The following is a 137,823-nucleotide window of genomic DNA, read 5'->3' on the forward strand; positions in this document are numbered from 1 at the left end:
TCCTCACTTGGTTACAGACCCAAAATACAATTACAGCAATTACATGTAATAGCGGCAATATATTTTAAAAAGTCTCCCTGAGACAGCTGTTTTGAAACAATAATGAACATCCATGGTTTAAATCACTTATGACTGAGATTAGCTCTTTTGCCTTATTTCTGTTCCCCTATTTCAGAGAAAAGTTTCTGGAAAATATTTAAGGCAGAACAGTGTAGACTTGTATTGAAGTTTTGTGGCAAAACATGCAAGAAGCAGACTTAAAAACAGAGATTACAGTCACCTACCGAATTGCTCTAATTTCTTAACTACTTATTCCCACGTGTAGAATTGAGATCCTTAGGAAGTGTTTTAGGAAGACATGAACTCTTTTTGTGCCAAATTAAGTGGTTGATCTTTAAGACTTCAGCACCACTTAAAAGAAAAAAATCCCTCCCCATAAACTCTACCCTGGGATCTGCTGTGTGTCAAGCACTTTTGAAATGTAAATCTCACTTACCTGCCTAGGTGGGTGCTGAGCTTTTCTGAAACTCTGGTCCTCTGATATTCCAGTGATGAATGATCTAGAAAAATATGAGTTACAAATGTCTGTTTCTTGTGGTTTAGACTGCAAAATACTTTCAGGACAAAATGTGGGTGTTTATCCCCTAAAAATACATTTGCCTCTTACTTGAGCTAAAGAACTATCTACTGATATCTCCTTATAAATTTCTATCAATCAAGGCTTTTTTTCTCTCCTTCATTTTACATCAATCGATGGACACTTTTTAACAGAGATACTTTTCTGTAGGGAAGGAACATACAATCAGCATAGAGCCATGGAGTCTCTCCTTTTTCTCTGGTCCCATACCACCTGACTCACTATATTTTTAGACATCATCATCTTGTATTTTTAGACATTTTATAATTATCACTTTACTTTACAATGACTGGAGACTTCTGGAAAACTTGGATGATACTAAGCTATCACAATCTGACAGACTTTGCACATCCTTTATTCTGCACAACCAGATGTCACTGCAGTAGGCATGTGCTTTAGATATGTTTTTATTTGTGCACATTTAAAACGAGTGCAGTATATGCTGGTGGTGGGGGTTTTTTTCCATAAATAAGGACTTAGGCTCCTAAAGTGGCACTTAGGTAGAATTAGAGACTTTCTGTCTCACTCATTCTTAACCTGTAATCACCAGTTAATAAACTGCATCTTTCTTCCCTCTCATTGCATTTGTTATTTTAAACCCCATTCTAAGTAATTTAACTTTTGAATAGCATGGGAAGCTTTGCAGTATTAAGTAAGTTCTTCAGTTCATTTCAGAGGACGGGTGACAAAATGCTAGCTATAGCACTATTTAGCGATATAACTACATGTCTTCTGAGATACAGCTCCTAAAGTATTGTAGATGAGGCCTTCAGAGGAAGAGCAGGTGAAGAAAGATATAATAAAAAAAATAAAATTGGACAGTAATGTTTAAATAGCAAAATTTTAGTCATGAAAAATACACTAACATGCAACTGGTAATTTATATTCCCATGCAACTCAAATGAATTTGGCGATCAGTTGAGGAGAGCATTTGAGATCAGTTGAGAAGCATTAGTTACCTTGCAAAATTAGACCCATATGATATTGTCCTTAGAATTACCTATTTACTCATCACTATTCACTTCTACCTCCTTTTCTTTCTTAGTCACTTTATTTGTTTCAAGGGGACTGATAGGCCCTTAAGGCAGTCCCATAATTATACTAATTAATTAATAATTGGTAGCAATTTGGGTGTGTTGAAGAGCTGACCTCAGATAATTCATGCATTGTGACATGATGTACTTTACAGTGCCAGCAGCAGAAACAGCAGGAGTGCCATCCTCCAGCTGCCAGAACTAATTATAAGCAGTTTGTCTTTTCCCTCAATGGCAGATTCTGTTTGTTTCGCAACAGTCAATTTAAAAGCCACTTTTAATATCATCATCAACAAAAGAATACCTGGAAAAAATGCGCTCACTTTTGACTGAGAAACTGCAGAATTAGATGGATTTCCATGGTCACTTTTGTTAATTCAAACTGTGAACAGAAGGCAAAAGGCAGATAGAAAATCTCTTAGAGGAAAATATAAAAACTGGTATAGCTTTTGCACAAATGATGTGGTGCTGATGGGTTAGTTAACACAGCAACTTAAAAAACATAAAGTCGCCTCCTGAGGCTCTTATATTCTATGATCAAGCTTATGACAAAAGACTACAGGCTACATTCTCTATGAAAACTAATTCTGTGTAAGTCTTAGTGGGGACAAGGTGCTGAGAAAGTCATATTGTCTTACAGAATCATCCCAGTGTTCGTTGAAGTAGAAGGTAACTCGCTGTTATGAATTCTCATCCTTCCTATTACTCAATACACTCACACCATTAAAATCCCTTCTTAAAATTTCATCCTTCCTCTATAGTAGGGTGAAAAGGTTAATTCCCAAGGGACTAATCCTGTGAGGTGCTGGGCTCTCTCAGCTCCCACTGACTTCAAAGCTAAATATTTGGTTCACATGAAAGCCTCTTTAATTCCCCATTACTGTAAGGTATACTTGTATACAACAGTGGGAGCAGTTGTCATTATAAATCAGACAGTTTATCAGGGGAGCTATTCTCCAGGGCAGAGCAGATTCTAACGCACCACGACATACTTTATTTGTTAGCCTCAATTCCACAGGAATTTTATTCAGGCAGACACCTCAAGGCATGCATCTTTTCAAAGTGTTTAGGCAGGAAGCGAAATTCAAATTAGATACACTTACGATGCAAATGCATTATTATTTAGCTCAAAACGACTGAGGCTCAAGGGTCGTAAATCCTGCCATAAAGAGATCTTTCAATTACCTTCTGTTCAGTGAATCAGAGAAGAGGAACCCTTTCCCTGGCTTTTTCATGCAGAACAAATTTGACTCCCAAACCAATATCAATCACCATAATACTCTATATTTTGGCCTCTATATAGACCTAACTCCAAGATGGTTTATATGGGGTTTTCTTTTAAGATGGTGTCAAGCCAAAACCCTGCATCTTCAGTGTGACTGAAATCTGAACCCTGTCTTGAATGGCTCCTCCCTTTGTGAGCTGAGCCAAAGCTCCAGACTAGAGGATGTTTGAAACCTGGAGCCAGATCTAGATCTAATTTAAGAATTATTTTCTTTCCTTTGAAATTTCATTTCTTCCTCAGCTCATCCCTGTCCTTCATTTCAAACATCCAAACTACAGCTAAACTTTATTACTGTTTTCTCCCTGACATTTCCACAGCATGACTTTTTCTGGTGGCTCACATTTCCCTTCACCTCCTTGCTTGATGTTTGGCTTTTCTAACATTCACCCAGTTGCTTCTCCTTCTCCTCCTTTTCTGTCCCCAGCTGTGCCAGTCTGTTCTACATACCATCTGCCCATTCAAAACACTGCTGCTATGGTCGTTATCCACCGTATTGACCATAGTATCCATCACAGGCTCCTTGAATCCTTTCATTAGTTACTCTCATTCCACTGCATCAAATTCACACCTTTTCCCCCTCAGGATGCCTTGAACCTCTCCTTTCCTTTGTTTCTCTGTCCTTATGTTATATTGAGCAGTTACACCACTCTGCTCCCCAGCTGCCAAATTTTACATTACCACCCTTGAGTTTTGTTGTACAAGACGTTGGGAAATTTTTATGTTTGCTTCTGCTTTGATCTTCTGAACAGGTGTAAGAGAAGACAAACACAACATCTCTTTTCATAGTTCTTTAAAAAGCATGTGAACACCTGTGTCCATGGACAGGACCTTGGCTGGGACTGTCCCAGTAATTGTGAAGTGTTTGCAGTCAGCATAAGGCTTCAATCAGTACAGTTCTTTAGATTTAGATCCACTGTAGGAAATTTCAGTTTTCTCATCGCACAGTGATTATTGTACAAGTGGTAGTTTAAAGCTTCTGTATGACACAATCTAAAGGAAAGAAACCTCTCCTCAGATAAACAAAGCCATCCCAACAAAAATTCACAAAAAGCCTATTTCTCTGACATGGAGAAATTGTACACTCAAGTTCTAAGTTCCTTATATTTAAAAAAATCCTTAGGTCCATATTTAAATATCATTTGAGGCCATATTTACAACAATACAGCTATTACAGTAACATTTTATGCAAATATATATCGTATATAAGTTCAGCAGAACAACATTTAAGTATATCTTCTCAGCAAAACTTGCTAATAAAATTCACATTCATCAAATTAAATATTTGGTTCATTCATCAAGTTAAATATTTGGTTGTATTCTAATTGTACACATGTATTTTCTCAGAGAATAAATGAATTGCTATAGTTTTCAGTGTATTTTAAATGGGAGCATGCTTTTAAAAAATAATGGTGTGGCTGCAGTGCAAATGAAAGGTGCCAAATAAATATCTTCAGAGACTGCAATTTTCTATGGGTTTCATCTAGAGCCTATTACTTTACATGGACTATTACAGAAGAAATACAGGTCCTGTGGTTAGGGAATAGAGGCATGTGTCAAGAGCTCAGGTTTCCATTCCCCACCCTGCTGGACCTGCTCCTTCACCTCAGGCCAGTCACCTGATCGCTTTGTAACTCAGTTTGTCCATCCGTGAGGAGGGCTTAATCTTTGCTACCTACTCTGCAGGAAACCTATGAGGCTTATGTTGCCAATGTTGATAAAGTGCTTTGAAATATTCGACTCAAAAGCAAAGCATATCTCTTGTGGTGGTGTTTTTATCCATAGAATGGGTACCACCACTAATAAAACTAAGTCTTAATGAGAAAAGTGGTTCCTATATTGTAACTTTCACATTTTTTCTTCTGTTCTGTTTCCTCTTTTTCTGTCAGTTCAGGTGATTTTTTTTTTAATTTAATTTTTTTGCTCTGCATTATCGAGACTAAAACCACAAAGGTTCAAAAGCAAATAATCTACTTTTCAGACTTTCTCCCTCAATTTCAACCAAAAGGAGGACAAAACCCCCCAAGTTTGGATTATGTAAATTTAAAATTATTTGTAAATTAGGCTTTATGATTATGTGTAGCAAATAAATACAATGGAATCAGAGTGCCATAGCTTAAAAGATCATATCACTGGTTCTTGAGTTTGTGCAGGCCTGCTTAGGTCTTTATCTGTGATTCCTCTATATAAACAACAGCTTATCTTTCTTTTGCTGTCCTTATCTTGTTCGTCAGTTGATTGTTTGCTAAGTATCTAGGTGAACAAGAGCCCAATGAAAATGACTGTTCATGTATAATTTGTTTGGATCAGATTAAATTAGAAAGAAGGTAAAAGTGAGAGACAGAGAAAGTAGAATAGACCTTACAAATGAGTAGTGGATGTCAAAATGAATTAGCAAACATTATGCTTGAAGTTTTTCCTTCCTCCTGTCTGACTTTTCTGTGTACTTTCTGGAAGAGGGTAGCGATAACAGCATGTCCAAAGGAAATTCTTTAGATCATGTGAATTTGAAATGTCTCTTATTATTGTAGTGGAAGGAAATGTCTTGGGAAGAATAAAATAATCTAACACAATTAAAGTTAACATAGTTAGCTCCCTTTGTCACACTGTTGCCTGCTGACAATTCTTCTAGTGGCTGCTGTTACTTTCTGCTCTACTATGCGTTTCTCATACTGATTAATTTTAACTGTTGTATTAGTGCAAGTCTTTGAAATTGATCCTACATGTCTTGCAAGAAGACTCAGAGGCCTGACTGGGGTGTGATTTGGAAGGGAGAAGGTAACCATGCTAAAGTCCTTTGTTGTTGTTCTGTTTTTGTATTGCAATAATACCTGTCTCTGAGATTTGGACTCTGTTTTGTTCAGAAGCCGTGCTATCTTATGACTTCATTTCAAGTAGATAAGGTAATCAAAGGATGCCTGGGGAATTAAAAAACTTGCAGGACATCATGACTTGCCAAAGGCACAGCAGGCCGGCAGCAGCAGGGCCAGGATTCTGGCGATCTGTTGTGCTTCAGCAGCATCCGCAAGCTGCTAGTATAGGCATCTTTCCCACTCCTTACTCTCTCCCCAGCTCCTCTTTACTTCACCCTCTCATAGATATAAATCCAGAAGAAAAAATGTGGTTATCTAGTCAATGCCCCTTCATTCTACAAGCTGGATAATTTTGTTATGTTGTCCTTCTTGCATTCCTTCTGGCCTATTTTTTAATTAAGATGATAGATTTGTTGATTTACAACCAGAAAGAAAGCCACAACACCCCTATGTAACCTCGGACTTTTGAATAACCTCTTCCAATTGTTAATGGCTCCCATCTTCTAAAATGTATTATTTATTTTTATTTTGAATTTGCAGGTTTCAGTTTCCAGATACCGAGCCTTGTTAAGTATTTGTCTGACAGATTAATATCTCCCAACTACATGGATGTTTTTCAATGATCTTAAGCTTCTTATAGATAAATTAAATAGATTAGGATTTTTAGTCTTTCACACAGATCTTTATAGCTTTTTTCGATACTTCTTCGATTTGTCAGTATTCTGCTTCTGCATCGGTTTCAGAAAGACCATGTATATTTGTAATATTTCCCTTGTGTTTGGCTAGTCCTCAGCTGACACAACCAGAGACCTTCCAGCCATACCACGTTCAGTTCATTATTTACCATGATGACTAAAAGTAGATAACCTGTGTGTGTCTCAGACCTTTGGCCACACAGTCTTGCTGGTCTCCCACTGCCACAAGATACTGCTATTGCTTGATGGTTCAACCACCCCATTTAACTGAATCCCCTCCATCGAGCTGCCTTGCCTCCCAATGCCTAACCTCACAGCTCCATAAGTCATCCTAATTCTTTCCTTGCCTGGGCCTTCACTGAACCCCACAAACTCCACAGATCATTTTTCATCCTTGTTGTGAGCATGTCCAACAAGATGTGATGGTGCTAGCAGTAGGGAAATGATTTATGTCAGAGACAGCTGAAAATGAAAAGTCCTAGCCATCATATTTCTGTGTGTCCCCAAAGTCTTTCCCTGTAGTATGCAAAAGGTCAATGGGAAGTCAACAGAAGAGGAAAGGAAAACGTGTAGCAGTGTTCTTTCAACAAGCTACCTAGGCTACATTTATATGCTGTATATGCATATACTTTTTAAAATTTGCAGGGCTGATATGCTTCCCTTTCTTTGCCCACCTCATGGAGACGTTCTCAGACTTATTTAGTCTGCATTACTTACTCGTTGACAATTCATACAAAATTAAAAAGGAAGCCCCCACAGTCCCAGGGTGATGAAATCATAAGTAATATTAAACAGCCCTCAGTCCACAAAATGCCACCCTAAAGACTCTGAGAGGACCTCCTCTGAAGCTCCATGATAGTCAGTAGACTGACATTTCCAACAGCACACCCTGATGATCTTTAGACTTCAGTACCTACCAGAAGGCTCATACCAGTAATAACACTCCTTCTTTGTGAACTTTAAAAGTCAGTAGCTCTCTCCTTACTGCATTCCAGAAGATGACAGAGTATAACCTTTTCCAAAATAGTGTGATTCACATCGGAACATGAATTTGACTTTTTCTTCCTGGTTTTCTGAGGATTTCAAAAGGCTGCCAGGCAGGCTATTCCTACAGTGAACGTTGCATCGTGGAAGAGTGTGTGCATGGAGAATAGCTTACCGTGTTGTGGTACATGGAGAATAGCTTATGGTGTTGCGGTGGAGGACCAGTAAGTGTGCCTCTGAATTGCCTCGGTGTTGATCGACTTGTTCTGGCAGAAGGCTCCTGCCACTACCTTAAGAGGAGTATTTATAACTGTGCTGGGCAAGTGAAGGGTTTGTTAGTAGGACGACGTTACACGTGAATGCTAGGCAGGGTGGATCAAGTTTTGCCAAGGCGTTTCTTCGTGCAGGCCAGGCTGCAGCCCTTCCATGCAAGTCTGACTTCCTCAAGGGCAGCTCAGTTCATCTAATTCCTGGGCCCGCACCCCAGCGGGGCGGCCGGCGATCCCGGGGGAGGCTCCGCTCCCTGCGCACCGGCAGGCTGGAGGAAGCTCCAGCTCCAGCACCGCAGCGCGAAGCTGCGAGGCTTCCTCTGACCCTGAAACCAATCGTTATTCGCTTGAAAGCCAGACTCGCACAAACAAATATTTTGTGTAGTTGTTATGATTATTGTCAGTAACTGTCCCCATTGTTCAGGCGCAGGAATTCCTTTGGTCTCATAAATACTAAACCAAGTCCTCCCCTCCCCCCGCTAACTGTCAGATAATTACACAGTTGGCTTTAGAGTTTAACTTGTCAAAGGAGTTTCATTACTTTGTTCCTTTTGGGCAGCTTCCACTATTGTGCTTTCTGAACACTAAACAGAACCTATATTAACTGTCAGTTAATTACACACCGTTTTTCTTCAGTATTTACCAGTCAAAGGGGCAGGTAGGCTGCAATCCTATCATCTCAATCACTGTCTCTGCTCACAAAAGAATCAATAAAGATGAGTCACTTAGTGTCACCCAGTGTCTGATACTCAAAGCCACCCATTCCTAATTGCCTTTAGAGATGGATGATAATACAAACTTTGAAGTGATAATCAGCCTAATGAGTGGCCTTGCTGAGAGGGTAGATCATGTGTCAGAACAGTTTGCAGATGCTTACAGGCAGACAAAGCCAGCTTTCCTTTTAGAGCTGAGAGGACCATGGCAAGTCTGGTACCCAGAGCCCAGCACAATGGCAGAGACTGGAGCACAGCAGGACGCTGTAGCCTGCTGATCACAACTGACTCCATCCATCTTGCTCTTTGCCTTTAATCAGCACAGTCAGAACAAGTCCTCCAGATCTCTGCATGTTTATGCTGGATGTTTAGGCAATAACTGTGCAAAAGATAAATTCTCTGATTCTGAGTCATTGGATTTAAATAATAGTGATTGGACTTGATAGGTAATGGCCAGGGATCCCGGCTAAAACTACTGACTAAATGTAATTAAATACAATCGGGTGCAGTCAGCCAGGCAAAGGCAGAGACCATAAAAGGCTCATTCAGACAGCAATGAAAACAAACAACGTCAGCAACAAAAACAAAACCAGTGTTTGGTTTGCTAATAAGAGCATGATCTGAGGCCTGATGTACACTCAATTTTTGCACCCAACAATTTGACCAAATCAATAATTTGAAAAAAACATCAACAAACAAACAAACAGACAAATTAAATTGTTATAATCCCTTAGTCTGGATGCAGTTATATTATCATAAAGACATTTTCTTTTCAAAATAGTTAAGCTGTCATAAATTCAGTCAAGTGTGAACAAATAGGCTATGACCATGTTTGTACTAATATGACTGTCTCAATATAAAAGGGTTGTTGTGATTTAACAGCCTTTACCAATTTAGCTAAATTTTGACAAGAGTTGACTGTGGACATGGCTTCAAAATCATCTCACACAAAGACTAAGAATCTGCAGGATTACATCAATTTGATTTCAAAGTATAAATGAAATATATGAATGTGTATAAATGGACTGGTTAACATGTTTAGCAATTTGGATGTGAAAATTCAAAACTATTTTTGGGACAAATGCTAAAATCTGTATTCACTTTCTTAGCACTAGTTTTCAGTGATTCACTGTGAGTCAGGGAGAGAGGTGGTGAAAAAGCTGAACAAGTGGGGTCAGGATTTGAGACTGTTTTAATAAGAAGCTGTCAGAGGTTTTAATATTTTGTAGTCAACTATTTTGCTTGTAAAACCTGTCATGCAAATAAGGAATTATTGTGATAAACCAAATGAGAAACAGAAATTGTCATAAAAGCAGACTAACCCTTTGAAATGAAAAGAAAGATTATTGCAGTTTTTTAAAAAACTGCAGAATGAGGCCTCTTTCAAATAAAACCAATCACATTTATGTATTTTTACCAGCTTTACATCTGCCTTGCTTCCTATCTTCCAGTCAGAGAGAAAAGTGCAATCTTTAGGATATGAATGGACAGAAAATATAGCCTTTTACTTTTTGTAGTTCAGGTATGAATATAACAGAAGTGCCAGTGGAAAGGTTTTAGAGCTGTCTGATTGTACTGGAGTTTTCCTTCTGAGGGAGCGTTCTCTAATTGATGTTTAGTAATACTTTCTGTATGTTCATATGGAAACGTATGTCTTCAAGCTCTCTGCTATAATTTCTATCAGTAACTAGCCCAACCTAACATTATCTGAAACTGAATTCGCAATAAGGAGCTAGTTTAGTTCTTTTGCTAAAGAATGTGAGGAAGAAGATACTTTACTGAATTCATAAGTGAGCTCCAAAGACATGTGTCCACCAGTGGTCATGGGCTGCCAGACATCACACAGGATACCTAAGGTCCCTGGATTCACAAAGCTGGAAACACATACGACTGTTGCACTGTGCTCTCGGTCTTGCTGTAGCCAAGCTAATTCAGGTCTTCTGAGTTCCCTTAGTGGCAGCTGTGAATGACACAAGAGTTTTCCACGCGTTGAGGCTGTGGGCTTGTTCCCTACAGACTGACTGCCCCTTTGTCTCTGCCCACAAAGCACCGCAGAGAACCAGACTTCTTCTTTAACAATGCTACCACAGAACTTTTGGGAAGTGGTTTCAAGCTGTGGAGGCACTTCACCTTCCTTCTTACCTGGGGAATCAGCTGGGAAAGACCACCCCGGCCATGCTAAAGTAATATTCTTCTCCAAAGCAAATTCTAACCCACAGTTATATTTCTCCTACAGATAATATTCCTTTAAAATCCTCTTAACTTACACATATAGTTCATATTCAAGTTAATTTTTAAGTAATAAAGTTACTAAACATTTTTTTTAAATCACTGCATAACCCCATATGCATATGCATTGAACTATATGCACACCATAGGTTCATGCTAATTTAGTTAAACACAAATGTATTCACAAGCATGCAAGTCTAAAAATGCCCTTTCAAACACAAAATATTGCTATCATTACATATCTTATCACTTATAATCACATTCAAAATCTCCATCTGAGCTCTAAGTGTGTTGGACAAAGGGAAAACTTACCTGTGGTCAGACCTATAGAACTGAAGTCAATAATTTGTGATTAGTTAATGGAAATGTGTTGACATATGAATTACGGTTGCAAGTTTAAGCATGTATGTTGCAGGCAACTATGGGCTGGAAATGAAAGGGGACAATGAATTGAATAAATGGGTTTGGTGATGCATGATAGCTGATACCCACTCAAGTAATCTTGATTCAAAATTTGGATTGTAGGTAGAGATGTTAAATCCACGTGACAGGATACACTGCAGGGAATTTACTAACTTTTTTTAAACAAAGCAAACAGGACTTTTAATGTATCTTTGAAACCCAACCAGTTGATACTAGCTTTAGGAGATGAGTTTAATATTATTTTGATATCTCCTATTTGTATTAATGCATCTCATAGTCATAAAGAAGGGTTTTATGATGCTCAGCTCTGTACAGGTAACAACCAAATAATCCATGTCTGAAAGATTACCTTATAAAGCCCTAAGAAAGAGAATTATAGCTATGATTTTCAGAAATTATTTCATTTTTTGGATGAGCTCAATTTGAGCACCTTAAAGGGATTTCGTTATCAAAGGATTTTGAATTTCACACATTCTAAAAATACCTTAAATTAGACACCCAGAAATAGAGGCAGCCATAATCACCAGTGATCTATAAAAACCACAGATGTGGTTTCTCCATCAGTTTATGTCACTCTTACACAGGGTCATTGCTGAAAAAGGAAATCCTAACCTCCCAGTTGCCTCTGGTTATGCACTGCATTAATAGTGCTGGCACTTGTAGTCATGAGCAAGCCAATCCGATGGAAATATAAGCCTACAGAAAATGCAAGGTGATCTGGTTGACTGGGCAGCCACACAAGTGGTAACGACAGCACGTGGGCATAGGCTGCCAAGCCTGGCAACAGGCAGGACAGGTCTTTCAGCACCAGCCTGAACTCCCATTACCTTAAGAGACATGTAACTGCACCCTGAGTCTGTGTGCATTTGCTTCTTGTACTATGTAAGCAAACTGCTGGTGCTTTGCCAATAAGCAGTAAGAAATACAAACAATACAATAAATATTAATCTTTAATAAAAAAATACTTTAACTTCATGGTAGAGTGAGAGAAGAGCAGAAGAGAAAAAGAGTCGAAAGCTTACAGAAGAATGCAAACTAAGTATGCTCTTGCTTTTCATTCACATACTGAGATTTACAGCCATAATGAGTTTAAACCAGCATCTCCAAGGTCTTCTACAAATAAGTAGCTCCAAGTGTTTCACAAATACCTATAGAATTCCATAAACTTTCCATGAGGCAGCAAAAGTATACCAGGAGCTAGTCACCTGCCAGTGGAAGGCAAGTACATCTTGAGGAAAACACAGCAGGGGCAGTAAAACCTAGCAACACTACGAATAATAGAAACCACAGGAAGAACTTAAGGTGGTTAAAAATAGTTACTGGAGATGAAATCTGGTCAAGACATGATGGTGTACAATCCTTTTCCCAATCTCAATCCTATAAAAAAGTGCCATGAAACTGCTAATGACAAACAGGAACTCGAATCTCCTTTTGTCTCATCTGAGATGTATCTCCAGAGTAAGTAAGAAGCTAGCTTTTAAAATGGTTAGCCCTGTATTTATTCCCACTGAGACAGTGGAAATTTTACCAGTAATTTTAATTGGACCGGATCCTTGTGTGTTACTGAATAAATTACCAAACCCGCTTCCTACTTTTCTTGGAAACATCTCCATATCCCGTATTCCTCCAGTCCAGCTCTTCTCTGAGCTGCAACTCTGTCAAGTCTTACCAACTCCTAGGGCAGGAGAGAACTGTAACTGTGGAACTCTGCAGCAAATTTTGAACATTTTCTTTAACACATGCCGTATGGTAGTATAATTTTAAGCAGATAAACTATATAGCAAAAGTCACACTCACAAAATCAAACGTGGCTTTTGCAAAGTACTTTCTTATTTTTTAAAGAAAACACAGTATATGATCACTGATATGTTAAAATGCAGCCTGATTCAGCACTGGGCTGTATTGCCTTCCCTCCCATTGACTTAAAAATGAATAAGCTCAGCCTGGGTATTTGAGAATTCATTGCTGCTAAGACATATTCTGGCAGGTCAACACAAGCATTATTCATAGGCCTCAATTCAGTGTGTCATCTGAAATGAAAGAGAGCCTTTCTTTAAAAAGCTAAAATCCATCTTTAATTTGTTATCCTAGTAACTGTATCAAAAACTGTTTTAAAATAAATATAAAAAATGAGAGCAAGCTGATGGGCAATTGAAACACAGTAAAATAGATCTGGAAGTGACTGCAGGGCCACCAAGTCCATGCTCCAGCTATTGCGGGCAACCAGCTCATATAATCCTTTTCGTAAATATATCAAGCTCTATCTCAAAAGCAGCTAGCTTTACTTCTTCAGTTACTGCTATTGTGCAGTTATTTGTATTTCTTCCAGTTTGAGTTACAGATTCATAGATTATACACCAGAGGGGACCACTGTGATCATCAGGTTTGACCTCCTGTATAACATAATCTGTAGGATTGCCCTGAATTCATTTAAGAAGCCAGTGATTTTGCAGCCATGAGGTTATTGGGGAAAAGGCACAAAAGCCATGGTATCAGTGTTAGACTGATGGGATTAATCAGCTCATGTTAACACACTGATTATCATATAGTAAAGGGAAATGTTTCAAAAGAATACTCCAGTCTGAAACATAAAGTGAAATCATTTGGACTTCCAGAGAGGTCATGGTTGAAATATCACAAAACTCTCTTTACTCAAAGCAGATGCTTATTAAGATTAATTTAGTGTGAAAAGTGAACCAGAATGCATATAAAAGACAATGCCTCCTCAATTATGTAATAGGACACCTCCTCATTATATTGTGTTCACTGAAGATGATGGTATTTTCCTAGGGGATGTATAACTACAGTTTGCCAAAGTCCCTCTCCTTCATTTTAGATTAAATATCAGACTGCAGAACATGAAGCCAAGTGAACAGAAACAAGAGAACTCAAATAAACATCAATTTAAATGAAAGAGAAAAGGCCTGTTATGTGTGTTTTCTAAATATACATGTTCAAAGGAGAAAGTTACAATGATGCCAGGATACAAATACAAAGAATTACTAGTATTTAATATAAACAAAAATACCTCTTTCCCACATTCGTACATGGATTGAAATGAGACGCAATCTACAGGTGTAAATATTCATGTAACTTTTCACATAACTGGAACAACTTTTCTTTCTTGCCACCTTTTCTCTTTTCTTCCTGTCTCTTTCTGTGAGCTCCCTCCAGTGTTCTCAAGGAAGTATTGAATCATTTAATTTTTGTATATTCCATTTTTGTCACATGAAGTACCATGATAAGAAAGATTGTTTTCATCTAACCTAAAATCGTCTGCCTCGAAACTAGATGCCTAGTCTAAGCTGAAAGTCTAGTCTAAACTAGGCTCTGAAGATAGGCACTGCAAGGAGAAGCATCTCACCCATCAGAGATGTCCGTTAGAATCAATGGCACACTTTGCCAAAAGGACTGCTGGCTGTAGAAGTGGCTAGAGAATGAGTTGAGACTGTGTACCAAGTTTGAGATTATTTAGAATTAAGGTATATCAATCCTCTCCTTCTTTCCCCTTAGGGGCTAACAAGAACAATTTCTGCTCTAAATTGCAGGTTCATCAGTTGGAAAAGACAGCCGACCAAGAAAGCCCAGACACTGACTCTCAGTCATCAACATGAAAAGAACAAGTTGTCTCTAAGACCCTATCAGGTGAGGTACATTCTGTATAGCAATAATAATGCCTTTGTACAAGTCTAAGCAGAAAGGCTAAGGGGGATATGATTACACCCTGGCAGAAAACATTCAGGGCACTGAATCCCATACACTGTAGACATGCTAGTCTGCTTGGAGCCACCTCAGGGATCTCTATACAGTGCTGCTATGAGGACTGTAAACATGCCATAAGTGCTCTGACATGTATTTACAAGTTTAACTCCTGCTTCTACTGAGATAAGCAAGAACAGAGTCAGATGCTATATTTTCTATGCCTCTTCCACAGGCTTTGCGGAGTTACTAAATTGAGCTGATACAAATGAGAATAAAATTACTCTCTGTTAGTCTAGTCTGCCTATTTTGTTTATGCTGGTTTGTTTTTTGGGTCTGTTCGCTGACAGAATAAACCAATATAAGCTGAGGCTGTTGCAGTCCCTTTCTACCCTTTCTTCCGCGAGCTGTTTGTTCCCATCTGTTCCCTTGTACCCACACTAGTGCTTTGTGCAACTGGGCTATGAAAAAGTTCAGGGAGTTTAGCTGTAATAAACCTAGGCAAATATTGTGAGAACATATATAGGCTTAAAGTCATAAGCCATAGAACTAAAGAGAACTTAATGTTGAGTACTGCAATGGCAATTAATTTGGTGTCTTTACTGGTGCTTTATTTATTGTGAAAGCCACCATGACAAACCACTGTACTGCTAATCTGCATGATATTCAGCCGATAGTGCGCCATTGCTTAACCTCAGAAATGTCAGAATGGAGCTATGGAATTACTCCAGTCCTTTGTGGGTTTGGCAAAGACTTTGTAGGATCTCTAGTGATGTATGCTGGGCCTGATTCAAATCCCAACAACGGAAATGTCTTTGATTTGGCTTATTGTTATTTCTGACCGTATAAATGTGGGGAGCACTCAGTCATTAAGAAAGAGATTTTTTCTCTGACATATCAGTTGGTCATTGCAGTTAACATCAAATGAAACAGAATTAAAATCCCAGTTTGATTTTTCCTGTTTTACTTTTAAAGCACTCATAATAACATAAATTCAATGCCCGTCCAACCATCATGGTTTGCTATGTACATACCAGCACCTGAGCTTCTTATGAGAAAATTTAACAAAAATGTTCCATATTTCACAATTCCCTCTCTTATACCATTGTCTGTAAATAACTTCAGAGAAGCCCTTTCCTTTTCCTCTCCTATTCTCCTTTAAAATAATTCTTTAAATAGGTTCTTTTTACATTTTAATTTTTCTACCCTTTTTGCATCTTTGTTCTATGCATCCTCTTGTAAGAACCACCCCACCATCACTTCTGCATGTTGTTAACATGGAATCAATGGAAGATCACATTTAAATACAGTTCCTCTTTAATGCAAGACATTAGTATGCTCTGTACTGTGTTCCATGACTGAAGGTCATCTTAATATCTTATAACAGATTTTTTTCTTCTCTGTTTTTATTAAGGGGTTGGAATTTTAGAGAGTAGCTAGGTTGGTTTCACTCCTAAACCCATGAATCTTGAGAAATAAATTGAATCTGGACTATGTTATGGGGAACTGCTGTGTCTGCGCTGCTTTTCAGTCTTCACAGTAGGACGGTTCCTGAAAAGTGTCTCTTTTCAACCTCTCTCCTACTCTTTTCACAGTGAGTGTATCAACATTATTTTTCTTGGGCAATTTCTAAAGGATCTCTTGCATATATACTTCTAGCTCTGCTCATTGCCAGTAACTCAGACCCTGTGGGACAATGTGAGCATCCCACATATACAATATTTATTGCATATGTATTTTCAAGCCAAATCCCCTCACGTCCAATATGGTGGGCAGTGGTGTGCAAAATCCAGGCCTGTCTGGTTTGTGCTCATTATATCCCATTTCTAAGGCCCCATAGGCTGACAACCACATATGTAGTTGTTAGGGATATTAATTCTCTTCACTACCTATATTAAATTATACTTGTAAGAACTCTGCGTTGAGATTCCTTTGTGTTGGCTGCTGCTCAATTTGTAAGGGTTCGTCTACTCAGTGAAGCTTGTGAGCAGCAAACTAGGTTGTGAATGTACTAGGCACTAAACCAAGCTCTACCTAAAACATACGGACATTCCTGTGCTTCACCAAACATTCATCAATGTCATTTAGAAAGTGTTCAAATGGCTCACTTTGTCTCCAGTGGGTTATTGCCACGTATATTTTCACAGTTCTTAAAATTCAGCTACATGGAGTTGTCTGTGCCTTGCCCCAAGACCTTCCAGTCCCGTATTTGTTTTACAAGCCCTTAATTGTTTTTTGCATTACATTTTGTTCCCAGCTTGAATTTATTGTAAGATTTGAGCCGGTATAGACCTTATCTGCATCTCTTCTTCCACTTTTCATCTTTCCTCTAAGCTCATTAGATTTCTTTTCTCATTCTTAAATTCCCATTCTTCTAACTGCCATCATTTGTCCAATGAAGAAGCTGTTCAGCAAATGTTGCGGGTCTAGCAGCAAAGAGACATGTGGGATTCTTCTATATGCAACATAGAATTGGTCTGAGTATATGCTCAACTATTCTTTTCAGGATTTCCAAAATCAGTAGGTTTGGAAGGTCTGAATAAATTTTTCATTCATGAAATGTTTTTCTTAAAAATACATGTAATGTGCATGCTACTCCTGGAGACCAAAATACAATGTTTTCAAGGCACGTGAAAAACAACAGCTTGGGGTAGTAACAGTGCAAGATTTCCTGTACTATCTTGCTAATATTTGAGTGGCTGCTCTAAAAAGCAACTTCACTGATGAAAATTAGAAGGTAATCCAGGTGTTTCATCAACTAGCTGCTAAGATTATCCAAGCACGTGAGAAACAATGCCTGTTGTTATTGTGTGTATATTTTTTGTTGTTGAAAAAATAATACCTCCATTTTTATTGCTCTTTCTTTTTGCCTGGTAGACAATGCATGGCTTTGTTCACATACAGAGAGGCCAAGCTTCTTTTTCAACTTCTTAGACAAATGTTGACTGATGTTGTTGAAGAACTGAAAAAGAACAGAGTTTGACTTTGTGAGTCTCTGCAGTAGTATCACTACAGAATTCAGTAGACTGAACTTCTTTGTCTAAGTCCCAGCTGTATTCTTTTCCTGCAGAGCTTCATAGGTGAAACCATCCCACCTGCAAGAGTCTAGGAGGGTATGGGAAGTTCTCAAAGGGGAGAGACTTTGAATGAGCTAGAGTATCTTCAGCAAAACTTAAGACAAAGAGCACTCTTTCTATTAGCTATTTCCAGGCGTATATGCTGGTTGTGGGAAATGACTGACATAGGTATTACTGGCCTTATTTGTTCTAATTATGACAGTCATAATGAAGATATTTAGGTGCCCAATGTCAGGGCAGAGTGAGGACCAGCTGCTTGCTCAAGGATGGCGAGCTGGTTGCAACACCATAGCCAGCAGAGCAGGGCCTCACCAGCTGGAGCCTGTCCTGCTGCCCCAGAGCGAGGGGAGCAGGGCAGCCAGGGGCACCCCCAGCCCAGGGCATTGGGCACCTCCCTGACATCAGCCCATAGAGAGGTTATGAGGGAGGGCCCAGAGGAGGCTGGGCAGGGACAGTCAAGGCTGTTGGTGAGCCCTGACTCCCAAAACTCACTGAAATCCAGTGATACATAAATACTTTGAACGGGATTCAGATCTCCTTAGGAGTTAGGCTCCTAACTACCTTTGGGGAATCTGACCTAAGGCTTTGATTCTAGGCTTCCTCTTAGCTACCATTGCTTTGGATCCACTAGTCAGGTGCTATCCAAGTTAGATGATAATCTGCTTAAAACACTAGCAGCAAACAGAGTTATTAGTTGCTTAAATACATTTGCTGTAACTACTGCTGCTGTTGGATCAGTCAAGAAGCAGTAGTGATAATAAAGCCAAGAAAACCTAATATACAATGTACTATAAGATTTGAAGCTTTGTAGGATAAGCACAGATCTGAAGGTTTACACTGAGTTTTGAGCAAAGAACTGAAGATTTTACCCTCTGAAGTCTGCTGCTTTGGAAAATAACATTTATTTTGGTGCATAGTTTAAGTATATTACCCAAGTCATTCTTCTTTATAAAACCTTGTCTATAAGGTAATTTTTTTCTGATGAAGACCTACAATTTTCTTCCTCACTTGGAATTTCACCTGCTTTTTATATAAAATGTCCAAAGTCAGGGACAGTGTTTCCATTTACATGAGGAAGATTCAGTACTCCTGAGAATTATTCTTGCATGCAGAAGCCAGTTTTTTAACATTTCCATAGTTCAAGCTTAATTGCATTGAAAACACAGACACACACACAGAAACACACACACAATTCTTTGATTATGTAGTTTGAATAGCATACATCATGTTAGGAGTTACATTACAACTAAAGAATGGTTTTATACATAATGTCTCTAAGAATTAAATATGCCCCTGAACAATTGCAAAATCAAGTTATCATTTTTCCCTGAATTTGTATTGTTAGACATCATATATACATGAGGGGTTTCTATTTTTTTAATTAATGAATTTAATTTTTTAAATTATTTTTGGTGTAAATTTTGGTGTGATGGTCTAGTTTCAAGAGGAATAACAGAACCTTGATGTTACTCCCAACTGAACTGGTTTCTAGTGGTCAATATTTGTTGCCACAGACAATACAAGTTGCTTATAGCTATGCAGTTCATATCCATTCTTTCCACAAAATTTTGTTTCACTGTACACAGTGACCGTACTTCCTTTGTACAGGTTGTACTGTCTTACAATCCTACATTTAAACACCAAAGAACATTTCTTTACACATCCTCAAAGTTGTTGTATTTACTTTGAATTTAAGCCAATAAGTGTGCATGCTATTGGCTATTAGCTATTTGAGGACTAAACAGTCATCAAACACAGCTTCTCCCCTTTTGATTTGCCTTGATTACAAACGTGCACTGTAAGCAAATTGCCTTCCTTCTGATATTTTGTTCAGTTTGCAACACTGCCATCACATAAAGAAACTTACTGGTTTTATGCCAGGGAAAAAAAAAAAAGTATAAAATGGACCACAGATCATTTTCTATTGCCCATGACAAATTAGGACCTTTGTAGTGCATTAGAAAGGAAGACAGATCAGGAGCTTTATCTCTTTCGTTTACCTTTCACACAAAAGGAATTTAAAACGTGAGGAGTTACCTGTCTGTGAGTGAAGATGAACCCCACCAGCCCCTCTTTAATGGGCACACTGATTGATACCCACAGGGAAACACTGACTCCTTTTCACTGGCAGGTTTGCCCAGGACATTTTACTGGACACCCCTGTTAAGCAGGTACACCAAGACCTGATGATCAGCATGCTGCACACTGCACACAAAACTGTTGTAGTTTGCAAACTCCTAATTCCTCCTCTTCCAGACATGCTCCTGCTGAGGCATGACTGAGTGCACAGTGCATGAGTTCTTACAGATTTATCTGCATTGCTTGTGGTGGGACTGTAGTCCTTTGTGTGTGTTTTGCAATTTTACTCCAACCTTAAAATCTTAAATTTCAAGGTTAGTCTTTTTAGCAATTACAGGAAGCTCCAGCATGTACTGTTGAAACCTATCTGCTCCAAAGTAAGCTTTAAACTTTCAAAACAAGGTGGCTGTGGAAGTGCAAGTAACTACTGAGTAGATGCAGTCACCGTATACAGGAAGCTAGGATCATGTTCAGATAAAAGCTCTGGGCATCAGTTCTTAGCAACTGATTATAAAGCAGTTGTAATCTTCAAAGCTATCTATTTCTCTCTACAGCAGAGGCCGTGGGTATTATATACCTAATGAGTTAGACCATTTGAGCAACCTTCTTTCACATTAAAAAGGTACTTTAAAATTTTCCTTTGCCAGATTAACTGTTCAGTCCATTTGTGACAGATGAGATCAGTTATATGGAATTTTAATACTGTGTTTCTTTTAAAATGTGTCTCTGTTTATTTCCTTGTGCCCGAATGGAAGTTTTAAGACTGCTGAGGTTCAAAACTGGTTGTATAATATTACTATTACAGTTTTGGGGTGGTTTTCACTAGCTACTGGTCACATACATAAAGCACAAATAAATAAGTAGAAGTAGAAATAAAGACACAATCTTGTTCCCAAAGAATTTCCAGCTAAGGTCCTGATCCAGTAAAAGGGTTATGTGCTTAACTGTATGTGCCATGTGTGGTTCCGCTGACCTCAATGGGAGTATTCACAGTGGTTTAGGATGTGTACAAATCCTTGCAAAGTTAGGAGGTAAACTATAGTATGTCTGTTAAAATTTACTTTGCTTTAACAAACTGTAGTTTCTTTTTTAATCCAAAAATGTATAGAGTATTCCAGCTATTTTAAAGTACCCAAATTTCATTAGAAAATGAGTAAACTATAACATGACATAGGCACCAATAGGGTTTTTTTTCTAAAAGCAGGAAGGGAAGGTGAAGTTCAAAATTTCAAAATAACATCCCTATTCCTACAGTTTAAAAGTAAAAAAGTAGCACTCTAATAGCAAAAGTCTATAAATTCTTATCTAATGCCCACTTAAATGGGAATGCTTCAAGGGAGTGTAAATGTTAGCTTCATTAAAGGTTGGAACAAGCTACATAGCTGAATATGCACAAAACCAGAGGTTAATTCTATCACCCACCTTTTCAGGAGCATTCTACTGTGGGCCGAACGTGAATTTCTTATTTCTATTTGCAAGAAATTACCCGTGCAAGTGTCTGTGAAGTAACGTGTTTGTGCAGTGAGGTATTAGTTACTGTAAGGATGGCAGAACCACAGCATATGAAAACTACCCTAACACATAGCATTGGTGAACGTGTCTCAGAAGTATCTTCAGGGAGTTTCAGACTGAAGGTGTCAGAGTGATCAAGACATTCCTGGAATTTTATTAAGTGTGCTTACTCTGTTTTCGGTAATGCAAAGAAAAGGAAAATGACCAATTTTAGGAAACATACCTGAAAGTATCTGATATACTATGTGTAAATTCCACAGAGCTTTATTAAATATGTCCTTTGCTAAAGTATCTTTATACTGAATTTCTTAATCTTGAAAGAGCGAAGGCATTTGGCTCGAGGTTCAACCAAATACCGCTGGCATTCCAGAAATGAAAAGTTTAATCCCCTATGTTGTCCACTTTTTTAATACCTTAAATATATTTTCATGGTAAATCCAGCACCGAGGACAGGGGCTTAAACCGGTCTATTCCTTTAATTAGAAATACATATCCATACCACAACAAAAATGAAATTTAAAATAGAACAGTAATAACAAAGTATGAATGAATACTAATCACAATATAACTACAAGGGAACCACTAATCTATAGCTAAGGCTGAATTGATGAGAGTTGAACCGAAAGCAGAGTAGTAATCTACTGTGGAAGAAAGCCTGATACTCTGGAGCAGATAGGAAAAATAGTTGTGGTTGATTAAGTCCCAGTCTGCTGGGGAGAGGCAGGATTTTGAAATTGTGCTCTTTAGAGACTGTCTCAAGGAACGTGGTTCTGGTCAGTGAGAGCACAGTTAAAAACTACATAGTATCTGCTGGATCCCAGAGCATTATATGGTGTATTATATATATATATAACACCACCACTTGTTTATTTGGTCAAAAATTTTCCCCTCTGACCCACACAATTTCACATAGCTAGTCTACTGCACAGAACATGGCAATAAAGTCGCCTTAATGACAAAAGTTTCTTCAGAATCAATTAGATTACAAACAGTGCTGTATTTTAACTGAACTGGGACACATCTTCCAGGTACCAGTGTGATACTGGCCCAGTGTTGGACGGCACCAGATCGGAGGACCTCGGACGTCAGCTTCCTGGTGGAGAAGAAATCGTCGCGGCACATTCCTGGTGTAACAAGGTTGCTCCACCTCTACGGCTCAGGGATAAGTAATCAGGGGACATACATGTGTGACCATCTCCTAGGGGAGCCTCACACCAGCGCTAATCCCAGATCCCAGTGCAGATTTGCTCATGTGTGTTAATCAACTCTGATTATCCTGTCTTTCCATGACTAAGCGGCCAAGCTAAAAACTTGGGAGACTGTGTATAACAGCACCACATGGCTACACCTGCCACGACGCCATAGCGGGGTGGTCTAGACGTCAAAGTTTTGTTGCAATATAACTTCTATTCTGCAAAGCTGCTGTTTGCTAGGAGGAGGCAGCAGCCAGGTGCAGGGAAGCCGCGTACAGCCCTGCCCCAACCCTCCCGCCTCGGTGGGTGCGCAGGCAGGCGCCGTTTCAGCTGACATGAGGTGAGCTGCGGAGGCAGAAGGCAAACGCCTCTCCCGAACTCGAGCAGCGGCTGCCCGCGGCCGCCCGGGCTCGGCGTTGCACTCCCCGCCGCAGCCCAGGCGGGCTCCGCGGAGGCTGACGAGGAGTTTGGCCCCGCCGCCGGAGGGCGGCAGTGAATTGAACCGGGAACGCTGAGAAGGAGGTCTGGGGACGAGGCCCCCCCCGCACCCCTCCCACACCCCCACGCAGGGCGGAACGCGCCGCGCGGGGCCGCGTTGCGCGGGGAAGAGTGCGCGGCGGCACCGGCCGGTGGCTGAGGGGCGGGCCGCCATGGCGGTGGACATCACCCTGCTCTTCAAGGCCAGCGTGAAGACGGTAAAGACCCGCAACAAGGCGCTGGGGGTGGCGGCGGGGGACAGCGCCAGGGACGAGCTGCTCAAGCGGAGCGCCGCCCGCTCCAAGAGCGACTTCACCAGCCGGGCCCGGGAGGTGGTGAGTACGGCGGCGGGCGTCCAGGCGCCGGGGGCAGGGCGAGCGGCAGCCGGGCCCGCCGGCGGCCTGCTCTTAACGGCGTCCCGTCAGCGGCTCCGCCAGGGCGCCGCCGCGGGCAGCCCGCCCCCCTCACCCGGCCTCGGGAGCGGGCCGCCGCGGCCAGCCCTCCCCGGGGGCCCGGGGCGGCCGAGCGGGCCCCGGAGTCGCCCGCAGGCAACCACGGGGCAGCTCTTTCCCACACGGATGTGGGCTGGGAGGGCGGGAGCGCAGCGTGAGAGCCGGGAGCCCGGCGGCTGATGTGGCGGCTGGGGAAGGCTCCGAGCCCGCCTGTCGCCCGCGTTCCCGCCGGCGCGGCTCCTCCCGGGCGGGGGGCCGCTTCGCGGCAGGGACACGCAGGGCCGTCCCGGGGAGCTCTGCTGGCTCCGTCCCCTTCCTGCGAGGGCTGACGCCTCTAATCGTGCAAAACCGACTTTCCTTCAATCTATGCCGTGGTCCTGCATGCATTCACACGGGTATTTCCTCATGCCAGTTGCCACCTAAGAGATCGCTTCCGTAACAGATACGAGCATAAGCGTTTGTAATGTTGCACCGTATATGCTGTCTTTATTTTTTTTTTTTCTGTCACTTAGTATGGCTCTAAAGTGCCAATTCTATACAAATTACATGTAAAAAGATAATCAGAATATTTTAAGACTTAAATAGGCAGGCACAGAAAAATTAAGGAATTGCAGAGCTGAAGGCTGACCAGCATTAATAATAGTCCTCAGGCCATAGTCATGCTGCAAAACCAAATTTGTTGCAGATTATTTTCCTCTATACTGAGTAAAAGGCAGGGAAAAAAGTCTGATACCAAAGCAGGGTTTGAATAACACATGTTTAATAAGGCACTGGACCATATTTTGAAAAAGTAAAAGAAAAAGACTGCTCAGTACGCTCTCTGAGGAGACAGGCTTACAGAACGCATATGCAAGTTTAGGACTAAACAAAGAATGCACAAGTAACCTTGTTCTGTCATTTTCTAACTTATGAATAGTTTAGTTTTCAAGCACAGATATTAATGTCGCATTTCTGTGCTCATCGTACTTTTCCCCATTCTGAGAGAGAGTACTTAAAAACTGATGTGTTTTATAACACTTGATATTTGGTGTTCAGTAGCTCAGTGATTGCTTTGAGGCCTAAGCAGAGGCTGTCAAGTTGGGTACCTGTTAAATCAACTTTTTGTAATGGTTAATAATTATATGTTCATTTAAGTGACTTGTCAACTGTGAGTTGTATGGTAGTGATCTATCTGCAGTGATGAGACCAGCCCATAAAACTATGTTCAAGATCTTTGTCCATGAGATCTACCTTTTCTCCCCCACTGCATCTCCTGATTTTAACTAATGATATTCCACATTCTACAGTGTTATAAAAGGCTCCTTCAGTCTTACCCCAGAACAGGGCAGCCTTTTTAATTTTTAACACAATTTGTGTGTGTGTAAATTCCTAGAATTCTAAAAAGGATTGAAATTTTATCACAGGGTATCATGTTGACATTTATCTGCATCATCAACACGGCTGCAACTTTTAAATCTGCCATTCAGAACTCCAGTTCTTGGGCTGATGCTGAGGGCAGGTTGTTACCGTCTAAGGGTTTAGCGCTAAACAGTGTTTGGATGCTTTGCCAAAGTGTTTCACAGTTATTTGCGATAGCAGAGGAAGCAAGAGGAAATCTGAGGTTTTTAGGTTCCATTCTAGATACTCTTATAGCCACAGACTTCTGTTCGTTCCCTCCAAAGCTTTTTACCTTCTGCCCTATTGCCTCCAGTACTGTCTCTGTCTGCACTTTGGTTCTTCCTTCTCAGTTTCAGTGTCTGTATTCCAAATAATTTGTAGCCTCATACTAGGCTCACACCCACTTCTTCCTCTCTCCTAGTCTTTTCTCTCTCTTCCATTCTGACCATCAATGCTCCCTTGCTTTAGCTGCCTCACAGTTTTGGTTTTCTTTCTTAAGTTCTGTTCATACTCACGCCTAGCCTCACCTTCATCCTATTCTCGTTGCCCAGCCATAGTCCTGTGCAGTGATGGTATGCTATAGCTATGTCCTTTTCCTCCTGCCTTAGTCTTCCTTTTCCCCCTATTCACAGCTGCTGTTTCCTGCTGGCCCCAGTATTCCCTCTGAGCTCCTCATCCTGTCTGAGTTTCCTTGGGGCACTGTCCAGGCAACAGAAAGCAGGACAAAGATGTGGATAAAAGTGTCTTGTTTAATTACAAGAGCTTCAAGTGAAGTGAAGAGCTAACACCACAGTGGATGAACTGAATGGTCTGTCTGAGGGAGGGAGAATGGGTTTAATTAATGTTACTTAGATAAACAGTGACTTTGGAGAAGAAGCCAAGGCTAAAAAGGTGTTGCTGAAGCACGTCTGAACATGATTTCTATAAAGATGCTGATCAGTGAGTAGGAGTGAAATGGACTGGGCTTGTTCTGTCTCTGCTCCTGTAACTCATTTACATTTGTGACAGTGGAGTCAACAACCTGCCAGACCAGAGAAGGCTTTATAACATTTTTTAGGCCTTCTTTAAGAAGGTCTGATTTTAATGTGTGAACAAAACATTGAAACTGCAGCTAGAAGAGTAAACTTTGTAGTAAAGTAAATGATGATTTTAATTGCTTGCTTCAGCCAAATACAATTTGATTTGAACATATATGTGTCAAACTCTTTCAAATACTTTGTTGTAGCCTCGCAATTAAAAAATTAGCTGCTTCTGCCAAGGCTATGCAACTTCATGTGCAAATCTGATCTTTGATAGATGCATTAATTCTTTAAAGTATTTCTGTTTTAAAAAGCCCCCCAAAAGCCAGTGAATTCTTCCATGTTTATGTGTAGGTTTTCTTTGTTTATTTTTTAATCTGAGGAACATACCAAACGGTTAACTATTGGTGTCTTTAAAACTTTCATGAAAGATGCTGGTCAGAATCCATGTAGGGTAACAATAGAGACCCTGAGTAATCTACACCTAGTCACCACTGTTATTATGCCCTATTTGCTTGCATAATAGTTGAAGATCTCCATTTGACATGCAAATACGGAAATGTTGAAATACTTACGCGGACTCTACAAACAGACATACTCCTTTCAATGTTATATTCTGGGTGGGTTTGCCTAGCTTCTTGCAGGTTGAGCTGTGCTGATGCCGCTTGCACTCCAAGCTGTGGGAGCGGCAGCCAGCCCTGGCCCAAACAGGCGGCAGCGCAGCTGGACTGCTGGGCTGGGAGGGCGCTCAGCCCTGCCTGGGGCAGCCGCACAGCTGTATGATCAGAGTTCTCCTTTCTAGCCCATCTTACGAAGGTTTTGTATCACAATATTAATGCGTTTGAGCACTTGGCTGAACTGTATTAAGCGATGTAACTCTCTGTGTCATATATAGTGTATGTTCTTCCTCCTTTTTTCCCCCAAAGCATTGAGTTTTGCTGTAGGATCTGAGGGCTGTGGAGATGCTTACTCTTTTTTTTGTCTTCTTCATAGACAGACTCTAAGTGGTATTTAAGAAGGAAGATTGAAGGTGCTTAGCATTGGAGAAGAAGCTGGCAAAGTTGTAACAGTTCCTTATTGTCTGTTGAATTTCATTTTTCTTTCCTAAGAAAGCTCTGTGTCTGCACATTGGGCTTCTGTATTTATGGTAAAGTTTCACTGCACCTGGGAGATACAGTTATAAAGTTCTGTTTTACATTCTCAAACTTAACAGGATTTTTTAGGTGGATTGAAGTAGACAAGGAAAATGTGGAATATAAGCGCTTTGACTTGAATCAGTATTGTGTGCAGAAACTGGTTTAGAGATGGGAGGATACATTTTGTGTACCCTTGGTGTTTTGTGTTAGTCCCAAAAAATACTTCAGCATTCTGTATTAATTTGTTTTTTTTCCTCAAAGCTGACAGTTTTATGCTCAGGTATACTGTATTGCTGCAGTCTGTGGGGAGTTGATGAAGGTTTTTGTATTTGAGACTAAGTTGGTAGCACAAGGATGTTAGGAGGTTGTCTAAAAGCAGTGTAATGTTAGTTGCAGAGGCTGCTTTGCTGGTGATATTGTTAAACTGTGACAAAACTGATCCGTTTGCCTGTGGATGCTCTTCTGTATCAAAGGTGACTGTTATGGCCATGAGCTTTTGAAAGGATTTTCTTTGCCCCAGCATCAACCCATCACTTGTTTTTTTGGTTTGGGTTGGGGTTTTTTTTGCTCTGTCAGCTGCATTGTACAACCATTGGATTGTCTGGTGTGTAATGAAAGATGACTAATGCTGTATGTATGGTGAATGTTTTTGGCATCTCTCCACCTGTTCACCAGTTACATATTGACTAGGACCAGGTGAGAAATGATTGTTGAGGCATTCCCTACAAGAAAGCTACAATAACAGTGACAGACTTTCCATTGCTTGCAATTTATAAAAGACTGTTAGAATTCATTATGTATATGATAGTGCTTTTTGGTTAACTAAAACAAAAGCATCCAGGTTTTTTTTTTCTTCCTTAGACTTTTACAGTGACATGGCTATTTAAAATGTAGTATGCAGGGATTTTAATTTAAATTTACTTTTACAGGCTTACATAGTTCCTTGGTATGGTATCAGATTTGAGATTAAGCTGAGTTAATGTGCTAAGTGATTAAAGAATTTTAAGGATTAGAGCAAAAGTATTTAAATAAAAAAAATTGGGCTTGAGGTAAGTGCTCACTGACAAACATAAGCAGTTCAGATGTAGCATAGGCCCAGTTATGTGACACTTGTTCACAGCTTTACCATGGTCTTAAACCTGCAGGTTTGGATATTTGAGAAGATTGTCAGGTTTGGAAGGTATTTGGCATTTGAACTTCCATCTTAGGACGTATCTTAGGAAATCTGACTATTTAAGCCTTTCCTGTTACTTTTTTTTTTTTATAGCAAGGATGAGCTATTGGGAATATCATCTGTCAAATATGCTTCTTTCTTAGTTATTTGAAAATATTGAAGGAATGAGAACTTCTTATCACTGCTGACTGTTCAATATGTGTTGGAGAAATGGTATCAGGGTTGATACAGCCTACTGGTCAAGCATAATTTCATGGTGGGCTTGATTGCAGCTATGAATAAAATCTTGTGTTTTGCTAGGGAGATTCTCTTCTTCTTTAAGGTTTTGCGAAAAGCCAAAAAAAAAATGAAGTGCTGGATCATGAATTCTTCGAAAGTGATACCAGGCATATCTGAAAATATATCCTTGAGAATGGAAAATCTGAAAGGTTAAATGTTTCTAAGTCTAATGCAAAATTTCAGAATGATCAAATGTCTGTGTTTTAAGCTGTTGAACACATAAGGATGCCAGATTCATGAGGCTACAACATCTGTTATTCATATAACTTCTGTGCATGGAATCTGTAGGATGATTAACTGATTCTTCAAAAAAAATTGGTATGATAGGCCAATATTCACATCAAGAATATGTTCGGCTGCTCTGTACAAATATGTAATGAGGAGGAAAAATCCCCACATAAAAATTGCTTCCAAAACTAGTTGTTGTGAAAGCCAGAGCAAATGACATTCAGTGTAAATTTTGAGCAAACCTTTTAATTATAAGGCCATCTGACTTCCATAGTATACTGCTCTGGCTACACATAGATTAGTGGTGGGGTTTTTTGGTGGGTTTTTTTTTTATTTTTTTATTTTTTTTTTTATTTTAAATTTTACATACTCTGAGTAAAACAGCCTTTTCATGCATACCTGCGTAAGTCCAACATATCTCATTGTTTGGATGCAGCCCATGGGATAATTCAAAGTAGCATTTCTATTAGAAGAGATGGAGAGCTGATGTTTTGTCCTTGGTCCCAAATATGGGATCTTCCTGTGCATCTTTGCACAATTTGGTATTTAGAGCATTCTCATAGGAGAAAAAAAGGGGTAGAGGTGTTTGTATATGGTGATTACAATGGCTTAATCTTTGCCACTGTTACTGCATTAATAAAGTCTAAAAAAGCATGGGGAATGCCCAAACCAGTAGCTGGGCCCCTAAATTGACCGTATAGGACCATCTTGCATAGCATAACATAATTACTGACATAGCACAACTAAAAGTGAGTGTTTTTAAACATATATATTTTCTGATCCCTTTCAGACTATGCAGGATAGTTTGAAGAGGTACCAAGAATAAAATTCAGCCACCAAAATTGTGTAATAGGTCTGGATACAGTATATAATCAGTAGCCAGCACATGGCGCTAATAAAGACAGACGTTTGGACTCTGACTGGAAAATTTCTAGGGGTTTACAAATCAAAAAAGTTTGAAAAACATTAGGATATTATTAGATCTAGATTTCAAACAAAGGATTCTTTGTGCTTAATACCATTTTAGTATCCTAAGAAAAGAGAATTGGCTTGCAGATTGAGAGCTCCACAGGCTTTTCGCCTACTTTTGGATATATAGTAGCTTCAGTGGTAGGCAGGTACCAGTCTGCTGATGCAGGGAGTAACACCATCCCTGTTCTAAAAGAAAAAGGCATATGAAAATGAAATTGCCAAGTATTAAACATTTTATTGGACTATGACAATAATTATTATGCTGCTGGTTCTAAGTCAGGTTCAGGTTGGTGTCTGCAGAACGCATCAAATTACATCTAAGCTTTTTAAAAGACCGAGAAATATCCAAAATAATGAAATAACCAGCTTGCTATATTAACTTTTTATAGGATGCGACATGTATTTGCCAGGTCTAGAATAGACCTGAATGGGGCTTAATCCTGAAAACTTCCATATCTGAGAGTGGTACCATTGAAGTCCATGGCAGAACACAGGCAGTGCATCAAAGACTGCTTGGTCACATAGTGAACTACTTCTGTTGTTGTTGAATAGCTGATACTAACCAGTGCTATGATGGAAATGGCCAAAAATGGTTAAAATGGTGTGCTTTTTTTTTTTGTTGTTTTATACGCAAACTAAAAAATTCTAACCTGATTTACTAAGGTTAGTTTATATGATCGTTTTGACTCTAATGACTACATAAGAATAACTCCCATGAGAGAATATTTGGATGCAAGAGAAATATATACTGCTTATGGTATAGCCAATTATAGTCTTTATTAGAAATTAATGGCTGTGCGAAATTTTGGACAGCAAGTGATATTTCAGTTCACTTCTTAACTTTTAATGAGAGGTAAGTTCTAATAAATTGGGCCCATAGCTGAGGTCATTAGAATTAATTCTGACGTATCCCATGTACAGTTATGAACAGTCGCTTTTTCCTCAAAGTTCACTGATGGTGCTGCATTTTGTACTCATTTACATGCACATGGGTTTCCTTCCCCCATTTTCTAGGCGGAAAATACAATTATAAATTACACTTTTTTCAAATGGGGAGTTACAGTATACTGCTTTCTAATATTTCAGATTTATGTCTTCACCTCTGCAAATTATGGTTAATGTTAGTTTTTTATTATGAGTGTTTACTGGTTTTGCCTCTCATTTCCTTCATCCTTGTTAGAGAAGAAATTTAGCCTGAGAGATGGAAAGGAAAGAAGTGGATTATTTTAATTAGTAGAGGAGAAACACATAAAAAAACAGTTGAGGAAATAGCAGAGTAAAGATTTTTTTTTAAAAAAAAAAAGATTTTTGGAGAGGAATGAAATGCTGACCTTGTTTAATGCAATGGGATTAAATGCCAAATCACTAATGTTCCCCATGTGATGCTTCTGGTTTTAGCAATAGTCACATCAGTAACAGTGGTGAGGGTATAGGTTGGCCTTGGGGGAAGAGTTATGAATGCTTATAGTTTGGGAAATGTCATTGTCCTCCCCTGCTTTGTTTTTTTTTTTAAGTACTTTCTTAACTCCATGGGAATTATTTTCTGAATATGACTGAACAGTAGGATTGGAAGTTGGCTTGGGAGACAACTTTCCTTAGTCACCTATTAGTTTTGTTTTGACTAACTGGACCTCATGTGGTGCTGAGGAGTCCAAAAGTATCTAAGGCTGTAGTTCCTATTTTGAGGACATTGTTTTCATCCTCACCTCACCTTCCAGGGCCAGGTTGGTTGTGGGAGGTTATTTCCTGACTTACAGTTGTTGGTGGAATTGTTACATCATGTAGCTGGTCACTATGAACTCTTTACCGACTATGGTTGTCCATTAAACTGACACCTTCTGCAAGATCTTGATTTATCATTTTGCCACAAATAAGGATAAAATCTATGGAAGTTTGTAGTGCATATGGAAGTGGAAGAAAGCTGAGATTTATTATATGTAACCTCCTCCTTTTGTCAAACATAGGTTACATGAGCATGAGGTCTGAAGAAGGAGAAAGGCAGGCTAGGGGTGGGGTGGTGGGTCCTGTGGCATCTGAAAAGCTGGAGAGATACAATGGAAAAGAAAGACAACAGAAAGTGAGCAGGCTTAGCTGGAAGAAAATAGAATGATGTAGGTTGAGGAAGAGACAGTCTAACATAAGAGGTGGAAATGTGGGTAAAAAGAATGAATACCAGGAAATAATATGGAGATTATGACAGAATACATCTAAATAGGAAAGAAAGGAAGGGAAATGAAAGAAGGAGGAATGAGAATGAAACTTAATACTTACAGGTTAGTGAATTTAATTGATGCAGTTATGCTTTTTACTGTTTCTCTGAGTTTTTTATCAAAGACTTCTGGAGCAAGAACAGCTCATTATTTTGAGTACTTTGATACACTGTCATTGCTAGAAGCTTTGGGCTCTGTATTTATATTTTTTAAACTACAATCTCTTGTTTGGGACAGAAATGAACTTGAAAATAAGCAGACCCAAAATCACATCAGTGCGATTCATTAGAGATTTAACTATTGGGAATTATTTTTTCCAGGTATTAGCAGTGAGGACAAAATAAAACTAATTTTAAAGCTGGAGGTTAGTAACTTTAAGATTTGGATTCCCTTCCTCCTCCTCCTCTCTTAAAAATAGGAAAAAAATTTGTAGCCCGGAGAAGAACTTACCCATGACTCTTCCAAAATCCTGCAGTTCTCATTTTCTGTGTGCAGAAATGCTTGTTAAGTTAGGTAGAGAGGAGAATTCCTTATGTCTTGGACATTTGAAAAGTACTACTTTTGTTAGCTTCTGCTAAATGCAAACTTGGACTAAGGAGTTTTCTTCTCTGTGACAATTAGTGAACAGAATTTCTCAGTCATCATACACGTTAATTGCTTTGAAGTGTATTGAAATATTAATAAAATGGGGAGCTGTGCTTCACACATGGGGTTTTATTGCTGATCACACATTTAAACCCTCTTAATCTCAGGGAATAGGTATTTCAAAGCATAAAGATTTTGCAACTTCTCACAAAAATTTGTTACAAATCATTGCTTTCAACAAGTAGTACTGACACTTGTGTTTTTGCTAATTGGGGCTGGTTTTGGTCATCAGGATTAGTTACTGCTGTAATGCTGAGCTGATTCCTTGTGATTTTTGGTAATGAGTGGATTAAGTTTTTTGTGTGTTTCACCACAGAAAAAAGGATATAATTTTTCAGTGAAAGATTATGCCATTATATGGTCTGTCTTTGAAACTTCAGACCACTACGCTCAAAAACATTTTTCAGACTGGCAAGTAATAAAACCTGGTATGATAGCTTCAGCGGTGTAAGCAATTAAAGGGTGAAAATTGGAGGTATGAATTGTTCCCAGCAATTTTGGGAAAATGTTCTTGATCTTGAAAATATTACAGTGTGATATAATTGCATAGAATTTTAAATGGTGGATACTTTCTTGAAAATGTAAGTTTCCTGACTTCAGGGTGGTGTTTCAAAGCTTTCTGTCTGCTAAAAAATTACATTTTATAGTGATCAGGTACCAGCCTTGGGGTGTTTGTAGTCTCTTTTTACCCTTTCATTCTGACTGTGCCTTCCCTTTTGACAGAGGGTGGTGAAAGCAGTAGAAAAGTGAATGTACTGCGTCTGCTCAAATTTAAACTTATTCCATTTCCATAGGAATTGTCCAGCATTTGAAAAACAAACAAAACAAAAACCAGATACAGTTAAATGTAATCCAGCTTCCTTTCAGTCTTTGCTTTTCCGCTATTAATAGATTGCTTGACATTTCCCACTGGATATTTCCTTTTTTGGTTGACTTTTAGACGGTTTTGAATGTGGATGTAATTTCACTGATTCTAAACTGAGAATTTCATTTCTGTAGTACAACATGCAACTGACTGGTGTTTCCCATCTCTCCACATCTCAGTTGGATAGCAAGCGTGAAATGGGTTTCAAGTGAATGTCAGTGGAGGTTCTGTGAGGATATCCAGAAGCTCTTAAACGCTATGTAGGTCTGTGGTTGAAAGTAAGAGAAGGGGTCTTGGTTTGACTCATAAGTTTATTAGAGCTCCACTATGGAGTAATAAGCTAATTAGAATTCTAATATGGTTGTTCAATGATTTTTTTTTTAATGGAAAAAACAGTAAGTCCTCAAATATTTAGTACAAGTGAAAGTAAAATATCACTACGTTTAGAAGACCAGAAATAATCTTGCTGCAGGACTTCTGGGGGTTTCTGGAACAAAACACACACCTGAGGCCTGGCAAGTAAAAGAGGTGCTGAGAACCGAGCACCAGGTTGTATGGCAGCCCACTGTGAGTGCGGTAGGGACTCCGTGCACTGGCTCCCTGGTGGCAGCGTGCCAGAGAGCATGGAACACCCATAGTCCTCAAACAGTCTCCAGAGAATGGGAAAGTTGATTACAGGGGCAGGAAGACACGGGAGTTCGTCAGCAATGTGTTGAACATCAAGGTGTTCTACAGAGCATTGGTATTTTGAAGAGGAAAAGCATGCTTTTGGAGTTCCAAATTGTTCTAAAGTATTGTATCATCTGCTATTTTTCAGATTGACATGTGTAAAATACATCTGTAATTGTATTATGGGATTTTTTTCTTGCCTATTTTGTGGTAGTTTGGATGTTCTTACAAAGTAGAAAAACTCTTGCATTCCCAGGCTTTTTGAGATTTTCTTTATTAAAGAAATAACAGCTTTCCTTTGAGAGCTAATGGTCTCATTTCCCCCCCTACCTTATCTCCAGTTTAGCAGGTTTTTTCTTGCTTTTACTCTTGCTCTTGCCTGGAAAAGAAGCAAAATCATTGTGTGAGCTGCAGAGGAACATACTGCTTAGTCTTATGGCACTTTATGTATAATGTCAGGCGTGTTATATATTATATCTGACTTTTTTATAACTAGATCACTTTTATTAAAAATAAATGGTGATAGCAAACTGACATGTGAAAGACAAACATGTAATGGTGATGAAAACCATTTAATGATTGGTAGGGAAACAAATATTTATTGAAAATAAAATCTGTATCTAAAGGCTCTAATGCTGACTTTTGGAAACACTACCATGTTGTGGTATTTGCAATACCCTATGTCCTGTACAGTAGATATTGTTTAAAATTGCTTGGGAACTGGAGCTTGCAATTGTGAGCTTGGAATGTCCTGCAGATAATTAAGTTGTGGTCAGGCTTTAGAAAAATAAAAAGTTCTTGAACTATGATTTTTATAAACATGCTACAATAACATTTCTTTATATTTAACAGTTTCTTATAGAAAGCTGATACTCTCATAAGGCATTGACTAAAGGTAAAACATCAAGAAAGAAAAAAATATTAAATTAAAACTTCACTTAGGATGTTGACAGTTGGCTTGTAATATTAAACAGATGTGTTCTTGGGTTATTCCTCTTTCAGAACCTGCTTGCATACCCATTTTCTAGTGACAGCTACAAATTTTTGATTAATTTAAAATTCTCCTTTTTTCAGTTGCCTTTGTTATATATATTATTTTCTTTGGATCAATTCAGCTGGACAGTGTGATGCATACTGTAGTTTCTGCTGTGGTATTCAAGGGAAAGGGTTCCTTTAAATTGAGGCATGGATCATTCAACTACATAGAAAAATTATTACATGTATGCAAAGATTCTTGGGCATGATATTACCTTTGCATGTGTAAGTAGGGCGTTTCTGAATTCTGGCTGTGGATATGGTAGGGCATAATTCGGTCTCTTTGGCTCCTAGTCAATACTGCACATAGGAGTCAATAGCAAAATAAAGAAACTTAAGTTTTTAAAAGATGTAAGTTTAGTGAAACATAGATGGAATTATCAGTTAAAGTAAAAGAGTGTAGCACTGCTAAAATAACAAAATGTTGTGTCCAGTTCTGATGTCAGCCTTTTTCAGAAATGTGGTGGTGGTGGGAGGTTGTTTTGTTTTCTTTTGCTTTTTACAGAAGAGAGGTACAAAAATGATCTAAAGTCTGAAAAATCTACTTTGTGGTGAGAAATTTTCTCATCCTATTTTGTTAGGGGACATGATCACAAGAAAAAAAGTCTCTGATCATTCATGGAGCTTATGAAAAAGCAAAAATGAGATACAGTGCTGAAAAAAGTACACATTATTTGTGGTGTGATTCAGCTGACCCTTGATTTGGTAGATTCTGCATCGCTTGAAATCTCTAAGTCAAGTGCATATATTGCAAAATACATACAGTACTCAACAAGTAATGCAGGAGTTAATGCATAGGGATGGCTCAGGAATTCCTTTTTACATATGGGACACTGCTTCGTACCAAAGCAAAGAATTGGATACTGGTTTCCCAAATCCCAGACTACTGCTCCAGTGACCTATGACTCTGATCAGTCTGACCTTAGACTGTGTGAATGTATGAATGTTCTGTCTTCATTTTTAATAATAAATGAACTTACAGGAAACAACGTGTTAAAGTATTTCTAAAATAAAATAGCCATATTAGACTTAACAGGGTGCTTAATCTAGTTATCTACTACAGAAGTTACTTACTGCAAAGTAATATTTTTGTATGATTTTTTCTGTATCTATGAAGACAGCTAAATGATTTGGTTTTTTTTTAAAGATAAAGGAAGCATTACCAGTGTGAGGTATTCATTGGTTAAATAATGCTACATTTCTGTAGCCTTCATACCAAATCAGTTTCATGTATATGAATTGGATATTGCGTTTATTTGTTTTTTAAAGATTTGTGTAAAGACACAATGATACATCATAATGTGAGTGAGACTAGCTTATTGTAAGAATACACTTTATTTCTCTTAATGATGTTGTTTCCAGTTCCTAAGATTTTTAGCTCACTGTGGAACCCATTAAAGTATAGATGGGAAATACTTATGAGAGCTCAGATACTGTTTCTTATGTTTTTGAATATGAGTAAATTTGCATGCTTGTTTTTGACACTAACAAGAATCAGAAGTTTACTTCAAAGGCCATTTTTTTATTTGTTTATACGTCATTGTTACTGATGCTTTTATGTTTAAAAAAGAGCTGCTATTACAAAAACCCGTTGTTTGTTTGCAGGCATTTTATGGATTGAACTGTTTAGAACAAACTGATTTGTATCAATCAGTTGTTAAAATATAGTGGAAGAAGTTTCTTCTTTCAGTGAGACTTGTAAGTTGTAGTGGGAATTCTGCACAGCCTGATGACAATAGGCACGATCTGTCCGCGCAGGCATCCAAATAACTCTGTTATTACCGTGCATCTTTCTGCTCGGGCTTTGTGGTGGCTGGTTCTGACTTCAGGTTTTGTCCCTTACGTAGTGGACTTTGAAATAACATGAATAAAATGTTAATCATGGAAATGACATCAGATAACTTGTTATGCTCTTAAGCCTCTTTCTTTAGCATGCTTGGAGACAGAGGGAGATTATATTAACGCATTTCCTATTATCCTTATTATTGGTGCTTAAATATTAAAACTCTGGCAGAACAACTCTATAGGTGTCTGATCCTACAAAGATAAACCGTATGACTGAGCCTGTTGCCAGTGAGATACTGTTGTTGCTTAAACACAAATGTATGTTATAACAAAAAACCTTTCTTATTGGAATTTTGTAAGCAAGAAGATTGTTGTAATGCAAATAAACTGAAACTCTTGAATAGTAAGTTGTTTGGAATTAAGTTTCCTACCTCTTTTAAGACTATGAACTGAACTATTATATTGCCTTCTGATTGCATGTTGTGTTTTCTGCTTTAAATTTCTATTACGGTAGTGCTGAGAGTCCCTGACTGAGAGCAGAGCTAGATATCCTTTGTGGAGCATTTGAACTTGTAACTAAGCAAGACATTTAAACATTCAAGATGAAATCCTGGCTGTACTGAAACAGGCTGCAGAGGTATGGTAGATTTAATTGATGAAAAGATTTTGAAAAAAATTCTTAGCAGAGTGAAAGTTTAATGCTCATTGTTTGTTCCACATCTTGTCTTGTGGGTGAGAGTGAGGATGAAGGCTCAAATAAGAGAGTGCTAAAAAAGAAGCCTTCTCAAGTGCTTTTTAGGATTTTTTTTATTAAGGTACGTTTCTCACTTTTTTGGTTGTAAGGAGTGAACTGAATTCCTTGGGACTACTCATACATTGTTGAATTGGGTCCTAAGAGAGCATGCTCATAAACTTCTGACAAATGGGAAGGAATTAAGAGTAAGGACATTTCTAATTTGTGTTATTTATTTGTATTTCCAGACATATTCTGTACCCTAAACCAATATAATTCTATGAATATTTATGCATAACATTTGTTGGGTAAAACTTGCAATTTTTCCAAAAACTCTAGTTTTGAAAATATGTAAGAGGTGTAGCAATTAACCTACATGCACATTTATAATTCTAGAAAATGGACAGCATATTACATTCAAAGACCGGATCTGATAGACCCAAATTGCTTAAAACATCAGTTATTGAAGATGTCCCCCTGGGACTTTGAGAAACCATTTAACAGATGAAAGTACATTTTGAAAAGTTTGACCTTACAGGCAATCATAAAATGAATCAAAACAGTTCTTTCCTCCCTGAAATGTACAGAGCCCATCTGTATCTAATCCAGTAATTATAGACTGAGTTCAATTACCTTTTCAAACTTGGAGCAGACTGGAGACTAGGCAGTGAACAAACATAGGGTTTTGTCTAGACCTCAATTGACCACAGTCTAAAACTTGAATTTATATCTAATTTTATTTTTAGCTTTGTTTGATAGTTTTTAAAGGATTTATTTTGCTACCTAGTTGCTAGATCATGAAAGTTTTTACTTCTTGACCTAGTGTTTATGGCTACATTTTTATCCAAGTGAAGTTAATAAAATGACACTGAGTCCTGAGAGTTTACTGGATAAATAACTTTAAATGTAACAGAACTGGGTTAACCAGCTCTTTTGAGTCTTAATATTGCTACAATGAAATTATGAAAGAATCTGAACAAAATTATTATTCTCTGTGCTTGTATCCATATATTTAATGTTCAGATTAAAAAAACCCACTTCGATGTTGTTTTTTGCTCTTTTAGAAAAATGAACCCCAAACCTACCTGACTGCAATATTGCCAGTAGTTGACACAAATGAGAAATTATGCTGAAAATATATTTTATTAATTTATTTCAGTTAGAGCAAACAGACTTTCCATTCAGCCATACAGACAGTGTTAAAGAATACATACACAGCTACAAGTTGTAGCAGCTAGTATATGTTATCCCTTTGACCGCCAAGTGGAAGCCCAAGCATCTTTTGATATTATCCCACAAACAAAACAAACCACATAATATACATCTTGTTGAGAAGTATCCTGCGCTACATTCACTGTCTGATATAGTAACATTGCCAACATGATGTTCTCATTCCTTACATGATGGTTTATGTGCAGCCTTCACTTGAAAAGTGTTCTTTGCAATAAAGATGTGTGTAGTTTGCAGAAACCAACTGCAGTGTGCAAGACTTCTTGTTGTTACAGTAGTACATTTCCTGTCTCTTGGGTAGCAGTGGAGGAGCAATGATTAAGGACAGAATAATCACTATATTTTTAACTTTTTTAATTGTGTGGTGTGCTTTTGATGGACTGGCGTCTCTTGGCAAGTGAAGGCTATCATAATTGGCGCGTTTAGTTTAACTTACTGATTCTTAATAGTAATCAGTATTTTGTAGCAGTTGTTGTAATTAGTTAAGAATGTGATTCATGATGACTTCCAAGTCAACACGTATTTAGCAAATAAGGCATACTGTTCCAGTGAGTAGTAGATTTGATGTGACAAGCAGGAATCTTTTGATGTTTAACTGGTTTTCCTTGTAACACTTGAGGAAAAAACTGATCTAACGAAATATTGCGAAGCTGTAAAGCTGAGAGACCCAAGAGATTGCATTGATTATTCTGAATGTATTTTGTCTCTATTTCATAAGCATGGGAAAAGTTCTCTAAGACTTGTCTTCTGTTTTTTTGTAGCGTATAGTAGTTTTCTGGATGAATGATAGTGTTCTGAAAAGGTAATATGGAAATATATAAAATTATTTTCATAGTTGTAATTTTAAAGCAAAATTTGTAATAGTATATGATGAGGAAATGTGGTAGTTTTTCGTATATAGCATCAGTCTGTTGGTTGTGTGTTTTTTTTTTTTTTTTGTTTCAAAAAAGAACTGTCATGCACTCAGAAGTCTGGAAATACAGTCTTCAATTTCAGTCCTTCATCAAAATCCTATTTACAAAGCACTGAGAACTTGTTTCCTCCCTGCCTTAACTCTGCATCAGGAGCTAAGACGACCTTTCAGCTGTTGCTAGCGGTGAATGTCATAACCTGTTGTACAATCATATTTGTATTAGTAGGTTTATCATAGAAGATAGGACCATACGCTGTCTAAGAACAGTAAGCTCTTCCAATAAGCCCTGTAGTACTTTTTTTTTCTCCTCTTTACCGTAATGGCCATAAGAAATAAACAATTCACTTGGAAATTCTGGTAAAGTTTATGCTGCCATTCAACTTACCACCAGGCTTTGTAATTGAAAGTAAGGATGGTTGATATAAATTTCTGATTTTTTTTTTTTTAATTTAATTGTGTTATATCTTCAGAGGCGTTAGAAAAAGGCTACTACATTCAGGATGCTGAATCTGTTACTTGTGCTCCATTTCAGTTTATAGGGCTTCAGTGTTGCACAGCACTTCAGAAACTAAAGCATTTTAGACCAACAGCTGAAATGAGTATGTTCTGTAAACTAAGGCAATGCCTTTACTCTAGACTTCTCATTTCAGGTAACCTACAGATTTTGCACTGTGTTTAGTGTGATCTAGGTAACTTCAATTCTGACATCTAGCAACACTCCTTTCACCCCAAATGCTAAGGCTACTAACAGTAACGCTTAAAAGAGTAACGCCTGCTACAACAGACAAAAATTGGGTTACAGTGCAAATGGAAAAATGACTGTTTCATAGTCTCTCTCAAGATTTTTCATCACTTTGTCAACTCTTTGTTTGTCTCACATGAGGGTTGGTTGGTACGGTTCCACCTCTTTGCTCATTAGCAAAAGGAGTTTGTTTGTTTTGTGACCGTTGAAAGAAAATACCGAATTTCAATTAGGAAGTCCCATTCAACTAACATTGCCTAACAGATTTTCTGCCGTGTGCGTTGTGTATACTATATGTTTGTAATGTAAGAAAAAAACAGTCAGTACTATTATTTTTTAAAAAAAACAACTGTTTTCTCAGTTTAATGGAAAGGGAAATTTTAAAAGTGAAAGTATTTGTGCTTCAGCGGATATTTTTGTGTTGACTGTTTTCAAACCAGATTACATAAGTCAGCTCTTACAATTGCAATTACAATTACTCCGAACTGAGTGGAGAGCGCATGTCTTTTAACTCTCTCTGTTTAGGCAAATGCATTTAATTTTCTTTGTAGGATCATTTTTAAATCTAAAGGGAATATTAACAATATTATAGTCCCGGGACTTGACTTTGGCAAAAAATAGTGGCTCTTCAGCCGTCACCCCATTTTCTCCTGTTTCACTCACTTAAAAGGAGGAGTAGCTTTCTTTTGCCCTCACCTGTTACTTCCAGCTCTTACTTTTTTTGATGTGTGCTTTTATTTCTGGTTCTCTGTTGAAATGTCTCTCACAATTTTAGTGTCACCAATTTCTTATCGTTGCTATTTTCTTCTTCGTTTGCACTCCATTTGATTCTTTTGTTACTGTATTTGTTTCCTGCTTTTCTACCAGCACATATTACAGAATTAATAGTTGCTTGTTTATTTAAATGGTAAGAAAATTGTATCTGCAGGAAGGATAAATTGATTGCCCACAAATATCTAGTCAGTCGTTTTACTTTTTATCTGCAGCAGAAGGCAGGCTTATTCTCTTTGTTGCTGTCTAATTTGTCTTGTAAGACAAAGAAATTAAAAGGAAAAGGGCAGGCCACGTGAAGCTCTGATCTATATAATTTATTTTTTCTTTTGTCTTTTTTTCCCCCTCGCTTGCTTTTTGGACTTTTTACTTTTCTTGACTCCATTCATATCATTAATTAGTATTAATAATGGCTACTAATTAAGCAATAAAAAGATGCATGCAGTCATTAAAGCTATGCTTTTTTATTTTCTAAAGTGCAAATTCCTTGAATCAGTTTAAGTAACTCAACATAATTTTTCTTTTATTTAAACTTCATGAAGAGTCACAGTTCAGCTAATTTGATACAGTGCAACTAAATATAACTGAGCAAAGGTACCTTAGTAAAACTTTCTATTTAGACAAGGCTTTTTTATTTTCCTTCTCTGTTTTTCTATCACTAGTAACTTTTGTCTGTTTCTTCCATGCTTATTGATGCTGTAGTCATGTCAGACAGACACTTGAGTTGCTTATTGCAGAAACAGTGTTTGAATCATTATGAAGGGGACTGAAGCACATTCAGGACAAAAAAGGAAAAAAAAACCTTCAAACTGGTTTAAATATCACAGCTTTCAGTATCTGCACTGCTGCTATACAGTGCATTCAACAACATGGTTTTCCACTGGTGTAGTATTAGAGCTGCAGGCATTTGAAATTGTTATGTGTTTCTGTGGGGGGAAAAATGATAATTTTGAGATGATCTGATTCTAATGCTGATGTGCCAAGGAGTAGAACATGCTATTAACAACACGAGGTCATGTTAACCCTCTCTTTGCTAGGCATATATATAGCATACAGTGTTTTATTCAGGCTATTTTGAACACTTCCAAGGAGAATATTTTACATCCTAATAGATTTAATTATTGTTTTTGGGAGTTTGTTTCTTCCCCCTATTAAGTGGGGGGGTTTTTTTTTTTATTACCCTAAATAAGGGCCCCATTCTTCCCAAGTACATGCTAGCTCTTGTGTCTTTGGTATCTGTCTCATGTTTGCACTGAAAATATAATTATGTTTTAGCCAGGATGTATCTTACGATGTTTTGGGGTTTTTTGTTCTTTACCTCAGACCATGCCCTTCTGCTGCCATTTTTAATCTCTCTTCCATCTTCAATTCTTCCCTTCCTTCACTTTTCAGTGTTGCTGTTACTTTTTCACCTCCATGCCACAGTGAGCTTTACCAACTCCTGTTCCACCTACTCAGACAGTCAGATATCTGCTTGACATTTACCACGTAATCTTGACCAGTTTCCTTCTGGTAAATTCTCTTCCGAGTATTAAGCTTTCAAGTTTTAATTCTGATTCCTAGCCTTAAAATTTTCATCTTAAAGTTGCTAGTGAGATAGCTCCTCAGTAGAGAGGTACCTCATATTTACCTTTCTCGTTTCCTAAGTACATCATGCCTGTGCATGGGCAGAATGCTGATGAAGTATGTTTCAGTAATTCTGACTCATCTGTAGTGCGGAGCAGAACTGTGGAACAGTGGTGTGACATCTGTAAATCAGGTGTTTGTAACCCAAATAAAAACCAGAAAACATGGTATCACATCTGTCCTTGACATGAGAGACTGTTCACAGAATTCATATTAGAGCTATAAAACATTGGTGTGGCAAATTGCAGTAGCATTTTAATCTAACCTTGAGTGAAAATTGTGTACAAACCAGTATCCATATAACAATAGATACTCCTATTTCTACATACTTATATCTGCTGAAACACAAGTATTTTCTATCCAGTTGTTTTGTTATTTCCCCCCCGCAATGCAGTAGCATTTATCTACTGCAGCCAAACCTGGGCAATCTAGTTGTTACGGCAAAAGACAGAGGTAACATTGATTTCTTCACTGTGTACAGGTTGGCAAGACACAATGAAACTGCTTGCTGGACTCCGAATCTTAACACAAAGCTGCTTAGTAACTCTTATGGCTTCATCTATAAGCACAATCCCTTTCCTCCGACTGGAAGTTAACATGCTCTTATCTCAGTGTACTTAGGTGCTGGATAACTGAAATGGGCTCTCACTGCAAAGTGCTTGTGAACATAAATCTGTCAATAAATATAAAATGTGTCAGTGTGTGTTTTACCATCTTGCTTCCTAAAATTGTCTCACAGCTGGCTGGGTGCTCAGTTGTATTTATAGTCACTTAGTCATTTAAGAATGGAGACTGTGTTGCTTTCCTGAGGAACCACGAAGATAACTCCATAGTTTACAGCCCTTTCTTCTTGGAGGTCCTTTGGAGTTGACTACTGGCTGAAACCTCAGACTCAATGCAGCAGTATATAGTGGTGGTATGTCTCAGTGCAGATGCTGTTTCCTTTTATTTCAGCCAACCTTTTTCTTTCCTCTTCTTGTGTGTCAGTGCTAAGTTTTTTGCCTGAATTTTTTTGACTTGCTTCTCAGTTCTCTCCCTGTTTGCACATTGTGTATTTTCTTTTCTGTGGATGCATACTGTCAAAAAGCTACCTACTGCATTAAGTTGTGGATTCCTATGAGTTCGAGGCTTTGTAGGGATAGACATACTGCTTTCAGAATTGAGTAATACATTGCAGGGAGAGGTAGCCTATTACAGTAAACAGGTGAGTTAGCTAGGAGACAGGAATGGCCTGTTGTATTTTCAGTTGTCTTGTATGGCCTTGCAAAGTTCACTCCTCTGAGTTTCTTCTTTACCCTTTGTATTACAATCCAAGCGTTTGTATGTCCATGTGAGCTTTGAGTTTGGTTGAGTCTCCTAGATCATTTTCCATTAGGGACTGGGGTAAGAGAAGGTGACCAGAAGCTTGTATCTTCCATGTTAGTGTTGGTTAGGATGGTGCATATTCATGTGTCTTACTACACAGTTGCTTAGCTCGCCCTAATCACATCCAAGTTTCTTTTCTGTTGACTAATAATAGTGACATTGCAAGAGCAAGCATTGATTTGGGCCAGTATGCTCCAAGCCCTAAATGTGTGCAGTTTTGACCTATTTTTGCCATTGCTGCTAAGGAGCATTGCTAGATACAGAAGTTTTCATAAATCTCTCTTTGAGGTGCTGGTAAGAGGATCATACAATACGTCAATGTCATCAGGCTTTGGATGCAGATGGAAGAAATAGGAATTTTTCCTGGAAGGGTGCATGTGCGTGAAGGAGGAAGTGGGGGAGGATAATGGGAGCATGCAATTTACCTTTTCTGCAAGACAGGAGAAGGTTACTTTGCCAGGAAAAGTTGCCTACATTCTCTGTTTGAGAGAGATGACTTTGGAGGGAGCTCATGTTAAGATGTTGTCAGTGTGCCACTGTGTTACTTTTGTTTTCTTGATGGTAAAAGTTAAAGCTGTTGTGAGTAACACCTTGGTTTCTGGCTGTGAATGAAGAGCCAGGTTCAGGTTTTGCTTAAATGAGGTTTTACAGGGGGATCTACAGACAAAAATATTTGGAGCAAACCAGTAACACTGCAGATTGTAGTCTGGTTGGATTGATAGGGGCATCCTAGAACTGTTCATATATTGGGGGAGAGAATGTCCTTATTTTATGTATTGACAACAAAAACCTACTCTTTGAAATCAGTGCCTTTGTAAAGGTTGCCCTTCTACATTCAGCTGTTCACTTCCTTCTTTAAAAGACCCACAGTCAAGGAGGTAAGGGCAATGCCATTCTGGAAACTCATCTCTCTAATTTTTTTCTCACTGCCTGTGATAAAGTTGGAATAAAGTTTTAAATGGTGGGAAACACTATGTTTTTCAGCTGCAAGTATCATAACAGCTTGCTGGTTTTCGAACTGCAAAGCTAGACAGTGAGTCACCCCATGTAGAGGGGATTCTTGAGGACTTCAGAGTTGTTACTGTGGCTTATGAACAGGTACTGTCTTTTTAGAAGCTTATGGCTTTTAAGCAGCTTGATTTTCTTTCTTTCTCTTCTTCGCTTACATATCTGTCATTGTATAATAGATAGAATAATTGGGTTTAGAGTATAGAATTTAGCTTTCAAGTTGTAAATAAGGCTGGTTTTTGAGGTTTTTTTTTTTTTTAAATTTGATAAGATCTGATAATTTCCTATTGATATGATTGAGGGAGGCTTAGAAGGTGGCCTTATATACAGGTAATGTAACAGCTAGAAGTGCTACATATAGTTTATCGTAATCCATACGGGAATTAGAGGAATGATCTGTTAGGTTGTATTTCTATTGATAAAGATTCCTTCTACTGTATACTTGTATATTTTTCACAACTTCTGTTAGATTTATGTGGCCGTTAAGGGTGTTCCCAGAGGAAACTATTTCAATCTGTTGTGATATGAAAAATTTTCTAGGTTTTGGGCTACAATTTCTTTTGCTGTTATATTGTGAAGCATACCAGTGTTTCCTCATGTGAACTTCAAGTTCTTTTCCTTGCTTTTTGAAAAGACAGCAAATGCTGATGCTCTTTTTGCTCTTACTTAACTGAGCTATAAATATTTAATTATTTTAACCTTGAAGTTCTTTATGCGATATCATTGTTTTTGAGGGTCTGCATGCTGGAGTGTTTCATGCAACCTTGTAAATACTCTCAGTCTACAGGTAACACTTTTTTTGTGAACTGAACATAATGTCATTTTTTAGCTATGCTGACATACAAAAATGTTTCCCAGTTTGTGCTTTTTTTTATTCTCTGCTATTCCCGAAGTTTTTATATGAAAAACTCATAAAAATTCTTGTGCTGTCTTCTTGTTGGCCTCACAATGTCGCAGCAGTTTCTTATGATTGCTTTTATCATTAATTATGTTTCTTTTAATCTGAAAAGTCCTCAACATTTTTCTTACTGATTGACATCTTTCTCGAGTAAAATTAAAATACTCGGAAATTTGAATGCTTTGTTCAAATTGGTTAAGTGAGTATGATTAAGTTGTAAGAAGTAGCCCATCAAGTAACATCTTATGACTGCATACAAAGCTGTCTGTTGAATGAAAAAAACAGAAACCCAACTTTCATTTGCAATAGAAGTGTTCTGATTTTCGTTAAATAAATTGTTTTACTCTATTTTGTTTAAACTCAAGATTAATTTCTATGGTTATAGGGGATATAAATATCTAGATTGCTTTTAAAAGCAATTGTTTATTCAGAACAGGGCTGACAGTCTCTCCTTAAGAGAAGCCATTACTTAATTTTATTTTTCTAAGTTTAAATGCTTAAAAAATATTTGTAATGATACCCCAAAGGCATCATAAAAAGGTAAAAATAATTATACTCTAAAATTACCAAAATTACAGGAAACAGACATTTAAAAAATCTTACTGAGATTCATGGCTGAGAATAAGTGAGAAAGGAAGAGTGCCTTACTTCACAACTTAAATTCTTGTCAGGAGTTTCTGCTTTCAGTGATTAAAAATACACTTTTGAATTGTCAGCATTACTCAGATGCGAAAGAATAGCATTGATTTCCCTTTTTTAAGTACAGCTAAAGCTTACTGCTCTCAAACTCTGCAAGCACTTTCTCAGGAGAAATTTCTACATGACTATCTACTGGAATTTTTTCAAGTAGAAATTATTCTCTCCCATGGTTGGGGGTTACTTATTTTTTCATAGGCCAAACCAGTTGGCAAATACCCCTAAGTAGATCAAAACCAGTATGAATAGCATTTTGTGGTGAACAAATTCAAGGGTCCAGAGACACTTTTTCATGCCACATCATATGTTACCTTGGGAAGCTAATGGTCATTTGGTAGTTAACTTCATAGAAATATGACAGAGTGATGTACTCTAAAGAGAGGGACTTCTCTCAGGCATTACAGCTGGACTTCTGTCACATCAGAAGATTCTTGAGCAAGGGCAAAGTAAGGTGCCTTCTATTTTCAGTGATGCTTTTAGGCCAGCTTGTGCTCTGATAAACTTGTAGCCCTTGCTGTAGAGTTGAGAACCCGTCATGGTTTGCTTAACTACCATTTTATAAGACACTTCTGTTCTTAGAAAGGGGCAGGGTGGAGGGAACGGGAATGTTAGCAGACTGGATTTCAGACTGACTCTGTTAGTCTGGTCCAAGAGTTTAGCCGAAGTTTTTGCTGTTACAAGGACTAGTGGAGAAGATTTATTTTCCCCAGGGATGGAGTAGGGATTTTTTTTGTTTGGTTTTGCTTCCTAGGTGCTGTAACAGAGGAATAGTAGCTTGCTCAGATAATGCAGCAAAGCAGTCCACTGGAAGTAGGGCAGCATGGAAAAGATCTGTGTGCCTGACTGAGAAACTTTGTGTAGATTTACTGAAGATGTGAATAGCCTCTATCAGTGTGTCACTCTGCATCAACCACATAAGGACTTACAGTGACCAGGTGGCCCAGTGAGTTCCTAAGGTTTAGGGCAGATGATCCAGGTCTTTGGGTTTCCTGTTACATGAGGAGGGGGGTGGGAAAAAAGGGCCCTTTGTCTTAATTTTTCTGCTGATACCATAAAGCACTTGGATGAAAATCTTAATGTGTACAGAACTAGCTTCTTTCCAGTATGTTTATTTATTTGCTTTTGTGCCTAATCTATAAGTCATCTTTGGATAACGACTCATAAACTTCTCATTTCCGACTGGGTGTTTTTTTGGTCCAGTCCAGTGTTTTAATGGGGGAGAAAGTTATTATTTGGCGTAAATGTTAGCGCAACCACTAAAGTAATGTTTCATCTGTGTAATACAAATGAAGGTGTTGCAAAATAATGAAAAGATATTTGCACTGAGAACACTATTCTACTGATGATGAAAATCCAGAAAAATACTTGAACACTGGAAACAGAATGGTGCTTGTGCCCATGAATAGTATTTGACAGAGTGGTAGGATTTTGAGACAGAGTAAGTGCTGTGTCAATTCGTGCGGCATCAGTGTTTAGGTGTATTAGTGTAATACACCAAAAATTTAGAACTCTGAATGAAAAGAGCCTGGCAAAGGAGCATGGGACTGCAGCGTGAGCGAGGGAGGCTCCGGTCTGCTGCGGCTTCAGCAGAGAGCATGACGGCAGAACTGATGCCACAAGCTTAACTGCTCTGGTGCCCTGTGATGGCTTCTGCTGAAGAGGATTCAATTTAGTCCCAAAGTGAAGCACATGTAACTCTCTCTGAATTGCACTGCAAAAACTTGGATTCTGAATTTCATAATGATGAACTGACAGAGTAACCTTCTATTACTGTCTGTCTGTTAAATGAGACTGGAAATCTTTTTATATCGTAAAACATCTTTGAGTCAAGAAAACATAGCACTAAATGAGCTCAGGCTGTGAGAGCAACGGACAAGAAAAATACCTCTTACAGAAAGGCACAGGCAAAGTTGAATGCAGTTACTGAAAGGTTGTAAATAGAGCATTTTGAAGAGCAATGGTAAAGGCCAATTAATGCAAGTATGTATTTTGACCAATTTACTTTTATCTCTCAACCAAAACATTCCCCACAATTGTTGTAGGGTTTATATTTTAGTCAATGAGGTTTTGGATGATTGTGTAAAAAAATATAAACGTTAAAGCAAGTCATGATTAGAGTTGGACAATAAACAAGAAAAAGGGAAATAGTAAGTTTTATTAAAATCAGATGTTGCTTTTTTTTTGTTGTTGAAAGTATTTGTTGCCACAGAGAATAAATGAAGACTGGTTACTAAAAACATTTAGCATGACGTTATGTTTTAGAAAGCCTACTGTTAACTTTTTCTGGAGGTCACCTCATGTTCCGGTTGACCCTCTACAGTCCATTTTCAAAATATTTAGATGTGCTTCTGTATGTGCAGGTATCAAATCAGTGTGTTCCCACAAGACCTAAGAAAACAGTGACAAAATTAACGCAGACCTCTTTATCTTAAATTCTACATATATTACAGTTTTCTGGTTCAGAATTGAAATTCAGTGTTTAAGTAATTATCCTATCAAGTAATATATTTCTTTTTCTATATTTATAAATGCCTGAAATACAAAGCATTAAAATGGTTTTAAGAATATACGATAAACTTTAGGATAACTTCAATCTTAAAAAAATAAATCAATGGCTTCAAAATAGTTTTTCTGTACAGTTGGAGTTTGCTGTAGGCACCATACACATTTTTAAAACATGCAGCAACCTCACTGCCAAATAACACCCCAGTAAAACCTAAATCCAGTGATGATAGGGGGTACTTTCAGTCTTTATTGTGGTCAGTGGGGAACTGGAGCTTTCAAGCTCTTAGGTGTTAATTTTGCTTTACTTTTATTAGAAGAGTCTTGAACAAAAAATGGTGTGCAATTGTGTCACAAAATTCCAAAAATAATCTCTTCATCATGCACTTGAGCAAATCTTATGCCAACTCCAGATTGTTTTTAAGGAAAGCATGGTAAGGTGAAATGTGAGGCTTTTAGGCTGATAATGAGTTATTTACTACAAATTTTTCCACTTTGTATAATAAATGGGGAATAAATAATCAAAATAATCAGGTGCAGATCTAAAGTGCACTTCACAGGCTAAGTATTTCAAATGTGAACTGACAGTAGCAAAAATCAATGAGAGACAATTTTTGAACCATAGGCAGTATTTATAAATATGCTAAGTAAAGCAGGAATTAAAAAACAAAAAATATTTCCTTTTAAAAGCAAGCTGGGTTTTTTCTTGACTGTGCAAGACAGTGCTTTTTCACTTTTTCCTTTTTTGCCAGTTTGATATTAAGCAAAAGGAAGCATTTTCTGCTCCAGACCAGACGTTAGAAAATTGGCTTTGCTTCTTACTGCAGTTTAGAGGTTTTTTAATTGGTTGGTTAATGATCACCAAATACTGCCTGTGGTATTCTGCAAACAGGTTTTATCTTCCAATATCCCACAATGGCTAATGCAAATTTTTGCAGTGATTCCTTAAAATTTTACTTTTTTTTAAATTGTGTTATTTTAAATTATAAAAATACTGATAATGTTACACATTTTAAAAATCTTTTGAGAGTTTTGTACTGTCTTTACCTTGAGGAGTCAAAATGCCTCAGTCTTCGTTTTCATGACTTTGAATTCAGTGAATTCAATTTGGAATGTTCTTACCCCATGTACCACACATTTTATTAATACAACACACCCCCTCTTGGTTATGTTAATTCCTTTGCTCTGAATGCAAGACTACTAACAAAATGCAGTTAAAATGTTGCCCTGCCCGTTGCTCCTGCTGTAACACATATGCTGATGTAAAGCAGAAACTGAACAAAGTCACAATTTTCCCCGAGATTAGAGGTAGCCAGGCTGGCTGTCTCCTTGCCTGCTGCTACCCACTTCCAGCACTGGGCCACCCCCGTGCCACAGTTTAGATATTATTTGCTCTTTTGGGTTTCAGATTACGAGAGCAATTGATCTGTGTGACCTATTTTAGAAACTTTCACGTTTGCTGGGGAAACCTAAACCAAATGTATCCCCTCAAGAGACAAATCAGCTGAAAACTGGCCAGTTGACGTTTTGAGGCAGCCAGTGCTCCTCTGCAGTGAATTCTGGTAGGACAGCACCACCTCATGGCCTACTAATAAGTCACCATCCAAACCCCTTTAAATAACAGTTTTCACACGATTTAATTCAGAGCTGAAGCTTCAGCTCTGAATTTAATCTTTGGTTTAATTTAATTGCTTTAATCTTTGTTGCATATCGCTGTATCAGGGAATTATATAATTTCTTCTTTTGAAGGTTCCAGTTTCTGAAATGTAGAATCCAGGTAGTAGTATTTTAAAAACAAAATCTTGTCTGTTCTTAGGCAACGTCCCACAGGAGCCTGTGAATTCAATAGGCTGACATGGCTTAAAATATAACCTAGAAGGAAGCTGTGTGGCACCCAGCCTTTAATGTGTTGTGTTTTTAAAAAATTAATAACTCTACCTAATCAAAGGTAGTTTGTAGTGGAAAACTTCTCCATAGGAGTAATTTCTGCATCAAAACCTTTCTAACTAGTCTTTGCCAACTGTGATAGTTTAGGTAAGAGCCCAAGCTCTTAATTTTAAAGTTTATTTAATCTAAATTGGGTTTCTGTTTATAGTATCTATTGTATTTGAGTTTTATTCCAGCTTTCTGAAAATGCTTGCTTTTATTACATGCACTAACCATGGAAAATTTACTCCTTTTTTTTTTTTAATATGGTTTAGACATTGGAAACAATTTTTTTTTAATAACAAAACCAAGTTTGTGTTCTTACAGTAACTGGTATATCTCCTCCTAGTACTGAGACTGTACTCTTTTTGGTCGGAAACGTGCAGTCCCTGTATATCACCTAATGTCTTGCTGAAATTCTTAATTTCTTCTTAAATAGGCAGTGGGTATGTTTGGTTTGACTGTGTTTGGAATTGAAAACATGACAGATGTCTAGATATTAATATTATAAGAATCTTAAATTTTCTCCTCTTTGCAGAGGGGATTGTAGAATGTAGTCACCTTTTCATGAATCTGTAGATGGGATCTATTTAGGTAAGACGTTTGAAGGTCAGGCTTTTTGGACATACTGAAAAATTAAATGTAAAACTTTTTTTTAAATTTATTTTTATGATTAATAAGACACTTCCATCAGCAGTGCTTGTCAGTGCTGCTGAATCAACAGTAAATGTCATGTCTCTTATGACTTTTGCAAGAGCCTTTCTATTATGTTTTGGGTTTAAGTATTTATAAAGTTTTCTTTAACAAAGTGCGTCTTTTAAAAATTCAGAATGGCAGTATAGTGCGAAGTGTAACAGTCAATTTTATATGGTAGTAAATAGTTGCTTATTGTTCTGATGGAAGAATAAACTTGATAAAATGCTATGTTTGTTCAATGAAAATGACTATTCAATGCTGTCGAATTCTCCCTACAATATGTCACGGGAACCTACTCCAATCATTTTAATCGTAAACAATGCTGCTGCTTCTTGCAGTGGGTTAAACGTATGCAAATTGGAACCTACTGTTTCATGAGTGATCAATTCTTTGTCGGGAGTGGAAAGAAATGTTGTATGTATTGCTAAGATACTGAAGAAAGCAGAGTCAGCATCTTTGTTCTAAGTATATGCATCTTTTGAAGGGAGGGAGGGAACGCTTTCCTGTTTCTCCTCTTATTTAAAAATATAGCCTGCTCTAAAATCATAAGAAAAATCTCTAAATAGAAGAACATCTACCATTTCTAGTGAAGGCCCCAAGTATAAAGCAAGCTGTGCATGCCACCTGTGGTAGCAGATGGCAGCCATTCACGGCTTCCTTTTGTGCTGGACCTGCATTATATGCAATATTTGCTTTTCTGTTTTAATAAGAGATGTTTAAATAAAAATCTGTAGTGGCAACAAAACACAAGATGTGCATTAAAGCAGTAGTTTACAATTAAGATAAACTTTTTGAAGTGCAACTGGAACCTGAAGTAACTTAAGAAAAGTTACATTACAGGCTTCAATGTGAATTTATAGAGTATTTTTCACTTGCGTGATGCTGACGCATTTGTTGCCACCCAGTGGATAACTGCTGCTCCTTCACTGTAGAGAATTAATTTTTTTCTTCATGATCAGAACTGCACTTGGGACTTTTTAAATAATACCTGGAGTCTCCAGCTTTGGTACCTAAGTTTAGGAGCTTATAATTTTAAGTTTCTTGAGTTGTAACTAAATATACCTCCTTTCATGGCAGATGTGTCTTTTAGGAAGTTCCCTACTGGTGCTATCCAGCTTCTGCTCTCCCTTGTGCTGGTACAGGTATTTGTGGAGCTGAAATGGAAGAAACCGATTCTTTGTATTTGGTCTTAAGCATTATTAACCCCCATTTCCAGAAGAGTAATTTAAAAAAAAAAAAAAGTCATTTCAGTGTTTTGGTGTATAGTATTGACCCTCAAGAGAGTGCCAGTGGGAATGGGAAGAGAAGAGGGAGAGGCTGGAGTTTCACAAGCAGTCTTCATTGTCAGAAAGAACGTAACCCTCCATATTTTGGTAGTGAATAGAAGCTCAAGAACATGCTGTTAGTATAACGATATAACTGATGTTGGCAATATTGGGAGGAAAGGTATTTTTTCCCATGATTCTCATAAAAATGTCAGTTATATCTGGAAATTCAGTAGTGTTCTTGCCCATAAGATAAGTTTAGTCTTAATGTAGTGCAAGAGTGCTGCAAGTATGAAGAGCATTTCTCAAAGCCCTCCTATCCCTTCAGGGAAAAAAGGAAATAATTTCGTTGTTTCAAGGTTGAAGGAGGGGCTTATTTCTCTGCTCCAGACTTTCAGAGAAGAAAGCTAATTTCCAGAGGCAGAGGATGGGAACCACGACAAGAGACCAATACTCAGATGTTTTCATGCTTTGTCTTCAAATTGCTTTCATCTATCCTTTTGATGGCTGTGTCAACTGGTGGTATAATTGTTTTGAAAACAGGCGTATACAGCAAATAGGAGGTTGCAGTTATGATGGATGGGTAAATGGAGTGGAAAAAATGGATATGCTGAAATGCAAGTGGGATTTTAATTAATCTTTCAAGTAGACCTAGAACAATTTTGAGGAAGTACAAAACATTAGCCCAGAGGCAGTAAAAAGCAGGGGGGGAAGAGAGACTGACTGGCCAAGAAAACTGTTGCAGAGGGAAGACTTTGTAGAGATAGTCAGGTTTGGCAAAATTCCCAATGAGTTAACTAATGGTATTAAAACCCCTCAAAGTTAAAATATTCTTTAGCTATGTAAATAAAAAGAGAATTAGCAAAAAAGTGGATTTGTCATGCAGCTGGGGTATAGATTAAGAACAGTTTATGCATGGTCTCCAGACTAAATTAATAAGGAAAAAGCCATGGACCAGCAGGGTTAAAAGCAAGATATGTACTGGGAACCAGAGCACAGAATTGGAAATTTGTATAAAATCTCAGAACTTTAATGCAGTCAAATTGTGGTTATCAGAAAATCTCTGGGTTGAGTTTAGACACAGTGGATTTGAGAAATCCCACGTTCTGAAGGCAGTTATTTTTAATGAAAATACATTGAATTGAAGATGGTACCATTTGATAAGAGGGAAGCCAATTTAATGCCCGTAATTAAGTCAGCAGAGGGAAACTGATAATGGCATCAGCAGGGCCTGACCCAGAAGTGGTCCAGGATTCAGAAAAGATTTTAAGGGGAAGAAGATAAATAGAAAACAAGATGTAACGCAGTATAATTTGCTATCTTACTAAAAATAGGATGTGCCCAACCAACTAGATGCTTTAAATAAATCTGCTTTTCCTTCATTAAGATGACTTGGTGTCTGATGGTAAAGTGTCTGATAAAGTGCTAATAGGATGTCCAGAAGAGATTAGCAGAGAAAATACTAACTGAATAAGATGAATAAGCAGTGCTTCTGTGTTGAAAGAAGTGTTGGGCTGAAGAGAGGCTAATAGTGGAATTACTTTTTGCATTCCCTAAAATAAGAACAGTACTAAACAAGATAAGTTTTAAAATCAGTCCCAGAGTAAGATGGATCAGTAAAATTTACTGATGAGGGAAGGCTGAGAGGGAGGAGAGGGAGGAACATGATACATTACAGCAAGTGCTGAATGACTCTGAGGTCTGGAGTTGTGGGGAGAAGAAAGATATTCAGCAGTAGAATATGTATTTAGAGACCAAAACAAAGAATAAGCTCAAAACTAATCAGTGAAAATGGTGGAAGAAAAGGTATTTCCGGCTGAGTTACAGAGTAACTAACACCAGTGAATACCCTTCTAATCATCTGCATTGGATGGATACACACTGGAGAAAATGAAAAGGAAAGTTACAGGTTAGGCAACTTCAGAACTATCTTTTGAGAAGAAACTGAAAGCTTGTGGTCATTTGTCTGGGGCTACAGAAGTTAGATGGAGATAGGATTATTGATGGTAAACTCAAGCACACATGCAGGGAAGCAGAGCTTTTAAGAGAAAGGACTGTTTTGAAACAAGAACAGATGGATAGAAGTTGGTAATCAGTAAACCTGGAAATTTGACAGTTCTTTCTCATAATAAGAGCAGTAGGATTCTAATAAAGCCATTCAGTTGGAATAGGGAGAGGCTTTATTACCTTCAGGCCAGAGCTTGATAACTTTGTAAAGAGTGTGTGGTGTGCCTCTGATAACCCCAGAATAATTGCAGGTTGATGACACTGGAGATATCTTCAAGATTTATATTTCTATAATTGGGGATACTTTGTGTCTGCAGAAAATTAAGCATTGTACCAAAAAAAAAAAATTTTTTTAAAAATAAAATTCACATTCTCTGTTATGCCAGTGACACCTCCTTTTTCATAAAAATTGTTTAATTTCGCTGATACGGTAATGACAAATTGAGTTCAAAATTATGCCAGTAGTACACAGTAAGAAAAGGCAAAAGAGAAATAGCAGCAGTGCAAGATCACAGAAGATGCTGTTAGAATTTGAGGGAAAGTAGAACAAGAAGTCTCACTTCTGATGCAAATCTTGGGAACTAAGAGCTTGATGCAACTATGGGCATAATGGTGTCATTCTAAATTCATGAAAATAGCTTTACAAATGAAGGAAAGGCAAAGTGGGGTCAGTGCAATTCAAACACATGATGACAATTTTAGCCTAAATAGAATGCTCTTTGTGACTAGATGAATTAATTACTGTAAGACAGTGTTCTTGCTTGTCATTCTGATTCTTTCTGCTTGTTAATCACTCCTAAATTGTAGCTATTGCAATAATACTAAGATTTATTACTTAAAAAGTTTTGCTAATCTCTTTTCTAGTTTAGTGTTTGTTCACATATTAATGTAAATGTTTTGAAATGTGTTTCTTATTTTACATTTCTACTCTTTGTCCTCTGTAATACTTTCTTTCTGCCTATTAAGTATCATTGTTCTACTGAAACACTGTATGACTGTTTTAAATGTTTTGCTTTCATAGTCAAGCTTAATTTACCTATTCAGCCAATTTCATGACATACCAAGTCTGAGCTGAGAAGGAGATTAGTATACAAAAAAATAAGTTCCAGTGGCAATGAGAAGGAACGTCTGTAGAATGGTTTAGCTTATTCTTTGTGCCTCATTGATCTTGTAGTGATTTCAGTATTTCCCTTCTTATTGCTTATGACGGTCCTAACACACTTCAGGAAACTTCAGGTCTACTGGAGGTACTAACAGAACTCAGTTTGCTATGAATGGGATGAAATTTCCCATCCTGTTAATCACATGGAAAACTTCAAACATGAAAACTGGGAAAATTCTTATCCAATATAATGAATTATAGTAAACATGAAACAGAGCAAATAATAATAGGGAAATGCATGTGTATTTATTTGCACAAGGAAACACTTTTTAGTTGTACGAATCACTGCAGTCTTACTAAGTATATTTTTTTCCCCTCGCACTTTTTTCAAAGAGCTGCTGATCTTCTGAAAAAAATAATTGGGGGAATTAATCTTGTATTTATCCAAACTATTCTGTGTTCTTTCTCTGTGGGTTTTTTTTGTTTGTTTTATTACAAGGAACATTTGCATGAAAATAGAATTTTAAGACTTGAACAGCTTCTGATGCTTTTTTCCCAGATACATGGAGTAAACCGCATTTATTGTACTTGTAAACTAAAACAACTATTGTTCTGTAAAATTTCTTGCATGCTTTTTTGCACTGCATTATTAACAAATATTTGAGAATATGTTTTAGAAAGGTTTCCCCTGCCTCCCACTCGAAAATAAATATATACCACTTATGTATATAATTGTTCCCCCACCTCCTCCTCACCGCCGCACACACCACCCCCCCCATCATGTCTCCTTCAAGACCTACCAAGGAAGTCATATTGGTAGTCATCTCATTTCTGTGGCCAATTAAACTCGATTTCTGTAGTTCCTCCATTCTCTAAGATAAGCAGCATCTTATGCTACACCAAATCTTTTAAATCAGACTAAAGTTTGCAAAAGTTCTTTCAGATTTTTAGGAGTTTTTGCATCTTTTCAGAGGATCTTTGTAAAGACTTTTAATAAAGAAAATCAAGTGGTTTTATAGCAAAATGTATCCACAGTGAAGTGGAAATCCATAAGTAGAAATTTGATAGGGTTGTATGCTCTGGCAAAACTTATTAATGATTGTCAGATGATGTTTGGGCGCAAGCTGGTCACTCTATTATGACAAAAATAGAAAGGAGCAGAACAGTGCGTTGCTCTACAAGTTTGAATAACTGAACTTGTATATTTATGTCATGTCTCATCAGTAAAATGTTTAAAACTTTCTTCTAAAATGAATTTATTTTCCAAAACGTACATTAGGTTCTGGATTGCCAGTTTAGATAATGTTTTGTGTTATTATTAAAATGATTAATATTTTTAATGTTTAATATTGTAGTTATGTTTAGTGTTCAGTAGTGTTACGGTTTAGTTTATGCTTTTTGGATAGAAGACATGTATTTTTACTACTTTTCTCTCTTAAGTTGTACTTTCGTACCACAGATCTTTTTTAGAGGATTTTTATGTATTGGCTGCCTATGAAATGTGAAAATTCTACTATAAAAGAGTAAATTTTATGATGCAGTTTAATTACAGAATAAATAATTTTACAAATTCATGTTTGGAGTGTGGAATAATGAACTTAAAAGCAATCAGTTCTCTGACTGAAGCTTAACTATGATTTCTATTAATTTAGATTTCTCATATTGGAAAGCTGAAAGATTTTCTTCTGCAGCACAGAAAGGATTACATTAATGCTTACAGGTAAGTCTCCAATGTGTTTAAATAGATTTATTTATTTTCAAATTTATAAAGTGAACTGCTTAAAAATCTATAGGCATGACTAAAAACAAAACATAGATTTCTTATTAATTGGCTTACTGTAATCTCCTTAAGATGAAGAATAATGCTGTCACAAGAAGAAAATCGTCCTAAATAAAATGAGACTCAGAATTTGAAGACCATTTCTGGCTCTAAGAGTGAGTTCTGAAACAAAACAACCTCGTAGTCCAAGTCCAACACCTTTTAAGGATCTGCAGAGTAAGTTTCTGAAGTGGTTCCTGAGACAGCAGAACACTAGATTCAATGATCCAGGTTTTCCCTTTCACTCTGTGACACTAAACCTACCTGTTATCACTAAGTATACAGTCAGTAGCATCAGCAGGTCCTGGAGGAGAATGATGTGAATTCCAGATGAAGGACACCATTGAGGACATGGTGTCAGGGAACAGCAGCACAGGATTTGCTTTTCTGTGACAAAAGCTGTAGGTTTCAGTTCTGGTAGTTATTATTGTGTGGATTGATTCTCTTCAGCCATTAGGAAACATTCGAAACTGCTATATTTGCCTTCCTGCTGATAGCTTTAGTAGTAGGATTTTTAGAAGATTAAAACACAAGTTTACAGGTTGGTGTTAATAAGAAGAAAAAAAAAAAGAGTATCTTGTGATATGCAGATTTAACATTCTTAATGAATTACTAAGTCAAGTTATCCTAAGATCTAAATGTTACTGCAACTTGTATTTTGGTGAACTGAGTACAAATAATCATACCATGTGATAAATGGGAAACTTGCTTTTTAATTAAACTCATGTTATGTGCAAACTTAGTAGTCATATTATAGGTTGCACAATATTTCATTCCAGAAGTAGAAAATACTTCATAGATTTCTCCACTTAACTAACTTTGCTGTTGTAAATAAAGTTTAACAGTTCTAGCTGAACTAATCACTAGTTTATTGTATTTCATATTGTAGAAGTGGGTTTGTGACACACTTATGACTGCTATAAATATTTATTTGAAAAAAGTAGATATCCTCTGCATGTCTTCATAGTGCAGACCCCACAAAATCTAACTAAGCATTCCTTTCCTTCCTTCTCAGTCTATAGGTATGTCTAAGATAAAAAATGAGCAGTGCAACATAACATACAGTGAATGCTGTCTTTCGGGGAAATACATTTGTGTGGGGAAAAATGTTCACCGAAACTACCTGGCCTTTATCACACTGTCATTTAAAGCGGCTTGATCTGCCACCTTGGTTATGCATAGGGAAAGAGGTGTTCTCCAGGGTTCTGGGACACCATTTTATTCTGAGATTTGCGGTTCAAAAGAAAAACTTTTAGAATTCCAATCAGATGTAAAATTGGAAGAATGTACAGTGTGTGCAATACAGAATGCATCCCAACTGGGATGCACTGTTTATAAAGAAGCCAATTAAATTCTACCAGGTGAAATTTCCACTTTAAAGAGAATATCAGCAAGTTGATCTTGAGGTGACAAAGGTGGATCATTGTGGCAATGCCCTCCTTGGGGGAGGGGGGGGAAAAAATCACTTAACTTAAATGTCTTTTTTTTTCACAGTCATGAGAAGCACACAACCCACTTGGTTGGGGTTGTTTTTCTCTGTGTGTGGGGTGTATATCCAAATGAAACAGTGTAGGTAAGCTTTCCCTTTTAAAGGATTTTCTGAAACATCACAATTTCTTATGTTGTATTTCTTCAGTCCCTCAACATAACTGCAGTATTGCATGGGGTGAGTCAGCCCTGTCTGCATTCTGACTCTGCCACAACCCTGACTAAAGCTGAGCTGTTGCTGCAATCAAGGTAGAGGAAAATGCAGTCTAAAGTCATCTTGGGTTGAAGACACTGAGTCCCAAGTCAATTTAATAACTTTCTCCAAAAGGTTTCACAGGTACCAAATCCAGACAGATATCCATCCCCTAGGAGAAGACAGTAAGAACAGATGAGCCATCTGCTATTCCTTAGACTCGGTCCATACTGGAGGAACAGTCTTTCTGAGAAACAACTTCTAGGCCTGAAAGGGTCTGTCACAGTACTAGCAATACTATACAATTAGTGGTATCAAAATGTGTCCCTAAGTTAGTTGCAGAAGATTTCTGGCACCTTTTTTGTCTCCCTGATGTTTTAAAAGCAGTATTTTGTTGTTTCAAAAATGAAACAAAAAATTTTAAGATTTTGGCATGTTTTATAAGCCTGTGGCCATGAGAACTATTCATAGTCAGTGCTAGTGAAAATGAAGCTCGGGGATGTGGGTGTCAATTCTGTCTGCAAAGTGTATGAGGAAATGCTCTTCCAAGCAGGAAGCAGACGTAGTGTACAGCTACGTGTTAAGACTGCTTTACAATTCCCTTTGGAATAGGTCATGAGCAACACTAGGGGGAGCTACCAATTTAATACTAAAATAACTATTTTTACTGTGTGAAAATTTCATGTGAATGCATAAGCTGAGAAACTGCAATAAGAGCAAACAGTCAGTAGCAGTTAAATTTTGACTACTATTTGTATTTTATCAACAGTAGTGTGCATAAAATTGAAGTGATAACAGGAGTAAAAATTTGTCCAAGCTATTTTGGTTTCTGAAAGTTTTTTAATATTCTTTCTGTAAACTCTCTTTTAACCAGTTATCATGGTAATTCTCAGTGATTTTCTCCCACACACACACCTCAGGTATTAACTAAGGAGAGGGGAAAAAAGGAAGTAATTTCCTCCAGGTCTCATCTGTGATTGTAGTTGATCCTGTCCTTAATGGTCAAACTTTAAAATAGATAGTACTGTCAAATTCCACACTACGTTGCTTATGCCATTCTATTTTGTGGATGCAAAAAGGATCATAGCATCCATGCTGTCAGTATCACAGTCTTAGCAAATGCCTCAGTCATTCAAGACTGCAGTTTTAGTAACTTTTCAATGATCACAGAATCACTAAGGTTGGAAAAGACCTGTAAGATCATCAAGTCCAACCATCAACCCAACACCACCATGCCCACTAAACTATGTCCTGCAATGCCACGTCCACATGTTCCTTGAACACCTCCAGAGATGGTGACTCCACCACTTCCCTGGGCAGCCTGTTCCAGTGTTTGACCACTCTCTCAGTAAAGACATTTTTCCTAATATCCAGTCTAAACCTCCCCTGGCGCAACTTGAGGCCATTTCCTCTTGTCCTGCACAACTTGAGGCCATTTCCTCTTGTCCTCTTGTACTTAAGCTATGGGGAAAATGTTTAAACAGCTTAAATCCCACCACAGCATTTTAGTATTATGTAGGAGGTTTAATTTTGTTAATGAAATTTGACTGCTCTGTATTTTGTCAATCTTGCTATTTGTTTTTCAACTATAGCATGGTGTGTTGGTGAAATTTGGCTTTTGAGTTACTAAGTTAAATTATTGTATGCCTTGTAAAACTTCTTCATAATGTGTTACATCCAGGTCCTTGATTGCTTCTTTGACCTTACTTTTGCAGACTATAAATTCTTTGTTAATAGAGTTTTTATTTTTGGCATACATAAAATATCCTGGTACAGAGAGGATGTCTTTAATTCATTTTTAGAGGAAGATTTTTAGCAATGTGAAAGACAACTGGAAGAAGGGTTAATTGAAACTAAGGCCCTGACCCATTTTATCAAACTTTAAATATTTAACTGAAATACCTAAATTGAGTCCAAAAACCTCAAGAATTAGTAATTGCTTATTCACCTTCTTTCTTCTTTATTTGACTGTTGGTTATAAAATATGTGAATGGCAAAACAATGAAACTAGTGATGCAGTGATGGTCTAAGCTTACTGACTTACAAGCAATTGCCCTTTTGTCCTCTCCTGTTTATCAGGATTCATTTGCTTTCTCTTACACCTTGGTTTTCAGCTTTCTGTGATAAGGATTTTTTTCTGTTTTGTTGTCTTGCCTGTTTTATCCTATCTACTGTGATTCTCTCATCTCCATAGAACTTCTGAGAGCTTTAGGGGTAGCAGAGATACGTGGTATCGTCTTCCACTGACAGTATGAGTTACAATGGAAAGAAACTTGAAACCAGCCTGTTAGAAAACTCTGATTTACAGAGGGGCACATATAAAAGCTCCTCCTTCAAACTTCTCTCCAAATGTATGGTTATTTCTTGTCATTTGGCTTAAAAATTGGGGGTTGTATTCATGTTAAAATCTGTGGCAATAATAGTGAGAACTTGGGCTTTTTCTACAACACGTATTTTAAGGAAAAATAGTAAATCATGAAAACGCTGAATGAGTAGCAAAGACTATGAGTGACTCATGTTATTATTGGTTACACCTACTAAGGGAAGGACCAGCACCTATACATACCATTGCTTTTATTTGGCATTAGAGCCTTGTCTTAAAGCAAAATAACTTAAATAATTGTAATTATTTTCTTGCTGGCTTCATATAAACATTTCAAACCTAACGAAGCCCTTTGGGTATCATACTCGTGATCAGTGAACACATTCAGTGGCAGGGTATTTTGTAAGAAACATGTAGCTAAATCATGGGACATTGCATCATCACTGTTCCTGCTAATAGTAGCTGTCTCTGAGCTGTCACTTGTGATGTTAACTACAGTCTCTCTCCAAGAATCTTTGGAAAGAAGTGAAACTCAACGATCAAGAAATGCTTTAGGACATCTCAGAGTATTTGAAAATTAATTAGTCTCTATTGGAAAATGCTCTGACAATACTTAAACACAGCAATGGTAAACAGTATTTGGCTATTTGTTCATGTCTGGTTTATGGTTTATCTCAAGGACTTACTCACCAGCTTTTTCAAGTAGGCTTATTAAGCTTCAGAGTGGTATTTAGAAAGCACATACGGGGTGTAGTCCTTGAGGCAATGTATAGGAAAAATAACCAAGGACTTTTCCTTAAAACAGAACTGATTAACTTGGTTTTTTTTTAAGTTTACTTGATAATCACAAAAGTAATTTTCAATTGATGAATAAATATGGTAAACACCAGACATCTATATATTAGAAAATTATCCCTGCTAAACTGTTATCTTTAAGGACTTTCTCAAAAATGTTGCATTTGGCTAATGCCTATCTTTGTGAGTTAGTGATGAAAAGTACCTTAAATAAAAAAAAAAAAGCCTCTTCTTGACTCTATAAAGTCTGAAAATCAGATTCTTAGTCTTCTCTCCTAAGTGATATGCTGATGAGACTTCATTGACTTTAGTGGAGTAATTTCTCATTTATGTTGCCATAACAGAAAAATTAATAGTACCTTTCCTTTTTTCAGTTCTGTAGAGAATTAGCTGTAAGGGTAGGTGGCTATTTCTTTTGTCTCCCTTTGATCATAAACTGTTTCCAGCAGAACAAGTTGATCACTGTTCCTGGAAAGGAGAAGGCAGGGACTCTTTGTTCTTGAAGGTGTTAACAAGATGTGCATGCTTTTTTATTTTTGCTTATTAAGCAGACTGTGATCATTCCTTTCAGATGAGGTTTGTACTTACCTTCCCATTTTTAGTGTATGACTGCTATATGTTCTATATATTCTTCCTCAGTCCCTTTGCTATAATGCATTCCTACATTCTTCCTACACTGTGCTGTGTGAGATCCTATCTTGAGTCTTTGGTAAACTGTCTCATGTTTTATCTGAACAACTCGTGCCTTTGCTTTTCATCATCAACTCCTTCATGTTTTTGATCACTGAACCACCAAGACAGTTTGTACATTTGTGTTAAATATAGTTCGAGGAACTAGCTGTAGTGCCTTAACACTTGGGAATTTGAAATGGTCCTCTTGGGATTCCTCCACAGCCTCCAGTTTCTTTGAAGGTTCTTTCAAGGTTTAGACAGTTTAAAGACCAGTAGTTATTCCTACTGTTTTAATCGGACATTGGAAAAGAATTGAGAGAATTTTAGATTTTGACCACAGAACACCTCATACTTAAAAGGAAAATCTTTGAGAGAAGAGCTTTCCATCTGCGATTATTAGACACCTAATTTATTGTCTTTTGCAACTGCAGAGATACTTATGTAGTTCATCAGTGTAGCGTAGATTGGTTCTGAGTAGAAATGATGCTTTTTCCATGGGGAAGGCTGGATGGGTGGCTTCTGTTGTGTCTTCATTACATGCTTCTGTGGTCCTTCCATACAGTTAAGTGTTTTAACATTTAATATGTTTTTTATTGTAAATAATATACCTTGAAAAAATTCCTAGCAAATTATCTTTCTGTCTTAAAAAATAATGTTGGTGCCCAGTAATTATGCCTCTTGCCCTAGCATTTCTCTACCTAGTAAATCTGGGGGGGAAGCGATAAATCAGTTACATGTTTGCCACCTAATAGAAAATCATTGAGTCATAGAATCATTTAGGTTGGAAAAGACCTTTAAGATCATCGAGTCCAACTGTAAACCTAGCACTGCCAAGTCCACCACTAAACCCTGTCCCTAAGCGCCTCATCCACATGTCTTTTAAATACCTCCAGGGATGGTCACTCAACTACCTCCCTGGGCAGCCTGTTCCAATGTCTGACAACCTTTTCAGTGAAGAAATTTTTCCTCATATCCAGCCTAAACCTCCCCTGGCGCAACTTGAGGCCATTTCCTCTTGTCCTATCACTTGTCACTTCGGAGAAGAGACCAGCACCCACCTTTCAGGTAGTTGTAGAGAGCGGTAAGGTCTCCCCTCAGCCTCCTCTTCTGCAGACTGAACAACCCCAGTTCCCTCAGCTGCTCCTCGTAAGACTTGGACTCCAGACCCCTCACCAGCTTCATCACCCTTCTCTGGACACGCTCCAGCACCTCAATGTCCTTCTTGTAGTGAGGGGCTCAAAACTGAACACAGTGTTCAAGGTGCGGCCTCACCAGTGCCGAGTACAGGGGACAATTGCTTCCCTAGTCCTGCTGGCCCTATGAATGCTTACCCTATGTTTTGTGGGGAGTGTTCCCTTGGCTTAATCAATAAAAGAAGTAGCAATTAAAGGACTCTAAAAATAGTGTCTTACTGACTCCTGTACAATGCCAGACTGCTCTCTTGTCTTGACTTAATCGCATTTTTACAAGAAGCAAGGGTTTATTTGTTATACCAAGATAGTAAAACGTGTAGATGATCTGTAAAGACTATTCTTCATGGAGGAGTATATAGTATTTTCCTGTTTCCAGGGAATTATTTTCAAATTATTTCTCTTCTTTTTTGATTGTACTAAGTTCATATATCACATTTTAGAAATAGTAATTCTTTGTATCAGAATTCTGGAATTTCTCAGCAATATTTTACGAAACTGAAAATGCTAATTCAGGTATGCTTGTACTGCCTGGTCTAGTAGCTGAAGCTTCCCCACAGACTTAAAAATGTTTGAAATATGTTATTGTGAAATGTTTTGTCATTTGAGTAGGCAAGTTTTTACCTTGGATTTATGTCAGACAGCATTTGGATGGAAAACCACAGTAAATTAAAATGCACAAAATGTGATGTTTAAATTTAGTAGTTAAATAAGAAATAAAATAATTTAAAACATACTAGATGCCCAAAGTGAAGAAGTTTTAAAAATGCTGTATTTACAACTAAGCTTATACATATATGTGCATATACATGTGCACTTAGGTGTGTGGGAGGGCGCATTTATGTATATATTTGTAAGGCAGTATCTGCAGGCAGTAAATTGGGCATATCTCTGCTAAAACAGTACATATCAGTATTTTAGAACTGGTTCATTTCAGCTTATTACTTCTCTCTCTTTTGTAATACATTGTTGGAGGAAATTCAAGTTTTTCTGCTTGATTTGGTCTCTTTATTGAATCAGTAAGCAGAAAATATTTTATGCACCAGCAGAAAGAGTTACTAATTCCAAAAGCTGGTGTAATGCCTCCATCAGCTCTGGTTCCTCATGGTTTGCCAGAAAAACAGGATCATAGAAATGATAGGCTGGAAGGAGCGTGGCTGACACATTCAAAAAGGGAATGACTAGGTCATTCTACCACTGTGTTTTACTTGCTTTTAAATATTTCTTTCAGTGGAGATTCCATATCCTCCCTCTGCTTTTTCCTGTTTCTTTATTCATACTACTAGATTTTTTTTTTTTCACACTAACTTGTTTTGATTTCTTCTCAGTCTCTTCTAGAACGAACAATTTACAGTATATTTGGGTTTTCATGCATGTTCTCTTCAACCTTTGATTGTACTTTTTCCTCTCCTTTGGACACTGTCCCAGTTGGTGTTGCAGTGAGATGCTGAAATGAAACAAAACTTCAGCTGAGGCCTTGCCCAAAGCTAAGGATAGCAGAAAGATTACCTTTCATTTGTAATGGATTATATTGCATTTATGCATCCCATTGTAAAGATGACTTTGTATGCAACAACATGTTGTTATGTTTGGTATATGATCCCAGATGACTTTCTGAAGAACTGTTCCCTAATCAGTTGTTCCCCATTCTCCGTGGGTTCAGATAACAAAGAGCCTCTGACCACTCCTTATTCAAATTATTCATGTCATTTCTCCAAGTTGGTTGTATTGTTTTGAAATCAAGTCTTATTCTCTTGATATGGCTTTAATTCACTTAGCTTTATGCCTCTGCAAATTTAGTGAGTGTATACTCCATTCTACTGTCTGAGTTGTTAACGATGGTATTAAATAGCATCAGATTTGGAACAAACCCCTGTGGAGCACAACTCAGTGTGTCCTTCTGTTGTGGTATATAACTACTCCAAGTTCAGCTTTTCAGTTTCACATCCATATGATGCTTGTTTCTTCTAACTCATTTATTCACTGATAGCTAATGACAATGTCATGTGAGATGGTGTTGTGGTTTAACCCCAGCCAGCAACTAAGCACCACACAGCTGCTCACTCGCTCCCTCCCAGTGGGATGGGGGAGAGAAGCAGAAGAGTAAAAGTGAGAAAACTCATGGGTTGAGATAAAGACAGTTTAATAAGTAAAGCAAAAGCTGTGCACACATGCAAAGCAAAACAAGGAATTCATTCACTACTTCCCATTGGCAGGCAGGTGTTCAGCCATCTCCAGGAAAGTAGGGCTCCATCATGCATACAGTTACTTGGGAAGACAAATGCCATTGCTCTGACCGTCCCCCCACTTTCTCCTCCTTCCCTCAGCTTTATATTGCTGAGCATAACATCATATGTTATGGAATATCCCTTTGGTCAGTTAGGGTCAGGTGTCCCAGCTGTGTCCCAACTTCTTGTGCACCCCCAGCCTACTCACTGGTGGGGCAGTGTGAGGAGCAGAAAAGGCCTTGACTCTGTGTAAGCACTGCTCAGCAATAACAAAAACATCTCTGTATTATCAACAGTGGTTTCCAGCACAAATCCAAAACAGCCCCATACTAGCTACTATGAAGAAAATTAACTCTATCCCAGCCAAAACCAGCACATATGGTAACAAAAGCCATGCTAAAGAGAAGATATATAGCAATGATTGCTTTTCATCCATCCATAAGACCTGTTACTGCATCCCAGAAGTAAATTATACTGCGTATGACTTACTCTTCATACATCTTGGCTACTCATTATCTTTTTTTTGCTTTCCTAAGTGCTTAAAAATTGTTTGATTATTTGTTCTTACATTTTCCTAGGCTGAGTGGTCTATAAGTCCTCTGCTTTTTTTTTTTTCTTAACCCTATTTTTTACAGATAGTTGCTGCACTTCATCTTTTCATTGACCTAGCACTCATTTATTCTTCCCTAGTTCTTGGCAGTGAGGATTCATCCTTTCATTTGATGCGTTTCCTATTTTAGGTGTTTCTGTTAGTAATATTTGCAGAGTAATGTCTTGTTATCATTAGCATCCCTTGCCAGTCATGTCTCATCCTGCACTTGACCCTTCTCTGATTGTGTCCTTACATGCTGCGTTCCTTTAGCCTTGTCAGCAGCAATCAGATGTAATTTGCACTTTGTGTATTCTGCTTTTTGTGTTTAAGCTCAATGAAGAGCTCATGAAGTAGCCAAGTTGATCTTTTACTGCATTGCCTATTCTTCCCTTTCATCAAGGGCAGAATTGCAGATTATCACAATGTCATTTCTATACGAAAACTACTAGTTCACCTGAATTCTTTTCTGTTCCTTTTTTAGGTTTCCCTTTTCTGTGCAATTTAACCTACTAAATTTTCTAGACTACTGAAGTCTGCCTACTTGATGGCCACTGTCTTTATCTTATTCTTCACCCACCTTCTTAAAAATCACAAATAATGCAAGTTGCCTTCCAGCCCAAGCTTCTCATGAAGCTTTCTCCTATTGATTAGGATAAAAATTGAGAAGAATTTCTTTTTCCTCCTTTCTCCCTTCATCTGCATGCATTAGCCAGTGTGTGTCTTGGTTAGATCTTCTGATAGCTTCTGAAAAACCTGGCTCATTTGACCTTTCTTGATTTAGTGATGTATCAGCCCATTGCTATGATACTGCCACTGCACTTCTGAGAAAATATTTGTATCTCTGACATACAGGACACAGCTGGATTTTTTTTTTTTGTGCGGTTGGGGTTTTTTTGTGTGGTTTTGTTTTTCCTTGGCCTGTTCTTTTTAAATGAATGGTTCTTTTCATGGTAAGGCTAGAGGATAGCAATTAGATGGATTTTCAGTATAATCTCCATGTGTGGATTTACTGGGGCGTGCAGTGGGGATTTCAGTACCCTGTTAATACTGGTGGATGCCATATGTGTTTTGACATAGTGGGGTGTGATTGTATGACTCCATTCTTGCCTTCCCAAGGAAGTTGGGTTTCAGGTATCCTTGCCTCCGAGTGGCTTGACCAGCTCTTGTTCAAAAGTGCTGGTACCAGACACTATGTAAGCTGTAAGCAGTTATAAAAGGAAAAGTATTCTATTTCTTTTTTACTGGATTAAGTTGCAATTTGCTACCTCTGAAACTGTGAAACCCCTATTTAAGAATTTGACCTATCATATTTTTGCATTAGCAACTATGAAAAGTAACTGAACAACTTGTTTAGCAATGCTAGAACTGTTAAAATTATCCTCAGTGTATCACTATATTACTACTAGTTACACTGTTAGTAAAAAATAAAGTGTGGCTGAGGCAGTTATTTTCATATATATTCCTAAGTGTGATTTAAAAGAAAATTATGGTTTGCATTTTGTAATCTTTATTTTACCCTGTAATATTAAAAAGTTCATTGAAAGCATAGAACTCTGCAAATACCACAAAGCTGGGAAGCATACAAAAATCTAGACATGAAGACAAGAAATTTATACTCTGGTCAGTAGCAGACCAGCCAGAACTTATTATTGTAAGCTGAAATAGAAGAGTGGAGGGTTTTTTGCTTCATCATGCGGCTGTCATGAAGCTGTTACTCCATCCTCATTTTCCATCTGAACCTGTGTGCCCTAACATGCTCAAGTAACTCTAGGCGTGGATCGCTGAATGATGTTATGCATTATCCTATACCAGATCCTATACCCTTCTGTCTGGGCCTCTGTGGAGATGGATGCAAGAATGGGTTTTCTGGCTTTACACATGCTAAGAAGAACTTGCTTATGCCACAGACTAGTAGTAAAGAGCCCCATGTGTGTAAGCTGGGCAAAGGGAGTGGGGTAGAGATCTGTCCTAATATATTTAACAATACAAGTTATCTTGTATTGCATATTTAACTATCAACATGTCATTTTTAATCAGGCTGTGGAAAGCCCTTCCATCAGATGTCTGTAAAATCAGACTATTTCAAATCTTTCATCATTCAGAAGCTGCTTTCTCAGAGAGTGCAAATTAGAGTTACAGCTTAGAAGACCACTGATTACAGTTGCAATAGGGATTCTGCCACAAATTTATGAAACCCATCTGTGCTGACCAAAGGAGAGCGATTCAGCTAGTAAAATATAAATGGAAACACTAGATATGCCTGCTTTTCTGTAAGTTTTCTGTAAATTGTAATAAGTAATTTTATAACATTCAGAATAGTTTTAATGAGAGAGGAAAAAATCCTGATGTTTATATGTCAAATACATGACAGTGTTGGAAACAAACAAGTAAAATACAGAATATTACTTCTAATTAGTTTGCCTTACTGTTTGCTGGCTAATCTGTGTGCTAGCTGGGCAGTAAGCAGAAACTAATTTCCAAGCTAGATGAACCATGTGCTCTTTTTTTCATGTGCAATCAGTCACATGGGATGGGAGTGAAGATATTTTGGTATAATACTTGGGGACATAAGAGTATGCTTAAAACTTTGTGGAGGAGATCTGGGAGGCCCATGCTGACAGTACATGGAAGGTGCAGGAAGGAGCTGGTGGTTTTGTATATGATGAGGGATGATGAGATGGGGTGATGTGAATTAGTTGTAGGCATTGCCGTGGCAGGGATTGCAGCAGACGCAGGGAAGGTCTGGCATTATTGCAGTGATGTAAGAGATGTTGAAGGGTATCAGTCTAGCTTTGCAAATTGAAGATCCCTTCTTTTTACTTGTATTACTGCATTAATACAGTTGCATTATACATACCTTGAACAAGAGGGGAATTTTTCACAAATAAATAAAAATCTAAATTAAAATGAGGATATGAGTTAAGGTTTTCTTTCCTGCTTTTAAAGACAAATTTAATAGGCTGTGATGACTGTATCATCAGGAAACCCAAGATGAACATAAGATAACCTACTGTAGCAAAGTTTTATTATCCTGTCATCTATGGCTGTGGAAACACTGTTAAATGCCTTCATACAGTGTGATTTTTTTTTATTTTTTTTTTCCTGGTTGTTATCTACAGTGTATTAATATTTTACTGGCAGGCCTCCATTTTTATTAATTTTGTAACAAAAAGATATAGTAATCTTATTAGAAGATATTAATATATAATCTAAAACAGAAATAAACAATGGGAACAGGTTTTAATAAGTCTTTTAATTGACTTGGTATTAAAAATGTGCGTTATTTTCTGATATTCTTCTTTACTATGGTTTGAATTCACAGATATCATGGTATAGCTTCTTTTAAAATGAAGCTCAGTATTTAGGATAATGAAAACATTCATTTAAGTAAAATAAGTTCCAATTTTTTCATAGTTCTTTCAACATTTGAGCTATTCCTTTATCCTACTTGTTTTCATGGTTTTAGACTTGAAATATGCCTCACTGAAATAAATACTGAGGCTAATGATATATTTTTCTCCTTGTTTAGTCAGTATTTGATTGTGTACGAGATGATAGCATATATTGCTTTTTCTACACCTTTTACTAGTCAAAAAATGTTTTAAAAAAACCTCTCAGCTTTATAGAGGTGGCATTTTTATCGGTGATGGTTATTGTACTTTTTACTTCTTTTTCTGTGAAAATCAGTGTTGCAGAAAAGCTTCTGTGGAGATGGTGAGTGGGAAGAAGGTCTAAAATGTGTACTTGTAGATTTTATGTTAGGGATTTCTTAACTGACAATTTGTGTTGTTTCTCAGCCATATTATGTCTGAATATGTGAGGATGACAGATACAGAGCGTGATCAGATAGATCAAGATGCTCAGATATTTATGAGGACATGTGCCGATGCCATTCATCAGTTGAGAACAGAAGGTAAACTGAGCAACTCTTCAATGTTTTTTCTTAGTTATTGGTAAAGGCTAATATAATGCTGAATATTGGATGGTGAACCCGAAATGCTTTTGGAAAGGGATTGGTGAAGTCTCATTGCCTTTTTGTTTGCATGTGTGTACTCCCACTGACTGATTACTACTGTACTTAATTTTCATTAATGTTAGTGGAAGGAGAAGCCAGAGCATAGAATTTTATTTATTTGTTCAAATGCATTAATTAGGAAGTGTAAAAAAGATAGTCTTAAATATTTACTACTTCAATAGTAGTTTAGTACTGTGGTATAGAGGCCTGAACAAAGCTCGCTAAATTCAATGGTTGTCTCTTTCTAGCTTGTCCACCTGTAAGGTGTTACAAGTATAAGCTCTCCAAGTTTGAGATAATTAATTCACTTTAACAGAATCCTGGTAAAGTAACAGCATTTTTGACAACTTGAGTATGGGATCATACCTTTACAACACGATCTTATGAATGTTGTAGAGAGAACTTCTGTTTCGCCATTTTCAAGTTGACTAGCTGTATGTGTTTGTTTTATCAATATACCAAAGATTTTCATCAGCTTTGAAATGCCATCTAAACATAGCTGTAACGTTATTCAGAATCACTGAAAGCCAGTCATGCATGAGAATTATATAGTAGCAAAATAACAAATATTAATATATCTGAATTAAAAGGATACTTGACATAATAAATCCCAAAGATTTCCACATAGTCTAGACACTGGAGAATTTAAAATGTTAAAAGTTCAACAATATTTTAAGCAAGTTAAATCTCTAGATCTGTTTTGCTATGCTTAGCTTGGTGACATCTATTCTTGTTTAGGCATTTAATTGACATAACATGACTCAGTGGCATATATAACAATTCAATAACATAAATATTCTAAGACACTAGTTATTTTCAGCTTTTGGTTTGTTGTAATGATTTGCTGTTTTACAGAACCTATATTTAAATATAGCTATGTTTAAAATAAATACTAATATATAACATATATTCAAAAGGCTATTAACATTTTATATAACTTGCGTATCAACTGAAAATGCAAACTTTTGTGCAATTCAGTAAAAAGTTAAAAGATTGTCTTATATTTTTCTTTTGTATTTCAGCACACAAGGGTGTCCAGTCTACTCAGGTAAAGGAGCACAGAACAGCTGTCTTGGACTTCATTGAAGATTACTTAAAAAGTACTTAGTATTTATTGAATGGTTAAAAATGAATGATTGTATTTTCCAAGAAAGAAATCGTGCTCTTCTAACCTGAAGTTTTGTTTACTGCTGTCTTGAACAGGAGTGTGTAAGCTGTATTCTGAACAAAGAGCCATCCGAGTTAAGCGAGTCATAGATAAGAAGAGACTGTGAGTAGTGTCAAAAAAATAGTTTAACTGTGCCTTTTGTTTGTAGGACATTCAGCAAAACTATTATTCATGTTTAGATTCTAAGGAGATTGTTTTAATAGAAATCTGTCATTGGATGAGCAACTTCTGCGGTCAACAGGTGCATTCCAGGGCTCTTTCACACTTCTGGCATGTGAAGTTAAGTCTGTAAATAGCAGAGTGCCAATATAGTGTTGCACTTCTCATTTATGTAAATGATTAAAGCACCAAATCAGTGAAATATGGGTTAATAAACCTGTTGGACTTCTACAAATGCAACAAAGTATTTTTGTGTGTCCCATTAAGTAATATTCTGCATAACATAATTTAGAATTAAATCCTGCACATTGGTAATATGTCTTGAAGATGCTGTTTAGGATACTGTCTGTTTAGGTGCAAGAGATGTTCACTTCTCTTTCCCATTCTCATTTTCTTTTTTTTTTGGTCTTTTTTTCTCTCTCTCTTTTTTTTTTTTTTTAATAAGCCACTATCTTTCTGCTAAAGCAAGTGATCATGTTGTGAATAAATGCTATTTGTCTTCTTGACAAGTAGAAACATAATTGAAATAAAAATCTTGAATGTAGCTTCTTAACTGAAACAAAAGAATTTCTGCTTCCTGTCGTGGCATACATTCAGGCTGCTAATGTAGAGGTGAAAATGTCTCGGAGAAGTTAAAGATGATGTGCTTGCTGGCTTTTTGGTCTGGTTTGGTTTTTTTCAGTCAAGTATCAAAAAATATACTTTTTCATTTCCTTTTTCTGCACACTCCCAGGTGTAAGAATGACAGGGAGAATGAACAGGTTTGCAATTTATTTAATGCCTGAAAGGCTTTTCATGTCTTCTTAATCTGCATTTTTTGAATTCTAACCTTAAGTTCTGTTATGTCCATTTTAATTTAAAAATAACAAATTCTAGAACGTACACATCAATAAATAAATTCTTGAGTGTTTTTCCAAGACTTGATGCTGCTTTATCAGTTTGGTGTTTGGCTCAATCTGCTACTTTCATGTTTTTAAAAGTCCGTAAGTACGTTTTATTCGGAGTGTTTCAGCATGATTAAGCATAATTAGATTCACTCAAATTTATTCTCCTGAGACATAAATAGTAGTACAAGCCAAAACCAAGTAAACAAAATACCCCAAACCAGTTCTGAAATTTGGTAAGAAGTAATGAGAGAAAAGTAAGGCATTGGTATTTTTCTAACTCCCATAACTTTTCAGAAAAAACATACAGAAACAAACTGTGTGATATTTTTCGTGTGTAAAAATACATAAACTTATGAGTATTCTTACACTAAAGAAATTCAAAGAAAGATAGCATGGTTCCTGCAGTTATAGAATTGGCTAGCAAATACTAGCTCTTCTGTTTGTTTTACATTATTTACATTATTGTTTCCATGTGAAATCCCAGGTTCAAGATTTCTCAGATGACTAAACAGAGGAAACAACTCAATTTGATGTATGCTAAACATGGAGCAATGAAAGAGCTATTTCAGAAGTTAGAATACCACTTAAATAATGAGCAATAAGGCATTAAAAATAATCCAGAAGATGCAGTCTTTTTATGTAATACTGGAGGATACCTCTTTGCCTCTTTTTACGGATGTAAGAACTCGAAAACAAATGTTGACCAGGTGGAGTCTGTATGCATTGTGGATGTGATGTTATGGCTAAATTGTCATTTAAATTAAAATTAAATTTAAATAAATCACAGGGCATAAACCGATCTTTATGATGACTTGAAGAACAATTGTCTTTTTTCATATGCTTTCAACTAGTTGATTCGTAATTTCCCCAAGGATTTCGGCAAACGTTTTATGTGATAATGTTTTCCATCACTTGAAAGAACTAGGTGTTCTTTCAATAGTGTATCCCAGGCATTTTGTTCGTTTTTCATTGAAAACGTCATACATTAGCATACTGTGCAAAGTAAGGACAGCAAACAATAAAGGAATACATTTCTTTAAATTAATCCTAGTGCAGATCTTCTTTCCTGCAATTTAGTCAACTTAAAATATGTGCGTGTCAGAAAATACTGAAATTTTTGCAGTAGAAATATACTTCATCTTTATATTGATAAACATCCTAAGCTCTTCAACAAATTGCCTGTGTTATACTTTTCGTACATAAGTTGCCTTTATGTATTAACTCATAGTTTTTGATTAAAAAGTTCTGCTGATTACATAGGACTAGTTCCCCAGAATGAAAAGCTGAGAAATAGAAGCACAAGCAGCTTTTTCTGTAAAGGTACTTGGTTGTGATTTTCAGGTTTTATGTTTATTGGTATTCAAAATTATATTTCATTTCAATTTTAAACTTATTTTTCCATTAGAATATCTTGTGAATTATGTATGCAATTATTCAGATGAAGCTGATATTTCTATTATCTGGGGAATTGAATTTATTAGTATCATAACTGTTCTTTTGAACTGCATGGTCATCCAGATAAGTCTTTTTTCCTCATTATTAGGCAAGTCTGGGACTTGAGAGGGAGGAGATGAGAGGAGTTCTTTTTTGTAAAATTACGAAAAGCCCAGTACTTGCAGAGTCTCTAGAACTAAGAAAGGTTCCCTGATACTGTTTTTTCTTGTTAAAATAACATAGTTACTCAGTGATGACTAATGCATTATATTCTGTTTTTCTCAGAATTTTCTAATTATGGGTTAGAATTTAGACACAATACAAAGAAGGAAAGGAACACAAAATGCAACACCTTCTGTTAAGCAGCAGGGGAAGATTGCAGATCATAATGAGATTAACTGTTGATTATATTTGAGAAGGGAGGAAGTGATGAAGGTGGCACAGCAGGTGATTCAGCCCATTGCTTTTTCATGTTTTGTTCGTTAGCTTCTCTAACAGCATAATTGCTAAGCACTTAACTGTCTACTACGTAGCAGTTTCAGAATTAATTGTAGATGACAATAAACCACAGAAGTTTACTGGAAAAAGTATGTTGCCACTAATTTTAAACTTTTTTTGGTGCCACAGTGAAACATACTTGGCAAGTACTTAATATATAATCACTGAATTTTTTGCATTGCCTTTGTATTAAAATTACATAGCAGGTACTTAAATGTAGTATATATCTATCCACTGCATGCGTTTTTTCTTTTCCTTGCTTCTAAATGGTCTGTTGTGTCTTTTGACAGACAAGGTAAGGATCACTTTCATCATGGTTTCATCATTTTCTTACTTTTCCTTTACTACAATTGACAAGATAAAGTAAAATTGTAATTATATTTGAAAAAATAAAGTAGTGGTGTTGGCTGTTGCTACTAAAAAGAATTTTCGGTGTGACCAGAATGTTGGTTGGTTGGTTGTTTTTTTAAAAATATATATATATTTTAATACACTGGATTTTTGAAAGGAAGTTTAATAAAATGTCTGGTTTTATGCTATAGCCTTCAAAATTCTCCTGAACTCTGAACATGTAATGTGTTTTCTTCAGGAATACTATTCGTGCTTTCTTTGCTTTTGTAATAATATTTCAGTGAAAGCTGCTAAGTACATTTTGTATCTTGACTGGGAAATCTTTAATGTGAAGTTTGCAAGAGTTAAAGTGTCGAATTTAATAATCTGTGGTTGTTCTCATTTTAGAGAAATTCAGCTGTGTAGTATCAGTTAAATTATAGGCTCTTGTGCTTGTAGGTCCAGACTTGAACCTGAGCAGAGCACCATGTCCAAAGCACCTCCTTCCCCTGAAAAATCTTCACAGAGTCCTTTAGATGATTCTGAAGAAAAACTTTCTGCTGAGGAAAGCAAAGGTAAAAATAAAACGTAGTTATATTTTACTTTTTGTGGCAAGGCCTGTCTGGTCAATAGTACTTCCTTCACGTTACAAGAGCTTGTTCCTGTGACTCGCACCTTTTCTATTTTCATCTTCCCTGAGTTAATCAGGCTTTTGTGAAGCACATTGTGAGACTGAGGAAGCAAAATCTTAAACTTTTTGACATGCTTTTTCCAACCAGCCAAAAAAGTATTATGCCTTGCTGGATTTCTCATTCTCTCAACAAGCTCTGTGTGAACTCTTGCCTTTTTATCAACATCCATCTACTTACGCATCTTCTGAGACCTGTGTGATTTTTCCACATTCCTTTCACTGATGGCAGGGAATTGGAAAATCGCTCAAAGACTTTCTGGGAACATTTTCTAGTTTTTAAGCACAGGTACCTTGAGTTGGACACATCTAGAGTAGGAACTTGAAGGTATAATATGCTCATAGAGGGGAGGTTACCGGCTGGCCAGATCCAGTAGTTTTGGGGATGTTCTTCTCCACAGCATTGAGTTTCCCTGCTGGAAGGATTGCATCTCATCTTTCGGTGGACAGGAGATATCTAGAAGTCCAAAACAGTATCTCTGACCCCAGGGTCATTTCAGCTGGTGCTGTTCTTGACCGGACTTGTGAACATTGCTTCTGATTCCTTGGTGGCCTGCTTCTGAGGCCGGGAGATGTAGTCCCTTCTCTTAGCTGTTTTGGTCTGTCCTGGGATGTGTACACTGGCAGAACTTTGTTGAAAAGTGCCTTTTGGAGTACCACCACTATGCAGGTAATTTCAGGTTGCATACCTAAAGAGAAATCTTGTTTCTGTGATTCTAGAGTTGCTTTCCCTGCATTGAATTCTCCTGCTTGTGCTGTCTAGAGGAGTCCAAGGTACCCTGTGATTTACAGCGTGAAAATTATTTTTGGAGAGAAACAGAAACTGTATGAAATGTGACATTACATTAGGGTAATACTTCATCAAAGAAGAAATGCACTGGATGGCCATATTATTCTGATAATCAGTTACTGTTTCTTTGGTGATTTTTATTAGAAGAGTAAAGTTCCTCTGGTTGGTGACTTTAGAGCCATACAAAGGGTGGATTCATGTGAAGTGGGTACTCCATTTCTGGATGAAGACTCTAATACTGAATTACATCATGGTGCACGAACAGTTTCGTTTTCTGATACAGCATTGCTTATCTTCCTAACCAGTTTGTACTTCTGCAGCCCTATCAGTATGCTTCCCCCACCCCCAACACTGAATTTATTTTAAGAAGTAAAGGTTTTGATTATGTGTCGTTTCTAGCACTTACTATGTTTTTATAGTATGTCTTAAGTGATGCAGCACACAGGCACATAGATGAGTTTCATCTTAACGCGTTATCAGTGTTCTGCAGCTGTGGGCTAATGCCAGCAGAGAAGCAGCAGCGTAGTAGCATCTTCGTTGCCTTGGGGTCTTTTCTTGTTACTGAATGTCTCCGCAGTCTCTGAAAGTGTGCACTTGCACCACATACTGTCGTTACAATTTTTAGCTCCAAAAATCTGTGCCACAGCATGGAAAATGCTGTTCTTTGGTTGCCTTGGACACAGCAAACCACTGCAATAAACAGAAATGAAGCTTTGTTTCTTGCATGTTAATTTTGATTGCTCCAGTTTTCACTTTTATTAGTTTATGCTTTAATTTTTTCTAAGAAATTAGGGGTCCCGTCACCTAAGTGATGCTGACGCAGTACTTATGAGGGATTGCTGACTAGTCTTTGAGAAGACTATGAAATTCGTATATCAAAATAAATCTGTCTGAAACAGTTTGTAAATGCACACAGCCTTTGATTCCTCACGTAAGTGTTGGTTGCTGCTGCTTATAGAAATGAGCCTTCCAGACTTCGCTGGTAGGTGGTTGTCGAAGCGTGGGAATAGCATGAACAAGACAACTAGGAAACAAGAAGCTCAGTTTAAATCTTGTAGCCTTTGATAATTTTTTCTTTTTACAAGTAACTTCAAATTTTTAAGAAACTGAAGAAATTATCATGGTTAGAAATAAACTGTTTCATCCTCAGGATGTTGGTGGTTTAGAGAATGGTGATAATTTGTGTTTATGAATTAGCCATCATAAGTGTGCCTGGGTCCCTTGTGTAAATATCTCAGCTGTAAAGGTAGTTCTTCTGAGAGCAGCCTGTGGTCCTGTCCTTAAACTGAACATTATGATGAACAGCTGAATGTCCTACTGGCATGTGGAAGCCCCCACAACTTGGGTTTTGTCTGTTTTTTTTGGCAGAAAGCAGAGCAAAATGTGATTACTTTTGTTTGGAGGCAAAGCACCTGTTTGCGTTAGAATTATACTGGACATGCCTCATGGTAGGAAAATAGTCTCTCTGAAGATTGCTTTTATATCCTGACAGTATTTATTTGCATATTACAAATTTGACATTTAGTTTATGGAAATAAATGTAAATAATGAGTAGCTTTTGAACTGGTCCACAAGCTTAGCAGCTGTCTCCTTTCAGCATGGAAAAGGGTTCAGAGGATTTGATCATTACTTTGTATCTCCATCATGCGTTAACTACTTCTCTTTCTGCAAAAGAAATGTAATTTGGCTTTTTCTGGATGATTTGTAGAAAAGCATTAATGTCAGCTCCATGAAAGCTGCAGAACAACTTTCCCAGAAGCCAGAAACATACCGCGGTGACAGGAGTAACCCTGGGGAGACAGTGTTTCTCACTTACCTCTTACAGTATCTGCTTGTTAGCAATCACATTGGATACAGGTGCTGTTTTTTTAACAGTGCCTGAAAGTAATTGGTTCCTCTGGGATAAAATAGGAATATACCTCATTTCTTGGCTCCATAAACTAATTATCTTCTTTTCTTTTAATCCAGTAAATAATTCATTATAATTTTGATATAATGTAAATACATTGATTACCTAAACAAGTAAGTTTTGTGTTTCTGTGAAATAGACTTGAAATACTGATAATACCCCATGGAAAACAGAGTTGAATCATTTCTGAACAATCTTCAAAGATATTCTTGGCTTTATTTCTTATTACTTGTAAGAAAGAACAGATCTATTTTTGGTTTTGGGTTGTGGTTTTTTTGGGTTTTTTTTGTTTTTTTAAATTTGCTATATTCCTTATCCACATCCCTCATTTGTAACACTGTCATTGTTTGTACATCCTGGTTTGGTTGTTGGGTAGCAAAATATACATTTATAAATGAGACTTACACAACAATACTCTTATAATATTTATTTTTCAAGAGTTTTCACAAATATTATAATGAAAGATAAAGGGGGAAATTTCTGCTTATAATCTTTTTCAGAGGCTTCCCAAGAGAAGTCAGTATTTGAATGATGATGCATCAGTGCTGCTTATGCAGTTGAAAAGAATTAGGCTTAGAAGGTTATAACAAAACAAATGAAAATACTTATAAATGCCTGAAAAATTGACTGGGATAAATAGGAAGTCTGAAATCTATGGGAATAGTAAAAACCAAATCTTTCTGTATTTTAATTTGCAACCCGCATCTGATAAATCAAAGCAGGTTCAGCTTTGTTCCATTGTGAGGTGGTGTAAATCTCTTTTTTGCGTTTTGTAAAAATGTCACAGCCAGTGGGGAGAAGAGAGGCCTTCTCCAGAGTGCAGTCTTAGCATTAGGATTTTAAACACTGATGCTAGAACAGCTTCAGAAACAGTGGGTTCCTGTAGCACAGTTTCTTTTCTTTCCCTTTCTAATTTCTCCATCTATAATCAGAAGTATATAATTAAGCCTAAAAATAAATCTTCTAGAAGGGAGTATCTCAGAAATAGCTGTTCAAGATCTTTTATGCCCAACTCCTGCTAAAGATTTCTGCAGATGATTAGCTTTGATTAAAGGGGAAGTACTACTGAAATCAATGAAGCAGCTATGATGTGTAAGGGTTAGTTTGTGGAATCAGATTTGATTCCTGTTATATGCAGGAAGACCCCTTGCACAGCATGCTGTAAGATTTGCACTGTAATATGCAGTTTGAACAGCATGAGGAAGTAGAGTTTGTCCTGTGAACTTTGCTCAAAATGTCTTTAAGATTCTGGTTTTTGTTTTTGGAATGAGGAATTGGTTGTTCTGTCAAGTCTCGCTGGAAGATAATAGCTTGCATATAGACTGTCATTTTGAAAATTGCATGTTTTCTTCTGTTAAAAGACAATGCTACAGTATTTTGTGCCCTAACAAGTCTTAGTATATTGTGAGTTGTTTCACATCCTTCACTGTCAATGTATTAGTGCAACTCCTCGTAGTTCACAAAATTAAACATAATGCATAGACTTTTGTCTCAGTTCAGAAGTTAAAGGTTATTGGTGTAATTTTGTGCTGTAAATAGAGGGTGAATCTCAGTTAATGACAAATGAGAGGTAACAATTCCATCAGCATTCTGAAACGGATGAAAAATTATTTTCACTTTACTATTCAGTGTCCTGCATTATCTCAAGTGTTTGGTGGTTCTTTTACAGACAGGAATCTGCCTGATGCCCAAAATAACCTTGGATTATGGGGGGACGGCAAAGGTGAAGATGAGCTATCACCTGAAGAAATACAAAAAGTAAGTATATCTCCTGTCTTTTTGTCCATTTTATTATATTTTCTGCTGTATTCATATGTGTTAAAAAAGTACAGATTCACCCAAATTCATCGTCAACTTTAGTTTTATGCAGAATAATGCCATAACAAGATATACTTTTTGCACATGGCTTCCTGGTTCTTCTGGTAGCAGCTAGTATTTAAAGTTGCTACAAAATACTTACATGGAGCCATGAAGTTAGTAACAACTATTTTTCAACAACTGAAATGAAAATTGTTTTTAAAATTACAATTATGAATTGCTTTTTTGGTCAGGAAATGATAGAAGTCAAGGCAACATCAGAACAAGCATTATGAAACTTCTGAAAGAATAAAGTGTTGTCCATTTTTTTACTTGAACTATTTCTAGAACACACCTTAAATAGTTATATTATTTAAGTATAACTATGAATTTATGCTTCATTTTATTGCTTTTTATTTTTTTTGGATTATCACAAGCTGATTGGTTTACTGGAAGGAGTAACTACAAGCTTTCTGTCACAACAGAATTGCATGAATTTTACCTTTTCTGCATTTCCCTATTATCAGTACGTTTATGTATTGTTTGATCCAATTCTGCTTACAGTTGAACTGATATACTACAAAATTTCTGACATAGGTATGATTGCTGGCAACCTATCTGTTAGACTTTTTGATATTCCTAAAATTTATCATTTTGAGCATGGCTCAAAATTCTTAGAAAACCTCTCTACATTAGCACATGTTGCCTTGTTTTATATAAAGAAAGAAAAACTGATTTATGAGTAGCCAGTAGATGTGCAGTTTTCAAAATGGTGAGCTTTACTAAGGCAAAGGGCTGCTGCAGTATGAGTATGTGAAGCTTCCTTGGCAGTGATTAGAGATGTTCGCAAACATAATATGCATCACTCTTCCTGTCAGAGATGAGTAAGTTGTACATAATTACGGTATGGTTTGTCAAAGAGAAAAGGTTCTTCAGATGCTGCTCTTGATGCTTTCACGTTCTTCTTGAGTGCCAGTCTGAAATCTGAAGGCTTACTTCTGCTTTCTGTTTTCTTTTTAAAGAGAATTCTTTACATATTTTCATTCTTCTGTGTTTAGGCACATTATTAGCCCCCTTACTGTAAGCTTCCGGAGGATCAGGAGGAAACAAGCATCAGAGGTGATAGCTCTCACAGGGCTTACTAATAACTGTCTACTAAATGTTGGATTGCTTTTTGTAGGCCTCACACTGTAATTAAGTTTTAAACATGTTACATCCCTTGCCATGGTACTTTGGGAATAAATAGATTTTTTTTCATTAAATCCTTTTATACTTTTTAGTGTAAGGATCCAGATACCTCACAACTTAGATGAGTTGCTGGAGTCTGAGTTTTGTTCTATTTCTGTTATCAAGACTGAAGAAAGATAAACGTCTTAAAATGCTGATTTTTGCCCACCGAGGATTTGAATTTTTCCGTGGAATAAGTTCTCTTTATTGACTTTGAGGGGGAGTGATTCCAGGCCTAAGTAAGAGGAAAAATCTATGTTCATAGTCTAATGCTTTGAAGGATTTCTAGACTCCTAGATCTCCAGTCCTAAACTGCTTCTTATTGGGCATTTGGACAGCTCTTCCTAGAGGAGACCCAACAGATGTTTTTTAAAAATCCATTATTATTCTTTACCCATTCAGAGCCTTCCTGTGCTATGCTTTTTTTTTATTGTTACATATTTTTTAAACTTTTACTGGTTGTTTTACACTGATTTACTTCTGTTGTCCTTTGAGGAGTTGCACTTCCTGTGAAAAGGGGTATAAAAATAGCACTGATGCTCCAAATTAAATAAACTTTTAGCTCAGACATACTATAATACATCGTTATTCTTAGCTTACACAGTTCTACCTATAGTTTGCGAGAAAATTTATAGTATATAACAGTGCCTTGATGTCAGTGCCATGATTAAGCCAAGAAAAATTACTTGGGCTGGAAACCTTAGATCTCGGCTCTAAGTTTCTCAGTCTGCTTGATGTGAAGAGAGAGACAAATTTACTAGTCTGTTTAGAGAAGCGGAAGATCAAAATGCTACCAAAATAAAAATAACATACCTTGACATCCTATATACATTAATACACTGAAATATTATTACTGCTCTTGTGCCATAGTTTATTCTTAAAATTCCATGCGTGAATTTACATTTAAAATTTTTTTTGTTATGTACTGTCAGTACTTGTGTGCTAGTCCTGATACTAGGAAACTAAAATTGAAAAAAAACATACGAAGGGAAGTTACCACTAGAACAGCCTCCTTTCTGCTTATAACTTATTCTGAGTTTTGCAGAAAGCTGTTTCTGAGCTGAATGTCTGCATCTCCTGCTGAATCTTGCTGTGGTTCTGATCTCACCCAGAGCTGTTTCCCTCCTCTTGTGCCTCACTGCAGGCTGACAACATGACCACCAGTAGTCAGGGCTGCCTGTATCTCAGCTTCTCCCACTGACTACGAGTTTATGCTTCTGGCACGGTTGTGGAAAAATACAGGCTTGCTTTCTACCTCTCCTAAAAATTAACAACCACCAGTTACTTCCATGTTATGCCTTGGAAGGAGTCTACATTTGTTATGATTGAAAAGAAGAGTGAGTCAGCATTCATGGTGGTGTTAATACAGACATATTTTTCTTTCTCCACCAAGTTGTCAAGTAGAAAGTAAGCTGATTGTTTCTAGTTATAGTTAATACCCCCCAGTGAGGGTCATTTCTTGTCAGGTAGTTTTTTTACTGTTGGATTGGATTACATATTACTGGAGTTGTCAAACTGTAATCAGAGAATTGTATATTTGTGTAATACATGTATGTGCAGAGCAGGGTTTCAAATGTAAACGTTGCCACTAGTATGTTGATGCTCATGCTCAGAGCTGAAGAGCTGAGCAAGCCATTGCTCTGTTCTGTGGACCTAATTTTTTTTTTTTTTTAGGGTTTGGGGTTTTTGTTTTATGAACACTATAGTTAGCTACTTTACAAAGACTAGGGATGTATGTGGTGACTATTCCCCAGCGAAACTGCTCTTTCGGTGCATGTTTGAGGAAACTTACAGCTGAGAGTCGGCCTTTATTAGTAAAAGTTGGATACTGTATAACTTCGCTTCTAACAGACTTTAAAGTCACTGGATCCATTGTTCTAATTTTCAGGTAAATTTGGGTCCAAGGTGTAAATATAGGTGTAACTAGGAAATAATTTGAGTATTTGAATGTGCGTTGCCTTTTTCATTGCGCACATAAATCTTTCATACTAACTTGGCAATATTTAATGACTTCATTGTGCTTTTAACACAGGAATCAAAGGGTCTTTACAAACACGTAATAAACCCTCACAGCTTTAGTTAATTTATTCACTCAAAGGACAGTTAATTATTTCTCCTCTGCATTACGTTTGCTGTTACAGAGAAGTTAGTTTCTACTTTTTGAACACTTGATTTGTGAAGCATGGACCAACTGCATTTAAGTTACTCAGAAAATCCAGCAGTTCTCAGAAGAGGGTAGGTTACAGTGTAGAAACTGCTGTGTTAGTTTTAAATTGGAATGTGTTGTGTCAAATCGTACTTACCAATTCTCCATCATGGTTCTGTGATCCTTCCTGTGGGTAAAATAATGAATTAAAGCCCTATCGTATTGCTACAGCAGCAGTTTCTATCAGTATTTTACCCACAGGAGAGAGGTTTATGTTGTTCAAAATGGTTGCAGGCTGTTGTATGATTTGCACAATAAATTTCAGTTTATAACCCTGAGTACAGGTGTATTAATGGTTTTTATAGTTATTGTGAGCAGATGTCTTGTGGTGGCATTGAGTGGGGAAAAAATCTGGCTCTGCTGTTTGAGTTGTGAAGATACATACTTTTCCCTGACTATCTTTTTTTATTTGTTTTTGTCTTAAGTTCAGGTACAGTACATATAATGACTTATCTCACAGGATAAGAAAAAAGAACTGTGATTATTTCTTCTATGCATTAGGTTTTTAGACGTATCTTAAGCAGTTTGTCACATTATGCCATACTTTGGTAACAGAATCTCACTGTCATAAAAGAGGCTACTTTAATAAGCCATAAATCATTGAGCTATACTGATAGCTGGAGTTTGGTTTATGTTCCCATCATGTAAATCCCATTGTGACACACTGGTATATGATGTGTTCTGCGCTCTAACATTTGTTCAATTGACTGTTTTAGCATATTTTACCGCTGTCTGCGCCAAGCGGTCCATCAGCCATGACTTCAAATTGCAAAGATCATCTAGCAGTTTAAAAGGCAATCCATGCCAGTAGAGGGTTTTAAATATCAAAGGGACTTTTTAAAGAATACTTTCTCAAGCGGATTTGTGCTCTTTGTAAGGGATTAAAGTCATTCACTGTTTCTTTATTGAAAATTTGCCTTCTAAATTAGTTACCACCTCAGTTTTACTACGGCAGCAAAATAGGGAATTTCTGATGTTGAATATTTGTGCAGAAATACTTATCCTTACAGAAGTCAGAAAACCAATTATAGCTTGCTGGCCCCATTTAGTCACTTAAGGACCAACCAGTTGACACGGTGCTAAATCTCGTGGCTCTATTTCATTGCTCTGTTCCTTGGCTTTGTTCTGAGGTGACTCCACTAAAACCAGAGACATACAGTGGGGTAAATGTAAAGGAGTGCAGTGATGAAACGCCTTTAACCATCCGCCGCTGTGAAGTAAATATCACTGTATTAGTCAATTATGTTTTAACAAATGTTCTTGCTCTGTAGAAGGAGACACTACAGACAGCAGTGACAATGACATGTGAATGTATTGCAACGCTGGTATTTTTTTATTTAACAAAACCATTGGATCTTTAGGGTGGAAATCAGTGGGACTTGAGGGAGCTGTGCCGTATGTTCTTCTCTGTTCCCCCTCAACCCATGGGGCTGGGCTCCTTCCCCGAGGCCTCTACCCCATAGTGAAGGTGACAGCGCTTGACAGCCCTCATCCTCGTCTGTGATCTTGGACTCTCTGGAGTCCTTTAACCAGGGAGAGAGGGCTGTTCTTGCCAATCAGGTAGACGGTGAACCTCTAGTATAAAAAGAAATTTGTATTTTAAAAGAAATAAAAAATAATTTTTTCATTATTCTTGCCTATGTCAGAAGACTAAGCCTTTTTCTATGAGATTCACCGTTACCCTCCTTTAAACGTATCTGTCATTTCACACTCACTTCTGCCAGGTTAAACCTACACATTTCTGATTTTTAACACAGTAACTGTTTCCCCCTAAATCATGCAGGTTGACATTATTTTGCTGTTGGCAGAGTCAGGTACTGTTTCTCTGAGGTCCTGAAGCAAGATGAAAAATGTTATAGCACACAGTGTGGGAGACAGTAGTGATGGTGTGGGTTGTGAGAAGGAGCGAATGAAGGTGAAGGGTATGAAAGGTGGCTTGCCTTTTCTAATTTTCTTGTGTTTCTGTGTTCTCTGTGGCAGTGCAGAAGTCTTGCTCAGCTCCTGCTATCTGCCCTCCCTTAAGTCAGCCCTATCATCTGGTCCTGTGGTGGGATTCCGTTTACTAATCAGAAAAACCCAGTACCAGAAAACTTGGGAGGAAAAAGTGGTTAGTGAGCTAAAATGTCATACTGGGAAATCAGATAAGCAGCAGTGCTCGCTTAGGACTGTGTATGTGGGGAGAGAGAGGAGCAGGACAAATTCCTCAGTGGCTGCACTAGGTCTTTTTCACTGCACCCTAAGTAGTATACACACTTTATTTCTTCTCTGTATTATGAAAGTACCTGATATGGCAGAAGTTTCAACTGGAACATTCTGGATCATTTCAAGGGGTGCATACATCAGCATTTGAAGCAATGTGCACAAGGAGTTCCACAAGCTGTGTAAGGAAGATCTTAAAAGACCTGGGATAGAGGCGCTGGTGGCATGATTGGGACAGGGTGGGGGTCACAGTGTTGAGGCAAAGATTGTCACCAAACGTAGCAGTATAATAATGTTAAATTTACGTTCTGCTACAGACTGGCTCTGTGAAAGAAGCTATGGGTCAGATGAACTATATGTCATATTACAGCCACTAATTTTCATGTTGCATCTTAATGACGAACTGCGTTGCTGTTGAAACTACTTTGAAATACAGAAAGTGCTTAATTTTCAGCCATTTCAGTAGCACTGCTCTAAAAGCAAAATGCCCATTTGCCTTTCACTGATGTAACGTGACCCTCGCTGTTATCATAATTCTCTGTGATTCAGACCTTTTCCCCCTCCTTCCTTCCTTTTGGTTTTTGCACAAGATGATAGTTGTTTTCAAATATTGTGTTCTCTGGGCAACACCTCCTTTTCTTGCCAGCTTAAGCGTTGGGCATTTGCTCAGCAAGCAATTCCTATTGCACCGACTGAAAACCAAGTGTGACCTGTAAGCAGTGCTGCTCTGTTGGCGTTTTCATCTTTGACAACACACTGCTCTGTGTTAAAAAAGGGTAACAAGACCTTGCAAGGTGGCCAAGAGGACTGCTGCACTTTTACTGCTAATGGAATTGTAATGTGATTGAATTATGCCAAAATCCCAGTGTGTTATGTAGGCTAGTTCAAAATGAGATTAACAGAACTAGAACGGGACTTGCTGTCTTGCACAGCTCCAGTGTCAAACTCCTTGCATTCTGAATCCTGTTTGCTGGTACTCGCACTGCTGTGTGTATCGCTGTCAGAGGTGCGTAGCAGGTCATGTTTTCAGTAGAAATCTATATTCTGTGTGGTGTTTCTGTATAACCCTGTAGACCAGGTCTTTCCCAGCTTTGTGAGAAAAGCGCAAAGATCTAGCCAGTTGTGTCCATACCACAAAGGTCCAGCTGTTACCGAGACTTTGGCCATGTAGAATTAATTGGCAGAATACCTTGAATAAGCTTCCCCTCCCTCCCCCAAAATGGGACTTGTGACCCTTCCAATATGAGGCGCTCTGCTGTCCCTGATGGCAGGAGCATTTTGGCCAGGGCAGGCCCCAGTGCTCCCCGAGAGCATACTGCCTGGATCCCAGCGGCTGTGGGGCAGGGAGCGGTGTGCTGCAGGCCCCCCTCAGGCTTTTAACCAGCTGTAGCTGGCTGCCAGACTGCAGGAGCGAGCTCATTCAGGCACCTTGAAAATCCCAGCTCCGTCTGTCCTAATGAGTTCTTTCTAACACAGTCCTTGGGATGTGGTTTCCAATAAACTCCACTACAACATGGGATACCTTTCTCAGCTGTATTTTGGCTGTGCAGATTTTGTTTCAACAGTCAGTCATGATCACCTTGTCTGTAACGAATCCCAAATGATCTGACAGTCAAGTACCTCTAAAAGGTCAAAGCTTATTTTCCTGTATGAAGTCTTCTATTTATGCTTGTATTTGAAAAATGTAGTGCTAAAAGTGTATTTAACTGTTTCACTGATTACTCATGAGTTCTAAATGGAAGAGGTCTGCTGGAATAACTAAAGCCAATGCAAGTACTAGATGTCAAAATATTTCATATTGTAGCAAAATCTAAAAGCTCTTTTAACTTCATGCCATGGACAGTACATGGAAAATGTGAATGATAGTGCAAAGATGTCATGAAGAGAATCACATGTGTTCACAAGTATGAAAGCTTTCCCCACTCAAACTTCTAGAATAATAAAAAAGGACAGATTTCATCTACTACACTTTTCCTTACTGCAAAGTAACTTGAGCAAAATCTTCAGGTTGTTTTTTTTTTTCATTAATGTGAGGAGAATGACAAGTGTTACAGTGACTGGTTACAAATAGGCAGATTCATATTGTTCATTTAGGCCAGAATTAGTAATTCTTGAAGATCTTTTCAGTTGAGACGCATTGTAAATAACAGATTGCAAGGAAGAGTGGAAGCCAGTTGATCTGGGGTGGGGGTTGAAGAAAGTTCCCTGCGTCCAAATATGTGAACTCACGTGTGTGATTTCCTTCTTTCCTTCTTCCAGTTTGAACAGGAGAACCAGAGACTTGTTGGTGAAATGAATAATCTCTTTGATGAAGTCAGGTACAATTTTCTGTTACTTGACAGATTGCTGTGCATGCCAGTCCCATCACGTGGACAACACCCGCACACAGTGAATTTGCGGAAGGACGCCTGGCTGCGTGAATTGTAGCAGTGTGGTAGAAGGAGGGATGAAATAGGAGCGCCCAGGAAACGAACTATATGAGTTTACACATTGTGCTGTCCCCCAGTGGTTCTGGGTGACACACCAACTATCTGAAATAGTACTGCTCACGTTTGGAAGGTTTATGTTCTATCTCACTTTTTTCAAGTTTTAAAAGATCAAGTTTTCCATTCATATCGTGTTGTCTGCTGCATATGGAGAGAGCTGTAGGGGAGGTGCAATCACTGACCCCTATGCAGAGACCTGTCTTTATGGCAGAGTGGCAGTGCCCTTTTGCTCTCTGCTTGCTGTGCAGAAAACCTGAATGGCGACCTCAAGCTGGAGCTTTACTTTTGGATTATTAGTACTAGGCAAGGTGCATTCTACACTTCATTGTAGCAAACGGAAAGGGTATGTCAAAATTAACTACTCAGGGTCCACCATGGACTTTGTTGTATTCGATGAAAGAAGGAAGACAGGTGAAGCTCTGGCAGTGAGGGCTACTATCTGCAAACTTCCGGGTGGTGCGTTTCCCAGAGCTTCACCATGGGCTGGTCGTCTTCCCAGCATGAATTCTCAGCACAGTCAGCCCAAGCTATTGCTGCCTAACAGACAGGTAACAAAATAACTGTGCCGTTTCAGTAGCCTGCTTACTGGCTTGGAGAATCTGAATCTGCAGGAGCAAGAAATGTTTGCACTAGTTTCTAATGGAGTATTTATGTTTTTTGCCAAGACAAATTGAAGGAAAAGTGGTGGAAATCTCCAGATTACAAGAGATATTCACTGAAAAAGTCTTGCAGCAGGTTAGTATGATTTAATACTACAGCAGCAAATACAGCTTGATTTTTCTTGGGCGTATTTTGGTCTTGGTTGCATGCAAGACATAAACATAAGATTAATGAATCTTTGACGCAAATGTGGAGGAAAAGATTTTTGGTTTTCAAACACAAAATCAAGATATTTACTGTTGTTGGAGGGGGAATGGGAATGGAAAATGCAACATATGTTAGAATGATCCCTCTGCCTCAGAATTAGCATCCTGTTAAAAGATGCCATCAAATAATACGTTTCTGTAAGTGGTGGCACCTCTTCCAAAAGAGCTAGCAAAAATAAGACAGGTTAGATTTGATTCTAGATAAATGGGACACTTTCTATTTATCTTGGCGGTCTCTGTGTAGGCTCATACAATCACAGGTAAAGAAATTACAACTGAATTGCCTCTATACCTTTGCATCATTGCAACGAAGATGCTAATAATACCAGATTTTATTTTGAGTTCTGCTTGTTCCCTAAATCCTTAGAAGTGTTTTTTTCCTAAAATCCATCACTGTTTCTCTATTTTATTTAACAGGAAACTGATATCGACAATATCCATCAACTAGTTGTGGGTGCAACAGAGAATATCAAAGAAGGCAATGAAGACATAAGAGAGGTAATGTCTCCAAGTTGTGTTTTAAACTCACTTGTTTCTCTCAACTTTCAGTTTTGCCCAAGTGTTGCTTTAAACAGGATGTACAAGCCCATGAGCGGTACAGCTGCAGCAGGACAAACTGCACAAGTTAGCTGAGGTTCTTAGTAGTTCACGTTGCTTTTCTTGCTAACCATGATCTGAATAGCTATAAAGGTCTGCAGAAGCCTATGTGGCCTCACCTATTTTTTAAACACGAAGGTCACCTGGCGTGCATTTAAGCACGTGGGAAGTTTGTTTAAAACAAAGGGAGGATGCAGAGATGTCATCTGAGATCAGTATTCAACAACATGGCATGAACCAAAGTTATTTTTGCTTCATTTTTCACATTTGTAGGTAGATCCAAGTTTCTTAAACCACGCTCAGAAAGAGTAGAAAAAGGTGATAAATAGAAAACTTCATCACTGACATTAATGTTTGTATCACATTAAAAAAAAATAATCTATTCCCTGTGTTAATCTGAAAAATGAGAGAAAAAAAAACAGGTCCCCTGCTATATGTCGGTCTCAGTTTTGGAAAGGCGAATCCAAGAAAAATACTTGCAATATTGCTCCTTGCTCTGCTTATTCTGAGACTGAAATACACGATTGCCAGTGCTAAATCAACCTCCAGAAACAGTTGTCAGGGTTGGGATTTTTTTTTTTTAGTCTGAAGATGTTTATTAGAATGATGAAAGCCTGATTATTTCTAATCACAGAGTTTCACTTTTGGAACTTAGAACTAACCTTTAAGCATGTATGTTTTGATGTAGTTCTTAATGTTTTGGGTGTTTGGTGTTCCACTGTGCGGGATCTTGCAATTTTTTTGGTGGTTTTTTTTTTTAAATGACCGATTTTAAGACTTTGAGAAAACCTTTAGTGTGATAAATCTGAAGAGATACAGCCAACCTGACTTCAATTCACCTGAAATTAATGGCAAGTTTTGTTCTTTCTCTTGTGGGAGGGATGAGTGCAGCTAATAACAGTCATCCTGGGTTGCTATTGTTGAAATTCTACTCTGTGTTTACTGGTGATGGTAACAGAGATAACCTTCTCTTCACAGGCAATCAAAAACAATGCTGGATTTAGAGTATGGATCCTGTTCTTCCTTGTCATGTGTTCATTTTCCTTGCTTTTCCTGGACTGGTATGATAATTAAAAATATAACATTGTCTACACGCTTTGTTTGTAAGACTTCTGACTTTTTTTCCAATGGAGTGGGGTATATGGCATACCTATGTATCTTACACACTTTTTCATACTGCTATGATGGAAATATTTTCCAATAAATAAGCATGTGTATATATCCATTAGTGCAGAGGGAGCGGATAGCATTCATTTTAAATCCCTTTATCGAACATAAAACCACACTTAATCCTGCAAAGAACACAGAAATCTTCGACAGAGCTGGGAAGAAAGCTACAGGCTGGAGCAGAGCTAGCAGAATTAAAAAACCAATAATGGTTTTATCACTGTCACCCACATATCTGTGATGTTGAAAGTCCAGCTCCCAGTGTGCAGACCAGATCAAGAGAAAACTGTTACTGTCCAAAAGCATCTACACTGTCTCAGGCTTTTATTTAATTGTACCACTTCAGTACACAGTAATCATTTTGCACATGTATGACCTCTACTTCTAATCCTTTGAAGCTACTGCTGTCAGAGATCAGGTTGATTTAATAGTAATAATAATGATAAGAAAACCAAAGAGCTTTACTTCTAGGTGAAAATAGAGAGTACAATACAAGCAGACTGTGCAGTGAAACAGATGTTCCGGCATGTTGGAACAAAGCCAAAGGATAGACAGTATTAAAGCCAAACTCTTCAAAGTACTAAAATTGAGAGCGATTTGTTAACTAAAAGTCTCAAAACCAACTGTAAATAACAATCAATAAACTCCCTCCTGTTAAAGCAGAGGAAAAAATTGTTTTGACTTCAAGAAGTATAAGCAATCTGTTTCTCCTAGATCATAAAGCTTAGTATTTTCTTAATGTTTATTGTTACGAGAGAAATAACTTGTTTCTCATCAGTATTTACTTGTGTATTAAAGTTTTTATTGTCCCAAATTTAAGGGGAGGAGATGTATCATGAATCATTTCAATGTAGGACAGTCTTGGGGAACAGATCTTTCCATCTTGTAAAATGTGAATGTGAATACGTTGATATGAAATGTGTGTTTTGCTATCTCTCTTCTGAAATGTGTATTTCTATACATTATATGCAACAAGCAGCATCATCCTTACTCTTTACCTTGCAGAGTGAAAATGTCAAAAGTTACATATGAATCAATTACATCCAGTAAAGCACATGCCTGTTAGAAAATGCAAACATGGTATGTTTTGAGTATCTTAACATAGGCTTGAAATTTTTAAATGTAAAGAAAAATTTGGCACATAATTTATTGCTTTTTATGCATTCCACATACCATAATGACTTAATAAAAAGCCTTTTACAGCTATTACTGTGTAATGCACATTTCATATCAAACCTAGAGAATTAAGTAATAATGGTTATTTTTACTTAATTGTTGATAAAGCAATTCTACTGGAGAAAAAATAAAAGTAGAGCTGACCATGTTTGTTCTACTACAGACCTTGAGAAGCAGCTTATACTGACTTTTTTCCCTTCATTTTTGTATAGTCTCTATCAAAAAAACCCCCAACTTTTGACATGTCCACTACAACTTGCCCCATTCAAGTTACATGAACAAAAACGGTGATGTGCTTGCCCAGATGCTTCACACACTTATTTTGTCTGTTAAATTATGTCTTTTTTGTAATATATTAAGATTTTCTAATAAAAATGAAAACATGATTTCACACAAAGAACAGGTAAGTTTGTAATTACAATGGAACTTGAACGTGCTTCCAGAAGACAACTGTTCTACATCTTTTCCCCCTCCCAAGCCATACATAAACAGTTCTACTCTTCACTCAGTTTCACATGTAGCTTTAAAACAGCCAGTTGTGTTTGTTATCTAATATGCTATTGTTTCACTTGTGATGCTCTGTTTTAAAAAGTATTAACCTGCAAACCATACATAAACTGAAAGCTCTTTCTAATTAATAAAAAGGGAAAATGTTAATGTAATAGAAGAGAAAATTTAGATATATTACTCCCTCCGTCATATCCAACAAATTACGTAGTGGACTACATCTACTGTGAATAGGCTTTCTGCCACTTAAGTATGATCAAAAGATGTCATTTCTCATTGGAACATCCTGAACTGTGTATTTTTTACACTATCCTCAACATCCATCACTAAAACTGTCTGTGTTTTTCCATAATGTCTATCTAGTTTGTGTTTCAGTGCTATCCTTACCAAGATGCTAAAGCCACAGTGGAAATGCAGTTAAATCCTGTTGACAGCAATAATAAAACACTGAGCATGCCTTGTTGCGGAGAACTTCATTATCACTTACAAATAAACAACAGTAAAGAAAATGTAAGACAAATGCTACCTGACAGTTTCTTTCTCCATACAAATCATTACATTATGCCCTTGTAATCAATGCTAACTATCATTCTTGCTTTAGCCAAAACTAAATATTAAATATAGCTTTCAGCTAAACAAGAGATCACTCTAGTTATGGCTGAGGTGTTTCAGTTTGCAAAATGACGACGAGTAAAAAAAATTCATACATAAAGTATCAGTTCAGACAACAGAACACATGATTTATCTAAGGTCTAAGCCCTGAAAATCTGGCGAAGAAATCTGTCAGTATCCAATAAACTGCAAGAACATATCTAACATTGGATTTTTTTTTTAACATTGAAAATGGTGTCAAAGCTCTAAAGCAATGCTGATATGCACCTCATTTTATGCCCATGAATGTTCTGCAGCAAGTTTCTGTTCTGTTTTTTGCAAAGCAGTATCAGCAAACAGAAGCAATTGCACCATAAACATGAGTAACCTCTAAATTATCCATAATTATATTTAATGAAAAGTTCCTTAAAGTCCCTTAGTTACCTTCAAATGACATAGTGTTAATAATTAGCATATCATACTAAGCTGATTTTTCAGCAGCTTCAGTCTCCTGTTCAGATAGTTTCTCTTCTGACAGTACTGTCATCCACGGGGACACTGAGCGTGTGATGGTTTGTTTGGCCAGATTGTAGTGGTTTATGACTGTGTAAAATTTCCCTCGAGCACTGGAGTCTTGTTCAGAGTAGTAGTTTTCCAACCCAGCTGGAATGCATTGATTATTCTGAAAAGAAAATCCATCACTTAGATTACAGATACAGTCCCCCACACACCAAAAGTAAGTTAGTTTTCTTTTCTCTTCCTTTTAGTCTAAGCCAACATTCACTTTCTGGGAGTCAAGATGCAACATACAGCAATTAGCTACAGTGTTGGCCTACCGTGTTCAAAATGCTCTTTCCTGCAATCCTTAAAACTACTCGTGCATTTGCCAGGAAGACCAGTCTGGGTTTATATGCCAGAATAATTAACATACAAGAAACACATTTGCCTAAAATTATTTTTAAAAGTACTCAAATCTCTCGTTCCAGCCATATCTTGCCATTTTTTCCTCCCCACCTAGTTCCAACTGTTTGGTCTACAATTACAGATGTCTGTATCCTACCGTTAGATTAGCTTCAGGCATTTTAATACTGTGTTTTCAGTCTGAGGGACAGAAACTAATACAGATATTGGTGCCAAGGTATGAACAGTTTTATAGCCCAGTAAATAAGACATACAGGGAAAACATTGTGGGTGGCCAAGCTTATGTGCAAGCATCTACACACATACAAAATGCTTCACTCTTGATTGTCAGAAAGATGTTGCCAACAGCAGACTTTTAAAAAGCTATCTTTCGCTGTGGGACATTATTTTATTTCCCAGAAGCCTAAGAGCACTACACAGAAACTGCTAGATGCTCACAGCTTTTGAAAGTGAAACACCTGATTTTTAGAGAGTTAAATACAAAGTAGGATCCAAACTTCGCTGTCATCTTAAAAACCAAAGTGAATGTGCACGTGCAGTGCATTAGTCAGCAGGTATCATCTAGCAACCGTTCCAGTGATGATGCAGTAAAAGCCTACGAAGCAGCTAGTTACACTGAAGGACAACATGACTTAGACATATCCTCTGATCCCCAGGTTTTGCTCCAGAAGGTCCGGGGTCTCTCCGTGGGTCCTCTTGTCGTATCTGCCAGTCCAGGCAGTCTTGCCTGATACCTCAGAGTGCCTGATACCTCAGAGTGTTGGGGCAGTCATCTGGGCAACTGAATTGACCCTCTAAAATGTAAGCTACGAGTAGCTTCAGCTTGAGGAAAAATAAGTTTAATAATTTGTACTCTGACTGTTTTAAAAAGAAACAGGCTGTTCGGTCTTCCTGCTTCTAGCACCGGAAGACTAATATTTATACTACTACAGCACAGCAACTTTGAACTGCTACTGTTCTAACAGAACTTGGCAAACGAAACTTAATATTGGAAATTCCTGAGCACAAAAACACATGCAAAAATGTCATGGTTTTTAGGACCAGATGCTATCTCGAATGTGTCCACAGTTACTTTTCGGTTGACACTTGGCCTTACTAAAAAAAGAGAAGTGGCATAAATAAGCACCAGTAACAACAGTTTCAAATGGTTCAAATCAGAAAGCACAAAATGGTTGGGGGAAAGATCCAGCAGAGAGTCTTGGCTTAATATAAATTTTGCATCTTAAAAATGTTAGAGTGAAAAAAAGCATCAAAAGGTATGAAAGAAAAAAGCAAGACTTGCCAAAACAACAGGCCTACAGGTAGCCTTGCGAACCTGCCTGCCCCCAATGAATGCAATCTTGTGGCAGATTTGACTGCTGAAAGAAGACTCGCTGTCACAAGACTAACAGCCCTCCCACGGAGTTAACACCTCACCGGTTCTGACCTGCAGGTGCGACAGAAGCCTTGATGTGTGTCAGACTCTCAACAGCACTCCCAAGTTACCACATCCACCCAGGTTCAGTTTATTTGTTATCTCTTGTTAAGGTAGCAGCCAGGGCAAATCTTCCCTCACAGTTTTGTTTGAAGTAGCACTACAAAGCAGATGCGATTTAACCCTGGCTAAGCAGACGCTTGTGCCTATTCAGCACTGTTTAAGTCAACAGATATTTCCCCATGGTCATAATCATCGTATCTGCCAGCTGCAAGACTGGGACCTAGATTTATAAAAAAAAAAAGTAATAATCCAGGACAACTCTGGACGAAAGCTCTTTGATACGCATGTTCACCTACATCAACCGTGCCATCTTCTAGAAGCATTATCCATGCTTTATCTGGCGTAACTGACACTACTTCTGATGTGAAAAAATGGCTAAGAAGTATGTAGACACAGACATCTCTGGAGTGATTACTTCACCCAGTCATGGGATGTAGTCACAATTCTAACTATTTAAAATGGGGGAAGGAACACAATCCGTTGATCTAATGAAATCTGCCAGGGAAGTTCAAGCACATATAATTATCAGTGCTGAAGACAAGCCAAGATTACTGCCAGTCTAAAAAAAAAAAATGCCACAGAATCCTTTGTTGCCTTTAGAAGCAATTTGCTTTGTAACAGGCAAAATGACTCAGTAATGTTGGGTTTTGTAGTCACAAACATGCACAACATCTGACAGAAGAGCCTAAAGAAACACACAGCAGAGTTTCCATCTTGACTGTATTTTTGCTCCCAGGATTTTGTGCTTCTAGAAGAGACGGGAAAAACAGCCCCTTTTACTCACTGCTCTTTGCGCACTGCCCAAGGACAGCCCCCTTTCCTTAGCTCCTAATCAAGGCAAGCCATGCAGCACTCGGGAATGACTGAGCGATGGAAACTGGTGCCAATTCTCATCCTGCTGCTCGCCCGAGACCTTCAGCTTATGCAGGACATTTCTCTCCCTCCTTTTTATTTGTTTCTGTGGTTCCCAGGTTAGAGGAGTAATAAGGAAGGCCATGAGAAACTGGGATTCTCCAGAGGGAGGTGCCAGTCTCTTGTTTCTTTCGCAACTCTTCTATTTCAGAAATCAGTTACGGGTTCAGGCCTTTGATGCCAGAGAAAATCCTGGTTGCCAGTCTGTATCTGGCTGTATTAAGATGACTCCTTTTGTTCCTTTGACGTAAAGACCCCAGTGGTATTCACTTATAAATAGTATCTTCTGTCACATTAACTTTGCTGGATCTGTAATTCCAAACTTAATAGATGATGGTGTTGTCTTTAATGCACTGAAATTACTTTGCTGTACTGTCCATGAGTCTGACAGAACGCAGGTGCCTTGGCAAGGAAAGCTAAAGGGTAACAAGATGCAGCATGGAGCATACTGAAGCCCTGGAGAAATTCCTCCAGGATGAAAGTGCACTCAGGTCTTTGAGGAAAACTCCGGTGAGCCTCACCAACAGCCAGTAAAGAGTGCTTCAGAGGACTGATCTGCACCCCAGCAGTATTAGGGCTGTGTCAGAAAGCTTGAGCAAGCACAGAATTGAGGCTCAAGCAGTTTAAGATTGCTGTACAAAGGAAAATAAGCAACTTTTTAAGCACACCTTCAAGCCCTGGATGTGTAGGACAGCAGAAAGGCTGAAAACACCGAGAGCTCTGGGACTGCTCCATGTATGAAAGCATCAAAGCAGAGACACATGAGTCCGACTCACAGCTGTGGTAGCTCAGCCTTTATGCAGATTCCCACAGTACTAGGCTTCCTGAGGCAGGAGACACCTTTGCCTTTAACCAGGAAATCACATCAGCATCCCAAGCCTGGGGACATCCAGGCCAGAGAATGTTCTTGAGTCCACCTGAAGCACAAAGCCAGCCCACAGAGACACTGGTCACAGGGTGACAGACTTCAACTCTCTTAGGAAATCTGTGCCAAGCTATGCCATGCCATATTATGGACTCTCCCAAAAAAAGATGCGAAGACAATAAATACAAATTCATGTCAACACTGGTAGTTTCAGGCCTTGTGTCATTCGCTAATGTGCTTATCCTGTAAAACTCCTAAGAGTTATATGACCAAAGATGCTGTGTCTCCTGGCATGATGCCATCAAGCAGCTAAGAAACAGCCTCCACAAAACCCAACAGTGGGAGAGTAATAGTAACGCCGCTCTGTGTAGGTGTTGCACCTTAAAAACAAAGCATGAGCTATGGGACGTTCTGCCCAACCTCTGTTTCAAACACAGGGAGGGCCCTAAGGGGAGAAACCCAACCAGATTCTGTTCATAGTACAACTGAAATATAGCTAAGAATCCATTCTCCTCTTAAATGTTTGCGACACTAGGAAGAAAAGACAAAAGAAGCTGGAAGGCTGCAACTCAAAGGAAGGGACAACATGGTATAAAAGCAGCAGGCCATTACGAGCCTTACGACAGGAGCACGTAACTAGCCATTCCTGTCAAGTCAGGATCACATCAAGATAGGCTCAGTAGGAACATACGGTCCATATTCCAAATTGCTCAAACCCAAAACAAAGCTTAGGAAAAAAAGGCTATCATCCCATGAGACATGAGCACAGCAGGGTTTCGGTGCTTGTCTGAGACAACACAAAAAAAACAACAGCAGAACCGAAAGCTGGATCTCCTGAGTTACAGGCAAATATTCTAACCACAGTATCTCTTGCCCTCAAACCAAGGAAAAGCAGTAACCTAACACTGAATGCTTGGAGCCAAGTTAATCCTGCAGGGCATCACTAACTTCGGACTAGATTCTTGTAAGATATTTATGTGCCTGAAGTGACAGAATCAGAAGTCCTGAACAGGATTGTCAAGGAGTGCTGAGGCAGCCATTCCTTCTTAAATCCTTTTGAAGAACATACTAGGTACCCATTTGATTCATTACGTGACTAAATATTCTTAAAAAATTAGAGGGAAGAATGCCATCATCACTGCTACTTTTCTTATCTAATTACAGCCAAGTTTAACACTGCTAAATTTACCACTGAGAAGTCAATGTTACCTTTCTGACTTTCAGCCCAGGTCATAGCTGAGGAGCCAGCACTATCATCTCGAAAGTGAGGCCCCAGCCTCCCTTTCGGTCAGCACCAGTATTTTTTCCAATAAATGTGTTTTCCCTTTTTTTTTGCATCACTTTTGGCCTGTGGCAGTAGGGCTCGGAGGTCACTGTTCTAGAACAGTAAGTTCTTTCTACAAAAATAACCCTAAGGTAACTCTGCTACTCTTAATGAGAACATCACACTACTGTTTCTTTGACACATATTCCAGAGTCATTATTTTTCTCCAGGTTTTATCATTCTCTTCTTTACTACGACACATGAACATGCAACGTTAAACCATATGACCCAATAAATGAGGGCTTTGTCCAGACAACTGCAGATGAAGTAGGTTTGAAGGACACTGGTTTGGGGATTTTTGCTGCATTTTCAATGTTGAAAGCATTAGCAAAATAACATTATGAAAATTGTGCAACAGTACAACCTCAATTATAAGTTAAGCAGAAAGAAATAGCAGGAAGCACACTAACCTTTGAGAACAAAGACAAGTTTCTATGTAATACAGCATGACTTAATCAAGGTTATGCAGAAAACAACACAGAGAATATTACATACTCTCCTATTTTTCTAGAACATGTACGCAATTTACCTTGAAAACAAATCCTTCTGGACAGGTATGATCATACTTGTAAACCTTGTAGACTACCAGAAATACAACACACGTTAAGAATGCAAGGGCAAAAAGGACCAGCACAGTTACCTGTAAAGAAAAATAAAACATGCTTATGTTATTAATGCACTGCTTATTATGCTGCTGTTTGTTACTGTAGGCAGCAGGAGTGAGCTATGAATGCACTTTACAGTAAAATCAATGAAAGGATAAAAACAGCTTCTTAATTATTAAGGGAGAACAGGGAAGCAGCACATAAGTGCTTGTACCTCCCCCTTCTCAGAGAAGAAAGCGGATGATCTGGTCAGTGGCCAGTTGCCTCTGTACTGCAAGGCTTTTTTGGTTGCATTTCTGTCCGGTGCACACATGAGGCCAGAAGGACACATTAAGGTAGCCTGGTCTGCTGCTTTTTCAGTGTTTGCATAATGTAAATATAAGTATAATTTACATCAGCTGGTAAGCATGTTTGTTTTCCCTGTGCCTGTCCAAGAATGGAGTCAGGTGACAGTAAGTCAGCACAGGTATCATCCAAATACAAAGGTGACTCTAGCAGGGCAAGGAGGAAGTAATGTCTGCCCTCCCTTGTTAGCATGAGAGTTTCTTGCACGTGGTATGAATGTATGGATAGTTACACCGGTAGTCTGCATGCTTGGTTGCTCAATGCTTCTTAATTTATAGGTTCAAACAGTACTTCATCACAGAGACTGTACAGGAGTAGCCCACTGCCAGATCCGTAAGGGAATACACCATGTTCAACATAGGGCTAGCCTCAAGGAGTTCTGTTGCACCTCTTTCCATGAGAAGCCGTTGCAGACTGCTTCACATGGCACTGACTTTTCACCATGTCCTTAAGTACCCTTCTGGTCCTGAATTTGGGCTGGAGGAAAATCCCAGACACACCTTAAGTTGAATCTGAAATCAGTGTCAGTATCAAGCTAACCTTTCCCAGGAATAAAGTCCGAGCAGCTGGAGACCAACAGCCTTTTAGGTGAGACGGGAAACAGAACTACCTCTAGAATTACCTCACCCATTGACAAGAGAAAGCACAAGACTTTGGCCTAGCAGTTACACTGCAAAGCTCCCTAATTCAGACCCATTTTTGTGGAAGGTGTGAGCTGAGCAAATAGCATTCATTGCCTGGGAGAGTGTCCCAGATGTGTGTTATTATTCTAAAGCTTCTACTGATAGACAAATGAGTAGCTCAAGGAGATTACAGGGTAAGAGTGGTTAGGCTTTTTTTTCTGGTAAGTTAGAAAGAAGCCAGGATGTGCTACAGCATTAAGAAACAGTAATAAACAGAAACAAATAAGATTATGTGATTAATTAATTAAAACAAAGTATAATATGATCTAAATTTTAAACAAAGACGAGTAAGCCAGCTATATACACCTCCTAAAAAAAGAACTTGGCGCATCAGGGTCAATTATGCAAACAAGAATAATCTGGTATTTGAGAAAGCACCAAAAAAAAATTGTAGCTTTGCCTCTTAGTAAAAAAACCCACCACACACTCCCTTTTTGATAAACCCCAGAACTAATAGGATTTGCAACACTGCAAACTGCGTGTGGCAGTGGGACTAGTACACTGAAGGACTGAGATGAACTTTTAGGGACTTCTCATGCTGGGGAAGCGAACTTCACCATGGGCAGACAACAGCTAGCACTAAATTTCCCAGCTGAAACTAGGCTGGGGAGTATCATGTGCTGCTGAAGCCAAGGATTTTATAAGGGCTTTTAACAAACAGAGAATAAGCAAAAAAAGGAGGGCCGGAGGAGAGGCAGGGAGAACTGCAGATCAGAAAGTAATTTAACAGAAGAAAATTAATGTAACAATGCCAAACAAAATGAGACATGGAGCAAAGGATCTTTCTAGTTAATAGCAATGTCTTCAGTTTCTCTGAACACTCACTGGATTACCAAAAAAAAAAAAAAAAAAATCATCTTCTTAATCACCCTCCGAAAACCTCACACTGATATCAATTTTCAAATCCAGTTAGTCTTTCCCTAAGTTTATTATGTGCTTGCATACACAAAGGTTAACATGGATAGATCACTCTGTCTTGCCAACCTCGCGTTTTCTGCTCACATGTCCCATGTCTCAGTATGTCCTGCATGAATCAAAGAGATAAAGCACATTTTCCTTTCTGGTCATTCTCTGTGGCCCAGTTTAATAACGACCAACACAACCCACCCATTCCTGGCCAATCCATGCCCTAGCTCAGCCCTTCTCATGTGTTTCTCATCAGGCCTCTCCCTTTTTTCTTCTACGGTTTGGAGCCCCTTCCCCTGTTTCCTCAGCCATCCCACCCACACACAGGTACAAGGCCCTTCACCCCCTGGCTTGGCCCAAACCTCGCATCCCATCTACTAGTGTTTTCCCCTCCCCACAACTGTAATGAGCCTTATTCTCTGTTCTCCCCCAAAAATTCTCCTTGCACTCCAGGCTCTAGAAAAACTGACCTTTCTCCCCTAAGCTTGCAGTTCCCACTTGGGGCTCTTTGTCCTACCTCCCTAACACCTTGCTCGTATCTCTAAGTCCCACACACTGCCTATGTCACACTGTACTCACATGCAGATGCCCAGGGTTCACCTGCCCCACCAGGCCAAGGGGCCTGAACCATGCCTGGGCCCCAAAGCAGGTCCACAGCCCCGTCTGCCTGTGGGGCCATGGGCCCAAGGCCTTCTTCCCCAAGTGAGCTCCAGCTGCTGCTGGGCAGCATGGGAAGATGAGGAACCAGAAAGGAGGGAGCACTCCTCACCCAGCCCAGCAGCTCTACAACACACACATTGCCTGGTCCAAGTCACAGGTATTGGGTCACTCACTTCCCACTGACTCAAAGTGTGTTACACTGTTCCTTTTGCTCTGACAGTCACTGCTCTATCCCTTAGAGAAGAAACAGGAAAGAGAGACTAGAAGGTGGGGATAGAAAAGATAAAATCCAGATGGGATTATTGCTGAGGCTTCCCATGCCCTACAAGATATATTCCACACAGCCTTCAAGAAAGGCTGCTCTCTCTAGGAGCACAGGCTTGTGACATGGGACACGGACACCAAGCTGAACAACTGCTATGGTATGGACTGATTCAGCTCACATTTGTCTCCTCCATGGATAGGAGTAAACAGTTTAAAATGCTTTAAAAAATATTCTCAAGTCTCAAAGCATTTTAACCATATTCCCTGGCCATTCTACTAGCAAGGAATAATATAATTACAACTTTATTTCCCAGTCGTAACCATTTTGACATGCAGATGAGGACTCGGGAACATACTGTAAAGCTAACAAGCTATTTTGTAATTGAGACCAAATATTAGACAATAGAAAAATATTTGTATTTCCACAATCACTGCAGAATCACTCTCTCCAAGGCTCTGAAACTGTTTTGGAAAGTAATTATGTTTTTTGAAAGAGGTCAAAAGCCCAGCGTTGCGGATTGCTGGAGCCTGGCAAGTTGCAGAGCCACAGCCTCAGGGCTGAAACAGCTGAAACAGCATTTACCTGTTTACCAATCTACACAGAGCTCAGTTTTCACTGCTCGTACAAGTCACGTCCAGCATGGTTCTTCCATTGCCACACAGTAAGCCACCAGGAAGAGCTCTCAGGGCTCCTCGTTCATAATTCTCAAGGAATCTTTCTCTCTCACTTACTGTATTTCCTAATGTTATTAATTTTGGTATTAATATGTAAATTTTTACTTTCATTATCTCCAATAATTTGCAATCACACTCCATTTGCAAATCCCTAATGAAGTAAGCTCTTGTCTCCTTCCTATTAGAAGAGACGCTCCCTTCTCTTACCATCCTTCAGGATACGAATAACTTCTATTTAAGTAAAGGACAGTCACACATGCAAGCGACACAGATGGACAGAAATCCATCACTGGATTCCAAGGTGTTCACAATCACCTGTTAATCCAATGCACTTCTCCCTTATAAATTGAAAATCCTTCTCTTCCTTCTAACCGCCTTTTTCCTTCACTCTCATAATAACCCACCACTGATGGTCCACAATTGCCAGATCCCCAGGTTCACCTCTGAGCCTCAGGCAGGCAGCTTCTCTCCCCTCCCAGTAGCACAGCGGGACCCTACCTCCCTGCCTCACCTTCTGAGCCCTCTCCTCCCAGATGCCTTTCAGAAATAAAAGCATGGAGAGAGGGAAGGCGACAAGCTGCTCTTTAGACCACAAGTGCTACCAAAGCTGTCATTTTATTGCCTTCTTCCACAGCAACTTTGCACACTCGCTATAAACTAAAGGAAAGTTATTCTCTTCTTCCTACCAGGGCACTAGCAGCAACTTGCCCTCTTCCTCCGTTCAAGGTAGGAGAGGATGCAATGCATGAGCAAGCACCGCTCCCTCTCTTCTAGAAGGAAATCTTGAATCTCTTCTCCTTGTGGTAGCCAGCTGGCTGAGTGCAGGACCCCACACAGTGGGAGCAGGAGTCTTCTGAATTACTATGATCATTCACCGCCATGTACATCCTACAGACCTCCAAGGTGCCTGTCACACCACACTAGTGATGGGCTTTTAAAGTACTTTTTATGAAATAACTACAAAATAGCACATGCAACCGTTTCTTTTAACCAGGAACTCAAAGTGTGGTTTTGTTTTCATCTTGAGAGTGTCCTTTAAAGTTGGTGTTAAGGGGATCTGGCAGCAAAACTATGTGAACAGAAAAGATGACAAGGTATTATGTATGTGGCAGGTTTTTTTAATAGATTGTAAGTGAAGAACAGAAGAAGGACAACGTCTAGCCAGAAGCCATTACAGTAATCAAAATGAGAGATGACTAATGAATGAACTAAGTGTACCCACAGCCTTCAGACTGTAAGCATTTAGCCAAACAAATGAAACTCACCAAATCTGACAACTACACTAACATGTAAACAGCTCATGATAAGGCCTTACCATCAAGATCTGCTAGATCTTCCCAATCAGTCCAACCTACTGTGCTACAGCTGCAAAACACTGCAAGCTGTATTTTCTCTGCCTGGCTACTGCAGTCTCCTCCTTCCTCACTTCGCTAACATTTATTGTGTTCCCTTTTTAATCAAGCCAGAATATTACAGCAAAATTCATCAATTGCACCAACTGTGCCTGCTTCTCTTCACACCCCTTCCTGGCTCCTGTCCCTTTTGAACAAATTACAAGCCATGTTTCAAGGCATGCAGAAGTCTGCCCCTTTTGCTCCTCTTCACTCTACCTCCTTCCATTTCGCCTGTATCCCACTGTCCCACTAAAGCCTAAGTGCCATCTGTTTTCCCTCTGCCTTCACCTCCACCTTTCTCGTCATGCCTCCTCCTCTTGGCTGAAATTCTTTCATTAACCCACTCTTACTGTGCTGGTTTGCACCACCTTCCTTCATACTTTTCCTTCCACCATGCACCTTTCAGCATACAAACTCACCTAGGAACATTCCTGTTATTATGAGAAGTGGAACTAGAAAGACATGCAGTAATTTTCAGTGCTCAATCACTGGCACTTGGGACACATCTCATCTCTGCTCTACATCTATGCATTATCTATTTCAATTGCAGCCTCTTGGGAACACAACTTTCATTTCTGATTTTTCTGTAAAGTGCTAGGCACAGACTTGGTGCTAGCACCAAACAAAAAGAGTGAAGATATACATTTACAGAGCACCTTTCATCTGAGGTGATTTACAACCAATTTATGCTTTGCTCACCACTGAAATGCAAAGCCCTCTGGGATGAAATACAGCAACGCTGTACAGCCATTTAGGACCGGAAATTAATATTATTGCTATCCAATTTAAACTGCAAGAGAATTTTAGGCAGGCAGACTGTAATTACAATAGATTGCATCTGGCTGCATCCCACAGACTAAAATTCGTAAAACATCACATTGACTTCCCTGCAAATTGCCATGACCTCCATTTCACCTCTGTCCACTAAAATCCTGCATCTCCAGCATTTGGTGTTAGAGAACAGCAAAATCAGCTCTCCACTTCCCCTAACATTCCTCTTCTCCAAAATTATTTTCTTGTTTGCTATAACCTGGGCCTCTCCCTAGAAGTTTACATGAAAGATGCATCTGAAACAATGCACTTAAGGAATAAGAAATGTTCAATTTGAAGTAAATGACAACATGAAAGAAAAAAAGGAACATTCACATCTATACATGCAACATTTGATTCATATTCATGTACAGAGCAATCCAAATTATACAAAACAACTTGGTACAATTTCCCATACTTGCTATGGGAATATATAGACATATACAAGATGACCCGTGCCTCAAAAGACAACAAGGTGCCTCATTTCAGAAGAGTGTTTCTAACATCACATGTCACGTTTAGCTGTATGACTGGTATCTATCTATTAAACTCAACTTCTTCACCAGAACATTCCCACCAAACCTTTGAGCTCAAAGAGGATGATAGTCTTGGGGTAGAAGGATGATAGTCTTGGGGTAGACTGTACAAAAAGGCAGAAGAAATCAAAAGACTGTCCTCAAACAGAGATGACAAAGAGGAAAGGAGAACTGGCTTGGATGCTTACCTGGAGATGACTGGGAGTAGCAGCAAGAAAGGCAGATAGATTCATGAAGGACAGTAACTGAAAAGAAGCTACAGACCCAGTGCTTATTAACAGCAGCAGTGCAAGACAACAGAACCAGCCTGCAAGGGAGTTGATTAACAAAACCTGAGGGAGATACGGTTAGACAAAAACAGGTTAACAAGGCAGTGGCCTTGAGAGTCTAGCCCTGTGGCTTAACACAGCTGTTCACAACTGTGTTCTCATCATCTTCCCCCACATGGCACCATATATTAGTTTCTTAACTACAAAAGATCTGAGGAAGCACTTCAAGAAACCCTGTGGCCCTGAGATAAGAACCTTGTTACCTTCCCATACAAACCTAGAACATATTACTGGGGCCAGGAGAAAGGCTGGAAAAGGTTACTACAGAAGAGGAAAGGCTATGTAAGTGTTACATCTGGAGAGACCCAAAACATCTTCTGTGTCACCAGTGTCTCTGGTTCTGCTCCAAGAAAAGGATTTCTAATGGATACAATGGCAGAGGACACCTGACTTAGACCAGGAGAGCTGCTGTTAGGCATCCACTTTACCTAAATCTTCCAGCTCTGCCTGTAAAAAAAAATTCCTTTTGGCCAAAAATTTAGCAGGAGGATTGTCAATGTCATATCAGGGAATTATCACACATTTGAAGTGGAAAAATTACAGTTGCCATACAGTGCCTTTACTTATATCGTTTTAAAATAGCAGTTACATTGAAAGAAGTATCTCCTTTATTTTTCTTGCTTGAAGTAATAAAAGAAAAATTCAAAGCCTGCCAAATGCTTATACTTGTGAGCAACTTTAATCCTGCGAGTAGTTCTCCTGAAGAAAACAGATCTACTCATGGCAGTAAGTACCTGTCACTCTTCCAGCACTAAGTGAAAGACACAGAATATACTTAAGGAAATGAGATCCTGTACAGGAATCAGCTGACATCTTGTGCACCTAACAGACTTTTGAAGTGGAAGCAAAGAGCTACTCAACCCACAGAGTAATCACACAGAAATCAACAGAAAAATATTTTCCTTGTCTGTGATTATTTTTGCAGCAATAACCATCATCAGTATTACTAAGAACAACAGGTAAAAAAAGTCTTGAGGCAGAACCATGTTTTAAAGGATGCCCCCTTAAGACAGATCAAAAATGGAGTATTTAAATATGTTACATACATTTTTCAGTCTTAAAATGACCAAGCAAAACTGCGAGAACTGATTTTGAAAGGAAGTCTTGATTCCTCTTCCATAACCCCATGCAAACATTTCAGCAACTGCTTGCTACTTGATAGTACATGGCTTGCACCATATGGTCTTACCACAGAAATAAGCTTGAGGCTTTGGCTCTGCAGTTAGATGTATCTAGACATGTCAAGGATAAAGTCTGAAGAATTGAACTGCCTTTGAATAGAACCAAATGGTTTAAGGCATACCACAGCTTGCGTTTAAGGGCTTGAAATTTATTGGGAAACACAAGTGTTTGCTTTCGAAATACTTCTGAATGTTCTTTATTCAGGTTTCCCCAAAGACAGAAAAAAATCTCATGCTTTGATACAACAAAAATTATTTTAAATTGGTGTGTTTGTGCACAACTGTCAATTGTAGCCCGAGTCAATGGGTGCCACAACAGACATCCCACTACAAAATCCAACTGGAGTTTGTAAAAACACTGCTCTGCCAATAAGGGAGGCAAAGGTTTGGCATTGGTTAACTGGTACCATCAATTTTCTCATGCAATAGCTTCCTCCTATGTCCCAATTCATGACACTCCTTTGAAATGACATTTCCAGCCACGTTGTGTTATTCTGTACAGCAGACAATTTACAGGAGAGAAAAATCTGCCTCGTTCAAAGTTGCTTTCTAAATGTGAAGGACCAACTCCCCACATTAGCCTACACTGTTCAAACAACAAAAGCAAGACTTCTATTTCTCAATGAAAAATAATCTTCAGTGAATAACCACATCTTCCTTGATGTGGTTAGTGCCATAAAACTAAATTAAGACGACAGGGTTCTCAGAACAGGAAGTCTACACATTCTTCTGACAGATTTTGATTTGAATTCAGAATGTGGCTTCATACAAGAAAATTATACTTGCAGTTTTCTTTGTAAACATTCTCAGCTCTGTTGTAATAACTGTGGTAATGTGGACTGAATGCAGAAAATACGTTTTATAATTTCTTCTTTGCCCAGCTGCTAAAACACCAAATGATCTACATGACACATGCACATGCCGGAGTTGCTTCATTTATTATGATGTATAATTTCTCAAGAAGAACAGCTTTAGATGATCTGCACTGCTGAATCCCAAACATGCAATCTGCTCTGTCCTTATTTAAGGAGTACATCTTAGAATACACATGTGAATTATTTGTAAATATAACTGACTTTTTTTATTTTTAGCACAACATTTGGGCTGTGTCTTGTGGCAAGCTTATGCATCGGTGATGTACAATATTAAAGTCATTAAAACAGCATCTGAAGCTTTTTTCATGAACACAAGCCAAAGTCAATATCCTACCAGTTAAATAATGCATTTCATAATTATAGCAAATATTTAATTTTCAAACAAATATCCTTTTGCTTTCTCAGAATCAACAGCAGCAGTTAACATGATGGTTCACAATTAATGAGGACCCAGGAGAAAACCTCACACAATCGGTACTTTTCATCTACATATTTATGAAATCTCATCAATTATTCATGTAATATTTACTACTGGGAGTGGTGAATATGACAATCATCTCTGCTGGAGAACCAGTCAGTTCTCCTTAAAGTGTTGCAAGGAGCACAATTCAATTCTAAAACTGTTATATAGAGATTAAGGGACAGTTTTAGGACCTGAATGTTCTGCATAACACTATTGTTTTCAATTAACTGAACCACAATTTTCCTAATTGATCAATGCCCACACTCTTCTAAAGAAGCCCAGACTTACAGCCACAGTGTGAATCACCCTGTAATTCCCAAGAGATACCAAATCTTACAGAAACCTCTCTCTCATGCAGTAGTTACCTAGCAGCAAAACCTAGCAACCCAGTAGCGTGAGATTAATCCCAGAGTGATCATCATAAAGTAGTATCTAAAAGACATTTTATTTAAGTATGCCATCCAAAGGTATATAAAAACGCAATGCAAAAATGCTCAGGCTTCTAACTGTTCAGCTATACTAATTAGAAAAGGCTACCCAACAGCACGACAAGCTATTTATTTGTTGTTCAGCGAGGTCTCATTTGCTCAGCAATCCTGACAAAGACAGAAAGAACCCAGATCTACAAAAAGAGATATGCAAAACGCTTAGATGTGACTAAGATATTCAAAACCCTTCGTTACCTACAATTTAATGTTTGAGCGATGAAATCCCTCAGTCCCTACAGCTAGTGGATAAGTGCAAAATTCCTCTGGTATAGGTTCTGCTGAGTTTCTTGGAACCAAAGTCCTAGCAGGGTACTCAAACTGAACACTTTCTCCCCCTTCTCTTCTACAATGTACTAAGCATTTTCACATCACCTTAGTGCGGCCAGGACATGCACAAAAAAGACAGCCAGACATAAGTCCTCCTTATTCTGAGCTGTCCATCTGCATCTTACCCAACACCACAGTGTGCACAACCCTCACCTGAGAGGAAGGTGATTACTCTCAAGGACTGATACTATGGTGCCAGGAGGAGAAAGAGAGAACATTAATCAGAATGTAGCATTTTCCCTGAGGGATGGGATGTCCTTGCTCCAAATCGGGGAATAGAAAAACCGGAACTAGGTTTCTTACCTCCTTAGTAAATCCCTGCCACACCCCGTAACATCTCTTATTAGCTCTCTGGGGTGGTTCCCCACACAGCTTACTGGGAACCTACATGCTTCACTGTATGGCTGAAGACTCTACCAGGTGACCTGCACTTAAAACATTTGCCCTGGCAACACTCTGCAAAGTTCCTTTGCAAATGTAGCCTAAAGCACCTAACCCCTCCTTGAGCCTTCACTTTCTTTGTTTAGCATGCTCCGATTCCACAAAAAGCTGTATATACCCTTCTGAAGGTAAGCTTGGGCCTGGGCAGCTTTTAGAACCACTGGTCAGGCACAGCTCCCGTGTTTTGTTCTTCAAATTACAGAGCTAGAATCTTTGGGTGTGCCCTAAAACTCCCATCATGCAAACAGAGGTTAGAAGTGTGCAATATGAACAGAATCCACATCTTTACTGAAAATCTGTCTTTTTCCCTCATACTAAACATTAGGCTTTCCAAATGTATTCGTACTTGTGCACTGAACAGCGTGGTTTCCTACTGTTTAAAAATGCTTTGGCATCATTGGGAAAGATGCCAAATTAACAGCACCGAAAAGCTGTAGTCTTCCTTTGTTAAGAGAATAGGTAGGAAAGCATGTGCTTAAGTGCCAACTTCCCTGCTTTGCTTTACTTACACAGAGCAAGAAAACCTATCTTCCATTGAGAAGGGGGAAACATAATTCAATCCTTGCACCAGTTAAGCTCTCAGCTTTCCTCTGGGACTAGTGGAGGGAGTAATAGGGGTGTGGACACTGAAAAGTAAATCCGAGTCAGGTTCTTGCTCAACTGCTATCTGCCAGTAACAGTCATCACCAGGCTGTAAGATACAATTGGACCAGGAAAACTGATAGCAAAGAGCTCTGGTATACATCCCTGAGCTGCCAAGTCATACATTTAACTACAAAAAAATACTTAATGGACTATGACAGTGCTTTTAAGAGAATGGTGTGGCCACAGTGAAAAGCAGTAAGCCGAAAAGAAAACAAATATTCTTGTGGTTCTTGTCCTTCAACACTAACAGGAGCTTTATCCATGCAATGAGAGCTACCTGCGTGCAGCCCACACACACCCTGGCCAGCCATATTCTGAAACCCACACACTGACAGAAGTGCCTTCTGAATTCATCTGCAAGAGAAGGATTACAAGCAGTAATGCTGCAAGATTTGCTTTTCCTTCTAATTGCTAAATACTGAACTATTTTAACATTGAATTTATTTTTCTCATGTCCAGCTATACCCACAACAGCCACTCTGTTAGTTATAGCCAGTTTTGACTATGATCAGCAATTGATTTTAAGCACTTCTGTAAGCACAACTGAGTCATTAACATCTTCAGATAGCACTGCTTACCTTAAATCTTTCTGAAACCCCTTCAGTGATGCTGATTGTGAATTCAGCTATTTTAGGAGTACGGAACTTGCCCTTCTTGCGATCAGGTTCATATTCTGTTTTCGTTTTGACCACAACCTTTAAAAAAAATTAAAAAACCCAAAAAGCTGTCAGCTGAAACTAGCCACAGGAATCTTACTTATTCATTAACTCTTCTTTTACCTGCTTACAAGCGCATCTAGTGCAATACTTCCCCACCACCACCACTTTGTGTAATTCTTCTTTGGAAGCCGTAGGCTGTTAGTTATTTTTCCTGTCATAGCAATCATCAACAAAATTATCTCTCAAAGTGGTTTTGATGGACCTACAGGAAGACTTGTTATACAACAGTTTCACAAATGTTCAATTTTTTCAGCTGTGGTGGTACTATGCTGCTATACTAGGTAAGCATGTACTTAGTTCATATCCAAATCATGAAACTTCGCACTTTGTATAGTTTAAAAATACCCACCTCCATTCACTTCAGGAGATGCCATCAATGGGATTTCAAACTGGAGACAAATAGGATGAGACCATTATTGAAGAGTGCCCACAGAAATCTAGCAGATGATGATGCCGCCAGTAGCCATATTCTTTGAAGGCAGGATTTTGAGTTTAAAAGAACTGAAGTGACCCATCTAGTTGCTATTCACTATGTGCTAGATAGACTATAGCTCTTCGCACTCTTAACATCTAACTTTTGAATTATCAGCTGCAATCAGCAAGATGCACACAAACCCTTGCGCTAATGAGCTTTCTTGAAACACCCAAGGCTCTTTAACTTCAGTTTATTCCTTGCTATGAGCTGTTGCCCCAAGCTACACAATTTAGCACCTTACCTGTATTCCTAAAATATTACTTACGTCAGTCGTCTCTCTAGTGCTCTCCTAGGCATTCTAATTGTACAAATTTTTCACATACCTAACCTATTTGCCTCATTTTTGTCTTCTACAATTTTTCAGGATCTTTTTTCTAAGCATCACTCTCAAGATAGGGTGCAGTTTAGCGTACTGACAGTACTATTAAGATTTACTCCATTTTCTCTGTTGTTCCAAAGAATAAATCACAGAATCACAGAATGGTTGGGTTGGAAGGGACCTTTAAGATCATCTAGTTCCAACCCCCCTGCCATGGGCAGGGACACCTTCCACTGGACCAGGTTGCTCAAAAGCCTCATCCAACCTGGCCCTGAACTCTTCCAGGGATGAGGCATCCACAACTTCTCTGGGCAACCTGTTCCAGTGTCTCACCACCCTCATGGTGAAGAATTTATTCCTTATATCTAACGTCAATCTACCCTATCTAGACTCTTTTAGACTTTTGGAACCAGATTCTATCTTTAGAGCAGCACATGGTATCAATAGCAACTACATTACTCTGAAATTAAGATTGTGACACTTACAGGTAGCCAGGCACTGAAATTAAAGCTTTGGGTTCCCCTCTCCTCACTTCCCTGAAATGTTATCTAGAATGTGTAACTGTACCTAGACTCAGTACCACAAAGCTTATTAGACACGTCTACAGCATTACACATATATGTGCAGGACATAGGTTTAGAAACTACTTTACCTTTTTTCAGCTACAATTCATAAGATAATAATTATTAACTATTTAACAACTGCCCAACAGCATCACGCAAGTAAACTGACTGAAGTTTTTTTGAATGCTTTTTAACATTTTACTTCCCTTCCTCCCCCTTTATGTTGCATAATCTCAGGCAACTCAAATCACATTCAGCAGATGCTGAACATACAGTTCTATCTGCTTGGTTATGTAATGTCTTCTTTTATTTAACATACCTAAATATGAATTTAAGTAAGTTCATCCCTTTAATTTAGAAGTTGTCAAAATCATCAAATTCTTAGCGCTCTAGTCACTACTGTTCAAGAAGTTATGCTTCACTGCCATACTGGAGCCTTGTAAGTGAATAATAAGCATAGATATATGAAATACATACTCCTATTCATTACACGAGTGTCTTCGGACCTCAGAATTTGATCTGTTTGTCAATCTTTACTTAATACTGTCTTTTTTCACATCAGTTGCTCTACTACTGCCTTTGAGTCGGTAGCAACCAGTAAAGACACACTGACATGATGAACCAGACAGTCACAGAAGGAAGCCAGTAGGACCAATAAATACATGGTTTTTGTTTTTTCCCCTGTATGTTCGCAAAAGGAAAGAAAAGCTAATATACAAATAGACACTGGAAAGAGTAAAAGAGCCAAATCATCCTTTATTTAAGCTTCTAGCCTAGTTGTACATTTGCTTTTGTTCAAAGCAAACATTGTGAAGGTGGGAGGAGTTCTGCCCCATTCTAGTAGGAGCAATCAGCCTGGCACAGAACCTCCTGGGTTCACTACAGAGGCTCCCCTCAGGTTAAACCTATTACCATACAGGTCCCTAGTTGAGACTTCTGCTTAGCAGTGCAGTAACATAACAAATTCCTTTAGACATTGGTCCTTGGTTATCGGTTATATCCAGTCACCAGTTGGCAGGCATATCAGACACAGTAAGACTTAACTTGTTTTAAAGCCTTAGGGTGCAATTTTGTCCTCAGTTACAAGATTTACACCCATGTAACCCAGGGCAGAAAATGGACCCTCAGGCTCTCTTAACAGCTGTTATGGCTTACTGCATTTATGCCTGGCAACTGGTCACCACACACACAACACAGAATGATGTTGATAGCAATTAAAATGCTGCTCACAAATTTATTTGTATTGCCTACAAGGAACACTCTACCGAGGCAAATTTCACAAGCTAAAATTCTTTACCCCAAGATGAGATTATGTGAATTTTTTTGAGCTACGAGGAACATACAGCTATCAGTTTATATAGAGGTAGCATTGAGCTCGTGGAAGACACAGTGCCGAAAATAGAAATCAGCATTAAGATATTAGTGACAATTTCCCAGTTAAATTTTGTATTTTTCAAAGACCGCAAAGCTTTTTTGCCAGATGCACATGTGAGAAATGTGCAAGTAAGTATCCTACTAATACAGGATACTGAAATACCTGAAAAAGTATCTTACTACTGTATGCCTTACCCATAGTAACACTTACTGAATTCTTTATTGTGAGGAGAATAAACGTATTTACAGACTATTACATCACCTTGCTAAATCCTTGAAATTAAATCCTTAGTAATCAAGCCATGTAATGAGGAATGCAGGATGCACACTTCCCTTCCAACCTGTACGCAGCACATTGGACTGTCCCCTTCCAGCTACGGAGCATCTGAACCACCTATTTGGAGCGGTTTGAACCAAATAAGTTGCCAAGGAGAAAACTCAATGGCCTGTTATCATCTCATTATTTCAGCTTGTCTGGGGCTAGCATTAATTTCCTACTGAAGCACAGAAGGAACATGGCCAGTCCGCCCATGCACATCTTGCAGAGAAATAAAGCAGTGCTTTATCCCCCCATTAGGGGGGCATTTTCTGGACAGAGAAAATTCATGTCGTTCACAGAGAATACATAGTATCTTCCAGATACAAAAAAGAAAGATACAGAATAGGAAGGGCTACAACAATACAGCACAGAGAAGCTTGCGTTTGTATGTTTATATATTTCATACAGCAGCACTGAAATCTCTGCATGCTTATTGTTAATATTCCCCACTAGTTTATAATGTAAATCAGTACTACTGGGTTTTCATTAGCTTAATTGTTAATTTTTTTCCCTAGAGGGACCCAGCATTCCTTAAAACATCCCGTATTACTTGACATTTCTAAGCTGCTCATTACACGTAACCTATTCTTTTGTTGTTTGCCTGAGATTTGGGTGTGATTCTCCAGGGTGGAAACTAAAGCCTACTGTACCTTATCAGGAGGTGGGAACTGGAGCTGATTGACATCCAGGGGTGTGATCAGGGGGATGGTGTCAAATCCATCCTCCAAAAGAGGCTGCTTTGTGCTCTTCTCGCTGAAATTATTCCCCAGTTTCACCATTCTTCCAGGATAGAGGGACTTTCTGCTGGCACACACAGGCACACACGCACAGAAATGCAAAATGTCAGAAACTCGGGACGCTCCAGACCTTTCCCCAGCCCCCGAAGAATCCGAAATAACTTAAGGAAAAAAAAAAAAAAATTGCGCGTTGGTCGCTGTGACTCGGTTACATTTTGGCGTTTTGGGGGGCAAGAACAATGGCCAGCGCTTTTATTGTCAAAGTCAAAAAACAAAAAGCCCCCCCAAAAACCAAAAGCCCCCCAAAATACCCGACACGTTAGCCTGATCCGAGCGATGACCTCCCGCACGGCCCCGTTGCGGCATCGCCCCTCAGCCCGCGGCACCGGGAAGGCTCCGGTGCTGGCCCCCGCCCCGGCCGCACCGCCGCATCTCCCCGCCCGCCCAGCCCGGCTCGGCTCGCTGCCGGCCCCCCGCAGCGGGGCCGTGCCCGGAGGGCACCCCGTGCCTCTCTCCCGCCGCGCCCCGCCATGGCGCTCCCCGGCCTCCCCTCACAGGGGCAGGGGCAACGGCCCCCCGCGGCCGGCGGGCTGGCGGGCGGCGCCGCCGCCACTCACCGCCGCGGGTCCCGGCCCTTCCGCAAGGGACGCCGAGGCGTGAGGCCGCGGCCCCACCACTCACCGCCGCGGCTCCCGGCCCTTCCTCGGGGGGCGGCGAGGCGTCGTTCCGCCGCGACCCGCGCAGCAATGGCGGAGCGGGGGGCGAGGCGGCGGCTCTCCCTCCGCGGGGTGACTCTGGGCAGCCGCAGCGCCTGGGCCGTGACGCAGCCGCCGCCTGGCTGAGGGCAGCTCTGGAGCAGCAGCACAAAGGGGCCCCGCGGGGATGAGGCGGGCGGCTCCCCCCAGCCGGCTACTAGCGCAGCGGCAGCAGGTGGAGGAGGAGGCGGCGACGGGGGGGACGGGACGCGCCGCGCCGCCCTCCGCGCCCCTCCCCTGGCGGAGCCGTACGGTACGGAACGGTACGGGAGGCGGCGGCGGCGGCCGCCCGTGCCCTGCGCTAACGGCTCCCGGGCCGGGGGGCCGCCGCCCTGCCCCTCATGGCGGCCTGTTGTCCCTGAGGTGGGGGCCTCCCGGCTGGGCTGCCCCTGCCCCAGGGGAGCCCCGGCGGGGCCAGTGTCGGTACCTCAGGCGGGGAAACTGCGCTAAATAAGACGGCGGCGGAGAGGGGGCCCCAGCCTCGCCTTCCCCGCCGGCGGGGCTGGGCGCCGGCAGCCTGAGGAGGGGGGAGTCGGGGGGGGGGGGGGGGGTTATCACCGGTCGGTTCGCTTCGTCCTTGGCGCGTCTCCTTCTTCCCCGGTAGTCGTTCCTGCAGGGAAAGGAGGCGCGTGCTTGTCAGGACGGGGAGAGCGAGTTTCCGCTCTGCAAAGCGGGGGGAAAAGTGGGAATATTGGAACGGGCGCTCGCGTCACTTCAAGGTAAATGCGTATTGCAGAGCTTTGCAGCCCGAGTGAGAGAGGACATCTTACGATCTCGTCTGTCTTCTGGGGGGAAGTGATTCATATTCACGGTGCTGTCTCCTATAACCCGAGACAACCGGCATGCTCGTTCTGTAGTCTTGCAGGTGCATTGGTTTTCAGCGTGTGGAGGGAAAACCACTGTAGGTGATGCAACAAGTGACTGGGATAGTAGGCAGCTCTTGAGCGAGCGGAGGCAGACGGGTGCTCAGCCTCGAGCCAGTTTTACGCTTCAAAAACAAACGTCTTCTCACGGATGATAGCATGAGCAGCCCTTCTTTTGCCTGCTGTGCTTTGAGCGTGCACAGATTATAGGCAAAATATTGTAAAGTATTAAAAAGTAGGTTGTAGAACATGAAAGCGACTGCAATTCTTAATTCAAATTTTCTTGTTCTTAGAGCATCACTGCGTTAGTTTATTCTACCATTCGGACAAGATTTTTCTTGGTACCGCAAGGAGCAGGGACTAAATGTTTGCTTGTGCTTGGGATTCAGCTGTCAGTCCACAGAAACACTGTGACACTGCTGATGCAAATGCAAACTGCAGATAAAAGTCAAACCATGCTGATCACAGCTTCTCTTACCCTGGGAAGTGGTGTGTTACAGGCATGGCTTTCCTGCTTTGCATTTAAAAGCACCAGACACTGGTCATTGGTGGCCGAATTTGGGCTAATTCTAAAATGGGCAAGATTGTAATGTATGTAGAGAGACAATACCAGAGATATTTCAGCAGTGAGCCCTTCCACCTACAAGTCAAAATTTCATGTCTTTAATGGGAATTTAGGCTTTTCTATGCATAGCATAGCAAAACTAAGGGGTTGGAGGTTTTTTCCCAAATCTCAAAAAACCTCTTATTTTTGTTAGTATTGTTTGTCATCTAAGAATTTTATTTTGTCTGAAGATCATGTTAGCCATCTACATCCTTTTTTGGCTCTTGTGCAAGCTCTTCAGTGGGTGTTAAGAGTGCAAATGAAACCTGAGTTCAATTACAGTGACTGGAGAAAGTCCTGTTGACTTCACTGGAGTCATGAATTCACTCACTTCACATAGGAGAATCTCATCGAATATGGTGCAGAGTTAACGGGGAAAAAAAACTACTCAAGACTGTTTAACATCCTATTGCTATAAAAATAAATCTCAATCTCACAGTTTAAAATTATAAAATGATTTTTTTTTGTTGGTGTCTTAAAGAAAGATGCTTTGGTTCCTGTCGTCTCTTTTCCTTTTTTCTCTTTGGCAATTTTTTTTTTTTTCTCCTTTCCTTCTCAGAGGGCATAGAACAATGGATTTTCCTTCATTGCCTTTGGTTTTTTGTCATGAACATCATTGATAATGCTAGGGTCATCAGCACAATTCTGGGAAGTACGACTTAATTAGTTAAACCGCTGGTTGGATAACTACCTTTGCAGCAGCCAAATAAACATACTGGAAGATGAGAATGATCAGTGGGCTAATACTTCTTTTTAAAGCATTCTCAATGGAATAGCTTACTTCAAACATAGAATACTCCCAAACCAATACAAAACATTTTCAAGGTAGAAATTGATTGTTGTGCCTTTCAATTACTGAGCAAGCAGTTCTGATTTTGTAGTTGTTGTTGAAGATCATACCAAATAGAGAAGAGGAGGACTCTGAAATAGTGAATTTACCTCTGAGCATTATAAGGGCAGCGGCATTTATATACCTCTCGATGACTTATTTTTGCAGCCTTACATGTTCAGATCATCTTGACCCCTGTGTCTGGCAGATATGGCTGGCATTCAGTCATTAGCTCTCAATACGTCCTGATTTCTTAGGTGGTTTGTTCCAGTTGTCCAATCCAAAATGCATTCCATCTCTCTTTTTCTGAGGTCAGTGGTCTGTAATGTGAGAGGCCCAGATTCCCTTCCTGGCTGTGGCATAAAGCAAGTCATGTCTCTGACTTGATCATCTTGTCTATCTATCTCATTTATTTCTCCCATCAGTGTTCTGTTCTGAGTAAATAAAGTGTAAAATAAGCTTGTCTTACTTGAGTAACATTTCATAAATCATACTTGGATGTGTTAAGTAGGAAAAATATGTTACTCATTTTATATAGAAAATTGCACCTGTAAGTGGAAATGAAGGGGGTTCTCAAAAAACAAGCAGCACTTTTAATTATTTAATTTTGGCAATACCCTTGTCTTACAAGCAAGTGTTCTTGAACAGAACAGATGAATAACCCACGGATGGATGAGTGTAATCCATTCATTTGTGTGTGAAGCCAAAGTCATTCAGTATCCAAATGACATCAGAAGTCCAACAGATGATCAGAAGTATATTTGACAGTATACTATAGGGAGCCAAATAACACCACAAATGGTTTAACGAATTGACTGACTAGGTCCTTTCGTCTCCAGCTTCTGTGATTTTGTATTTGAACCCTCCTGTTGGCTGAAGATGGTCAAAAGCAACGGGCAATTGTGTATGAAGTGTATGCCTGAGGAATTATCAGTATCAGATTAAGATGAATGGATGTAAATTCCCCAGTTGACTGGTGAGGCTTTTTTTTAGTTATTTGAGCATATTCACGGGGTACTCTGTTTTAGTGTCCCTTGTAGAGAAAAGGAGAACTTTGGATAGCTTATCTATGGTGTAAGTTATTCTTCTCTTTGGCACTGTGCATTTCTTTAATGGTAATCTGCCTTTTATGAACTTATGCTAACTAGGCATAATCTTAGACAGTTCTCTAGTTCTGTAGAAAAATCCTTACATAGCATTTTGTTAAGCAACTAGATACTGCAGTGTTGCCACTCGGTACTACTACAAATACTTGGCTTACCGTTTTTCATTTTGAGTGCATTTCACCCCATATACTATGATGTAACAGAAAAAAGCTATGTGTTTGTGCGTGCGTGTGCAGATACATACACACACAAATATCTGTGACTAATAAGTGTTTTTATTTGCCAGATATGTGAAATGAGCAGCTAAGAGGATTTCATTTCTGATATCAAATAACCAACTATAGTTTGCTACTGATGGTTTTAGAAGAAAGAATGAGGTAACTTACTAAAACGACTGGCATGCTTCCTAGTCAGAAGTTGCTGCCTTAAGGATGCAAAAAGTTATATATTAACATAAAGAATATTTGAAAAGAAATGTGTCTTCAAGACTAGGACACTTCTCTCCTGCAGGGCTCCTGCTATAGGTCATTTTGCTATGGTTATTCAGGGGGTTGTAAATTTTGGGAAAGGACCGACCTCCTCTGTACCTTCTACAGAGTAACTCAGCAAGTTCCAGGTGCTTAACAAATAATGCACATCCTTCCTGAGGCACTTAAGTGTCATGGCCAGCAATCTTTATCTAATGTTAGTGATCTCAGAGGAAACACGATAGCACCTTGTGGGTTTTGACTGGTACATAGGCAACACAAAAAGCAGCCAATGCACAGAACTGATGACCTAGCAGCTAGTCTCATTAAGTCAGATTGTACCTTGATTTACTTACTCTGAAACTTTAATGGTCTCAGTGAGGTTAGAATTCACTCTGTGTATCATCAGCCTAACTATGAAAGCAGAAAATTTGCACTACCATCAAGCAGATGTAGTTCTTCGTAATGAACTAACTAATGGAGAAAAAAAATTAGGAAGTAATGCCAAGCTTGTGTCTGCTGGCACTTGGTCCAGGAAATTATACAGAAGTCTTCCTTAAATAACAGTAGGCCTACATCTCACAAAAGCTGGAGAAAGACCAATTGCATGGGACAGCCTGCGTTTTGACCTAAACGGAGAACACGTGCCAAGTCCTCATTTTGTAGCAGAAGTATGAATAATAAAGTCACACACTCTCTACATATGGAAGTGAAGGAAATACTGTAAAGGGGTAAGTGCCATAGGCCTGGACTTCTGATTTATCACAGGCAAAAGCTCTAGAAATTACAGGTTTCTTTCCTGCAAAATACTTTTTCTAAAAATGAGGACAAAAATTGTGACCATTAACCTATTATTTGTGATTTGATGATGCTTTATTCAGGTTGGGCACATGTCTTTTTCTTTGTGGGTTGTAGTTTATTGACACAATCAACTGAAATGGCTCTTCTGGAGCCATTACAATTTGTGGTGTTAGGGCAGCTGAAAACACTTCAGCATACCATGTGTCATGCTTTGTCAAGTTAACAGTTGATGTTTCCAAATCAGGATTAGGAACAGTGCTGATGCAGTGCAATGCAGCAATTGCTTGTGCAACATAAGCATTCATGAAAAGGGACAAACGCTGTTGAAGTAAAGAAGCACCACCTATTGTTGTTTGTCAGGCGTCCCAGCAGTTTATTTACCCTAAAGCATCAAGCGGTCCATCCCTTTGGTATCTGAAGTTACTTATAAATACCAAAGGAAGAATAGCACTCTCTTATAAATGCTCATGAACCACTAGTCCGTTTTAACAAGCCAATAATCTTCAGAAATTATATTAAACTCTTAGTCAGCAATAGGGAAACACAGATTAAGTGATGTACCAAAGGAGATACAAGAAATGCATGGCAAAGTCAGATAGGCAGAGCCAGCTGCATGCATGATACCACCAGGAGTTCACCTCACCAGATAGGGCTAAGGTTTATATAGCCCCTTTAGTCCCTCCCTCTGCCCAGTAAATCCACATTGGGACAGCAATGAAGCTAAAACTGAATTTCCTCTTTAGGATTTTATTCCCTGATTTGTGTATGTGATAGGCTTATGTGTGAACAACTGTAGAATTGTTAAATTCTTGCTGAAATGGATAATGGATAAATGGATAGTGAACCTGTGCATGAACAAAAGTGACACCTTGTTGATGACAGAAAACAGCAATATGAAAAAAATGTGATTTTCAATTACTGCCAGTTACTGTCAAATTTGTAAAATTGCCGAATGGAAATAAAGTTATTGATATTGAAGAATGCATATCTGTTATTTCCAAAATCACTGAAAAGGATGAGACTGAATTCTTCTTTGACTGAGGAAAATTGAGAAATGGTCACTGGAAAGCTGTGAAATTCTACAAAACATCAAACAACTCTTCAAGCCTGGCTTCCTAGCATTAATCATCCTGAATTCCTATGTAGACATCTAAATAAGATTTTTCAGAAGGAAAATAGTCCACACATTGGAATACCACTGAGACAGAGGAAGTTCTTAGCACTCAGATTCTCAAGAGCAGCATTCCTCAAACGGTGAAACAAACATCAGTGATATACCCACATAAAATACAGCGCAGTAAAAGCCAGAAGGATTGCTCTGAGGGTCAGTACTCTGCGCTTGCAGATGCAGCAGGAGGGAGAAATAGTGCTGCAAGGCAGATTATGTTCCGTACCTCCTCACACCGTCTGTAGAGCTGCAGATTCATCTCTTACTGAAGAGAAGGTGCCAAAATACAGCAGGGGGAGATGAGTGCTCTGAGACTGGGGGAGAAAGGGAGAGGCAGTGTTGACAGGCGAGTTGTTCTCCAGGCCTCTTGCTAGTCCCAGCTGCCAGACCCACCACTTTGCTAAGCTGGGGCAGAAAGGTGACAGTCCTGAGGATGAGGCAGCAGAGCTCTGGCAGGGGGATTTGGGGATACAGCAGTGATGGGATATATGTAAAGGCAAAGAAGCACTGCTTTTGGGTAAAAGTGAGGTTGATCTTTTACTGATCTCTTCCCATAAGAGCAGCAGGTTAATCCTGCTTATAATTTAAACAGTCATTTAAATGGCTAAAGTTATCTGATTTAGGAAAGCACAATAATCACAGAATCACAGAATCATTAAGGTTGGAAAAGACCTGTAAGATCATCAAGTCCAACCATCAACCCAACACCACCATGCTCACTAAACCGTGTCCCGCAATGCCACGTCCACACGTTGCTTGAACACCTCCAGTAATGGTGACTCCACCACCTCCCTGGGCAGTGTTTCACCACTCTCTCAGTAAAGAAATTTTTCCTCATATCCAGCCTAAACCTCCCCTGGCGCAACTTGAGGCCATGCTATTATACAAATGGATTTTAAACAGCATCTAAGTAACACAAGGTCATGCAGCTATCCAAACAATTCTCTATTACTTTAGAGTATCACATGAATTTAAAGGATAAGATCAATTTCAGCAGAAGATAGACTTAACCACTGAACCGTTTATTTAAAACAAAAAGTGCATAAACAAACCTTTCACCAGGAATGCTAGGATGCGATCCTAGACTTCTGTTTGGCCTTGAACCACTTCAAATTAATTGGTTTGGAGCCAAAGGAGGTGCATAATGTAACATCACAATTTATATTTAGGAAAACTCATTAGAAATGAAAAAGTTATGTAACTCCTCAGAGAAAGCAAAAGAAATATAGGACAAATTATACTTGAACACTGCAGTTAAACTATTTTAACAGCAGGGTGGCTTTAAAAAAAACTGTTAGGACAAAATCCTACATAGCGTCGGGAAAAAAAGCTTTTACATCTTACTGTAATTAGAAACTCATCAGGTTAATGGGGCAATTTTTGAAAAGCTGCCATTTAAGTTTTTGCACATGGCATTGATCTTGCTGTATATCAGTTTGCAAATAGAACTTGTCCAGAGGAAAAAAAAAAGCAATCAGGCATTTTCTAATGTACATGTAAATTCAAACCTCTGTATCTTTGTGTCTGTGCTTTTTCATTCATTGTGATAGAATTCCAAGAAGATTTCACTTTCACTTCAATATCCACTGACTGAAATTGCCAAAAGCAGCAAGTGTTTTTGGGGTATCTCAGTCTTTAGCAGGGAGACTTCAAGAAGGCAAAGGGAAGGGAGCCAGCTAGTCAAGATCCACTCTTAATCTGAATACTTAAAATCTGAGGCATAGGAAATTAGTGATCCCTTTTGATAATTTAGGTCAGCACTTTAAAAGGTTGTTCAATACTTGAATATATGATGAGAAGAAAGGCTGAAATGAATGGAAAGGGATGCAGCATAATGGGAAAAGTTTTCCAAAACAGCCAAATGGCAGAGGAGCCAAAATCTGTAGGGATTTCATTTATTGACTACAGCAGTTTTCATATGTGTTGTTTTGTGGGTCCTAAATATGTTTCTTATTTACAAAGATATCTAAATGTCAAAAGACAAAGAGAGAGGGATGTACAAAACATCTGCTCACTCCAGATGACTAACAAGTGGAAAATAAGAGGGAGCCTGCAGAGCAAGTCATGAATGAGCCAGATACCTTTACTGAAAGGATGAATTACTCCTTTTAGGAAGTAATGAATTATTAGAATTAGGTGCCTAGGCTGCAGCAGCTCTCCACTGTATGTAATTCTTTTTGCTTTAATAAAGCTTTAAATATGGTACACTGAAAAACAGAACTGCAAACAGAGATGTTACTAAACAGCAAGGTACTGTGCTTACTAATAACATTTTTCAGGGTGGGTGAAGCAAGGCAATGAATGGAATGGAATGGAATAGACTAGACTAGAACATTTCAGCTGGAAGGGACCTAAAACAATCATCTAGTCCAACTGCCTGACCACTTCAGGGCTGAGAAAAAGTTAAAGAATGTTATTAAGCGCCTCTTAAACACTGACAGGCTTGGGGCACTGACCACCTCTCTGGGAAGCCAGTTCCAGTGTTTGACCACCCTCTCGGTAAAGAAATGCAGTCTAAACCTCCCCTGGCACAGCTTTGAACCATTCCCACACAAAATAGAGTAACTCAGTGAATGAAGTAAAACTGTGTAACTAATTAACTAACATTAGAAGGGTACTCTTGACTAAAAAATATATTGCTATTAACATATAATATTATTAGGTTTATATTCTGAACGGAAAGGGTTTTACACGCGCAAGTCTTGCCTGTTATTAAGAACCGTAAAAGCAAAACCTCATTCACAGCTTACGTGCACTGCATATCACACTCATTTGTAAGATTAGAGCTTTATCATGGCTTTAAAATAGCAGAGTTTTTCCTATCCTGGTAACCCATTTTGCATTCCTTTAAACTGACAATCCATGCAAGAGAAGATACTTTGAAAAACAATGACAGAAAGATGTAGCAAGCAATAGCAGTAGTAACTTCAAAGAAATAGCATTAACCCTGCAGGATCTGGTTGCCACAGGATTAATTCCTTCTCTGCTAGCTGAAAAAATGAAAACCAGGACCAGCTACATCCAGACAGCAGAGATGTTGACTAGCACAGGATTACAGGTACTTCACAGCAAGAGATCTAAGAACTTAAAAAAGGCTATTTGTATTCTGTAAAATATGCAGCATTGTCACCACTATGTTTGAATTACTTATTTTATGTTACTTTAGGAAACTGCAACTGAGGGCACTAATCGCCCGAGATGCTAAGAAATCTAAACGCAGTAGTTATAAATTTTAAATCAATCAAATCTCTAAACATGGTGCACATTTGAAAAAGAATTGGTCAAAATGAAAACGCAGTAAAAAACAGAAAATAAAAATGACAAGCAAGGCACAATTCCAGAAAGATAGGGTTCCCACTGAGCGTAAAAGTACAGATGAGGAAATCTGCCAAACACATTCAGGGCTCTCCATAAATCGGGTTCTTGAATCAGTGTCTTCAATCAGAACTGGCAGTAAAGACATCCAGTTGCCCTGTGGGAACAGAAGGGGTGTGAGAGCTCCTTCAATGTTCGGCTAAGGGCAAGCTGTGGAGAGCAAATGTTAGATCCCTTTGCCTGAGGAGAATATGGGCAACTGTACCAAGCAGCTTCCAAAAATACTTTACATCTTCAAAGCTCTGAACAAAGATGAACTAACAATTCCCTGCTCCATTTCCCATTATAGACAAAGCTGAATTCCAAAAGAAAAGCAAATCAGACCTGAGGCTTGAGAGACAGCAAAGGACAATTTTTTGAGAGTGTTGGGATGGCCAAGCTAATTCACAGTAGTAGTTTAGTGACAATCTCCAGGTTATAATCCCTACAAAGAAGTCCGAAGTGGTGTATTTTAATACCTTCCCAACTGCCTAACTGCATTCTGCTCAGCTGAACTCGATCCAACTGGCTCTTAACAAAAAGAGAATTTGCAGATAGTCGTAAGATCATAAAGCAACAGCTTACCAGACACAGAGAGGAGCAGATGGATATTTTTGTCGTTTTCCAGTAGTCTGTTCTTGTTTTCATCTATCTCCAATTATCATACATAGATGTCGACTACTAGCAAGTCAAAAAGGAGTGCTGCATAAGGAAATATTCAGCAAAGACAAGGAAGTATCTGTCACTTCTACTAAAGGAGGACATCAGTCATTCAAGAGCTATCCTTTCTGTTCTGCCAATCTAGTCCTACTGTGCAGCTATGGATATTTATAAAACATTCTAGAAGTAGCAGTAGCAGGGACTGGTTGCCTTCTCCCCACTGCAGGGGAATATCTTTTAATCCCTATAGACATTTTTTCTTAAACTAGATCATATTGAGCTTCAGTAAGTCTAAGTCTCTAATATTTGCTTTTGGGGAAAAGTTGTGATCTTAATTTGTAGAGGCTTTTAATTACTTTCTTACTCAAGACATTTTCTAGAGGATCAGCACATTAACTTACAGAATTTCAGAGAAAGTTTAAGCCTGTTCAAAACATGATTTTTGCTCAGGTTACAACTATGTCAGTTTGGGTCCGGTATCATCATGCCCACAGAACACCATAGTCCAATGACAGTTCCATTTGTATAAAGGTATCTCATCCTGACCAAGCTTATTCTTCCTCTCATTTGGGAAAAAATACACTTATGTTAAGCATAAATAATGATACTGACTACAAATGGGCAGCAAATATGGTTCATGTGTTCCTTCAGTACTCTAACCAACCCAACATACACTGTATACACAAACTCTGAAGTTGAACACCATTGTCCAGCTCTGCTGGAAACTGAATGCCAACTTTTAAAGACATTTTTACATATATCTATGGGTACCTGTATATAGGTAGGTACAGGAGGGTGTCTTTCTGAGACACATATGTGCTTTTACAAATCTAACAAAGAGCCTGAATATCCTTAACATCCTTGTCCAATGTACAGAACTCCTTTAGATTACTTAAAGAAAACCCAGTTAAGAAGGCACTACTAGTACCAAAATATTAAAAATATTTGGAAAGTAATTGTTTTCTACAAAATAATTGATTCAAGTTGTTTTAGAATGTTTTTGGGGAACAGTATTTTAACAGATCTCTATTATAAAACTACCTATTAGTAAAGCAATTGACAGTCAGTTCTGGTAGAGCCCAGCACTTAAAATACTAATGATGAACAAGCGTAGTACTTGCAGTTACCAGCTGCTGTGCACTGAGGAAACACAGAAAGCAATATGCTTTCAAAGAGTAACTAACATGTAAATAAACTCATTTATATTTAGTTAAGATTCACGTGGAAAAATACTACTGAACAGAGTTGAAAATGCTATAACAGTAAAATCCCTGTTGAAGCAAGAGAGAGGTGCGCATCCTGTTTCAGTTTAGGCAGTCTGCTGGTTTTCTGACAGTGGCACAGGTAGCAACAACACGGCAATACCAGTTATAGCGCTAACAGCCCTCACCACAAATGGTAAAGCAATGAAATGTAGTTGGGTTGTAAAGCTAAAGTACTAACAAAGTCATTCTATTTGACTTATAACACTTTATAGATACCTGTATTGCTGCCAGACCTGTAAGTAGGTTTAAAACCAATGGTAGCATTTGATCTGCATCTCTTACTAACCTGTACAGCCAAAATCACAAAGCCAAACATTGCAGCTCCATATCAAGGCATCCTTGGAAACGACATGTAAGGATCAAAATCCATACTTTTCACTTTAGTATTGGATTTTAGGTTTTGTACATTTTTTTAAGATTATTTGCTTTACTCTTAAAGGAACCACTTTCAGATTCTTTTTTCTTGATTTTTGACCTATTCTCTTTCCATTCTGGGGAGGGTACAGCTAAGCAATTTCAATCTTGCAATTTCCAAACACTCATACTTTAATTATTCTGAACACAGACAACTTCGCACTGTTTATGCTTTGACTGGTTTCTCTGATGACTGCCCTTTCAGGTTGAATACATGTAGCTGTGCAATACTTTCAGATCCTTGCCAGAATTAGAAGCCAAGACATTTGTTCTGCAGGGAGAATTAGTGGGGAATGACTTCCTAAGTTAGTAGGTGAGTTGGCAGGTGGGCATCATTCAATCGAAGAATGGCGAAAGGGGGTTACCAGTAAGTTCAAGAGAGTAGTGTTATAACTACTTAGTATGCTGAGCATCCTTTCAGGTTAAGTGAAAGAAATAATTAAGGGTTTCTTTAGAAAATAGTATTAGAAAACAGGAAGAGGTCCCCAGAGCCCACAGAGCTCTGCCCTGGAGTCAGAGCATTTCCCAAGGGACCGCTGCATGAGTGCTAGGGAGCCGGATTACTTTGTGTAACGCCCTGCAGCAGGAGGAACAGTTGTAAAGCATTAAGGCCTAAGGCAGGAGCACCTGTTCACAAAACACACCTGATAAAACTGAAAGCACATTATAAAACTAAAGATATTTAGATCACACATCATCCACGAGACAGAAGCACGGACATATTCTGGCTGTTGCCGGCAACGCTGCCTCCAGCTGCGTTTGGAAGGTACGCCTAGGGTAAGACATCGCTTCCTCGCCGTTTGTTAAAGATGTAGGTAGCAAACCAGTTAACCCGTTAGCGCTTCCTAACATAAAGGAGCGCGGTTTATCGCTATTGATGAAGCCACAGTCTGGCTACCTGGGACGGGCAGTGAGGAGGCACTCCCGGCCGAGCCACCGACTCCAGGCAGCCGCCGCGGAGCAGCGCAGCCGCCGGCAGCGTCTCTCCCCTTCGTACCTCGGGCTTTCACTGCCACCCGCTGGACAAAGGGCCTTGCGCCGCCCCTGCGCTGCATCCCACCTTCTAGTGACGATGCGGCAGAGAGACGTTGGGCCCAGTGGATTTGCAGGAGAAAAAGTTGCTTAACCTACATTCGTGGAGGAATAAGGGAGAGATGGAGGAACTTGATACAAACCACACACTCAAAAATCATGTGGGTATATCCTAAAGCATCGTGAATGTGGCTCACAAATAATGGCTACAAATATTTTGAAATGCTTTTTGCCTTCTGATTTCTAGGCGCTTACAATATGTCAGGCTTTTCTTGCAGTACCAAGGGCTAACCCCTTTTAATGGTAGGTTTTACCTAATCACATCTCCAGAGGGAAGAACTTTTGAGAACAACAAGTAGCACAAATCTTACAATTAAGCTGCTGAATAGTGGTGATATTAATGGTGGTTGACAAAACTTATTTGTTTAAAACAAAGCTTTCAGAAGTGATAACTTCTGAGGATTCCACTACAGCCAGGTTACTGACAAAGAGAAATGATATATGCAGGACAGTCAGAGCGCTCAAGACGCTTATCCATATTGCAGTCCACATATGAGAGCACTTCTTATCAGAAATACATTACACAATACCATTTTATGTCCTAGACTTTGATTATTATTTAGTATTTTGTCACACTAGGGTTCTTCTAAGCACTTAAAAAATACAAAGGGATGTGACATCAAAGCAACATGAAAGAAAAACAGAAGTTTCAGATGCAAACACAAAGTACCAGTGCATGGCTCATAAATACTGTTTGTGTAACACTTGCATTACTACTACAGTCAAAAGCATCCTTTAGGGTTATCGCTTCTAGGCCTTGGAAAAAATCAAAACTAAATTGGTCCTAGGTATTTAAAAGCCACATTTTATTTGGAAAGAGAAAGTTCTTTCCAGCTGGGCACAATCAGGATTCCTGTTTTCCCCATGTGCCAATGTAATAATTTGGATCTGGAGCTCAACAACTTGTATTCCTGACAAATATTCGAATTACCAGAAGAGTAACTTACTAGCCAGCGGGAGAAGAAACAAAAATAACATACACTTTTCTTCCTATTTGACTTGTTACTGGATGATTCCAAAGGCCTTCCAGGCACCTAGCGAAGATCCTTGGGTCCCTAAGGCCCCAGCGGGCGTCCTTCTGCCAAAGAAGAGATGAGAAAGTCAGAAAAGCTTTTAAGATCAAAACCTTTTTGGTCAATGTCCTTTTTCTGGTAGCTCTGAAACTCATGATTACAACACAAATAATTTATCAGGCTCCATGATTATGTTCTCCATTTCAGGCTGTAAAACAATTGCTCTGAAGCAAACATGGCGTAATCTAATCTACTTTACCGTAACAGCGGCTGAACTAAGCTTTGACCGTGAATTTCTTTTTGTATGCTCAATTGCTAAAGTCAAACTGAAGTTTGAGCTTGAGAGGGTGCAGACTACAATGAGTGAAACCAAAGGCAACATTCATATGAATCTTAATGAAGTGAAATTCTCAAGCTTCAGGCAACTTCACATCTTCTGCGAGTCAGACAGAAGATCTGCATTACATAAGAACTTGATGTAAGATTATGATACTCTCACAAATACAAAAGGTTGTATTTTCCAGTACCTGATTCCCCTGTGACCCAGCTTTTAAAACCATGATTATGAAAGGTTTTGGGAAGTGAAAGGAGTGTACGGAAAAACAGTGCAAATTGTTTGCTTAACAGCATTTGCTTTTAGAGCACGTCCAGAAGTGTTAAAAATATGCTTCAGATGACAGGAGTGATTCATGACTAGACAGCTGCTGAGAGAGACATCACCGACAGGAGAGAGAGGGAGAGTGTGCATGTGAGAGAGCGAGAGAGATTTGACATGCAAATTACTTGGAGAAAAAGAAATTAAATACCTTTTCTTCTGAGCTTTAGAACTTAGGAATGATTTTAATGATTTTTGAATTGAAACGAAGTCGTTGCATCTCCTGAAGCTGCCAGAACTTCAGTGCCCCTCAGACCTGTTTCACACGCTGCAGTTATTACTCGGCTGATGGCGATGACTGTCTGCCGTCGCTTTCTGGGTAGGAAAAGGCAATATTCTTTTGCCCATTTGGTGTTTTGCAGTACTAAGAGACTGACTGGTGAATTTCCTGTCAAGGCCTAACTTCATAAACAACGCAATTCTTACGTAGGTGTCAATTTTTAGACACATTTTTAATACAGTTGGTTGAAAGTAAGTCCCTGCTCAACAAGTAGAAGGGATACTTTCCCCATTCTGGATCCATGAAACAAATTCAGAAAGTGATTGATTGAACTCCAAATCTCAAAGTAATGACTAAATCACTTAACACTTGAGTTTGAACTTTGATGTTCTAGTGATCTCCAGTGTTCCCCATCTAAAAAATACCATGGCAGAAGTGCTCACGTCTGGTCTATACCTACAGTTCCACTGCTTTTCCCTGTCCATTTAGCACGGAACTGGTAGCACAGCCCTCAGCCTGCGGACACAGGACTTTACTGTAACAGCCTACCTCTAAGCAGCAATCTTTATTGATTTTCTGCTTTGATATTGCTAATTTCATATATACTTACAGTGGTATGATGTACCCTGGAAGCCCAAGCTTAAATTTCAGTGTTTGTCAAAACTAATCAGCCTTAATCTTGGCCTTTTCATGACTCCACATATACATGCCTCCTGGATGATTTAATGCTTATGGTTTATTCTGTATAGTTTTCCCCTGAAATACTGTGCCTTACTTTTTGTGCGTGGCAAGTGAAAACGCAGAGGGCCTTTATTCTTAAGTGGAAGTAAGACACACTAAAATCAGCTAGAACTCTCTGTACCTAAATTGACAAATTTTCAGCCACTTCTAAAATAAGCATGTCATACATTCATACATTTGCATTGAAAAAGCTAAGCTGATTTTAGAAAACAGATATGATTAAATCATAGGCAAATTTGTGTCGACCACCCCCTTTTTAGAAGGGGCTTTTTTAGCTTTCTTTGTTTCACCAGAATACAGATTATCTATTTGAAATACACGAACTGAATGGACTTCCCATTGAGGTTAGTGTATTCTAGCATTGTAATAAAGGTTATGAAAAGATGTCCGAGCACCAGCTGGCCTTCCTTTGATCCTCTCCATTCTTGTGATGATACATTTTCACACTTAAGATGATTCCCTTCTACCTCAAAGGCTGAGAGCTGCTTTGGTCCTTACAAATATTAACTGCAATCACAATGACCTATCTTTCTGGTTCCAGTCATCTGTTTAATATAGAGTGGAAGGTCAGCACTCCACTAAAAGGGGCTGAAAGGCTTTATTTCCGTATACTGCCCCCTGCAGAGCTGCACAAAAAGCTGGCAGACTTGTAGTTCATGCATGCACGCTCCTCAGCACTGCATTGTGCGGTTGTATTAATGGGCTTTTGTAACCTTCCAGGAAAAATTCCCTCACCAAGAGAACAAAACCGTTGTCAGATCTGAACACACATGTGAATATCAACTAAAAAAAAAAAAAATTATATTTAAACAGTAGGGGTACTGTCTTTAGAAAAAAAGAATGTCTGAGTCACTAGCCCATGTCTTCACTAGGCTGTGTTTTAAAGGTAATTTTTATCTATTTGCTAGGATGGAGACTTAATAACAGAGATGGAAACCAACTGTTTAGAGAAAGCAAATTCAATAATAGATGTCAGTAAGGATTAATGAATAAGGCTATGGACCAGAAAGCACAAGCCTGTGTGTACCAATACAAAGAAATCTATTTGCAGCACAGTGGAGCACAGGTCACTTTGAAGTCATTAGCACACTGAATTACAAAATAGCTGCATTTAAGGCCCTTCAGTTGTCATTAGAACACATTTCCCAAGCTATCCCATTTTCCTCCTTCAAATCTGCCTATAAAGTTCACATTTGCTTGCTTTCTATTAAGTCTTCTGTACAAACAGGACCATCTACATTTCTTGTCATGTTTGTTTTACGTATCACTTCTCAAACAAGCTCTTTAGCAAGAAAGCTAAATATCCAAAATCCCAGCACACACTTCAAAACATGGAGACTGGAGATTTTTACAGAGTTTTACAACTATGTGGGACTCTGTTTACCTATATGCTGCTACATTTTTCCTCACTGAGCTTGAATATGTTAACCTCTGGTCTGGATTATGAGGGGTGGGCAAGTGGCATGAAGTGAGCAGCAAGAATTGAATGCAGCTGTCCATGTATGAATGGAGCTACCCACAGTGGGGAAGACAATGAAAGGAAAGAAAAAAGTGGATTCCAGAAGCAAATGGCCTATGGGGCCAGTTCCACTTGCTTCACACTGATTTTTGTCTTAAATTTGGCTTGCTCTTGTATATGCCACTTAGATGTTTTGGGAAGACTTCATGTGTAGCAATTACTTCCCTATAAAATTATCAACAGGAATTTAAGCCTATTTGGACTTGCTGAAGAAGCCATGGAAACAAAGTGTAAGTGCTCTGTTCTAAAGCCCGATCTCTGAATTCAAGAAACTGCAAAACATCTAGTAGACCAGGTTTAAAAAGAGTATGAGAGAATGCAGATAAAGTCTCAGACCACAAAAACACTGTATGTGTTCAATGGCAACAGATAATAAACAAGTGGTTAAATGCTTCCTAGTGAAGTTCTCCTTCCTTAAACAACTTTTTATTTGCAGTTCTAACTAAAATAGATTGTAGGTCTCATGATAAGTAGAGGATTTTTTTTTTGGAGGGGGAGTTATTTGAACTTAGACTTAATTATATGATGTATCATTGTCCTATGTACACAAAGAAAACATACCCACATAAAAATAGCATGTTAAATTTTGTATAGGTTTAATGCACTTAAATCATCCAAAAAACACAGTAATGTGTTTTTTCAAAACTTTAAACACTACTATAATTTAATTTTTTTATACTGTGTAGGAGTCAAATAACAGAGATATCCCTGCACTGAACAAACCCAAACTAAGCCCTGAGCACTTACCTGCATCTTCTGGAAACAAAAGCGATTCAAGTTTGCAAGACAAACTCAATAGCAGCTCTGAACTGCAGGATATCTATTCTAAAAAATAACAATTAGCAGTCCTTCAATTTTACTATGCCAGGTTGGTTAACATCTTTTTTTTAACTAGCATGCTATTTACATCGATTAGAATGGCACTTCAGCAGTGCCTGCTACTAGCCAATTGACTGATGCTTATTCATACCCCTCAGCATGCTGGCTATGGATATTTATGAGCAATAGCTATGGCCAGGTGTCTGCTGCTTGTGAAATACTATTGGTTCAATAATTATGTCACGGTTTCCACCTGTTCTTCAAAGTCACGGGGTAGCTGCTGTTTTCCAACCGTGCCAGCTTTATAGCAGCATTAGGACTATCAGACCACATTTGCTATTCCCACTCAAACATCCTCTTCATTATGGACCTTTGCGTTGGCATAGGAAATTCTTAGGATACAGAAAAAGATCCTCGTTCAAGGTGATTTTATACAGAGGTCTCACTGAGAAAAGCACTCGACGATACTAAATTGATATGTCATACTATATTTGATTTTGGAAACACAAAAGCAAAATATATCTTCTTGCAGTCAAGCAATGATATTCTCATTGCAAAGTGGCTGCAGGGATAGGTCTTCTTAATCCAAAGCTTATCACTCCATACATAAAAAATATCATTCTCTTCCATCTGACTCCATCTATCTACTCATCTTTTTAATCTTCTCTCTTGCTCAGCTCTTCCTTCAAGCCAGCTAGAAATAACAGTTCTTAGTGCTCTTGCCTGGTGCTGCAACTCTTGCTTTTTCTGGTTCCAGCTGCGCAAACTCAGACAGACTGCTTTCTCCTGCCAGTGTTTTATCTACTTCCTTCTTAAAGATGCCACGTTGCAACATGGTGTTCTATCAAACTCCCCAAACTGCAAACAGTATTCACAATCTGGTAGCAAGTTTAAGAACCTTCATGGTTTTGGTGTGAAACACTCTCACAGAAAGAAATACTGCCAAGCAAGAGAAATTACCCTTTCTGCAACATGGCTGTCCTCTTGGCACAAAGCGCTTAATACCTGGCAATCTAATCTATATGCTTACAAGCATCTCAAGATGTCATTTTCACTTTAAAACAGTCTTCAGCAATAACACATTCCTCCAAAACAAAGTGTACAGACCTCCAATACTGTGTTGGAAGAGCACAAATGTTGCAACATGGTCTGTTGTAAACCTATCCTGACTCCACCTGACCTTTACTGACTCCACCAAAACACAACACAGAAAGCAAAACCGGTGCAGAAACAGAGGCAACTAAAAAGTTACGAGGTTCACAATTTGCAGATTTGTCCGTTCCAAGCAACAGAATCCTCACGGGAACAGAATCAAATTTCTATTTTCTCTTGGGATAAGTAAATCTCAAAATAGTTTCTAACAAGAGGAAAGCTACAGAGCTAGTAACTGGCAGATACCCACATTTTGCCTTAGGCACTGGTGCAAGGAAAGCAGAATACAAGCGAGCGTGAGCACACATGGTCAGGGACAGAACCCTAATACGTGAATTGTTGAATAGCATGTGGATGATTCCCACAAAGATCTGCAGTGATCACCAGCAAATAATGTAAAAGAAAATGAATGAGAGAAGAGCTAAGGGTTCAAATATACAAAGTATTCCCTGCTTAATCCTACGTGGGACTGTGTTCTGCTAGCCTACCTGTTATTTTTAAAATTAGGCCCTGCAAAAGCTTCATTTTTATTTCACTGGCTGGAAAAAATATAGATGTTTTACAGTTTCCTAGTACATATGCGCTACAAGAAAAGAAAGGTGAAAAGAATTCCCAATTTGCTCTCCAGTGCATCCGGATTATTTTTTTTAACTGGTCTGTTAATGTAGTGAAAAAAAGTTTTTCGTAACATTAAATAACGATTGAAAGACATTTGTATATTTCAAGACTTACATACACAGTGTAATGTTCTGCCTCTTTCATTTTAAGTAGTGCTGTGCTCTGGCCAGCAATATTATCTTTCTCATTTCAACTCAGGTTGAAAGCAGTTAAAAACAGGGAGCTACAGGGCCCAAGTAAAGGAAGGGAAGCCACAAACTGCAAGGCATGGTGTTAACACTGTAAGAAACTGAACAGCTAGTTTTGAATTCCTGGAGGGAAAAAGTGGTGAGCACTTTAAAAATATGAAAAATACAAAAAAATACTGTACTTGCCAGACTCTGAACTTCCACAGAATACAAGCAGTGGACTGTAAGTCACCTGTGGTCTACATTCCTGTTCTAGCAAAACTAATTCATGTTCTACTGAGAACTAGCCAATTATAGTAATTTGAATTTTTGTGCTTTAGTGGGATACAAGTGACAATGTATTTTCTAATACCAGGAAAATGTGACACTACATACAAATCACTAGACAGTCTCAGCTATCAGTTTTACACACACATGATTTTTTCAGCAGAGAAACTGCAGTGTTATTAAAACAGTGGTGATATCAGATCTTGTTAGTTGTTGTAAAACATGAAATCTACCTGGCAGCCTACAAACTGCTCCTTTTCACAACCAAAATTTTTATATAACCAGATGTTTGGCATTTTTATGTGATTTTGTAGTCCCAAATAGATGTTGGACTATTTTTCATGCAAGTGCAACTCTGAAGTCTTGCAGTCTTATATAATACTAGAGATACCAGTACTCACAGCTGTCTTGCTAGTGGTGAACACTGAGACTCCTTAGAGGAAATAAGTATATACTTCAAACAGACTTTCCAGCCTGTGAATGAACTTCAGAAAAAAGGTTAGTACAATGATATTTTCATTTCAGAAACTACAGTATCTAAGGAATGTTTTGGCATAAAGCTTCACAACACACTGCTAAAACTTTGTGATGGGTTGGAAAAAGTTAGGCCAGTAAAACTCATGTGACTGTAGCAAGCAGTTTGAAATGCAGCAACAGATCTATACTGAAAATTAATACAACCACACAAACCACCAAAGCAGAAAAAGGCCTCTAAGCAAAGTTTCTATCCTGTAAGAGTCTATTCATTCCATTAATTAGCCAATGTTTAACACTAATTCACTGAAATGCAAGACAATCTCCTGGTGTATTGACTGCACTTATTTTACAGTGAAGCTCTTCTTGTGGTGGTATTCCCATTAGCATTGTAAAGATACCTGGAATAGATGGAATTATGTTATTGAAAATCTTTCATAAAAAGATGAAACACATTGAGCAATTAAGATACAATGTAAAACAACCTCCCTTTATTCGCATTTCCTGATCTTGGTCTTCATTGTACAAATAATCCGCTGTGCAAAATAGTTTAGAAAATACTAAAAAAAGCTTTTATTGTAAAAAAATAAAGTTTCTAGATATACAGTTACTTTGCACTATCACAAATATTGTCCAGTATTTAACATTTAAATTTCATATCACAATACTCAAGTCATGTAAACCAATGAACCTACCGGTAAGAAAGCT

General features: G+C 38.6%; 2 protein-coding genes across 3 annotated transcripts; one reads left to right on the top strand and one right to left on the bottom strand.

The window, feature by feature from the left end:
- Positions 1–23,289: 23,289 nt before the first annotated feature.
- On the top strand, positions 23,290–92,091 carry STX18 (syntaxin 18). The gene is made up of 11 exons (XM_059817752.1): positions 23,290–23,451; positions 58,095–58,162; positions 71,540–71,655; positions 72,780–72,857; positions 72,961–73,027; positions 76,693–76,808; positions 81,290–81,378; positions 89,309–89,367; positions 90,201–90,270; positions 90,819–90,899; positions 91,977–92,091. The coding sequence occupies exons 1-11, from the start codon at positions 23,290–23,292 to the stop codon at positions 92,070–92,072; spliced, it is 1,002 nt and encodes a 333-aa protein (XP_059673735.1). The 3' UTR covers positions 92,073–92,091.
- Positions 92,092–94,920: 2,829 nt separating this feature from the next.
- NSG1 (neuronal vesicle trafficking associated 1) lies at positions 94,921–116,113 on the bottom strand. 2 transcript variants are annotated; one of them, XM_009815393.2, is made up of 4 exons: positions 115,985–116,113; positions 112,144–112,260; positions 100,468–100,578; positions 94,921–95,121 (listed from the first exon to the last, which is right to left on the bottom strand). In XM_009815393.2, the coding sequence occupies exons 1-4, from the start codon at positions 116,111–116,113 to the stop codon at positions 94,921–94,923; spliced, it is 558 nt and encodes a 185-aa protein (XP_009813695.1). The 2 variants fall into 2 exon arrangements, with proteins under 2 accessions (XP_009813695.1, XP_059674090.1); XM_059818107.1 differs by lacking the exon at positions 112,144–112,260.
- Positions 116,114–137,823: the final 21,710 nt, after the last annotated feature.

Source organism: Gavia stellata, chromosome 5 (genome assembly GCF_030936135.1).
Source record: "Gavia stellata isolate bGavSte3 chromosome 5, bGavSte3.hap2, whole genome shotgun sequence".
Taxonomy (NCBI): domain Eukaryota; kingdom Metazoa; phylum Chordata; class Aves; order Gaviiformes; family Gaviidae; genus Gavia; species Gavia stellata.

Bases quoted from the DNA above. Each gene is read 5' to 3' on its own strand.
- NSG1 (XM_009815393.2), bottom strand. From the start codon at position 116,113: ATGGTGAAACTGGGGAATAATTTCAGCGAGAAGAGCACAAAGCAGCCT. The intron at 112,261-115,984 runs GTACAGTAGGCT...TTTTTTTTAAAG, and splicing joins AGTTCCCACCTCCTGATAAG to GTTGTGGTCAAAACGAAAAC. The intron at 95,122-100,467 runs GTAAATTGCGTA...TTTTCTTTTCAG, and splicing joins CAGAAGGATTTGTTTTCAAG to AATAATCAATGCATTCCAGC.
- STX18 (XM_059817752.1), top strand. From the start codon at position 23,290: ATGGCGGTGGACATCACCCTGCTCTTCAAGGCCAGCGTGAAGACGGTA. The intron at 23,452-58,094 runs GTGAGTACGGCG...CTATTAATTTAG, and splicing joins CCAGCCGGGCCCGGGAGGTG to ATTTCTCATATTGGAAAGCT. The intron at 81,379-89,308 runs GTAAGTATATCT...TCCTTCTTCCAG, and splicing joins CACCTGAAGAAATACAAAAA to TTTGAACAGGAGAACCAGAG.